The sequence below is a fragment of the Triturus cristatus genome, chromosome 11 (assembly GCF_964204655.1).
Source record: "Triturus cristatus chromosome 11, aTriCri1.1, whole genome shotgun sequence".
In the NCBI taxonomy this organism is placed as follows: Eukaryota; Metazoa; Chordata; class Amphibia; order Caudata; family Salamandridae; genus Triturus; species Triturus cristatus.
The window spans coordinates 770,665,648-770,809,826 of record NC_140594.1 but is presented as its reverse complement, the minus strand read 5'-3'; positions in this window follow the sequence as shown (position 1 = coordinate 770,809,826).

The window sequence follows — 144,179 nt, the reverse complement described above, 5'->3', positions numbered from 1 at the left end:
ATCGGTATTTACCGATTCGGTAATGAGGCATACCTTCCCATTGATTGAATCAATGGGAAGGTATGCCTCATTACCGAATCGGTAAATACCGATTCGGTAATGGGGGGAGCACAATCAAGGGTGGCAGGGTGTCACATTGACACCCTGTTGCACCCCTGATCCCTGCATGTGTGCACATGTGGCACACATACATGCCCTAAGGGCATGTATGTCTGCCACATTGCACACTTCTAAGCGCTTGAAAATGCTTTTACAGAGCCATTCTTCATTTACCACCAACTATTAGTTGGTGGTAAATACCGACTCCACACGACACCCACACACTCCCCCTACATATCATTACAGGATTCGGTATTTACCGAATCGGTAAAATTACCGATTCGGTAATTTTACCGATTCGGTAAATTACCGAATCCTGTAATGTGCCCCCTACATTGCAAAAGCCTAAATACCGGTCGGTAACGGTATAATTACCGAAAATCGGCCGTTACCGACCGGTATTGGGCTACCTACATGAGGCCCTAAGAGGTATATGACTAATTCTCTCTTGGCAAGCTTTCATCTGATACTGCCTCTTTTGACTTCCTCCATGAGAATTGTAACCTCTCTACTAAATGTATTGAGCCTACTCAGTGGCAGGTGATCGCACTCATAAAATCGACAAAATCTGGATCCCCACTTGACCGCTGTCCCCCTATTATATTGAAGATGGTGTCAGAACAAATTACCCTAACCCTGATGGCAATTTACCAACTCATGTTTAAGATGGGTATTTTTCCAAATCAATGGAAAACTGCTTCCATATTGCCTCTTATAAAAAAAAGCATTGCTGTACCCCACAGACACAAATAGCTACAGACCCATGTCAAGATTACCTTTCCCAGCAAAAAGTTACTGAAAATATTATAAATCAGCAATTAGCAGTACTCATACAAGAAAATAGTATTCTGAACTCAACTCAATATGGTTTTAGAAGCAAGCACAGCACTGAAACCGCCTTAATTAAGGCAAAAGAAGAGATTAGCGAAACACTAGGAGGTAGGGCAGCTCGTATGCTACCCGACCTTTAAGCAGCATTTGACACAGTGAATTATGAGCTGCTGACAGGTCATTTAGCGGACATAGGCATAAGCATTAGAGGAGAGGACCTTGCTTTCCTAAAGTCCTTCCTAACAAGGTGGAAACAATATGGAGCATATTCTCAAGAACATGTGATATTCATCGCAAAATTAGCTTAATTCAACTCTGCACATCGCAGTCTTTAGCGGGAAATTAACACCATGATAACGTGGCATTCACAAGCCGGCAGTACCATGCGATATACCCACGATAACGCGTCAAATGTCTGCAATAAAGTCAACGTGACACGAACGCAAAAAAAGCTGCGATGAGGCCAATCGTGATACAAAAATCAGCGAAAACCAGCGACAGGCATGCAATTCCCACGCGTCATGCGGGAAAATGCACTATAAAAGCAGAAAAAAAGGGAGATAAAAAGAAACTACGTAGCACCATGGTGCACCCGGACTGAGTGCAGAGGCCAACGCGAACCCCACAAGCCCCACAGACCACCAGCAAGGAACAACGAGGTTGGGAAAGGCCAAGGAGAAGAGGGAGAGGAAGACGGGGTGCAGTCCGCAGGAAAACCAGATCAGCGCCATGGAGGTGACAGAACTCTACCATCAACTGAAACGTCAATATGACAAACGTGAATGCAGTCGGAGTGTCCAGGAAGTCTATGGAGGAGGACAAAAGGCGCTGGCATGATGTGAAAAGCCTAACCAAGCACAAACCCGCTGCCAACAGGAAGGCAGCAACGGCGACTGGAGGTGGGAGCAGGAGGAGCAGGAGCAAATGGTAGGCCACAGTCATCAGGGTGGAGATGGTGCAAGGAGTTGGGAGTATGGACACAGCTCAATAGGATCTGATGCAACATCAACAAGGTGAGTACTGGTCAGGGACTAGGGGGACGGGGGGTGACGGGCACAATGGCACACATGCACAACGACGTGTAGCACACCACACACCCACAATGACCCTGGATCATGTCCCTCATCCCTGTGGCACACTGCAGCACACACATATAGCAATCACAGCACATCCTACGACAATGTGGTACTAAGTGCAACACCGTCACTGCAGAACAGAGGACACAACTGGGTCTGCCCATGCACAGAAACAGACCAATCACATCTAACATAGCAGGAAACTGTGAGTTGGAAATGTACGTGCACAAACTCACATCCGTCATGTAGTCCACATGTCCACCGTCCCACATCAAATTTCAGCACTTCCGAAACAGTCACAATGCACATAGTCATACAGTCTGCATGTAAACAAGAACAATGCACCAATATACATGTCAACACAATGTCAACATGCATCTCCCCTTCACATTGAGAGGGACAAACAACACCTCCAGCAGAGCAGACCAGACAACTCATCAGTGATGCTGTAGAGGACCACCACACCTCTGACACCCTACAACAGCTCATGGACATCTTAGGCAATGCACCCCCAGGAGCAGGGCAGTCAAGCTACATAGAGGAGACCCCAGCCCCTGCACAGACCACACAGCAGGAAGCACCCGCCACCACGGCTAGCTTCCAACACTCCACCCATGCACACATCGCATTCCAATGCCTGGTGTCAGAATGCCGAAAGGAGGTGGCTGAACAGGTGCAGGTGGGGTCAGAGCTCATGGAAGCCAAACTATATCACATACGTGGGTGTCTAAGTCCCATCAGGGACCACCTACACCCCACAAAGGAGACCCACACTGCGACAGAGACACATGCATTTGCACATTTCCTGTAATGAACCACGCCCAGAGCCCCGGAATTATCATGCACACATCCATACCAGACCTCCGTACGATGGCCCAGTCCACTCCTAATATGTATAGAGTGGGTGACGACAAAGCTACATGTCCAAGGTCTTACCCACTGCCAGCGGGGACATGGTTACGGCCACTGTACACAGCACAATGCAATGATGGAATGCCCGGGCCCTCATGCATACATCATGACCAAAAGGGCACACGGAGATAGTGTGTGGGACTGGTTACAGGCACGTGCGCCCGGCCCCTTTATTGGCAGGGTCACATGGGCAGTGACGTCTGTGCTGGATGTGTGTGGGGTGAGTGTAAGCCAGCCCCCAAGGAGTGGTTGGTGCCGGCAACAACTACAAAAGTGAACACCATCAAAACGGAAACAGAAAACACCTGCATTACAGAAACAACTGCAGAGCATCATGAAGGTAGCCGGAGCAGGTTCAGAGGTCACCCAATGAGCAAACAGAAGTGTCCATGAGCCGTGGAGCACTGAGCCAGTGGCACCTGTAATGCTGATCAGGGTATCAGGCAGATGATGGCACCCACGACAGGTGTGAGCAACTCTGATAGTCTGGCAGTAAGACATGTCTGAATCTGGTAGTTGGTGTTTGGAGGTGGTCCTGACGGGGGTGGCGTGTGCCTCCTGCGGTGATGCGACATCCGGCTCGGTCAGGACTCAATTTGACGTGTGATCCCTCTTCGACCGCAGTTAAGGCCGGCAGCAGCGGACAGCGCATGGCCACAGACACATGGCGGCGATGACCCAAGGCCATCGTCTCAGAGGCCATTCAATATCTCGGGAGACAGGGTCCCTGACTTGAGCTGCACAGAGTTAGTGGCCCCGGATGCACTGCGGCCGGCACAGGCACACCGCCACGGGATGGTGACTTGTGGTGCAGTGAGATAGGGCCACGCGAGCTGAGCTGGTACTCACCGATATCCGAGGTGAATGTGGTGGAGGTTTGCGGGCGACAGTGGAAGGTGTCCTCCAGGGCATGATGCAGAGGTTAGAAGCCGGCCGGAAGCGGAAAATGGATGAGTGAATGCTACTGCCTCGTTTTGCCACCAAGTCAGTCTCACAGACAAGATGATGACGACACCCCCCAGTCCATAGACTCAGTCTCCACCAAAGTTCAACCAGAAAGTGTACATGGATGTCCGGGAACAGACTTAGTGGCACCAGAGCTGAAAGGGGATGCAGTCTGCGTTGAGGCCTGTACAAAGATGTAAAATCTGACATGAATCAATCAAGACTGAGTCCTGAAAGTGTGACCTACTTGGCCGCAGAGTAGGCCGGAGGCAGCGTTCAGCAGTGTCCCACAGCCATGTGTCGTTGGCTCGCGATGCACAGAGTTAGTGACACCAGGGCAGCTGTTGGTAGTGTTCGATCACCTCCGTAACAATGGTCCTTTGTTCCTCCTGACTGAAACGCATCATCCTCTTACACCTCTCCTTGCGTGCAATGATATTTACTCTGCCATTGAAAAATCAAGACTCAGTCCCAAATGTGCGACCGACTTGAGCGCGTGGGCCCACGGACACGTTTGGTTGGAATGCTATACACAGACTTGGTGTCACCACATCGAAGGGAGTATAGTGACATACAATCAGCCATAATTGATGTTCTCTGCCATAGTGTAATCAAGACTCCGTTCCAAATGTGTGACCTACTAGTCCGCTTTGTATGCCGGTGGAGTATGTCAACGAGAAAGGAGTACTGCGGGACTGTGTCGTGGAGGCCATGATTGTCTGAGGAGGCTGCCAGGGTCGCGGCACTTGGGCTTGAAGCTTGCACCGGCACGTGGTGGGCCCTCTTCGACACACGCCGGTGTCGGCAGGTGTGCATTGAAGCCTGGGTGCGCAGGGCCGGGCAGGACTGGGTCAGGAACCAGCGGCCCGGGGTGCAGCAGGCGCACAGGATCGCAGGCAATACCACTGATGGCATCGGCCTCGTGGCGGGGTGATGAGCACCGCCCTGGCAGAGACGTTGGGCATTCCGGAAGAGAACCACGCCCAGAGCTACGTGCTTTTTATTCACACCCCTAGCGTACGCTGGGCCAGCCCACTCCGCTCACGCTTACGGGGGGGGGGATGTAACAAGGTACATTTCCGGAATCTTCCCCATTGGCTGGGGTGACGTGGTTGCGTCCACTGTCCACTACACTCCAAACACCAGCGGTGTATGTTGTCATGGATATGTGTGTGGTCTGCATACTGCTGTCTGGCCCTCACATTCACGCCAAAATTGGCATTGTGTACATTCTCATTCATCGGTCACTTGCCTCCTTCGCACATGCCTGGTCCCCACCTCTTCCCACAATCTGCTATCGTGTGGGTGAGGTGCCATGCCATTGATGGCTTATGTGTATTTCTGGCCCAGGTTGCCACAGTAAGTTGTGCTGTTGTGTCTTGTAGGTGGGCATGTTGTTTGGCATGTTGTTTGTGAGTTTGTGACATGCGCATTCCCAGTGTTGTGAGTTGAATGATTGTGCAATTGAGGTGTGTTCATTTGGTACTTGCCAATGAGCAGTGCAATTTCCGTAGGTGCCATCCTTGAAGCGCTGGTTGATGATGGACTGTCGGAAGATGTAGGAATCATACACACTGCCTGGGTGGTTGGCGTTGAGGTTTGTGGAGATTCCCCGGTGGTCCACTGTTGCCTGCACATTGATGGGATATGAGTGCTTTTGGTTGTGGTTCTTGTTTGCAGTGTTGCCAGGGTGCACAAGTAGGACATGTGTGCAGTCAATTGCCCCTAACACATGCGGGAAGCCAGCTGGGGCATAGACGCCTTGCTTGGTCTCCAGCTGTTCCTGCGCAGTTGGTGGAAATTATAGGTAGTGCGGTACCAAGCTGATGATGGCATCCAAGACAGTAGGGGGAAATTGGATTGGGCTGGCTGTGAGAATCCTCCAAATCTGGCAGTTGTTGTTTGGAAGGTACCAGAGGCCAACAAGTGCAGCACAGCCAGCAGCTTTGTCTGAGGTGGGATGTTGGTTGTCCGCTGTGTTGCTGCCATCTGCCTGTGGGCAATGGTGGTCAGGATGTGTGGGATGGTTGTCCTTTTTGCCTGTGGTGGGCACTGACATTCTCTGGTGTTGGGTCTGTGGGGCTGGTGCGTTTTCTGTGGGTTCGCTGTCTTTGTCTGCGCTGCCTCTGTGGTGGTCCACACTTTGGCTGCGATAAAATGCCGATAACTCGGCAATAAATCCTTGAGAATACTCCCCTATGTTTCTCTAAAAGGTTTTAGGTCAGATTTGTTTTCACTACCATGTGGTGTACCACAGGGATCTTCACTGAGTACAACTCTGTTTAATGTCTAAGTTTCTAAAGTAGCGATCTTGATCAGATAGTTTGGGTTCACGCTTACCTCCTATGCAGATGACGCACAAATTATCATCACGCTAACGCCGAGTGATCTCGACACGGACTCGTGAGTCAGAGAATGTATGTTAACAGTCAACACATGACTGCAACCAATTGGCTAAAATTTAAGTTGAATAAAACAGAGATCATTGTTTTCAGAAGATCAACCTCCTTTTGGCCCCATTTGTTGTGGCACTCAGAGCTCGGTATCTCCCCTATTCCAGTCAAATCAGCCCACAAACTGAGAGGGATTATCGACAAGAGACTCAATTACAAAGAACAGGTGGTCTCCTCCTCACTTTTCTACCCCATCAAAACCATCCAAAGAATCCTGCCTTTTTTGCCTCTCTCTTTGCAAAAAACATATTCACTATGATGGTGCTTTCGAAACTTGACTACTGCAATGGCCTCTTTTCCAACTTGCAACAGAAACATTGGCACAAACTGCAGACCTTGCAAAATGCAGCCGCTCGACTGCTGGGCCTTCCTAAATTCAAGTCCCTAGCAGGTGCTCTCAAAAAGCTTCATTGGTTGCCAATAAGTCAGAGAGTGGTTTTCAAGTCATTGTGTATTGTGTTTAAAAGCATTGCATGGAATGGGACCGGACTACTTGAAGAATAAATTCAAGTAGTATAATCTATCAATAACTCTGATGTCCTCCACAGCATACAATGTCTTTATTCCTAAACACAAGCACACCTTGTGGGGAGGAAGAAGTTTCATCTTCAGTGCGTCAAATTTCTGGAATAACTTGCCCATGCATTTGAAAACAATGAAGAATCTTTTGGTCTTTAGGAAAGCTTTAAAAACCTGGCTTTTAACTGTGTTTCAAAGGTTCTGATAGAAGCTGATTTAGTAATCAGATTTTTTGCGAGCTAGCGCCAAGACACCTCCGGGTAAATGCTGCACTCTAGCAAATAAATTGACATGACATAACATCTTAAAATTTTGCATAAATGCTCGTTTTCTCATAGCTAAAATCAAAATTGACAATACTGTTTTGTCTCTAATTATTGTGTATGGTCCCACAAATGATGACCCTGATTTTTGGTCTCTGTGTACATCTGAAGTACTAAAATTGGGTAGTGTACCACTTATTATTGGAGGTGACTTTAATCTTATATTTGACCTCTTCTTGGATTCCTCGAACCAAATATCATCCTCTATAGGCATACTTCACTCTTAAATACTTTTTCAGAACTACCAAATTGATGGAGGTTTGGCATTTGCATCATCCAATGGACAAACAATTTACCTTCTTTTTTAACCCTGATTATTCTTGTTCTCGAATTGATTATTTATTAATATTCTGTCAATTAATACACTGTGGGGTATATTCACAAGAACGTGTGATAACTGTCGCAAGAGTAGCGTAACACAACTTTCAATATCGCAGGCCATCGCGGGAAAATAACCCTGTGTCAACGTGGAATTCTCAACAAGGCGGTACCATGCGATAGTCTGCCGACACCGCAGACAATGTCCACTATGCAACCGCCCCGACGGAGATAAAAACACAAACCACAACACCAGAAAACCTGCAATGAGCCCATCCGCGATGAGGAAAGCAGAGATAAGCCCCGCCAGGACCGCGAAACACACGGCAGGTGGGAACAAGCACAACAAAAGTCAGAAAAAGTAAGACAGACCAAATAGAAAACAACAGCCAACCACAATGGAGGCAAGCCGAGCCAGCAGAAAACCCCACTAAACCCATTGGCAACAAAATATTGTACATGGCAGGCCAACTTGCACAAGATGAATGCAGCCTGAGAGCGGAGGAGGACAATGGCAGAAAACCAGAACACCAGCAATGATGCGAAAGGCACAAACAAGCAGAAACACGCCAACAACAAGAGGGTAGCAATGTACACCAGAGGTGGGAGTCCAGCGCCACACGAGGAGCTGGATGACATGGAGGAAATGGTTTCCGCCACAAAAGTCTGAAGACCGTGGCAGGACTCGGGGACCGGATACTGCACCAAACAACAGACACAACAGCAATAGGGAGAGGAACCAGCAGTGACAGGAGGGATGGGGGGAGATGGGCACAATGGCACACATGCACAACTAAGCACAGCCCAAATGCAGACAAACCAAGCCCAAGAGTAACAACACCAACCAGGAGCACAAGTCACACAACCCGGTAATGTCATACCACTGAACAAACATAGAAGTAAACACAACACCGCCTGAAAGGGAGAAGGATGAGCCAAATCAGAGCTGAAGGGACATCTCACACACAATGCAGCACACACACATAGGAAGCAGAGCACACCAAAATTCAAAACAATGTGGTACAAACACCAACCTGTGCACAACCAAACACAGGACACAAGTGCACCCGCCTGTGGCCGGTAAACGGCCATACGCATCTGGCAAAGCACGAAACATGGACATGATAATGCACAAGTACAAATATACAGCCCTGACGGGGTAGCAATGCACGGATGGCAGGGGGCCAGAGAGTCCGCGACACACACATTGGTAAACAAATCAAGACACAACACAGTTGGAGACAAGTGAAAGTGAGGAAACGTTATCAACAAGTGCGAGTCAGTACGGCCAAGAGAAGTACCACGATATGCAGATCAATGCAGCAGCATGTCTGAATGAGGAACGTAGGAAAGCGCCCATGTCAACCTCGGGGGAGTCCATCACCAACACAAGTCAGTGCCAACCACCGTTGGTTGTCCGCCTCTGGATCATGAGTCCAGGCCAATGCAGCCATTTTCGCATTTTGGGACATGTGACCAGATTCCCAACATGCAACCAGGTGTCGGGACACGTGCAATGGGTCACATCCAGTTGTGGCTGCAGGTACCTTGTCACTCGTCCATGAACACTAGTGCAGCTGCATAGGCCAACATCTCCAATGAGCGATCGTCGTCCACCACATCTGACAGTTCGTCGACGTAATCCATCAGCTGACCCAGACAGATGTGCTGGCTCCAGCCACTGGACCCAATGTGCAGCAAAGCCCAATCGGGTAGTGGCTCATTGTGCTCACTGCCCACAACTCGTGCAATGTCCCAGGACCAGTTTCCAGCCTGCATGCCAAACATACATGCATGCCATAAGCGAGCATCCTGGTGACTCTCCTGGTCGTGGGCCAACAGGTGGCGCACACACACGTCGAAATCCAGGTCACCTACTGCTACGTTGGAGAGGCATATATCCATGGACCACTCGTATATGCACGAGCGACAATGCAACACAGGCTGCACGCAGGTGATGTGAGCAAGGCTGAAGCTCAGCCGGGAACTGATCCGCAACACTCCCAACGGCAGTACCCCGAGTACATGCAGCAGACCTGCACGGTACAGCTCCTTGTGACTGGAGCAGACCACGTGTCCGGGAAGGTCTGCCATTGCGTCACTGGCTCTGCTTGTAGAGGCACTGGCCTGCCCTGAGACAGTCCTGTGGATGAAATGGCACAGCTCGCTGCAATGAGCAGTGTCTGTGTGCAACGGGTGCAGGCCTAGGGCGGGGTGGGAGTACGTGTGAAGGCCATGTCACGCATGGAAACTACTACCATGGACTACTGTGTGTGGGATGTGTACACGTTGGTCTCACGCCGTGCAGTGCATAGTGTGGGAGTCGCAAGCAAATGCTATCATACCTGTCAGGGGGTGCTGTGCACATGCAAGTTCCTCCTTGGAGCTGCAGATGTGCTACCGCCTGATAGTACACACAAAGGACCTTTCATCCCTTACAGTAACTTCACCAGCTGTATGCATACAGAAGACATACAGAGGCCAGTCGTGGATGTGGTGGTACATCTGCGACCCTGGGAATCATGGATGACATGCCCAGCACGATGCACATGGGCGGACTCACTGTGTGTCACGTCGCCACACAGCTGTGCCTCCCTGCCATGGGCACCCACACTTGTGTGGGCTGCACGGTTGCTTCACGTACACTCCTACGGGACACCATTCTAATGCTTGTCCGCGCATGACCAGCGCCATGCCAACGACACCGCGATGCTGGCCTGCGAAGGTGTGCCCCCACCTGGGTGTGGGCCAATGGTCCGGACAGGGCAGACACAGGTGTGCAGCCCATGGCTGGCTAGTATCGCGCTGCAAATGAGGCCAGGCAGCCGACTCATGCATCCGCAGGACTGATACACATCACACCAAGCATCCTAGCGCTCCTACATGTCCCCATACCTGCGGGCCCACCCTCCTGGTACATGCCACATTGTAACATTGTGTGCCACCACGTGACATCATCGAAATGTAGCTGTGATCTATCATACCCTGCAGATCTCCATCATGGCATTGCCGCCACAAGGAGTGGCGCTGATGAATGCTGCTGCCCCCACACCATCCACATCTCCGCCCCCTGGTGTGGCATTGCCTCACAGTGCGGCAGGCTTATCCACTCAGGCACTTGATGTGTCAGTGGCACACAGTGGCGCAGCCGGTACTGCAACACCCACAGGTGGGGCAGGGCACACATCCGGGGACGAGGACGTGGATGGGTTTGTGATACAAAGGAGGCACTAGCATTCATTTCCGCCACCTGGCCTGTTTCTGCTTGTTCCGGCACATGGCCTCATGACCTTCCACTGACCCCCGATACACTCCGATGCACTCACCTTGGACAGCGACATGGACTGCCACATCCTGTTTCACGACCAATGACACGGCGGACAGACTGCGGCTGTACCCTTCCTCTTCTGCAGTACATGTCATCCCCGGATGGACTCTGCTGGTGGTGTGCAGGTCACTGGTCTAGTTGTCAGCATTTCACAGCCACTCCCTGAGGGCAGGTTTTCACACACACCACACCCATCCAGCACAGGCGTCACAGGCTATGTGACTCTGCCAACATAAGGGTACCAACGACGTCACATTCCCCTCTTCCGGTGGTGACTGGATGACGGCCGCTCCAAGCTTCTCATTCATAAAGTGCACATGAGTTGTTGCGCACATGGTTGGAGGCATCCGCGGCCTTGCGGACGGCACAGGCACAGGCACCCCGCCATGGGACTGTGACTTCAGGTGCACTGAATCAGTGGCACCTTAAGCTGCTGAGCGGGTGTGCAGCCTGCGATGGTGCCGGATGCACTGTGATGTCCTCTGCGATGGAGTAAGCAAGACCCAGCACCAAACGTGAGACCTGTTGGCCTGCGGAGCATGGCTACATGGTGTGGAGGGTGCAAGGTCCGCAGGCCCCGGGCTTGTGGCTTGCAGCGGCACGTGGTGGGAACTCCTGTCTAAGCGCCGGTGGCGGAAGGTGAGCAGTGAGGCCTGGGTGTGCATGGGCAGGCTCTGACACAGATGTGTGACCTGTTGAACTGCAATACATACCGGCACGTGGTTGGAGACACACCGGTGGCAGCAGGTGAGCAGTGTGGCCTGGCTGCACAGGGGCGACACTGTATCTTTCGCTCCCTCTCTTCTTCTCTCTATCTCCCTCGCTTCTTCTCTCTCTCTCTCTCTCTCCCTCTCTTCTTCTCCCTCTACTTCGCTCTCTCTGTCTTTGGATGTGCGCAGGACACACCTTCTAATTATTTTTTTTGTCTTGCAGGCTGGGACCTACGGATAGTCCCGAAGGGAGCGGCCAGTGTTAATTTTAATGAAGTTTCTTATGTTGCTTCGAAAGTGAATGTGTGCTGCTCATTTCTGTGTCGACACATGCATGTCACCAGTTGTGATTGTGTGACGTCAGGTGGATTATTTTGTACATGTTTAGGTGAAGCTGATGTGGCATGTCTTTGGTTGGGGTGTGCCAGGGAGGGGTGGTCCTGGGGGTGGTGGCGGTGTGTGTTGTGGCCCTCCTTGGTGTCCGGGCCACATGATGGGTGGCTCCATGGCATATGTTGCCCTTCTGATGTGGCCCTGGGCTGTGCTCCCTTTTGTGGTGCAGGCTGCCGTCCGACTTTACACCAGGTCAGAGCAGGTGTAGATTTCCTGGTGCTAACGCACATTATCGCCTGTTTTGTGTTTTCATCGCAGGTCTGGCTGGTCGTTGAAAATGTTGTTGCGGCTTTTGGCACGGGAACGCCCACTCTGCATCTCATTAGCGATAGTTGCAGGGGGCTCTGTGGGGATGTTTTTTGTGACTGCTATCGCGGGTAAACTGGTGCTGTGGGCTGTTAGCACCAGCTTGTGAATGGGGAGGTAAATGTATCACAACTTTGGCTACGATAAAGTGCTGTTAATTCAGCGATAGCTCCTTGTGAATATGCCCTTCAGTTTTTAATCCTACTATTCAGAATATTGATATTTCTGATCATACGCTTATCTCATGCATTTTATGCCCAAACTCCCTTCAACAATCTTAAGGTCGATGTCGCATGAATACCAATGTTGTCCTTAATGAAAGAAACAAGCTAAGAATTTTATTGGCAGTTCATGACTATTTATCTTTTAATCCTGAAGGTTCTCCGTCAATTGTCACTCGATTGGATGCATTTAAGGTTTATGTTAGAGGGGAGACAATATCTTTTATGGGACATGACAATAATCATTTAACTTAAGAATTGAAGAATTAGAAAAGCAAATAGCTAACCACGAGTGTATATTTATTACATCTAACCACATCAAATATAAGATGCAATTGCAAAAACTTTGATATGAATTAAGCTCCATACAAAGCAAAGGAGCGGGCATACAGATTGCTAATAACAAAGCTAAATTTAGTTTTAGTGCTAACAGATCTGGAAGATTTTTGACCAATTATCTTCATATTAAGAAAGATAAAAATCTAATTAATGCTATCTATACATCTAATGGTCAAATTCCTTTATCTCATAAAAAATAATTAATTAATTTATGAATTACTATTGAACATTATATATTAAACCTCCTCCTAATGATATGTTACAAATTGACACATTTTTGGATTCGTGTGGTGTACTTTAAATTTCTCCATCAGTTTGAAATGAATTGTATTTACCAATCACATTAGATGAAATACGTTCAGCTATTAAATCTCTCAAGTTACTAAAATCTCCAGGTCCAGATGGTATCCCTATGGAATTTTATAAATAATTTTCTCCTGATCTTTCATCTAGTTTATCTCAAACTATTTAATTACTTTAGCTCTACTGGATCAACTTCTAGGATTGTTACTGAAACTTTGATTATAGTCCTCCCGAAACCTGATAAAGATCCCTCTATTGTTACAAATTATCACCCCATTTCTTTAATTAATCAAGATTGTAAACTCTATGCTAAGATTCTTGCAACTAGGTTGACCTCTGTGCTTCTTAAAATCAAGCATATTTACCAATCTAGTTTTATGAAAAACAGGCATTCAGTGAATAATGTTAGATTATTGTTTCATGCGATTGAAGCTGAATCATCACTACCTCTACCAGCCAGTGTCATTGTATTAGATGCAGAAAAGGCTTTTTAGAAAATCAATTTGCAGTATCTTTTCCGTACATTATATGCATTTGATTTTGGCACTTCCTTTGTTTGCATGATTTCAGCTCTATATTCTGATCTGTCTGACACACTTTTCAATAATGGTCACTTTTCAAATATTTTTTTCTTTTTTAGGGGCACTAGATAGGGTTGCGCCTTATCACCTTTGCTTTTTCTTCTTGTTATTGAACCTTTCCTAATTGCTATTAGAAATTGTACAGAAACTGAAGGCCTTATTATTAAAAATGCTGATGATGTACTCCTATATATTGGTAATCCCGAAACATCTATTCCTCCATTATTAAATGTAATTAAACACTTACCCTCAGATTACAGGATATACACTAAGCCCTTATAAAATAGATTTTTTCCATTAAATGTTCATTATACACCTGATATGCTGCCAAACAAAGGTATCATTTGGCAGAAAGACAGACTTAAATATCTTGGGATGTTATTTTCAAACACTATGAAACACTACATTCAATAAATCGGGATTGTGTTCTTGCATATATTAAGAATACATTTAAAAAATGGACTGCGGTCCTCGATTAAATTATTTAAAAATTAATTGACTAAGAGCAATAATGGGGTAGGTTTACCAGAATTTATTAATTATCATAAAATGTTTTTTTTAACAAAGTACTTCATGGTTTCAGCAGATAGAAATTTCTAATTTACCTTTGTGGCTTCATATGAAACAAAGTTTGATATCACCTTTTCCTTTACCTGCATTGCTCTCCATGTCTAATTCTACTGCTTTGTTAAAAAGATTGGTAGTCCTGACATTTACAAATTTAGTCTCACATTATATTTGTCACTATGGCATAATCCTTTGTTAAAATTAGCTCGCCACACAATTTTGTTTCTCCTGGAAATGCAGCTGTTATTTTTTTATTTAAAATATATTTATCATAACAATGCCTTTTTAAGTTTTGCTGAATTGCAACAAAAACGTAAGTTGCAGCTGTGAGATATTTATAAATATGAACTTTCATGTAACATGCACTGCCCAACTGAAATGTCATAGAAATATAAACAAGCATTTACAATGCAATGGTCTCGGCAATATTATAGGTAGAGCTATTGGTATTGCTCATTATTTTTTTATTGTTTTTGTATCCCTAACTAAATGACATTGTCATTTCTATTGGCATTAGCTTTTTTTTTGCATATGTGATACCTATTGCATTAGCAGAGAGAGAGTGAGGTAGTGAGATAGAGAGAGAGAGAGTGAGGTATTTAAATAGAGAGTGAGGTAGTGAGAGAGAGTGAGGTAGATAGAGAGTGAGGTAGTGAGATAGAGAGTGAGGTAGATAGAGAGTGAGGTAGTGAGAGAGTGAGGTAGTGAGAGAGTGAGGTAGTGAGAGAGTGAGGTAGTGAGAGAGTGAGGTAGTGAGGGAGAGGGATGTTGTGAGGTAGTGATATATAAGCATAGAGTGATGTTGTGATGTAGTGAGATAGAGAGAGGTAGTGAAAGAGAGAGTGAAAGTGAGTTAGTGAGATAGAAAGAGTGAGGTAGTGAGCTAGAGAGTGAAGTTGTGAGGTTGTGAGCTAGAGAGTGAGGTAGTGATGTTTTGAGAGAGAGAAGTTGTGAGGTAGTAAGATAGAGTAGAGTAGTGAGGTAGAGAGAGTTATGTAGTGAGAAAGAGTGAGGTAGTGAAACAGTGATGTAGTGAGGGAGAGGGATGTTGTGAGGTAGAGAGATGTAAGCAGAGTGGTGTTGTGATGTAGTGAGATAGAGAGAGGTAGTGAATGAGACAGTGAAAGTGAGTTAGTGAGATGTTGCAGAGTTCTGATCCCGTGATGAGGAGCACACACGCTGCTGAACTTGGCTCCGGTGGGAGTATAACTTTTGCTTGTTTTCGTGTGAAGTGTTTGTGCAAGGTAAGTTTGCACATTCACACTGGAGCAGTTTAAGGCAGCAGGCATGAACCTTGGATACTTTGTGTTTCTGACACTTTAAGCTTCACATTTCGAGCCAGGTGGAGAGGATTGGTATTAAAAGCAACGGGTAAGGAGTTTTTAGAAAGAAGTAACACAGTGAGTTCAAGCAGCGGGACAGCCCTGCACACTCCGAAAAGCCTGGCACAGAAGTAAATAGATGACATACAGTAAGCACATTTCGAGCCAGGTGGAGAGGATTGTTCAAATTTACAAGGACACCTAAAAATTCTAAAATGTACAGACCTGCAAGAGCTGGTATCCATTTGCAAGAGAGGAGAAAAGTCGAGCAATGGCCTACGATTGGATTTTCGCTAAAACTGAGGTATCATAAACGAAAATAATAAAAAGTAAAAGAAATGTGGTCAGCAGAGAGGAGCTGGAATGGCATACGTCAGTATGATAGCTGAGCTCTTGAATACCATTGATTTAGGTTTTAGAGCAATATGAATCGAAAATACAAGCCTGATAAATGACACAACGATTCTGAAAGTTTAAATGTCCGCACTCCAATTAAACTTAAGGGCAATCTTGGAAAAGAAGATATCGGTGTAAGTTATTTTCAAAACTACATTGATTTACTCGCTCGAAACTGACACGCTGCCAACATAACGTGAATGGCACACTGGGTTAAGTTCGCTGCTAAAACACGAGTTTCTTTGGGTCACAAGTTCCAGCCACATCAAGGACCACCCATCCGTCTTAGTTTGGTAAATGGGAGAACAAATGCATTGGGTAATAGCACTCCATTATTTACAGCGCTCAAACGGTAATAAAGCAGTATGGAACGCTATATGAAAAACAAGTTAACATTAGATATAGCTTACACCACGCAGGAGCCAGCGTGGGAGTCTGTAACCAACACCATCTCTCCGGCGGGATCACTGCGAGTCCGGGGAAATGCCAGCTCCGGAGGCACAAGGGGGAAAGGCGTCCAAAGCACGGTGCGGATCCCTGCTCGTCGAACTGGAGCCTGCCCCAGCAGCGCCGCCACCAGCACAACAACACGGCGCCGGACGGATGGATCCTCACGGCCAGACGACAGCAAAAAAATGGCGGATGGAAGCTTCGAAATGTTTTCGGATTCGGGGGCGTGTTCCTGCTGTTCGAAAAAGGGCGTGGCTAAAAAGTGGAAAGAACAGCACGGAACACGCCCCCGAATCTGAAAAAGACGGAGCCTATTTGGAGGGACGACTCTCTCCTCCAATGGCTGGCCTCCGTTTAGGAAGCCAGCCAATAGAGGAGAGCCAAAAAGAGAGGCGGGCTAATGAGCCACTCTCAGAAACATAAGATCTCCGGACTTCCGGTTCTGCCTTCGGCAGACCGGATGGTCCCTCGACCTAAAAACCACACCGTGGATCCCGCCGCCACGCTCACTGACCCCGCCCCCATTGCACGCAGCATCACAGTTCCCATACTTTACCACTGCTCATAAGTAAGAATATTTTGCATATAATTTTCGTAAAACCAATAGATCTTGACTAATGACAAACTTTAAAACATAGCCCTGTCAAAGGCTTCAGATCTTCGCTCCCCGGCTCCCTGGGTGGGATTTTCTATCAACACATTTCTAAAGCACCCAGCTTTGGGTTCTTCCAACTTGCTCCACCCCCTTTCAGTGACGTGAACCCTCAGCGAGGACACCCACGCCTCTATTACAGCAAGACCTTCCTTCTAGTGAGTCTGGTGACACCTGTGCCCATGTCTCGGAAGAGGCAGAGATGGAATGTACTGAGGCCGGTGTGGGCATCGGGGGGCAGGACAAGGGAGACATGACGCGGGTTGTGCACTTCAAGCACCGTCTTGGAGAAAGGGCCAAGTGCCACACACACACATGGACACGCACACACTATCGCGCTCTCTCTTAAGCAGCACACACAGTCAAACAACACACAAGCAGACACACATCGACAGGCAGGGAGATGGACGACCACTCAAAGAGATGGGTGCAAGCAATCACGTATGCATCACACACCGGCAGGAATCTGTGCACGCACAACCTCACACTTTCACACACACAGACCACAAACTCACAGGCACAAACACACACAGCTCAAAATACACAAATCCTCACCCACACAGGCGGTGCTTTAAATGGGAAAATAAGGGCGGCCCTCACCCAAACGAGGCACGGAGTTTGGAGTTAAGGTGCAAGCACTTCTCTTCCAGGCCGGAGGTTGGGAAATTGAGTACCAACAAAACTGTAAAAGCATCATCGGTTATTTACAGTGCTTAAGCAATGAAGCATGAATCTAAGCGCTAAAAATAAAGTTTATCCTGCCAGTGAGGATTAGGCCACAATTGTCTGATATCACACGTTTTGTGACCTGCCATTTATATTGTAATAGAATACATGCATTGCTAATGCGGAATGCTTGTCGACATATTTCGTTAAAAGTGACTTCATCTATTTCCATTCTTTAAAAGTGCACATGATAATGTGTCCGTTTGGAAACTGCCTTTTGTGAAAGATTGGTGTCTGCCGACAGCAGGGTTTGAGGGGTGCGAGGAAGTGCTGGCAGCGTTTTGATATCGGTGAGAGCTGGCCACAGAAGCACACACAGTGCAGGCACACACACGTCGTTTGAAAGGTAATGTAGGACAGAGTACTTAAGGCTGCACAGACCCCCGTTCTCCTTGCTACAGGGCTCTCTCTCCGTGTGCCCAGGGTCACACACAGTCAAGCGCCGTCTTGGAGAAAGGGCCAAAGTGCCACACACAATCACGGACACGCACACACTATCGCGCTCTCTCTGAAGCAGCACACACAGTCAAACAACACACAAGCAGACACACATCGACAGGCAGGGAGATGGACGACCACTCAAAGAGATGGGTGCAAGCAATGACGTATGCATCACACACCGGCAGGAATCTGTGCACGCACAACCTCACACTTTCACACACACAGACCACAAACTCACAGGCACAAACACGCACAGCTCAAAATACACAAATCCTCACCCACACAGGCGGTGCTTTAAATGGGAAAATAAGGGCGGCCCTCACCCAAACGAGGCACGGAGTTTGGAGTTAAGGTGCAAGCACTTCTCTTCCAGGCCGGAGGTTGGGAAATTGAGTACCAACAAAACTGTAAAAGCATCACCGGTTATTTACAGTGCTTAAGCAATGAAGCATGAATCTAAGCGCTACAAATAAAGTTTATCCTGCCAGTGAGGATTAGGCCACAATTGTCTGATAGCACACGTTTTGTGACCTGCCATTTATTTTGTAATAGAATAAATGCATTGTTAATGCGGAATGCTTGTCGACATATTTCGTTAAAAGTGACTTCATCTATTTCCATTCTTTAAAAGTGCACATGATAATGTGTCCGTTTGGAAACTGCCTTTTGTGAAAGATTGGTGTCTGCCGACAGCAGGGTTTGAGGGGTGCAAGGAAGTGCTGGCAGCGTTTTGATATCGGTGAGAGCTGGCCACAGAAGCACACACAGTGCAGGCACACACACGTCGTTTGAAAGGTAATGTAGGACAGAGTACTTAAGGCTGCACAGACCCCCTTTCTCCTTGCTACAGGGCTCTCTCTCCGTGTGCCCAGGGTCACACACAGTCAAGCGCCGTCTTGGAGAAAGGGCCAAAGTGCAACACACACACATGGACACGCACACACTATCGCGCTCTCTCTTAAGCAGCACACACAGTCAAACAACACACAAGCAGACACACATCGACAGGCAGGGAGATGGACGACCACTCAAAGAGATGGGTGCAAGCAATGACGTATGCATCACACACCGGCAGGAATCTGTGCACGCACAACCTCACACTTTCACACACACAGACCACAAACTCACAGGCACAAACACGCACAGCTCTCCGTGTGCCCAGGGTCACACACAGAGCTGAAGAGCCCTGTACTCCCCTGATCCGTTGGGGTCTGAGCGTTCTCATCCAGTTCAGGTCACACAGACTGTTCCTCACTCGCGTCTTGTGAAACCCGCGAAGCCACGGTGTGACGCGGGCCCTCTCCACCCCTGGCAGGCCGAGGCAGCCCTGGTGAACTTCAGAGGAGCGCTGCTGGATTCTCAGCAGTAACTACGCATTGGGGTACACAGAGGCTCTATGTGCCTAGAAGCCCCTCGGGAGCAGAGAGGCGCCTGCGCTGGTAGTCATACGTACCTAACCCGATCCTGCCAAGCCCACCGGTCTAGTTATTTTTACAAGCTGGCTGTACTTAAATGTGACGCTACGCGAGCCCTGACACCGATAATCACTTCGCTCTGGCGCGGCCAGACAACAGCAAAAAAATGGCGGATGGAAGCTCCGAAACTTTTTCGGATTCGGGGGCGTGTTCCTGCTGTTCTAAAAGGGCGTGGCTAAAAAGTGGAAAGAACAGCAAGAAACACGCCCCCGAATCTGAAAAAGACGGAGCCTATTTGGAGGGACGGCTCTCTCCTCCAATGGCTGGCCTCCGTTTAGGAAGCCAGCCAATGGAGGAGAAGCAAAAAGATAGGCGGGCTAAATAGCCACTCTAGAAAACATTAAATCTTCCGACTTCCGGTTCTGCCTTCGGTAGTCCTCGACCTAAAAACGATATAAATCCTGACATCAGCATTCGTAGGATACACACAACCAATCAAAAAGAAGAGGGAAGCCTAAATACTCCAGGGGTGGAACAAACTATGGGAGAACAATAGTTCTCTTATATCATCATTGAAAGGATACACAAAACTAATCCAAAAGAAGGAAGAAACAAGCACTAGAAAAGCGAGAAAAGCCACTGAATCAGGAACAGAGAATTGAAACAGGCAAAAAAGGCCTCCATTCATGGGCAGCGGGCAGACACAAAGCCCACTCTAAGGGGCCTATTAGGATGGCGGACACCCTAGCGGTGCTGGGACCGGCTGCCAGTGGTGCGGCGGTCCTGCACCGACAATTATTATGCCACTGCCACAGTGGCGGTGGCATCCCGCATACATTGCATTGTGGAGGGCGGTGCTGGAAGAAGCACCCGCCACAATGCAATATATGCATGTTGCGCATTTGCATGCACAATGTGGCAGGCACTGTGCGGTGCCTGCCACCGTGTGCATGCAAATGCAGGGGGGTACCATAGGTTCCCCATGTGCACCCCCCCAACACCCTGGGGGCCTGCAATGGGCCCCCAAAGAAAAAAACACCTGCCTTTCCATGGCGGAGTCTCCGCCATTGAAAGGCACTTCTCCGCCATTATAGTAATATGGATGGAGGTGCCTGCAAGGCACCGCCACCATATTGCTGTGCTTTTCTGCCCAGTAGGCAATCGGGCGGATTGCCTACCAGTGGAAAACCGGTGGACAGTCTTCCTGTCCGCCGGGGCCCCCCACCATCGTAATGTGGTGGGGGGAAAAGTTATGCGGGTGGTGACTTTTGGCGGGTGGATCGCCACCGCCATACGGGTAATGGCGATCTGCCTGCTATACTAATCACCCCCTCAGTTTTTGTTATAGTTTTGGTTCCAATGTAGTCTGCTGCGGAGAGGTAAAACTGTCTGTAGTGAGACCACAAATATAAATCCTACTCTGCCTTTAAGTGCAGCAAACCCATTCTGCTCAGTTGGGGTGCATGCTAACTCTAGGCTGCTCGAGCCATTTTGTTGTTGCGAAAGGCCTAGTTTTGAGCACCATGCCAACCCATGCCAAACAATGACAAAATGATATGAGGTCAGGAGTAAAATCACAATGCTTTCTATTTGATGAGTACTGGGTCAAACGTAGACTAACATACCAACATACACTGACACCCCATTACCTCTGCCAGCACAACTACTACAGGCAACAACTTCACAATATATGAAGCAAAACATTGAAAGGCCAACTACAGACATATCTTCCTATACTCCAAGAGACCCCAAAAATGGTTGACACTGTTTTGCAGCCCAAAAGCACAAGTAGGCTACCTTCGTTCCATATTTTGGTAAAATATATTAATAATATAATATTGAAACAAGTACATGGGTTCCAAATGTTTGTCATAGGAGCCCACCTCTGGTGCTGCGGAATGCTGAGTTGCCCAATACCACTGCTTCCTAGCTTTCAAGTTTTTATTTAACTGCTTGCTCTTTCTTGTACCACCCTACACTTTCTGTTTCCTTAGTTTACTCTTGTGGGTTCTTCTTCATCCCTGTATTCTCCCTTTGTCACAGTTTTACTTTTTTTCCACATTCTTCTTCTTCTTCTTCTTCCTCCCTTTTCTGAATTTCTGTCAGGTCTGCAGATCCTCAGAGACGTACGATGCTCTATGGGGTCCACCTCCTGATAGCTCAAAAGGCCTGAATAAAACCACAGGCTCTATCGAGTGATCAGGTGAGGGAAGGAAAGGATGGGGTCAGCAGGGAGGGAGATCTGAAAAGGAAAGTACACAGAGATCAATACACTTAACAATACTTGTATCTTGCGCACTTCTGCCAATGGCCCTTACAACAAGTATCTTGCCCCCTCTCTCTAAATACCTGTAAAGGAAAAGAACTGTTCGTTATGCCAGGGTATAGCCTCTGATAAGCCACGGTCTCTATCTTGTTCTAGAGATGGGAGAGCACAGTTATTACAGTCATACAAGTGCGTCCTACAACTGCGTTGTCACATTGCATAGAGATAGAGATATATATATACATATAGCGTACCTAGAGACATACAGCAGCTTGTTACAGGGGTTTTTGGAGCTGACATCCAAGGAGCTCAACCAGCCCCTGCTACATAAGGCGACAAACAGAAATAATATTAGTTTTCCCCCGTTGGATAAGGGAAGCACTACAGAGCCATAAAACAGACAAAGGACGATTCGGAAATTGTCAGGCCTTCCCTGGCCATACTAGGTTTTTCCCACCCGAACTTTTATGCAAACTAGTCAGGGCGTATACCAATCGGTGAGGGCTTCTCCGGAACCCTTCTGCTACCGTACACGCGTCTTCTGTGTTCTGGCTGTATTTAATCTCATACAGCCCCGAACTTCAGAGACACTACTGAAGGTAATAACAAATGGTGTAGTCCGCAACTGCGGCATGGACCTTCCTGATCCGAGTGGGGCGCTTAGCAAGCCCGCAAGAGCCGATTTCGGCTCGTCCAACAGGCCTGCGAGTCGCTCCCTCAGCTAACACAGCAATAAAGATTATCAGGCCCTATTCGCCCACGGGAAGCACAGAACCAGGAGGGAGACGGAATTCCTCCTCGGAATCAATACGTCATGCATCCCTTTCTTAGCGCTGCTGAAAGTGGCACACGGCACACAGGATAATGCAGAGTCGAGTAAAGAGAAGCGTAGGGTGCTCCTAAGACCTGTTCCGGTGCTACAGCACCCCTACCGTCTCTCGGCGTCTTCTCCAAACCCAGCTCACAATCCGGAATTAGCAGCGCCGCTCCTCGGGAATCCGGAAGTATTTCAGGATTCCCAGACGGGCGTCATGACGTCGTCGCTGGCGCGTCGATCACCGGAATCCTGGGTAATGTGGTTTCTAAGGTCTTGCTACCGTCTCTCGGGGCCGCGAGCGTCGTCAGTGTTCGGCGGCGGCGCCCGCGGTGTGCTGTGACAGTACATCCCTCTTCCGAAGAACACTGACAGAGGCATGGCTTAGAAGGGAATCTTTTATGAAAGAGATTCGTGTACCGAGGTGCGTGTACCCCTGACGCTGGTTCCATGGAGTCCTCTTCAGAGCCATATCCCTTCCATGCAACGAGATACCACAGCTTGCCCCTGTATATCTTGGAGTCCATAATGCCATGTACTTCATGTTGTTGTTCGTTATCGGCCACAACAGGAACAGAACCCTTCGTGGCGGTAGTGTGGGAAGGCTTAAGGAGGGACACATGAAAAGCGGGATGGATACGTAGAGAAGAGGGTAGTGCTAATTTAACCACAACTGGATTAACCAACTTAATCACCCTGTAGGGGCCTATATACTTAGGGTTGAACACACTGTAGCGCTTGAATCAGATATGTTTAGTGGACAACCCTACGTAATCTCCTTTTTTATACACAGGACCTGGACGTCTATGTTTGTCAGCATATGCCTTGTATCTGATCTTTGCTGCGCCTAGTTCTTTCTGCGCCTCCCTCAACGTCTTCTGTATACTGGAGATTCTATTGTGTACCTCGGGCACCTGTGTGGCCTGTATCGGAAAGACCAGGGGTGTGAACCTCGGATGGAAACCGTAAGTGCAAACAAATGGGGATGTTTTGGTGGAACTATGCACTGCACTGTTGTATGCCACTTCCGCCACCCACAGTTTGTCCACCCAATCCTCCGTGGTGACGTCTACAGAGCAGCGGAGATACTGTTTAAGGGTTTGATTAACCCTCTCAGTTTGCCCATCTGTTTGGGGGTGGAAACTAGTCGAGATGTTAGGAACTACACCCAGGGACGAACACCATATCCTCCAAAAGTTCACGGTGAACTGGGATCCCCTATCCGAAACTATATTCTTTGGCAATCCATGTAACCGCACTATGTGCGTCAACATCAAGTGGGCTAACATACTGGCCAAGGGAATCTTTTTGCAGGCGATGAAATGGGCCATTTTTGTCAGGTAGTCCACAACCACCATTATCACTGTATGTCCTTTGTCCGCCAGCATCCCTACGATAAAATCCACAGAAATGCTGTCCCAGGGTTGTTCAGGAGTAGGGAGGGGGTGTAACAATCCGGCCTGTCTAGAGTGGTTGGCTTTCATTTGACTACAGGTCTCACATTCATTTATCCACCTAGTGACGTCTGTTCGTAAGGAAGGCCACCAGAATTGTCGTAGGATTCTGTCGATGGTTTTGTTCACACCATTGTGCCCTGCACTGGGCAGGGAGTGGCACCACTCAAAGACGCGTTTGCGGAGCGACACAATAGGTAGCAGTAACTGTCTTCCACGAACGGGTAATCCCTCCTTCAACTTCCAGTCTTTGTTCTTCCTTAGCCATTCCCGCCATTTCACAGTGCGGCAGTTATGTGCCACGCTCCGAAGAAAAGCGTTGGTATAGGTAACTCCAATCAGGTTACGCGGGGGTGTGATAGCCCGTTTGGAGTTGGCAATCGGTGCAAATGCTGTGGTTTGTCGGGTCAATGCATCGACCTTCTTGTTGTCCTTTCCAGGTCTGTACGTGACCAAAAAATTGAATCCGGCAAAAAATAGAGTCCAGCGCAACTGTCGCGGGGTGAGGTGTCGTGCTGCCGTCATAAATTGGAGATTCTGGTGATCGGTGTATACCGTCACGATGTGCCGGGCTCCTTGCAAGAGGTGTCTCCAATCCGTGAATGCTTCCTTAATGGCAAGCAGCTCCTTTTCTGCGATGGTATAATTGCACTCCGCTTTATTAAGTTTTCTGGACATGAATGCCACCGGGTGCAGCTGCCATGTCTCTTTATGTCGTTGTGAAAGCACTGCTCCCACTGCCGTGTCTGATGCGTCCGCTTCCACTATGTAGGGCCGTTCCGGGTCGGCGTGCATGAGGACCGGGGCCGACGCAAAAGCGCGTTTAAGGGCGTCAAACCCCTCTTGGGTTGCTTCGGTCCACTGGAAAACAGTCTTTTTTCGTAGCAAGTGTGTGAGGGGGCAGCCAAGTCTGAAAATCGATCTATGAACCGACGATAAAAATTGGCGAATCCGAGAAAGCACTGAATATCACGGATGTTCATAGGTCGGGGCCATTTGGTTACCGCCTTCACTTTCCGTTCTGACATTTCCTGACCTTCCGTTGTCAACATTACCCCCAGGAATTCGACAGAGGTTACGTTGAACTCACACTTGCTGATCTTGCAGTATAAGGTGTGCTTCTGTAGGGTTTTCAGGATAGTCTTTACATGTTGTGCGTGTTTCCCCACGCTAGATGAATAGATCAGAATATCATCTATATATACCACAACGATTTTATCCAGGTATTCCCGCAACACGTCATTCAAGAAATATTGAAAGGCCGCGGGAGCGTTGCACAATCCGAAGGGCATAACAAGGTACTCATTTAGCCCAAAGCGTGTCTTAAACGCCGTTTTCCATTCGTCTCCACTACGCATTCGGACTAGATGATACGCCCCTTTTAAGTCCAAACGCATGTAGATCACCGCCTCTTTGACCTGCTCCAGCAGAACATTGATAAGGGGCCTTCTTGTTGTCCTTTCCAGGTCTGTACGTCACCAAAAAATTGAATCCGGCAAAAAATAGAGTCCAGCGCAACTGTCGCGGGGTGAGGTGTCGTGCTGCTGTCATAAATTGGAGATTCCGGTGATCGGTGTATACCGTCACGATGTGCCGGGCTCCTTGCAAGAGGTGTCTCCAATCCGTGAATGCTTCCTTAATGGCAAGCAGATCCTTTTCTGCGATGGTATAATTGCACTCCGCTTTATTAAGTTTTCTGGACATGAATGCCACCGGGTGCAGCTGCCCTGTCTCTTTATGTCGTTGTGAAAGCACTGCTCCCACTGCCGTGTCTGAAGCGTCCGCTTCCACTATGTAGGGCCGTTCCGGGTCGGCGTGCATGAGGACCGGGGCCGACGCAAAAGCGCGTTTAAGGGCGTCAAACCCCTCTTGGGTTGCTTCGGTCCACTGGAAGACAGTCTTTTTTCATAGCAAGTATGTGAGGGGGGCAGCCAAGTCTGAAAATCGATCTATGAACCGACGATAAAAATTGGCGAATCCGAGAAAGCACTAAATATCACGGATGTTCATAGGTCGGGGCCATTCGGTTACCGCCTTCACCTTCTGTTCTGACATTTCCTGACCTTCCGGTGTCAACATTACCCCCAGGAATTCGACAGAGGTTACGTTGAACTCACACTTGCTGATCTTGCAGTATAAGTTGTGCTTCTGTAGGGTTTTCAGGATAGTCTTTACATGGTGTGCGTGTTTCCCCACGCTAGATGAATAGATCAGAATATCATCTATATATACCACAACGATTTTATCCAGGTATTCCCGCAACACGTCATTCAAGAAATATTGAAAGGCCGCGGGAGCGTTGCACAATCCGAAGGGCATAACAAGGTACTCATATAGCCCAAAGCGTGTCTTAAACGCCGTTTTCCATTCGTCTCCACTACGCATTCGGACTAGATGATACGCCCCTTTTAAGTCCAAACGCGTGTAGATCACCGCCTCTTTGACCTGCTCCAGAAGAACATTGATAAGGGGCAACGGGTATCTATTTTTGATGGTCATGGCGTTCAATGAGCGATAATCCACACAAGCGCGGAGCTCGCTGTTGGCCTTTGGGATTAAAAACAAAGGAGAGGCCGTAGGCCACTTGGAATCACGTATGAAACCAAGTCTCAATTACTTCTCCAAGTACTCTCGGAGATGCGCGGTTTCCGGTTCTGTAAGTGCATACACTCTACCCGAGGGCACTATGGCACCGGGATCAAGGTCGATCTGGCAATCGTATGACCGGTGTGGGGGTAGGATCTCTGCCTCCTTCTTATCGAACACCCCGGCGTATTCTTGATATTCCTCAGGAAGGGTTACCTCATGCTCCTCCGCTGTGGCGATGTGGTGGCACCGTGCCAAGGAAGTTGCTGGATTGAAATGTTGTTGGTTGCACTGTTTTTTGCAGTATTCCGAGGTGAACCGAAGGGTTCTTTCCTCCCAGTCCACTACAGGATTGTGAGTTCTTAACCAAGGCAACCCAAGTATCACCCCGTACTGTGGTGCTTGTATTATGTTGAAGTCCAATCGTTCGACGTGGGCTGTTCCCGTCTTTACCCCCAGGTCTCCTGTATGGCAAAGAATGGGCCCTGAGTTCAAAGGTCTCCCATCGACCGCAAATACAGCTTCAGGCGTGTCTTTTTCTCGTAAGGTGATGCCCAACGTAGTGGCCTGTTGCTGATCCATGAAACAGCCTGTTGCTCCGGAATCCAACATGGCTTGTACTGTATGCCATCCGTCTTGCACTTCCAGGCGTATTTCTATATAAAAGTGATTATGCTTACTGGCAGAGCTATCTTCGAGTGAAGGGATAACGGCCTGGCTTGAAGGGCTCCCTTCAATCTTCTTCAAGCTTGGTAGTTTCCCGATTGCGGACCTGTGATGGCTGCCGCGGTTTTTCGGTACTCCTCCCTCGGAGACTTTGAACGGAGAGTACACTCCTTAAGGAAATATCCTTTTCTTCCGCAGTAGAGGCAAAGCCCTTTCTTCCTGTGATACTCACGCTCCTCCGATGTCAAGGGAGTGCGTACCGCTCCGATTTCCATTGCCTCTGCCTTAGATTCGGGAACACTGTTGGATGGATGAGCCGGTTCTACCCTGAACGTGTACCTGTCTCTCTTCTTTTGTTCCCCTTTGCGTTCACATAGCCGATGATCCAACCGTAACACTAGTTGGATAAGAGCTTCGCATGAATCAGGTTGGGGATTGATTTGCGCCAAGACATCTTTCATCTCTTCCCTCAGTCCCTGATGAAAAATGGCCTCTTGTTTGGCTTCAGGCCACTCAGTTTCAGTTACTAGGCGTCAAAAATCATTGGGATAGGAGATCAAGTCCCGATTGCCTTGTTTTAATCCCAACAGCTCCCGGTCAGCCCAGAGAGTAGCAGCTCGGCGATTGAATGTTCTTTCGAATGCTTCTAGGAATGCCTCCCAAATAATACATTACCAGGTCATCCCTCTTGACTAACGGCACCGCCCACTGCGCTGCATCCCCTTACTAGGTAAGACACTAAAAAGGCTACCCGGGACTGGTTTGTGCCAAAAGCCTTAGGTCTACAGGAGAAGTGTAACAAGACCTGCGTGAGAAAAATCTGTACCTTACTGGGGTCCTCATTAAATCTCCCTGGGGAAGCTAGCGGGATTGGGGTAGGGACTTCTACTACTACGGATGGGATCGAGGAACCTTGAGGAGCCCCTACACTAAAGGGATTCCGCTGCATTCTCTCCATTTGTGCTTGAAGCGCTGCTGTTTCTGCCCTAGATGCGCATAACTCGCTCTGAACTATGACCAAGGCAGCCATAACATCTTCTAAGGTGGCCATGGCACCGTACGTCCAGGAGGATGTGTAAATCTTGGGCTGCTAATTCTGTCAGGTCCGCAGATCCTCGGAGACGTACGATGCTCTATGGGGTCCACCTCCTGATAGCTCAAAAGGCCTGAATAAAACCACAGGCTCTATCGAGTGATCAGGTGAGGGAAGGAAAGGATGGGGTCAGCAGGGAGGGAGATCTGAAAAGGAAAGTACACAGAGATCAATACACTTAACAATACTTGTATCTTGCGCACTTCTGCCAATGGCCCTTACAACAACAAGTATCTTGCCCCCTCTCTCTAAATACCTGTAAAGGAAAAGAACTGTTCGTTATGCCAGGGTATAGCCTCTGATAAGCCACGGTCTCTATCTTGTTCTAGAGATGGGAGAGCACAGTTATTACAGTCATACAAGTGCATCCTACAACTGCGTGTCACATTGCATAGATATATATATATATATATATATATATAACGCGTACCTAGAGACATACAGCAGCTTGTTACAGGGGTTTTTGGAGCTGATATCCAAGGAGCTCAACCAGCCCCTGCTACATAAGGCGACGAGCAGAAATAATATTAGTTTTCCCCCGTTGGATAAGGGAAGCACTACAGAGCAATACAACAGACAAAGGACGATTCGGAAATTGTCAGGCCTTCCCTGGCCATACTAGGTTTTCCCACCCAAACTTTTATGCAAACTAGTCAGGGCGTATACCAATCGGTGAGGGCTTCTCCGGAACCCTTCTGCTACTGTACACGCGTCTTCTGTGTTCTGGCTGTATTTAATCTCATACAGCCCCGAACTTCAGAGACACTACTGAAGGTAAGAACAAATGGTGTAGTCCGCAACTGCGGCATGGACCTTCCTGATCCGAGTGGGGCGCTTAGCAAGCCCGCAAGAGCCGATTTCGGCTCGTCCAACAGGCCTGCGAGTCGCTCCCTCAGCTTACAAAGCAATAAAGATTATCAGGCCCTATTCGCCCACGGGAAGCACAGAACCAGGAGGGAGACGGAATTCCTCCTCGGAATCAATACGTCATGCAGCCCTTTCTTAGCGCTGCTGAAAGTGGCACACGGCATACAGGATAATGCAGAGTGGAGTAAAGAGAAGCGTAGGGTCCTCCTAAGACCTGTTCCGGTGCTACAGCACCCCTACCGTCTCTCGGCGTCTTCTCCACACCTAGCTCACAATCCGGAATTAGCAGCGCCGCTCCTCAGGAATCCGAAAGTATTTCAGGATTCCCCAACGGGCGTCGTGACGTCGTCGCTGGCGCGCCGATCACCGGAATCCTGGGTAATGTGGTTTTTCAGGTCTCGCTACCGTCTCTCGGGAGCCGCGAGCGTCGTCAGTGTTCGGTGTCGGCACCCGCGGTGTGCTGTGACACTTTCTATCTCTTGCTCAAAGTCTGATGATGAAAAAAAAGGCCCGGAAACTAAAAATGAGTTCCGCAGACCACCGCCTGCAATTGTAGGCACAAATTAAGCACTGGTTACCTCCAGTTCATGATACCTCAGAGGATAAATCCGCAATTTCCTTTTACTCGATTCTACTCCTCCTCCCCTGTTGGGAATTCGTTTGGAATTTCATTCTGCTGTTTTTCTTTGCTCTTCCTGTACCACTGTGAATTGTTGAGCTGTATTTAATGCCCTCAAATAGCTTCCTTTGGGTGCTTGCTGTGCAATGGATGGTAAATAAAACAAATTGAATTAATGTATACATGCATTTATCCTCTATTTTTTGCGCTTTACCACACATCATTTTGTCTACCTTCCACCAGAGGCATGGCTGCTCACAAAGCCTTGCAGGAGGATGTATGTAAAGGGGGATTCAGTGAGAACAAGAAAGACTGTGTATATGAAATGAGTATTCACAGGGATTATGCATTCCCCCAACCCTGCTTTCCTCCCAAGGACATCCATATGTATGCATTGCGCCTGTCATGGTGATGCATGAAATGTCAGCGACGCACACCGAACATACAGAATATTTTCCCGAACACATTCAGCACAAGAAAACAAAGGCCCTCTCTGCCTGGCTTTGATTCAGGGGGTCACTGGGTGAACGTTTCCTACACATAGCTTCGCGTTCACTCCTGGGAAGCAGGAAACACTGCCTTTCTTCCAAGCAAAGCTCTCTTGCCCTGCACTGGCACACAACATGCGAGAGAGGCCAGAATGTGATGCCTCGGCTCCTGTCAGGGGGCCCATGCATTCATGGATGCCGACAGGCTGGCATGCTGCCACCGACATCTTCGACATGCCAACTTCTACCCGATAAAGCTGTTGTCGTGTTTTTTTGCGAAGGGGAGGAGGTTTTTTTTTTGTAATCGATAGTGGGGGAAAATACCTTATGGCACATCGCTGCAAGTATCTGTTTTTCTTTGCTTCCCCTGAAGCTCGCAGGATAGTCATAGAAAATTAGAAATACCCCCAAGTATTAGGAGAGAGGACTGCTTACTATCCTGACATTCGCACCCTCCTGGACTAGGGCCACTCCGTGGCCCTCATCGTCCTCGACTTGTCCGCACCCTTCGACACCGTCTCTCACCGCACACTAGTCTCCAGACTACACGACGCCGGCATACAAGGAACTGCCCTAGACTGGATCCGCTTGTTCCTCACCGGAAGAAGCCAAAGCACCAGACTACTGCCCTTCCTCTCCGCCCCCACCGACATCACCTGCGGAGTACCACAGGGGTCATCTCTTAGCTCGACCCTGTTCAACATCTAGATGGCCCCCGTCGCAGACATTGTCTGACAACACGGCCTCAACATCGTATCCTATGCCGACGACACCCAGCTCATCCTCTCCCTCACCAAAGACCCCACCACCGCAAAACTCAACTTCCAGAGAGGAATGCAAGAAGTGGCAGTCTGGATGACCAACAGCTGCCTAAAACTCAACGCAGAGAAAACAGAAGTCCTCATCCTCGGAAGAACCCCTTCAGCATGGGACAACTCCTGGTCGCCCACCACCTCAGAAGCCCACCTACCCCCTCAGACCACGCCAAGAACCTCTGCATCATACTCGACTCATCACTCACCATGAACTGACAGGTCAACACCGTCACCTCCAGCTGTTTCAACACCCTCTGCATCCTCCAAAAGACCTTCAAATGGATCCCCCCGAATCGAGGAAAAGTCACTCCCGCACTCATCCCCAGCAAACTCAACTGTGGCAAACACTCTACGCCGGCATCAACAAGTCCCTCCTCCGCAAACTGGAAACAATACAGAACACACTGGCTAGATGCATCCTCGGCATCCCCCGGCACGAAAACATCAGGCAACACCTGCGGCGACTCCACTGGCTCCCCATGGAGAAGAGCGTCACCTTCAAGATCCTCACTCACGCCTACAAGTGCCCACACAGCAACGGACCCAAATACCTCAACGACAGAATAAACTTCCACGTACCCAACAGAAACCAGTGATCATCCAGCCTCGCAATGGCTGAAACCCTGTGGATCTGCAAAACCAGTTCAGGCGGAAGATTGTTACCTCACATTGCAGCCAAGACCTGGAATGAGCTACCGGTAGACATCAGACGCGCCCCCTCCCTGGACACCTTCAGGAAGACCGTCAAGACCTGGCTCTTCAGCTGAACGGAGTGGCACCCCCCCCCCCCTCCCCCAGCACCTTGAGACCCTCACGGGTGAGTAGCGCACTTTACAATGCCCTAATTTATTGATTGATTGACCTCAATCCTCTAATACCTGTGGAAAGGCATGTTTTGGCCGTACCGTAGACCTATCGGTCTCACAAAAATGTCACCTTATGAGAGCATGGGTTGGGGCTGGGTGGGGCCACCACTGTGCACGGGCAGGGTGTAATATCGATCTCTATTTGAGACCAGCTCCTACCCCCCCCCCCAAAAAAAACACAAGGAAATGTTTTTGATGCTTCCACTGATGTCTAGCAAAGTTGCCAAAACCCCTGTCGGACATACTTTGCAGGACCTCCACACACGAGATGGAAACCCACTCTTTGCAGAGGTTTCCAGCTCACCTGGTGTTGCACCATGTGGAGTGCTGGAATGAAGGGGGAACCAACCGGATCCCCAGTACGGCATCTATTTTCCAGTCGGATCAGGGATCTGCCTGGACCCAGTGAAATATGCTTAATTGGTCCTAGTGTAATTTGCCAACACCTGAACACAATTCAGCAGCTCCTGTTCGTTGTCTGCTTTATATTTGCAGCAGCAACGTGCAGGCGATGAGGGGGCTTTTTAGTTTTCTCTTCCAGCTTTGGCCCAAAACAAATGGCAAATGTAAAGGTCTATCAGCCCTCCTTTTGTGCGAGTACAATTAGGCCGCCTTGTGTGTGAGTATAATTCTGCCTGGAAGCTATCTGCAGCCGAACACCTAGATGCCAATGCAATGAAGAAACAAAAGCACACAGCTAGTTATCACTTCTCAAGAACTTGGAGCAACGGGGATTTGGAGGCAAGTTTTTGTGTCTTTGTGCAACCCCTATATGTAAGAGATAGGCATACACTGTACAAAGTTCAGATGAATCAGTACGTATGAGTATTTATTTACACAAATAACAATTGAAACAGCACATGCTATATTTTTTTATTTGATACTTTATAGCGCTACTCATCCTACTGTAGAGTGTCAGTACACTTTACATCATACACAATATATTATAAAGTGACAATAAACCATGCAAATGTGTAGTGTAAATCAATGTAAAGGATGTTACATAAGCCAAAAGAGGGTTTCAAGGTGTGGAAGTCACACATTTGTATTCTAAGGTTGTAAAGCCTGGAGAAACAGAGTAAGAGATTAAAATGTGACACAGTACTTGAGGTTGCCCTTAATTACCATCCCCAAAAAACCTTTTACGACCCTTATAATAACAGATTGAGAAAAAGCATATTTAAAAGGAAATGGCACAGCACGGCGCTGCAACAGATTTTGTAGCACCGCATTGTGTCATTTAAAAAACACAGGGACGCAAGAATACAGCATACCCCTGTGTTTTCCCTTGCACTGGCACTGAAAATAGCCGCCTAGCGCCAACACAAACACCCTTGCGCCATAGTGCAAAGGTTCCTGCGTTGCAGGGATGATTGTTTATGCGCAGGAAGATGTCCCTTCCTGCAGATAAACAGACAATAATGGTGATTTGCTACTTCTATGTGTGCTGCAGAATGCAGCACACATAGAAAAAGCAGAAACGAGGAGGAATAAAAGTATTTCTCCTTGTTGTGCCAATCTAACACCTACTTTTGCATAGCGTTAGTTTTAGGAGCAGACTCAGATTTACAGAACCTTGTAAATCTAGGGCAGCGTCAAAAAGCAATGGGTGTTGCGGTAGAATTCCCACAGCAACATCCATTGCACGCCCCTTTGTGCAGAAAACTGTGTGAAAGGGTATCATATTTATAGATCGGTGTAACACCACTTTGTAAGTATGGTGCAGGGCATTGCACCACCGGAACATCAGAAAAAGTTCATTCTGGTGGGGCAATCCCCCTGTAAATTTAACCCCTATAAGGTGCTAAGCACATATCATGCAGTTTGTGTGCATGTCCTTGATGCCGGTTCACAGCTCACTGTGCTATATTAGAAGGATTGCAATTTATGAACTGCATGTAATAAAAAACAGTGACCCACTTACCTACCTACATAACATAATAATCTGCCATCTGCATTTTACACAATGTGCTTTGCAGGCGACACATTAACCTTCTATACTACTTTATGAGTCAAAACGGTGGCTAAACAAAAGATCTCTCCAGCAAGTTATTTAACCACCAGAGTTATATCTTACTGTTAATATTATTCCCTGATATTTACTAGGCACACAACGATGAACCCTATAAGATATTTTAAATGCAGATTTTGCAACCAATTAAGCCAGAACTGATCTTCTGTCAAGTTTTTCTTTGGTGCCAATTTCCATGTGACAGAGTTTTAAAAAACTAAATGTATAAGTTGACTGCCAGACAGCTTATCAGGACTTCATCCTCTTTTTGTTACCCACCTTGACCCCCAATTTCTGGGTCCCCAGTGTAAAGTTTTTCCATTTCCAGCACTGGCCCTGTGGGTATCAGCTGTTAACCAGGAGAACGTGTGAAGAGAGCCAACATTGTATAACACAGAGTGGCACCTTGTGACAGCGGCATCCGCCACCATAAAGAAAGGGTGGGTTGCGCGCAAGGTATCCCGCGGGGCGGGGCAGTGGGGGGGATGGGGGTTAAAACAATTTGTTTTTAAAACCTTTCCATTTGCCACCGCGGACGGCCACCTCCAGTGTTGCCTTCGATGCCTCTTCTCTTCCTGGGTCCCAGGAGCCCCTGGGACCAGTGGTCGAAGTGGGGGGGAACGGCAGGGCACGGCGTGCCCCTACTTCTTCAATTCCAGCAATTCCGTTCCCCTACTTTTTTATTTTGAAAATGCGTCCCGGGACGCAAGAAATCGGCATTGCCTATAAAGCTCGGCGTTCCTGGTGTTCGAGGACGGGCGGCAGAGAAGTAACAGGACCCTGTCTTTTTATTCTTACCCAGAGAAGAAAAATACAGTGTCCGCTTCTGCTTTGTAGCTTCAGCTGCCTTACCCCCTCCCCCCAACTCTTTCCTTCTTCCCTCTCTTTCTGTCTAGCAGTTCTTCTCTTACTGAAAACCATGACTTCAAGACGGGGTTTTCACTCTCTTTCCTCTCCTTTCTCTTATTTCCTCCCCTGTGAAATGGATCCAAAAATGAAAATAATTTTTGCTGGAAATGTCGTATTTTAATTCCAAAGTGCAGCATCTGGAATAAAAAGTTAAAAATAGGAAAAATAACGAAGTAAAGTAAGACAGACTGGTAGCCAGAGGGCAAAGAAAACATTTCGTGGGGGTGGGGGGGTGGGGCTTAATCTTTAAGCAATAGGCAGAGTTGAGATGCAGGGGCTCTTAGAAGGGGTGAAACAACAGCAAGGCCACATTAACATGCAAATGGTCTTTAAAAGACCTGTGAAGTGCTCGGGTGTGGCTGTCTGGGTGCCCGGGAAGCTGTCTCATCCCGGGCTGCCACACACGGCGGGGGGGTGTGGGGGGGGGGCGGCTGAAGACCTTTGAGTCCAATGGGTGTTGCGCGCCTGCTGGTAGCAAGCTGACCAGATTGATTTTATTCACACCCAAACACATTAGCGCCACTTTTACAGAGTTTGCCAGTGAAGCGCTATTTTTGTTTTCTTGTCTTTGTTTTCCCTGGGCTTGCAACTAGTGCACCAATCCTGGAGGTACTGCAAAGTGTGGATTGGAAAACAAAATGTGTACTGCGGCTCTGCGTACAGGGATGTGGTCTTTTTACCATACTGCTTACGTTTTGTAAGGATATAAGCAATGGGCATTGAAATGGGTCCATTCAGGGCCCTGTAGTCATGTCCTTAACTTTTCAGGCAAGAGCACTCACTGATTTCTGAATAGTGAGTGTAAACGCATTGAGGTAACCATGTTGTTCCTGCTTACAATTCACATGGTTTGCTAAATTTTGCATTCTCTATGAGTGTTTACTTTTTCCAGGATGTTGTCACTTTTTTTTGTAGGCTGCATATTGCTCTGCGTCATTTAAATTGAGCCGCATCCAGGTGTTTATAGCCGGCAGCAATTGGGTTGTAGTTGAAGGCAGTGTGAGTTTTTCTCAGTGGGGCAGTATGGTGTTCAGTGGGGAAGAGAATGTGGCACTATGGCCAGAGCTACTGAATTTGTAACTGGGGACCCAGGTTCAGCCTTAATAACCAGTCCACCAGACCACTCTCCTGAGAGAGCACAATCCCATTCTAGACCTTAGAAGGCTGCGCAAGACCTTAGAAGCCCTGGTGTCTTAGCACCAGCAGGTGGACCCTAGCAGTGGCAAGTGTGGGTTAACCTTCAAGGTTGGTCCACCATAATCCATATTGAAGTTCACCTCCAGTCTTGCAGACAGGCCTATGAAGCAGCACACCCTAGAGTGACAGTGACTCTGTCACTGAGGTCACAGGACACTTGAGAAGGGCCAGCTCTAGGGCAGTGCAACCGGTGTGACCGCACCGGGTGCTGACTAGGGGCAGAGGCATTATGTTTGCAAGTATATTAAGGTTTTAAAAGTGCTTGCTGCCTTCTTCCTGGCCTCTAGCAATTTTTGGCTACAATAAAAATGTCATGATGACTCTGGTGTTTAATGTTCTTCCTAGAGAGAGATCATTTTGTTTAGTGGAAGTTCTGATTCATGGAAAGGTAGCTCAGAGGGTTAATGTGCCTGCTGCAAAGAACATGTACCATACAGATTGTGAGAAGTTGGCCTGGTATATGCTGTCCACTAGTTATAGTGGGCACCTTGTACCAGTCCAAACAACCCTTATTGATGATAGGTTTAAAGACAACCTTTATTGAAAGCTATCCTAGTGGTAGCTATGGAGAGCAGCCTTCAGGCTAAGTCTTGAAGGAGTGTAAAACAGCTTGGTTTACCAGATTATAACCTCTTGAATTACTAAATGAAAGGAGAACCACACAAGGTATATATAAAATATATGTATTTATTTCTAAACACTCACTACTAATTTCTTTATGAGATTAGAGTCCAAGATGCACAAAAATACAGTTCTAAAACGACAGTAAATAGCACAATATTCAATGGGCCCTAGGGGCGGACCAAACCATATATTAAGAAAGTGGTATAAGAACCACAACTTCACTAGACACAGTGCCTAAAGCACGTAGAATCGCTGGGACCCCAAGGAACCACCCAAGGTAGTGACACAGGAGAACCACAGGGGACGTGTGCAGTGTGAGAACACAGGCGCGAGCCCCGTACTATTTTATGGGAAAGTCACGGTTGGAATTTTAGAATTTAAGGACACTTAGGAGAGGACTTTGAGAAAACCCCTTTAGACTTAGGGGGTTCTAGGGCCAGCACCCACGGGAGCACCAGAGTACTTGAGTTACCTCACCCAGGGAAGCCGGGTGCAAAGGTGTCAAATGGTGTCGGGGATCGTCGTTGATTTCAATGGCGATCTACTGCAAAGTGCTGCTGCCAGGAAGGAGAAAAGTGTCCGGTGTGATCCAAGCCTGGATCGAAGATCAGAAGAACCTGAAAGCAGAGGGTACAGAGTCTGGGTCACTTGCCAGTGACCAGGGGCACGGTAGACAAAAACACACCGATGTTGGGTGATTCAAGTGCGAAGAGGCGAAGCTTGACTCTGCAGCCACGAGGACCAGGAGGCGTCGACGACAACCAGAAGCTGGATTTGAGCTGTCCCACAAAGGATGTCGAGTGCTGGGGTGTCGGTCCACGTATTGAACACAACAAGCCTTGGCAACAGCTACCCATGCAGAAAGAGAAAAGATGCTTTGGTGCGGACCAGCAAGGTCCTGGGGACTCCCCAAGCAATGGGGAGTCAGGACACGTCTGGAGCAATCAGGTAAGCCTAATTAGAGGTAAAGTTGCCTTCACAGGGACCCACCAGTCGACGGACTAGGGATCGCGAAGGCCTCGAGAGAAAACACAAAGGACCAGCTCACGGAACACTCGTGGAGTGTAAGCGGACAATCTTCAGTGCAAATGCTGCTCGGGGTAAGGGCTATAAGTAATCCAAAGCTTAGCTGCAGGAGTTGTTGGAAAGCTGATGCTTCTGCAAAGTGACGTGGTGTCCAGGGGTTCGGTTTGCACGGTCGCCACGAGGGATACGGGCCTCAGACTTGCTGTGGGCACTGTTCTACCTCTAAGACCACGGAAACCCACCTCCTGTGTTGCAAAATTCTTCGGAGTCTGGGGGGAGCTTCAGAGCTGCAAACCGGTCAGATCTGTCTTTGGTGCCTGCCTTGCAGGGGAGTAACTCCTTTAGTCCAAGGGAGATTCTTTACTTATCTAGTTCAATGTAGATCGTCGAAATTCCAGGATTCAGTATCAGAGTTTCGTCCAGGTGTAATCTAAAGTCCTGTAGCCAGGGGTTCCTTTCTTATACCCAAGGAAGGGGTGGGACAAACTCTAGGGACCCACCTATGGGAGGGTCAGGAAAGAAGGGTGGCTCCACCCATTTCCTTTGTCCAGTTTCACGCCAGAGCAGGGGCTGGTAGCCCTGCAACCGGTTTGAGCTGGACTATGCACAGGGACACCAAATGTGCCCCCAGTGCTGAACTTCAAAGCACTCTTGGAGTGCACCCACCCAGCCCCAATACACTAAAGCCTTTCTGGGAGGTGGTGACACCTCCCTGTGACAGGAAACCTATTGTCCAGGCCTCCCCTGCCGGAGTTTCGTCCAGCAACAGGAGGGCAGACTCGTGTCTGTGGCTGGCAGCATCCATTTTGTGATGCCAGGGCTCTGTTAGCTGGTACCGGGTATACCGGTGCTGTCATGTCTCTCCCTCTAGAAGGGTGGGATCCTACTCCCACACCAGTTACTTGTGTGGGGGTATGATTCCAAAGTGTTTGACACCAAATACAACATGTTTCCTTGTAGCCAATCCAAAGTTAGCATTTACCATTTGGTTATAATGCACTTAAGAGTGTATGGTTTGGCAGCATCACAAACAACCCCAGAATAAAGGTTCTGAAGGCTGCTGAGGGGCTCTGCTCATGCATGGGCACCCTCTCACATAAAACCCAGCACCTTGCCTTCAGGATTGGTAAGGCCTGCCATAGGGGTGACTGATAGGTTTATATGTGCAGTAATATGGAGAGATATAGTGAACCTATATCTCAGTAAGGGGTGCATGCACCACCTTACCCAGGCTGCAGTAGCAGACCTGTGGTGTCATTTTGGAAGGCTTCCCAGGGGTGACACAATACATGCTGCAGCCCCTGGTAGGCCTCTGGGGTACCTATGCCCTTGGTACATAGTATACCATATACTAGGGACTTATAAGGGTACCCCAGAATCCAATCTGGAGTGTACCTATAGTACTTGTAATCAATTTAAGGGAGAAAGCAGATAGGCTGGGGTCCTGAATATCAGGATCTCAGCCAGACTAAGTCGAAAACCAGCAAAACACCAGGAAAAAAGTGGGGGCAACCATGTAGTCAGATTCCACCTTCCTACACAGATCACAAAGTGCACATAATGTAAATAGGTCAGTGAGCTACTGCTTTTGTCAGAGAGATCATTTTGTTACTTGCAGTTTATAAGTTAAAATCCTAACATAGAACAGTGAGCTATTAACTTTCATCTAAGAGCTGCATACAAACAGCAAGGTATAGATTAGAGCGTTATGTTTTTCCCCCCAGTCTTTGATTATCCTAATGTTGCAAAATGTGTTCTTTTGGACAGAAATCAATTCTGATTATTAAAGAGAACCCCCAACCATGGTATTATGTTTTAAAATTCTGAGTTTGTTTCTCCAGACCAATCACTATTAAACTATACCACCTAGTAGTATGGTTGTCATGTGACTCCTACACCTTCTATTCCTTGGTTTTATGTAACATTTTCTATACAGTGATTTACACACATATTGATTGTGTGTGATGTAAAGTGCTCTGACACCCTACACTGGTATGAGTGGCGCTGTAAATCAAATTAAATGCATCTGAGAGAGAGTATGGTTATGGAGACTTGAGGGGCACTGTTAAAGGGTGGTAGTGATGGAATCCATGGCAGAGGTGGTCATTGGGGGGTACTAACAAACATTAATGCAGAGGGCACCACCAGTGCTAAGACCGGCCCTGCCCTTGAGGCCAGTCTGCCTCAACCATAGTTAGCTCCATTGGCCTTGTTTCAGAAGTAGTAGCTGCATCTCACCAGGGATTGGCAATGCAGAATTTGGCACGCACACCAAACTAAGTTCGCAAACTTCACAGTCTCTCTGCTTCATTCACAAGCACTTTTAACATGTGCTGCTTGCTGTGGGGTCACTGGAGCACTTCAAGTTGGTGGTAATTAGCGATTTCCTTTAAAAAAACACTTTTTTGCTTTTTTAAAGTGCCATGTGGCACACATTCATGCCCTTAGGGCATGTATGTGCGCCACATGTGCACACATGCACATTTCAGGGGTGCAACAGGGTGTCCTTTTGACACCCTGGCACCCTTGAAATAGCGCCCGCTCTCTGCCATTCTTTAATACCGAATCGCTATTACCATTCATTCCTATGGGCCTCCTAGCCCATAGGATTGAATGGGTAGGTATTCCTTATTAGCTAATCTCAATTTGGGATTCGTTATTAAGGAATGTTAAGGAATCGCTAATATTTTAGTGATTCCTAGCTACATTCAATGTTGCGAGTCCTTAATAGCGAATCAGTAAAATTCGCTATTAAGGACTAAGTATTTCGGTTTTACCTACATCGGGCCCCTAGTGTACACTCATTCAGTTCACTAATGTCAGGTCTGTGGATTCACAACATTTGAAGCACCTCCTTGCATGTACTAGCCATTTTTATACTACCTATGTTTGGTTGGTAGCGCATCTGTGTGTGTCACATCGGCCATGGTGCACTAGGCAGTGGAGTCATCTAGCCCCACTAGAGCAGCCCCACCTAGGCAATCAGATATTCGCCTCCCCTTCCCCCTCCGCAAAGGTCGACAATACTTCTTGCCATAGCTCTGCTAGTTTTTGCTGCACCCCTTTCATCTCCTTCACTCTTGGGGCAGGTCCTTCTGCTAATGACCAGCTCTCTACTGTTATTCACCATTTGCAATGTGGCTGTCAATGCAGTTCTATGTCCCTGCGGGAAACCATGAGTGCTAGATCTAAGAATTTATTTTCCACCTTCTTTTCGGTTCCTCAGGGGTACACGCTCAGCAAGCATATTTTCATGGTTAGTGGCTCTCGCATAGCAGGCAAGCGTTCCTTTTCCTGAATACTTTAACCCAAAACTGACTGTTAGACCTGTCATCCTTAGGGCGGTCTTCCCTCACACATTTTGTCCCCTTACCTCCTCTTTTGCTGTATATTTTTGTTGGCCTTAGGACTGGGAGCCCTTTACCAATGACGACCAGTGCTAAAGTGCATGTGCTACCCCCTAAACATGGTGACATTGGTGTGTACCCAATTGGCATATTTAGTTCATACATAAGTCCCTTTTAAAGTGGTATACCATATACCCAGGGTCTGTAATCTAAATGCTACTAGTGAGTATGCAGCACTGGTTGTGCCACCCACACAAGTAGCCTTTCAAACCTGTCTCAGGTCTGCCATTGCAAGGCCTGTGTGTGCAGTTTAGTGCCACTTCAATTTGGCATTTAAAACCACATACCAAGCCTTAAACTACCCTTTTAGTACACATAAGGCACTACTAAGGTAGGTCCTATGTAGCCCTAAAGGCAGGGTGCTGTCTAAGTAAAAGGTAGGACATGTGCCCTTATGTGTGGCCTGTCCTGGTAGTGACAAACAGCCTATTTCGTCTTCACTGCTGTGAGGCCTACTCCTCTCATAGGCTAGCACTGGGAATTCCCTTATATACTTTTGAGTGGCAATTCCTGATCAGAAACGAGTGGTGTTGCCATGTTTGGTCTGTTTAGAATAGTGGTGATGAATCCTGCTTACTGGTGTGGTTGGATTTTACATGACTATTTTAGAAATGCCACTCTGAGAAACAGGACATTTCTCTGTGCTTATGACTCTTTGGGGTATATTATCAAGAAACGGCGTTAAAACTATCGCCGCTTTAGCGGCAGAAAACTGCAGCTAAAGCGGCGATAATGGGCTTGATAATATGCCCTTGAGAATTCCAATAGAAGCCCATGTTCTGGTGTCAACATGGGCTTCTATTGGAATTCTCACGGGCATATTATCAAGCCCAGTATCACCGCTTTAGCGGCAGTTTTCTGCCGCTAAAGCGGCGATAATTTTAACGCCGTGCTTGATAATATGCCCCTTTGTGCTTTGCAGCCTGACTCCAATACACGTCTAGGGCTGGGTGATAGCTCCACTTGGTTTCATACTTTCCAGACAGCCATTACACTGGAAGGGTTGGGTGTGACAGGGGTCGTATAGGTTGTGTCCTGCCCTCACACAAAGGGCTGATTTACCTCCTACTGATTGTCTGGAGCCAGGACTGGGTTGAAAGGGATTGTTGATTGTCTAAGGGTTCCTTTGAGGTCACCTAGTGAGCAAAGACATTTTTAAGTATAAGTACTGGTGCTCTGACCCCATGTTTTAGACACTGTGTGGACTTGTAAGCAGATGTTGCTGGCTTCACATGCTGCACATTACCAGAGGACTGTTGAGCCGCCAGGGGGAACCGCCATTTGGACTATTTTCTTGTTTTGCTGGCCTGCTACCTGCTGGGATGCTGGAACTGCTGAAGGGACTGCCACTCAGCAAGGGGACTATATGTGCTTCCTACTGCTCCCCATGTGCCCCCAGTGCCCTCCTAGGTCTTAGTAATGTCAGAGACCTCACCATATTGAGATCTGCATTTTTGTTTGGACCTGCAAAGCTCTACAATGGCCCAGGGCCCAACTTTGTTACCTACAAAGTTCATCATGACGATTAGCGTGCTGCGCCCATCATAGCCTCTGTGTTTTCAGATGCAGCAGCACTGCAGATGCCCTTTTGGTGGCTCCGTCGGGTTGCAGTGGCAACAAAGGATTATCGGTGGGTCAACGCGACCCATCGACGAAGATGAGCAGGATCAATGCAGTGCTCTGGAGACCCAGCTTACCTTGGTCCTTCACGATAAAGACCAGCATGACTACCACCGAGTGCCAAGATACAATTCTATCAAATAGGGACCCGGAAGGTCCATTGCGATCACTTGATCCCGCACGGCAGTCCTAATATTATTTGCATTTTTTTTGTACCGACCAGCATTTGTGACTTTGGCAAAACCTTCCTAGTGCACTTCCCTGCTGTGCAAGACTGTGCCCAGAGAGGCCCTGTGTGACTTTTTCAGCAGTATTTGTCCTCTCCGATCGGTCAGAAAGACCGCACCGAAACTCAGACTTGAGGGCTCCTTACACTTCCCCACAAAATATCATATGGCCAACTCCCTAAGGGGAGTGCCTGTACTGTTTTAGCCTCATGTGTATTTGAGAAAGTGTGGAGAACATTAATCTCCCGACCCACGGTGCCTCAGAGGACTGGGAGAAATACTCCTTTCTAAATCGTAGCAATGCTCTAAGTCCTGACACTGAGACAACTATTGTGTTCCTCTTGTTAAAGTAAGTTACTGTAATACAACTAGTATGCACACAGATGCTCCTGTGCCCTACGGGGGATGCCTAAAACTTGTATAAAGTGTAGTGGGAGTGCACGTGTGCTGCACCCAATACTTATGGTGTTATTTAGTGATCCATTTACTTATGGTGATACCTGGTGATTTATGTGATTTCCCTGTAACCAAACTGGTATTACATGCACTGATTTTAGGATGTATGTTGTTTTTATTCTTGCATCATCCAGGAAAACAAGTACTATCTCAGTAGTTGCATAATATGCACAGTATTTATGATTCATGTAATTATGTTCTTGTTTTATGTATCATATACTATATATATATATTTAGATAATCCTGTGTGGAGTCTCTTTTTGTGGTGTGTTCATTCTGTTACTGTGTGAGTATGCTATGCAAATGCTTTACACATTGCCTCTGATGATAAGCTTGAGTGCTCTGTGCCAAGCTACCAGAGGGTGAGCACATGTTATCTTTGGTATGATTACCATATGGCTGGGTTCAAACCTGGGTGGTGTAGTGAGCAAAAGAATGATGGATTTGACCCAGGTCTCTTGAATGGGGGTAAATATTTGATTCTTTCAGCATTCTGTCTGTCATTTATTGAAGCAGCACTTTTTGCCCTAACTGTCATGGGTATGCCCAGATGTGGGTCTCTTGCTTGCAGTGCCACTGGATTCAAGCTAGCCTGGCTGATGAGGAGTGTTACCCTGAAACAGGACCCAGGATGCTTGTTTGCAGTCCAGGGAGGACCTGGCTTGGCAGTTTGGGCTGGACTGTTCCCATGATGAACATAGTCAAGACTGATTCGCCCGTCATTGCCCTACCCTCCTGCCTCATGCCGCATCCTGCAAGGGGACTCCATCCCCCATCGTGCATTGCGGCTGAAAGCCGCCAACATTCACAGAATGCGCCTGGAGGCGCATAAAGTGAGGTCGGGGCTCCCGCTGTGCAGGACACCCATCATCGCCTCTACCCTCCTGCCTCATGCCGCATCCTGCAAGGGGACTCTATCCCCCATCGTGTTTTGTGGCTGGAAGCCACTGACAATCACGGAACGTGCCCGGAGGCGCATTAAGTCAGCTCTGGGCTCCCGCTGCGTGGGACGCGCCCGGGTGAAGCCTGGGCCAAGGGCGGGCCCGTCCTTGCCATCATTGCAGGAAGAGGCAGGAAAGGGCCACGCCCCTTCAACTGGCATTGGGTTCCTAGTTTACCTAAAGACGATGGACACATGGTGGCTGCTGTGGACTAGTTCAGGTACTGTCTAAACCAGGGGTACTCACAAACTTTCTCTTCAGGGCCAAATTTACAGTGTGGTTTGTGGCCAAGGGCCGCACTGGTGGGGGTGGGGTCATTGGGGTAGGGGGCGGGGCTAGAGAGGTTAAAAAAACAGTGTCCATGAGGTTGAACACAGGCCCCTGCAGTGGACGCATTCGTCCACTGAGCCACCAGACCCGGCATACACAAATCTCTCTCTCTCTATCTCTCTCGCCCTCTCTCTCTCTGCCTCTCTCTCTGTCCCCCTACCTATCTCTCTCTCTCTGCCTCTCTCTCTCCCTCTCTTACTCTCTCTCCCTCTCTTGCTCTCTCTCGCTCCCTCTCTTGCTCTCCCTCTCTCCCTCTCTCAATCTGTGTCTCCCTCTGCCTCACTCCCTCTGTCTCCCTCTCTCTCTTTTTCCCTCCCTCTCTATCTGTCTCCCTCTCTCTCTGTCTCCCTCTGTCTCCCTCTCCCTCCCTCTATCTCCTTCCCACTGTCTCCCTCTGTCTGTCTCTCTCCCTGTCTCCCTCTCTCTCTCCGCCTCCCTCTGTCTTTCTCGCTCTGTCTCCCTCATTCTGCCTCTCTCCCTCTCTGTCTCCCTCTCTGTCTGTCTCCCTCTCTGTCTATCTCCCTCTCTGTTTCCCTCTCTCTGTCTCCCTCTCTGTCTCCCCTCTCTCTGTCTCTCTCTCTCTCTCTCTCTGTCTCCCCCTCTCCCTCTGTCCCCCTCACTCTCTCTCTCTCCCTCTCTCTGTCTCCCTCCCTCTGTCTCTGTCTGTCTCCCTCTGTCTCCCTCCCTCTGTGTCCATCCCTCGGTCTCCCTCCCTCTGTCTGTCTCCCTCTGTCTGTCTCTGTCTCCCTCCCTCTGTCTCCCTCTGTCTGTCTCCCTCTGTCTGTCTCCCTCTCTCTCACTCCCTCTGTCTCCCTCCCTCTGTCTCCCTCCCTCTGTCTCCCCCTCTCTGTCTCCCTCTCTGTCTCCCCTCTCTCTGTCTCTCTCTCTCTCTGTCTCCCCCTCTCCCTCTGTCTCCCTCACTCCCTCTCTCTCCCTCTGTCTCCCTCCCTCTGTCTCCCTCCCTCTGTCTCTGTCTGTCTCGCTCTGTCTGTCTCCCTCTGTCTATCTCCCTCCCTCTGTCTATCTCCCTCCCTCTGTCTCCCTCCCTCGGTCTCCCTCCCTCTGTCTGTCTCCCTCTCTCTCTCCCTCCCTCTGTCTCCCTCCCTCTGTCTCCCTCCCTCTGCCTCTGTCTGCCTTCCTCTGTCTCCCTCTCTCTCTGTCTCCCTCTGTCTCCCTCTCCCTCTGTCTCCCTCTGCCTCCCTCTCTCTCTCTGTCCATCTGCCTCCCTCCGTCTCCCTCTCTCTCTGTCTCCCTCTCTCTCTGTCTCCCTCTCCCTCCCTCTCCGTCTCCCTCTCCGTCTCTCCGCCTCTCTGTCTCTGTCTGTCTCTGCCTCTATCTGTCTCTGTGTGTCCCTGTCTCTGTCTGTCCCTATCTCTGTCTCCCTCTGTCTCCCTCTCTCTGTCTCTCTCTGTCTGTCTCTGCCTCTATCTGTCTGTCCTTCTCCCTGTCTCTGCCTCTATCTATCTCTGTCTGTCCCTGTCTCTGTCTGTTCCTGTCTCTATCTCCATCTGTCTCTATCGCTGTCTCTGCCTCTATCTGTCTCTGTTTGTCTCAGCCTCTATCTGTCCCTGCCTCTATCTCTGTCTCTATCTCTGTCTTTCTCTCTGTCTCTATCGCTGTCTGTCTCTGTCTGTCTCTACCTCTATATGTCTCTGCCTCTGTCAGTCTCTCCCTGTCTCTGCCTCTATCTGTCTCTGTCTGTCTCTGCCGCTATCTGTCTCTGCCTCTATCTGTCTCTGCTTCTGTCTGTCTCTGTCTCTATATGTCTCTGTCTCTATCGCTGTCTCTATCCATCTCGGCCTCTGTGCCTCTATCTGTCTCTCTGCCTCTATGTGTCTATCTGTCTCTGTCAAACATGAAGCTTCCCAAAGGCCCGTTTAAAAGTCAGCGATGAAAGTGCTTACAGCAGACTTTTAAAGGGCCTTTTGGGAAGCTTTCCGAAGGTGCCCTGACTTCACAGAGACCGGCAGTAAACACAGAAGATGGCTGCAGAAGCATACGTAGTGAATACCTATTTAATACGTTATAACTACGTATGCTTCTGCAGTCATCTTCTGTGTTTACTGCCGGCCGTGAAAACTCAAAGGAAAGGTCCGCGGGCTGCCAATAAAGGCCTGCCGGGCCGCTGGCGGTCCGCGGGCCGTACTATGAGTACCTACAGTCTAAACGGATGATCCCCAGCATATTGGGACTTTATGCAGTAAATAAAAAATTATTTTCTTTTAACCTTTTTACTTTGCTCATCCTTTTGTGTGGTTGCTATAAGGGTGGCCTGTGGGGTATTTTTTGGGGATCAAGGGGTCTGTTAGCTCCCTAGCCTAGGGAGAGGTCACTCTGGACTTAATTTGCCTATTTTGAAACAAAGAGTTGGAATGGGGAAAAGGAAATCCATGGAGGGCAGTGGTGGTGGGGGCGGGGTTGGACGGGACAATAATGAGAAAAAGGCCAGGAAGACACAGAAACACGCAAGGAGTAACTGTGTATTAGACAGGATAGACACTCTTATTGGCGAGTGTGAGGACATACTAGTAGTTGATTCAGCCACTCACATAGCAAACGCTAAATCCCCACAACGCCCCACCCAATTTGCTAGTACAATTAACCTCACCACGTCCTGCCAACAGTTATTCCTACTATGTTCCACAAACCTTCTAGGAAAGAGAGCTCAGATCTATGTGGGGAGGGAATACCAGTTGCAGTGAGGGCAGTCAATCCCCAAATAGGTCCCCTTGAAGTGACTCCCTCTGTCTGTCTCCCTCCCTCTGTCTCCCTCTGTCTGTCTCCCTCTGTCTGTCTCCCTCTCTCTCACTCCCTCTGTCTCCCTCCCTCTGTCTCCCTCCCTCTGTCTCCCCCTCTCTGTCTCCCTCTCTGTCTCCCCTCTCTCTGTCTCTCTCTCTCTCTGTCTCCCCCTCTCCCTCTGTCTCCCTCACTCCCTCTCTCTCCCTCTGTCTCCCTCCCTCTGTCTCCCTCCCTCTGTCTCTGTCTGTCTCGCTCTGTCTGTCTCCCTCTGTCTATCTCCCTCCCTCTGTCTATCTCCCTCCCTCTGTCTCCCTCCCTCTGTCTGTCTCCCTCTCTCTCTCCCTCCCTCTGTCTCCCTCCCTCTGTCTCCCTCCCTCTGTCTCCCTCCCTCTGCCTCTGTCTGCCTTCCTCTGTCTCCCTCTCTCTCTGTCTCCCTCTGTCTCCCTCTCCCTCTGTCTCCCTCTGCCTCCCTCTCTCTCTCTGTCCCTCTGCCTCCCTCCGTCTCCCTCTCTCTCTGTCTCCCTCTCTCTCTGTCTCCCTCTCCCTCCCTCTCCCTCCCTCTCCGTCTCCCTCTCCGTCTCTCCGCCTCTCTGTCTCTGTCTGTCTCTGCCTCTATCTGTCTCTGTGTGTCCCTGTCTCTGTCTGTCCCTATCTCTGTCTCCCTCCGTCTCCCTCCGTCTCCCTCTCTCTGTCTCTCTCTGTCTGTCTCTGCCTCTATCTGTCTGTCCTTCTCCCTGTCTCTGCCTCTATCTATCTCTGTCTGTCCCTGTCTCTGTCTGTTCCTGTCTCTATCTCCATCTGTCTCTATCGCTGCCTCTGCCTCTATCTGTCTCTGTTTGTCTCAGCCTCTATCTGTCCCTGCCTCTATCTCTGTCTCTATCTCTGTCTTTCTCTCTGTCTCTATCGCTGTCTGTCTCTGTCTGTCTCTACCTCTATATGTCTCTGCCTCTGTCAGTCTCTCCCTGTGTCTGCCTCTATCTGTCTCTGTCTGTCTCTGCCGCTATCTGTCTCTGCCTCTATCTGTCTCTGCTTCTGTCTGTCTCTGTCTCTATATGTCTCTGTCTCTATCGCTGTCTCTATCCATCTCGGCCTCTGTGCCTCTATCTGTCTCTCTGCCTCTATGTGTCTATCTGTCTCTGTCAAACATGAAGCTTCCCAAAGGCCCGTTTAAAAGTCAGCGATGAAAGTGCTTACAGCAGACTTTTAAAGGGCCTTTTGGGAAGCTTTCCGAAGGTGCCCTGACTTCACAGAGACCGGCAGTAAACACAGAAGATGGCTGCAGAAGCATACTAGTGAATACCTATTTAATACCTTATAACTATGTATGCTTCTGCAGTCATCTTCTGTGTTTACTGCCGGCCGTGGAAACTCAAAGGAAAGGTCCGCGGGCTGCCAATAAAGGCCTGCCGGGCCGCTGGCGGTCCGCGGGCCGTACTATAAGTACCTACAGTCTAAACGGATGATCCCCAGCATATTGGGACTTTATGCAGTAAATAAAAAATTATTTTCTTTTAACCTTTTTACTTTGCTCATCCTTTTGTGTGGTTGCTATAAGGGTGGCCTGTGGGGTATTTTTTGGGGCTCAAGGGGTCTGTTAGCTCCCTAGCCTAGGGAGAGGTCACTCTGGACTTAATTTGCCTATTTTGAAACAAAGAGTTGGAATGGGGAAAAGGAAATCCATGGAGGGCAGTGGTGGTGGGGGCGGGGTTGGACGGGACAATAATGAGAAAAAGGCCAGGAAGACACAGAAACACGCAAGGAGTAATGTTGTAATCGCCTACTTGGTACGTTCCTTCCCCCCCCCTCCTTCCTCCTCCCTTGGTTCTTCCCTCTCCCTGTCACCAACATTCCATTGCACCCTTCCTCTGATTATGCTGGATCTTGAGGTGGTGTATGACCATTAAAGAAGAGTTCTTACTTACCTGCCTTCTGGTCATCTTTATAACACTGGCGACGTCTTGCTGTGTGGGGACGGCTCACCATCACCCCCAATTCTTCAATTCCAGCTCTCCTGTGTCGGCGGTCGTGAGTACCTGGGAGGCTCCGCTGTAACTGTGTATTAGACAGGATAGACACTCTTATTGGCGAGTGTGAGGACATACTAGTAGTTGATCCAGCCACTCACATAGCAAACGCTAAATCCCCACAACGCCCCACCCAATCTGCTAGTACAATTAACCTCACCACGTCCTGCCAACAGTTATTCCTACTATGTTCCACAAACCTTCTAGGAAAGAGAGCTCAGATCTATGTGGGGAGGGAATCCCAGTTGCAGCGAGGGGCAGTCAATCCCCAAATAAGTCCCCTTGAAGTGACTCACAAAAGTCAGGATCTGAAATCCAGTGCTCCAACAGGTTTTCACCGCTGGAGGAGTTGCTTGAGGGAGACACAGAAACAGGACCTCAGTGCCCCCCCCCCTTCTTCTTCATACACTGCCTCCACAGACACGTACCCCAGAGCTAGGCCGAAGCCCTACTACCGATTCTCAGGAAACATTAAGTCTTATTAATACTCTTAGACTATAGGTTAAGGATATGAGAACTATGATTGAGGGCCTCACCTCTATGGTTAATCAATTATTAAATAAGGACTTCTCCTGTCCTTCTCGCCCCGTGTATAAGTACCCTACATCTCGTCAGGCGATCTGCCCGGAACATAAGGTACCTACTGCAAGTAAGGTCCCCAATCATAAATCCTCTATCCAGCTAGCCCCTGCTGCTACGTCTTGTACAGTGGCGCCAGTACCCCCGAGGCCCGAGCTCCCAATAGTCCCTAGTCTTGGTCAACACAAGGCAAATTGTCCCAAAGAAAGCAGGCACACCCACTTGCCACTAGAACGACCCAATTACCCCTGACACATCGTTCTCCACAAAATCTAAATGCATGACCGCCTGTCCACACTAATCTTAATTTGCCGCATAAAGTCTACATGGTTAACATATCCAAGTATGACTTAAGTAAGGGCCCCAAAAACGCTGAGTCTTTGACCAATAAGGTCATACATTGGCTACGCTATGTTAGAGGCTGCCGCTCTGTAATTCGGGAAGATATTTCAAGGGCCTACAGACTCACCTCCCGAGCTCAACCACTACATTGCATTGAGATTACACTGAATGGGGGTGAAATGGCTGAAAATCTTCTTGCCCTGGAATATCGCACTTGCACCCCAGAGGATTCCTCTATTCAATTTAGACTTTATTTACCGAACAGCACGTGCCATCGAACATTAGAACAAACATTGCATCGGCTAAGGGGCTCTTCTTCCCTTGAGGCTAACGATTGACTGTATAGTAATGCCCGAAACCAATCAGGCGTTTTTTCTGTTTCCCCTATGTATAGGGAAACCCCTCCTTTATTCTCTTCTGGAAAACAGCCCTCTTGTTTTTGTTCTGGTTGGGAGGCCAGTAACTTTGGGTAGCATCCTCTTTACTAGTAGGATCGCCGGGTCTTAGTGGTGAATTCACTAACAGCCCAACTGGCCAAAGGCTTGGTCCTCCTACTATCTATGGGACATCCATGCTATCCTGGAATGTAGCAGGATCGAAGACGAAGGTCACCTCCCCCGATTGGTTCACCTTAATTGAACATTTTGATGTCTGTCTCTTTCAGGAAACCTGGCTAACCGAACCCCTCTATTGCTCAGGTTATTTAAACTATTACATTCCTGCAATTTGTGGGGGTAAGGGTCGACCTTCAGGGGGTCTGGTAATCTGGGTGCGCCAAGCTATTGGCTTTGTCATCCAGGTCCTCAAAACACAGAGCAGTGATATCCTCGCGGTCAGGTTGAAGTGGGGCCAGCAAGGGGCTGTGGATGTTTATAATGTCTACGCCAGGGGATCAAAGGGTAAGAAGTCCGAAGTTATGACTCTTGACGACTTATTAGACCTTCATTCCCATGGCTCAAATATCCTGATTGCGGGAGATTTTAATGTGACATTCGAGCCCCCTACCTCCGAGCATTGTGACCTTACTGCTGATGAAGATGAGCATTGTGGGATCCCAAAGTTAGATATGCCACCTATAAAAAAAAATGGTTTGAGGTGGCCATTCAAATCAATGCCACATGCCTGGAGAAGGGACACCGGGTGGCTAATGGCAGATTCCTATCCGACAGGCATGGAACTAAAACCTTTAATAATGGTCACTGTGCTAGTCGCATAGACTGTTTATTAATCAACTTGCGGCTGTGGCATGCCCTAAGGGATATGGTAGTGAGAGAGCGGCCAGAGAGTGACCACAACCCCCTGTGTGCGACCTTAGATTTTTTACCACATCGGGAACACACGCAACCAGGGAGTAATTTGCTTACTCGTGATGTGGTGACAACAAACACTATGGGACGATTAAAATGTGTTAATATACTTGAGCATCCCAAAACTCTAGCTTCGATATCCCTGGACGTTGAAGGGGCGATCACTGAGTTGGAAGTATGCGTGATAAATTCAATGGCCCTAGAGTCGGTGATTGGTACCCATGTTAGGTTTCTTGCCAAGCTACTTACCCATTTCATTAGACACCATAAGGCCAAGGGTGCTCATTCTAAGAAAAGGCCCGCAGTGGTTTAATACGGAATGTAAAGAGGTGCGTAGGCAACTGGGAGCCACGATTAAAGAGGGGAATCCCAGCAATGCATGGCTATTAAGGCAGAATTATCGTAGAGCACAAGTGAAGGACAAAAAATCCTGGGACATGGCTAGGTGGCAGGACCTTAAACTAGCATGTGTTAATAAAAACCCTAAACAGTTCTGGAACATAGTTAAATGGGATAGGGGTGGCCAGCCGACCCAGCCACATAACCATGTATCACAGGACCAATGGGTCACCCACTTCAAGCCTCAATATGCATTTAGTGCAGACGAGGGGAAGGTAGAGAAGCCCCTGTGTCGGTACTACTTAGGTACAGTTTTTGATGAGGCTGATGTTAGTATGGCCCTGGTGGCAGTAATGGAGGGTAAAGCACCGGGCCCAGACGGTATCCCAGCCGATATATTTCTGCATAAAAAATCTAAATGGTGCCGATACATCGCGATGTTGGCTAATCCATTCGCTCAGGGTGCTCCAGTTCCTGATTCCTGGAAAGGGGCTGAGATCATCCCCATTTTTAAAAAGGGGGATAAATACCAGCCTAGTAATTGTTGGCCCATTAGCCTAATAGATTCACTCCAAAAGATAATGGGGCACTTAGTTTTAAATAGTGTGCAGTACTGGTTGGGAGAGACAGATATTTTATCCCCACTACAGGCAGGCTTCAGGGCATGTACCAGTACCATTGACCAGGTATTTCAATTCATCATGCTTTACTGGAAGACGGTGGTCTTGAACAATGGCAGCCTTTATGCTGCCTTTGTAGATCTTAAATCCGCTTTCAACCTCGTCTCCCGTAGTAAACTATGGTCTGTACTTCAAGAGATGGGGATGTGTCCGGAGTTGTTAACCCTTATTGCTAGACTTCATGAGGATAACTTTGCCCAAATTCCGTGGGGAGCTCAGGGCGAAGTTACCACTCCCTTTCCTATAGAGAGAGGTGTGCGACAGGGGTGTGTAATGGCTCCCACACTATTCTCTTTATTTATAAATGGGATTGCAGATTTTTTAGCTTCTACCCCTACAGATGCCCCTGCCCTAGCAGGTGTTAAAATCCCTATTTTAATGTTCGTTGACGACACATTAATTATCTCAAAAACACCAAGCAGCCTGCAGCAAGCCCTCAACCTCTTTGAAGAGTTTTGTCGATTAAGGGGCTTGGAAATCAACATGTCAAAAACAAAATTTATGTCTTTTAACCCACATAAAGTTTTTAAGGAGGCATCATGCTGAATAACCGGCCCTTGGAACAAGTCACAGCCTTTGTTTATCTGGGGGTCACCCTACAGAGAGACCTGAGCTGGAAGTGGCAACTCAATTTGTCTTTATTAAAACACCGGCAACAGGCCGGTGTCTTGCTTTCCGAGTTTAGCTATTCTTTTACAAAACCAGTAAGCCCAGCACACCAAATATGTGACTTGAAAGTGGTCAGCTCTGCCCTATACGGGGCCAAGCTTTGGGGTTTTGAGAACCTTTCACAACTAACAATAGAAGAAAACAGGTTCCTACGCAAGATCACTAGCCTCCCACGAAGCACTCCAGCGCGCCCACTGCTATACGACCTAGGTAAGAAGGCACGGCCGATATAGCAAGACTGCGTCCCTTGCTTTATTGGCAGAGACTCTGGTGTACCCCAGAGCTGGCCAATTATGCTGCAGGCCTCAGCGAGTTAATCAGCGCTGATCGTTTCCATAAGATGAAATGGTTGCGGGGGATTAGAGCTTCCCTGATTAGTCTCGGTATGGCCCCTAAATGGGAAAATTCGGCAGGCACTCCGTTTCCCTCTAAAGTGGTTTTAAAAGCTAAATACTGGGATTGGGTGGCCCAAGGTGCTTTCAGGAATTGTGACACTTCCTCCCTTACAGGGAGTTTCCTTGCTGTTAAGCCAGCACTGAGTTTTGAGCAATACTGGGATACTATTACCAAGCCGCATGATCGGAAGCTTTACTTCCAATTCAGGGTGGGTTCATTGCCAGTAAGATCATTCACAGCAAGATGGGGAAAACTAGATGCTGACTCCTGTCCCATCTGTCTCTCTCACCCGGAGTCATTAGCTCACCTATTATTTGCTTGCCCAGCCTACGCTGTCCCACGCCGAGTATGGCGGATGTCAATTTGTAAATCTCTAGGCACCAGAAGGAATGAGGTTGCCCTAAGACTATTACACTCTGATACATCTAGTACCATTGTTATTGCCTTGACAAAGTTTCTGAGTTGGGGTGGGCCATTAGATCGCATGTTCTCTCTTTAGGCTGATGGCGACTCCTACTGTTTTTTTCCACTGTATGAACTGTAGGTGCTGGCCACATTTAGGGTGGCCCGTGTTATAGACGATGATGAATTGAACGATGCTAACAAGGTTTTTATGGTTTTATCAACTTTGATCATATTTGTAATTGTGTACTTTTCACTTATTGTACATATGACTAGTTTTAACTTTTTAAAACAAAATTATGTATCATGTAGTATGCTTTGATGACATATCTGTCGAATAAAGCTATTTTGGATTGGATTTGCATATGGCTGGGTAAAACCGGGGTGGTGTAGTGAGCAAAAGAACGATGGATTTAACCCAGATCTCTTGACTGGGGTGAATGTTTGATTCTTTCAGCATTCCGTCAATCATTTGTTGCTGCAGTACTGTTTGCCATAAGTGGGATGGGCATGCCCAGACATAGGTCGCTTGCTCTCTGTGCCACTGGATTCAAGCTAGCCTGAGTAGGGTAGTTACCCCAAAACCGGTCCCAGGATGCATGTTTCCAGTCCAGGGAAGACCCAGCTTTGCAGTTCAGGCTGGGCTGTTCCCAAGAGGAACAGGGTCAAGACTGATTTGCAAATGGCTGGGTCCAAACTGGAGTGGCATAGTGAGCAAATGAACAATGGATTTAACCCAGATCTCTTGACTCAAGGCGAATGCTTGATTCTTTCAGCATTCCGTCCATCATTTGTTGTCACAACACTTCTAGAAGTGGGCATTTCTCTGTGCTTATGACTCTGTGTGCTTTGAAGTCTGCCCCCAATACACGTCTAGGGCTGGGTGACAGCTACACTTGGTGTATACTTTTCAGACAGTCACAACACAGTAAGGTTTGGGTGTGACAGGGGAAACATCTGCATTCAGCTGCATACTGATAGTCTTCCTGGGGTTGAGGAGATGGTTCACTGTTTATATTTGTGTAGGTTGTGCCCTACCCTCGCACAAAGGACTGATTTGCCACCTACTGATAGTCTGGAGCCAGGGCTGGCTTGAAATTGATTGTTGTGCACTTCTAAGGGTTCCTTGAAGTCACCCCTTTAACAAAGACATTTTTGAGTATAAGTACTGGGGATCTAACCCAATGTTTTTGGACACTGCGTGGACTTGTAACCTGGAACTCGTACCTCTACATGCTGCACATTGGCAGAGGACTACTCTGCAACCATGAGGAACTGCCATTTGAACTATTTGCTTGGTGTGCTAGACTGCTGCCTGCTGGGCTGCTGGAGGGAATGCCACTTGCTAGTTGACTATCTGTGCTGACCTACCTGCCTGCTGCTCGCCATGTGTGCCCAGTGCTCTCTGAGGTCTCAGGGATATCAAAGACCTCGCCATACCACAATCTGCTTTTACCTTTGGACTGGCATACCGCTGCAATGGTCCAGGGCCTCACTTTCGGACCTACAATTTTTTTCACGACGATCAGCGCGCGACGCCCATAAAGGCCTCTGTGTTTGTCAGTTTCCAAATGCCACATCACTGAAAAAGCCCATTATGTGGCTCCGGCGGGCTGCTGTGACAACCAGGGATCATCGTTGGACCAACACGACTGCCCCACTCACATGAGCAGGATCAACATGGTGCACCAGAGTCCAGAGCTCACCCTTCAGGACAAAGACCAGCGTGACTATCATGGATTACCAAGATACTGTCCTATCGAACAGGGACTGCGAAGTCCGCTGATATCACTTGACCCCACAAGGTGGTCCCACTGTCATTTGCGCATTTTTGTGTGCCAACCATCATTTGTGACTTTGGCAGAACCTTCCTCATGCATATCCCGACCATGCATGACTCTGCCCAGCAAGGTCCTGTGTGACTTTTTCAGTAGGGGTTGTCCTCTCCGATCGGTTAGTAACAGCACACCAAAACTCGGAGACTTGAGTCCTCTCCCAGCACTCACCCACAAAGTATCCCATGGTAAACTCCCTAAAGGGAGCGCCTGCATTGTTTTAGCCCTGTGTGTATTTGAGAACCTGCAACACCCATATCTCCTGACCCACAGTACCTCAGAGGTTTGGAATAAATACTCCTTTGTAAATCATATCAACCCTCTGAGTTTTGGCACTGAGACAACTAATGTGCTGCTCTTGTTAAAGGAAATTACCGTAATACAACTTGTAGGTTGCCAGGAGTTCCTGTGCCCTACAGGGGATGCCTAATGCCCGTATAAATTGTAGTACTAGTGTAGGTGCGCTGCACCCTATACTTATGGTGTTATTTAGTGATCCATGTACTTATGATGATACCTGGTGATTAATGTGTTTTCCCTCTAACAAAACTGGCATTACATGCACTTATCTTATGTTGTTTGTCATTTTGATTCTTTCATAATCCAGGATAATGAGTAATATCTCAGTATTTGCATAATATGCACAGTATTTACAATTCATGTCGTTTTGGTCTTGTTTGATGTATAATACATTATAAAAAATATTTTTAGATAATCCTGTATGGAGTCTCTTTTGTGGTGTGTTCATTGTGTTACTGTGTGAGGTCACGTTTTCCTCTAATTCCTGCGTTTTTATTTTGCTACCACTAGATATTGAATAAAAATATTTTTCTATTGGCAATCAATTTTGAACCACTTTTTCTTGTTCACACACTGCACTTAGCTTCACCACACTATTGACAGTCTTTGTCACCGAGAGATTTCTATCCTCCATGTTACATCAATAAAACATCCTTGAGCTCCTCCTTTTTACATTAAATAAAGGAGTTGTAGCTCTTTAACTACACCAGGTGTGGTTAAGGGAGGTCCCAGATGATGAAGCATGCCACCTCGGTGGGTGATGGGACTTGGTCCCTTATAGAAGGACTTCCCTATGTCTGAATACGCTGGTTTGCCGTCTTTGTGCTTCAGGTAGACTGTTGTAGACCCGCGGACTCTTGTGTTGTTAAAGTCTAAGTGATTTGGCGATTTGTCCGCGCAGGTCTTTAAAACTACCTTAGACCCCCTAACCCATTGTTTTTTCCGGCTTATATCCTTTGGTCTGCTGTCATCCACACAGTGGCATGATGCACCAGTGCTCAGGAGGGCAATTCACATGGTTCACATGCTAGCCATAGGTTTATGTGCTGTTTCGGTATAGCCGCATGTCGTACAGGGGGTCCACCCACCAAAAGGCGAGGCTCAATTCCCTACTCCTTAGGGGTGCACCATGTATGCATTCCTAACTGCAGGCCCACAATCTGTTGGGCTAATGTGGGGGGGAGGGCTCAGTTCACCCCCACCCTCTGCTCACTTCAGGATAACCAGTTAATCCAGGAAAGGCTGCGATAGTCCCTGGGCCACAGGCAGACCTCAGGAGGATAGACTCTGTTCGTGGGGTAAATGGGTAAATCTGTCAGCACACCTCCGCTCTGTCTCTCACTCTTTGTGTCCCGGAGCTGCTCCCAGTAGACTTACAGTGCCGCCAAAAGGCTGCAGGTGGCCACCACTCCTCACTATATCCTCGGTCCCCCAGGCAGCCTCTGGATGCGCCGTAGGCAGATCCATCATCAGGAATTGCTAGGCTAGCACAGAACACGCCCAGCCAGCTCACCCCTGCTCTTTCTCCTGTGCAGCTCCAGGCCGCTCTGAATTAACTCACTGCATCACCTGGAGCCCGCAGGCAGGATGCCACTCCTCGCTATCTCCTCAGCTCCCCAGGCAGGCTCCACTCACTCCTCAGCGTTGCAGGGAGTTCGCATGTCACTCCGCTGTCTGAAAGCAGTAGACCAGCACAAGCCGCGCTCAACAGGTTTTGTTGCTGTATTTGCACTATTACACTCCCAAACTCTGCTGCACTCTACCACCACACATTGCCTGCTAGCTCCACACCTATCCTAGTGATTTAGGCTGCAGCTACGGTGGTGGACATCGATCAAGGGGCACAGGATTACTAATGGGGAGGGCAGAGCTCTCCGAATTCATGTCCTGTTGGCCATCTTGGTTTGCCATGCCCCCGATTTCACGCTAACTTAGATCACACAATGTATACACCCTGAAAGGAAATTCCACTAGACAAAAATGTTTAGATTCCCCCACTTTCTTTATAGTTGTGTGTGTTACATTGTTTTCGTAAGAAAATTAGTTACCACTTCAGAATCATTCTGAAGAAGAGTAAATAACAAACAAAATGTATGTGTATTTTGTATATCCCAGTAACAGCAGCAGGTATATAAATGTGACCTCAGCCTCATAAATCTGAAATTGGACAATTTAATCCTAAAATGATAGCGTTGTCATCAGCAAGCATGGCACCTGACAACAGAGGTGGGGACATGAAATCACCATAACAGCCAGTGTGGTTTTTCTTGGCGCCCCATGTCCTTGGCATTCCACCCACTTCCCTTTGGGTCACAGACCTGATTCCAGACCTGACCTGATTCCTCTCCTTACAACTGAAAAGCAGCACGACAGACTGCTCACACCAGTGGCGGCAGACTGTGGTGGACCTCAGCACCCGCAGCATCTGATGCCTTTCAGACTGTCTTGAAGATTGCCCCAAACATAACTCCGCTGCTCAGATGTTTGCCCGGTCATGTTCCTACAGGCTACAGACTATAGGCAAGTGACTTTCTGCTGGTATTTTACCAGCTCTTATCTAGTTGGCTAGTGTTTGAGGTAGCAGCTTTTCACCTTTCGTTCATGGTAGTTGTTGGTTGTCGGTCTCTCCCACCCACTGCAGAAACAAGTTCAGGTGAGTTGATGACAAAGAGGCATTGGGAAAAACCTTCAGCCCCTGTGAACTAAGGAACCAGGTTGATTCTAAAATTGCCTCTCTGCCTCACTGAACAATATCCATGTCACAGATCACTTTATAGTGCACCTTATGACACCACACAGGACTACATTACTGCTTAGCGCATAATGCACAGCACATAGCGCAAGTTGCTTAGTTTGGTGCACAGTTGCCACATTGTTGCAAGGAGGACACCCTAGTAGGTAACGAGGATTTACATGCTTCCAGCAAGTGGCCTACAAAGGTCCAGCAAATGTCTGGACAAGGTTTGCTGTACAGCACACAAGGGCCAGAAAAGATGGTCCAGCAATATTTTAGAAAGTTCCACGCAGCAAAATGAGGACGAGTTGCATGAGCAAGGTTGCCATAGAGGTGAATTTTTGTCCACTCTAAACCTCAGTAGTCTGTAAATGGTGGATTATCTGAGCTTCATCAATGGCAGTACTAGACTGACCTACACCACACAAAAACACAAACTCCTCGGGGGATAGCATGCCTGAGGCACTGGCAGTTCCAACCCATGCAGTCACCGAAAGCACATTGTTCCCACAGCCTAGAAATAAAATCACGAAACTTGGGCTGACCAGTGTGCCATGCACATGACCACAGAAATACAGAAATAATCTAAAACCTTAATAATAACCACAATACCACCCATAGGGCCTAAGCAACTGTAAAAATGTGGGAGCACAGTGAATATAATAAACACAGCAAATACAACAAGTACACCGACAAAAGGATTGCCAAATGGCCATTAAGGTAGTATGCCTAGATACGCAGCCAGCCCATCCTAGCAGGAGTTATCAGCTCCACTGAGAGGCATGTAACAAGTCATGTAGTCTAGACTTCACTAGATTACCAAGTTACCGAGCTCAAGTAGGTAGAAGAAACCTTCTTTCACCAACAAAGGGAGTTTAGCTCCATAGCCAAGTGCAAGCGAATTGTAGTGACCAGAGAGGCACATCACAGAAAAGAAACCTGCAGCACAAAGGAAATTGGATCAAAAGAAAATAATAAACAAAGGCAATCAAAAACAGGAAGACCACTTATTAAACAACAGCCTTCATAAACACCACCTCCAAACAACAGTTACTTATGGCTCCCACAGAACAGCTCCAACCGAAAATCCATCTAATACTAAACCATCAGGTAATTGATCAGCTTGAATAAACAGCTCCACTAAGTTTGGCCACCTCATCATAACAAATAGACTCTTCAGCAGCCCCACTGACAGACTCAAAACACAATACAACATGGTAATATCTCCCCCACCAGTACAGCTGCACAACACCCCAACAAGGAAAAAGGGTACATTACCAATACTTCTAGGAATAACTCAGATGGCGGCATCAGAAGAATTGCCGGGATACTGGGACTTGAAAGCTCAGTCCAAAGTATAAAGCAGGACTAGGGAATCAAAGGCAGTTAAAAAATTGACACACCTTTGTCAACATCATTAACCACACCATTAGCCAGTCTCATAGACTGTACAATGCAAAGGGAAAAGAGACCAATTACACCAACAAGGGAATTTAGACCAGACACCAAGAGCAGATGGAAAAGGAATCAATTCTTAAGATACAATTAACAACAAAAAAGACTGCAACAAATCAATTAAAAGCATAACAACAATCAGTCAGCGGGGTGATCAACCGTAAGCATATGACAACAAAACCAATGGAGTCAGTGGGGAATAGTGCCATGAATGTCACAAAAGAGTCATCTATCCTCATGAGCAAAGAAGTAATGCCCAAGTTGGGAAAGCAGATGACTCCCAGCGGAATATTTTATGGGCACTATCCATAACAAATATTCCCCAAAATCCTCACCTAAATATGGAGCAGGGGCTGAGAGCTTTACAAATGATCACAAAATGCCACTCTAATAGAATAGCTACAATTAAAAAAATAATTTATCAACTGTAGCCCACCTCAAAAATAACATTTGATAATACTAAAAAACTAAAGGAACAAATTAGAAATACCAACAAAGGAAAGGCATAAAAATGTCAGTAGCTGAACCATGCACTATCAAAAATGTAAGTCCAACTACAGGAGGGGAACAGCCATTACAACGCGGTTATTACCACGCTGTGCAGTTACATCGCATGCGTTACAACGCATGCGATGTTACAACGCTATGCCATTAGAACGCAAGTCTGTACATCGACTTGCGCTAGATGGCGGGCTAACATTACAAATAGTGTAGTTTACTATCCCAACACCTTCCCTACTGTTAAGTGGACTGGAGTTGGAATAGTAAATTACACTTTTTTAATGTCAGCACGCCATCTAGCGCAAGTCGATGTAAAGACTTGCGTTCTAATGGCATAGCGTTGTAACATCGCATGCTTTGTAACGCATGCGATGTTACTGCACGCGTGGTAAAAACCCGCGTTGTAATATCATACATCCACTACAGGAAGAGTAAGGTGTTTCCACAAAACCTCTCATGAACCCAGTGAACAGCACCCTCAACTGGAAGCTTCAACTGTCCCACATGAGAAAGTCTAGAAAGCTGAAAGAAAAACCAAATACATCAATCATAATGACATAATCATCATCACATTTTCCATGCCATGTTACACATATGGAGGATGTTGACTATTGTCAGAGCAATTATTTGAAGATTTCTTTACTAGGAATGTCTATAGGCTGATCCCACACTGGGATAAACTCATATGCCTAGTAAACATATTTAACAAAGAAGGTACCTTAAATATCAACAATACAAGAAACTTACCTTATCACCACAAATTTACCAAAACCAAAAGACCAGAGAACAGGGTTCTCTAAAATACAAAGCCATCAGCTGGCTGAACAGAAAAATCAGTGAAGGAACAGTCCTCATGATAGACATCAAAGTGGCAAAGAGCATACAGATACCTGTGTGGACAGAAGAGAGGGACTGCATGTTGGTATTGACAGGCCAGAGTACACTGATTAGTTACATGGACAAAACCAGGCCATTTCTCCTGTCTGTTCTCAGAAATCAAGCTCAACCAAGCCTATGTGTCAGGCCCACCGACTAAGAAACTAATGGGAAATCCAAAAGCTCAATGCAGAAGCCCACAGATGCAAGAAATTACAGCTCATTTAATAAAAAGATGAAGAATATGAATAATATACATTGTAGCTCACCTTTCCATAAAGAAGGAATTATGATTTCTCACACAGCTGCAATGGCGCTGAGCTATACTGGTGACTACGGACCACGAGGCCCAATTCCGGCAATAGGCCCAACAGTCACTACCATTACTCAGTGGAAGATATCATGTCCTCCCAGGACAATATCTAACCAACAAAGTTAATACACTACAAAGAAGATCAGAGGCTGAAACAAAATCCCAAGATACACAGAACCTTGGGAGCACAAGTGAAAAGCAAGGCGACTCACTTCTATGGAGGCAATTGCCACCTAACCAGGAATGACTCAGCATTTGGAAACAGGCAGAAGCCACTATCAAGAAATTATTTGCCTACACAAGACAACTTACCACCAAGACAACCTGCCACCAAGGTACAAACACCTGAGAGAAATGGAAACAAAAACAACCTGGTCCCTGATCTCCTTGATCACTTGCTAAGTCGGTGATTAAGAACTTATCTCATTTATGATATTGCATTTGATTACTGCAGTGCAAGGGACCTCGTCCTTGTTCGCTTGGGAGCCTCAAGGCTATGTTACAACAGCAGTTCAAGCCACAACAAATATTCCAGGGAGAACATTAAGAAGTCTTCAGATCAGAAAAAAGAAGCCTGGATTGCATGGGTGCTTCAATCATTGATCACAGGTTTCCAAAAAGAGACTAGAGATAGAAATTGGTGATCATCTTTCTGTTGGCAGAGACCATGTTGGCTCTGCAGATGGAAAGCTACCTGCTATAACCTGATTGAGACCAGGCCATTGGAGTAAAGCCATCACACCACCGACTGTATTTAGAATGTATGATCTTTCTGTTTTTTTAAGAGTTCATGATCTTATGGTTCTTTTTTCTGTCTATCACTGCCAGGAAATGATTACCCCAAACACTGGTAGAACACTCCCAGGGTGTGGGGTCAATCAGTTTTTGTTTTTCAATAATAAACTCCCACTTACAGTCTTACATGGACCCTTCCATGGCAGCCTGAGCCATAGATCAGATTTTTGATCTCCTCCCCATCATCTATAGGTTCTCCACCCAGAGACTTATACCCATATTTGCAGACTTCCTTGACTTCTCACAAGCTTTTGACCTGATCAACAGGCAACTCCTTTGGCCTAAACTGGGAAGCCTTAGCCAGCCTCTAGCGCACCTCAGAATTTCCATTGGTTTGGATTTGGAACCACAAGCAAAAGTAGGGTTGGGACTTAAAGACATACGAAATGAGGCACAGGAGTTAAACTAAGCTGCATCTTGGATCTTCTGTTATTCAATTTGTCAAAACCATTATGTATGATGAAAGCAGCCTCTGCATATTTTCGAAGCATCAACCAAACCAAGATTCCTTTGCTCCTGTTCATAGACGATTCCATCCTTCTCGAAAGAATGCAAAATGCCTTGAGCAAAGTACGACGATGGCACAAAAATGAATGTGCCAACGAACCCAAAAAAATGAAAATCGATGGTCTGTGGACCAAGAAAAAAAAAGGCAGTTCGCAATCCACAGACACTGACACTGAAAACAACAAGCACTTTCAAGTACCTTGGATTGACAATGAATCATTCACTCTCCTGTAAAAGCCACCTCACAGAGTCCCTAACCTGGGCCAAAAGTTCCAAAAAGGGAACACTACAGTTCCCAAAATGGAATAGTAATGCAGAAGAAGCCTCGAATCAGTTGTACAGGCGAATGTGGAAGGCATGTTATGTTATGGTGCGGAGATCTGATCCTCCTCAAACAACCTTTCATGTATAAGCTGCCTGGAAAGGAACCTCAGATAGAAAGGTAGTCTGCCTCCTTCAATCAATAACTACCTCCCCTCTCGAAAGATGTGTCTATCAAAGTCAGAGCTGCCAACGTCCCTCACCATTATGAAATCTAATTGAAATTCAGCAGCAGACTCCATTTGATTGACAGTGTTTGGAAGGAGCCATATTATGAAAAACCCACCAATTGATGCACTTATGTAAAGAATAAGCTGACATGAACACAAAACATCTGCTAGATCCACAACTAAGCATTACAACAAAAACTAGTTCAAAAGCCTTGTTATATAACACTGACATGAATAGGGAGTCCAAATAAATTAGAGCTTGAGTCAAAGAAAAGCATTCTTTGCTCAGCAATTTTTTTCACCACGCTGTGGGCCAAATATCGTTCAAAGGACAGACCATTATCACAGATGACAGCAGCAAAACCTTGCTCCTGAATTCCCTTCTGGCCGGGAGACGACAAGGCATGCCTCCATCATGACAATAGTGCAGATATCACCTGGAATCCTTACTGCATAACTTAGGGATGCCTTACATGTAATAAAAGGGAAGGTTTGAGACTGGTGCACTTGCCAGGTTGACATGGAGGTTAAAAACTTCCCTTGCAGAGACTGCAGTAGCAGGCCTAAGCCATGTTTGCAGGGTTCCTCGTGTGGGTAGCACAATCAGTGCTGCAGGTCCACTAGTAGCGTGTGATTTACATGCCCTAGAGGCTAATCACTAAATTAAATATGCCAATCATGGCTAACCGATTATAATCACAATTTACACAGGGAGCACTTGCACTTTAGTACTAACCAGCTGTGGTAAAGTGCCCAGAGTTTTAAAAAAAACAGCAAAAACAACAAAGTTCAGCATACAGTAAAAAATACAGGGGAAACCACACCATGGGTGCTAGGTCTAAAATGTTTATTATGTGTAAGGCATCCCTAAAGTAGACCCAAGATAGTCGCATTGGCAGGGCGCGGTGTAAGTGAAGGGTAGGACATGTACTGGTGTGCTTTACATGTCCTGAAATACTGCTAAATGTGTTGTTCACTATTCTAAGGACTATCTCTCCTATAGGTTATCATGGAAGCTGCCATCTAATATCTACAAGTGTAACTTTCAATTTTAAAGCGATAGGGATTTGCAGCCGCAGCCCGTGCAGGTAAGCCCGGTGGGCCGAATGGGGGGAGGGGGGTATTTTGACGGACGATGACGAGGGATAATTAACTATTTATTGAATTTTTGCTCGCCATCATCGGTCGAAATCCCACCCCACCCGGCCCCACCGTACTTACCTGCACGGGGCGTGGCTAGAGATTTGGCATTTGGGTCCCCTGAACTCAGGATTTAAAAATGCATCTTTCTGTGAAGGTGATCTTTAAATTGTGTAAAACAATGTGATACAGCACTCCAAACAATGTCCATCAAATGTAATATTTAGTGAAAAGAAGTTTCAAGTCCATTCAGCAGGTCTTGTTTCAATTTTCTTTATTTAATTTCTTCTTAAAATTACTGTAGGACTTCTTCAGGGCAAATGTAATATAGAGAACCTTTCTTTATGTTCATCAAAGTTAGTGCATGAAAATAGTTGCTCCCTCTCAGAACAACCTCCTGTATGATCTTGTATGCTTTCACGAATGTAGTATAGTCATGAACGTACTCCCTATTGGTTCAGGATCCAAGGTAAATCATTTATCCTTGTAAGGCTTAGTGTTGGCCTATCGCAATTTGTATTTCAGCGTGAAAGACCTCTCATCACGTGGTCCATTCGGATGGACCGCATGATGAGAGGCCAACACTAAGAGCCTTACAGGGATAGATGATTTACCTTGGATCCTTAAGCAACGATGACGGTAGCTGCTTATTCTGTATAGTCAGAGAACTTCATAACAGACTTTGAGATTACAATGCTGAGGTCAAAATCACTGGTTTAAGCAAAGGCCTCATTTACTAATTAGGGTCAATTCAAGACCAGTAAAAATATAAACTGAATACTGCAAGTGTACAGTTACCTTACCTGGAGTATTCTATAGTGTCACTGAGAGTGAGTAATGACTGCACTAAATAACCACAACCTCAGTACAAAACAATCAAAGCCTCAAAATTATGAACGTACAAATAAAAAGAGCACACAAGCTGTGCTTTGGCCAAAACAAAACAGCCCCCACTGACCTTTGCACTACGAAAAAAGAATACTAGTGGTGCCATCCCATGGAATCTGTTACTAGGGCCTGTGAATTGGTTTATGACCTGACAAATAGCTTGAGTGTTATTGCTTGCATTCCAAACTGTGCCTGCATGTAGGCTGCAAGCCATTTGTCAGGCCATAAAGATGCTGACAGCAAGCACACAAAGTTTAGGACAGGCTGTAAGCTGTGACTAATAAACTAGCCAGTAATATTAGAACCAGCGTGGAAGACAAAATCAAATACAAAATGAGCGACAAAAAAGGATGCCGGGGTACAAGGTGCATTCTAAAGACAAGATGGTGAAAATAAAGAATAAAAACCAAGGTATCAAACAGGAACAAACCACAGATTGGATGGTCCCTCCTAAAGGTCCACCGAACAGTCGATGGATCGGGTCATTCAAAAATAACCTGATACTGAAATTATTTTAATCAGAAAAAGTTGATGGAAGACACTCCGGGGAATATTTACAATAAAGTGGCGGAGTGAGGATTTAGCCGTCATGGCTTAACGCCTCACTACTCCACTTCAGAAACGCAAGGCTGCACTATATTTACAACGATATGGTGCAGTCTTGCTTTCCCCCTGCGATGGCGCTACACTTAGCAGGGTAGCACCAAGGAAGGCGCCCTTGCACAATAGTGCAAGGGTGTCTGCATGCAGGGGAGGATTGTTTATGTGTAGGAAGGTGTCCCTTCCTGCACATAAACAATCCTGAAATGCCATTTAGTCACTTTCATGTTTGCTGCTTCATGCAGCACACATGAAAGTCACCTAATGGCATTTTTGTTTAGATTGTTTATGTACAGGAAGGTGGACCTTCCTGTACATAAACAATCCATGGCACCATGTGTACTGACTTGTGCAGCAAAAACAAGGAGAAATATTGCATTTCAACTCGTTTCGCCAACTTAAGACCAGGTTTGACCGGGTCCTAATTTTGGCGCTGCCTCCTATATACGCTGCCCTTGTACATAGGAGACAGAGTCAAAATCAATGGGTGTTGCGGTGGAACAACCACCGCAACACCCACTGCCCACCCCTTTCACACTAACCATAGCGTGAAAGAGGGCCTTATTTACAAGGCAGCGTTCAGCCACGTTAAATGGCTTAACGCTGGATTGTAAATAAGGCTAAGCCCCGATCACACCACAACGTCAACAAAAGTGATGTTGTGGTGGTGAAAGGGGCTTGTACATATGCCCCTCTGTTTCTGAATTCTACATACTGCTGCATCTGGGCGGCCCAAGTAGCGAAGATATATTAAATAAGACACCTACTAGAAAACATGACAATGTTCCTAGTTTGTAACTACCCATGGTGCCAAATATATTAACCCCTTTTATCAATCACCCGTCTCTCTTATGGTGCACTTTTATACATCAGGACCTTAGTCGCCACTCACCTCCACTATTAACACTGTCCACCCTCTCTGTTTCCCTCATTGCACTGAATCCGATATTACACGCCGAGGCCCCATACTTTGAGGAAAGAGAGGTGCTAGGATCAGGGAGCAGGAGTCTGGGGTATCAGGTCCAACTGAGAAATGAGATTGATAATTGAGAGAGGCCCAAGACTTGGACATGAAATGGTAAGTGACGTGTGCAGGCCCCACAATTAGAAGGGTTTTGGCGGGTATACGAGTTGGTGGAAATAGGATCAATCATGTAAGACTACACCTAGCAGAGGGTTGCCAACTTTCCTAAAGAAAAAACATACCTGCTGGCCATGGCCAAATGTTGTACTTTTAAGAGTGTGCAAATTGCAAGGGCCTGGAAAAGATTTCTTCAGAGAAAATACTTATTTGTTATGCAGGGGAAGAATCAGCAAAGGGTGATAATGATTTCTCCGGTGCTGTCACCTAGGATCTTGCACTTTGATGATAAGATCAGTAATGTTATGCAATTATGGTTGGGTCGCACGCGTCCTTTTCTAGTGCATCTCATACCAGCATTTTAACAATCACAGAACCAAACTATTCTTTCCCAATTATAAAATGTATTTCAATCCTGAATCCAGCTTATACTTTAGTATTCAGGCAAAGACTAGCATGGCTATTAAAGTTTGCCTATTTTGTACAAGCTTTTCATTGGCCTCACACTAGTCTCTCGTATGTTGTTCGCATTAAGTGGTGGATTGTCCTATTATAACTTGTGTTTCTATCCATTTTTCAGTGTGGTGATGCACTACACAAATTAATTGTGAAAACACGTCCCTAGCAAAAGTGTTCAGTTACCATAGCCAGTGTTCTGGACCTGTGGTCTAAACTTAGGACTAGTGCCCAGAACTAACACTCATGATCATTACCTATAAATATTAGCCACGCTCAGTACCATCAACTAGTACGAAGAGCCATTACCCAGAGTGAGTACTTGAAAAGAAGACCCAGAGACAGGACTGAAGCCAAAATGACTGCCTAGGACGAATAAACTGTAAAAATGCCCAGAGCTAGTGCCAAACTCTAGACTAGAACAAGAATCAACTCTCTACTCAGGACTAGCATCACTAGACACAACAAGCACTCATAGTTCATACCTAGTCCAGTAACTAGAACAGGCCATTAGACAAATATCCGTGCCCAGTGAAGAGGAATTGTACATCAGACCAGTAGCTTGGATTTAACCACATGCAGTTCAAGAGATACCTAACAATGGAACAGTTCAGCCTTGCAGTGGTTTATGAAACTCAACAATAAATTAGCATTAACAAGGACAACACCCGAATATCGGCACTTACTTCTCTTCCAGCAGCTGCTTCTGGTGTTCTGATCCTCATACTCTTCCTGGGTCATGCTCTGGCCTCTGCCACATTCTTCTCCCCTATGCCCTTGTCCTCAGTAGCGAAGAAAGCGTTCACAATCAGTATCTATGATCTCCTGTTCCGCTGCACTGGGAAGCCTTCAGGCAGCTTTGTGCTATGTAAAACCCGTAAACATAAACATAGCTGAGTGTTCAGGATAAGAGCTGGGCCGTCTTCCTGTCCGCGGAGACGCCCAAGCAGCGGGAGCTGAGACTTGGTCGTCTGGCACAGTGGCTCACCAGGGGACTCAGGAATAGCTCACTCCTCTGGGTTCCACAAACTTTCGGAACCCAGCGCAGAGCTCTAGCCACATACCAGAATCTTCAGAGACACAGCCCTGCAGCTCTACAAGCTAGAACCCACCAGGCACAGTTGTCGAGGAGCCCCTCAGCTCTCAGAAGCGAATCCCCCCCGATGCATAGCAGCTCTTGTCCCAGCGCACCCAGTGTACCTATAACCAGTCCTGCAGCTGCTCTCATGCTCCCCTTGATGCAATGTAATGCAAAGCTGCGACTAGCGCAATTTTGTGTCACTTTGGGAAACTGTCAAACGCAATATCTTGATTTACATTGGATATTAAATCCCAGCATAGCAATTTGCACTGGGTTTGCGTAACAGAAGTAATGCAAACCCTCTGCAAAGCATTAGTAAATCTGGGCCTCTGTCCTTTAGCTTGAACTCAGAAATTGATTGCTTAAGCTGAAAGCTATCTCCAGCTAAAACATTTGAAATTTGCTTCTGCATGACTGACCCAGAAAAGGGAGAGTTATGGTGTAGCAGTAGATGACAGAGTAGACATATCAGCACTTTGCAGTGGAGTGGGAAATGAGTGCTCTGCAGAGAGCAGTAAAAGCATGAAAATGGCATGTTTCAGACTGCCAGAGAGGAACTCAGAAACTGTTTACCTCCATCACTGCATGTAGCAACCTATAGTATATTTACAAGGTAATATCTCCACCAGAACGTGACGTTCTAATGGCAATATCCCCTTCTCCTTATTTACAAAGTGGCATTAAGCCACTTAAGGCAGCTTAACACTACCTTGTAAATTAGGCACTTTTTTTAACCCTTCACTTACTGTGAAAGGGGCATGCAGTGGGCGTTCTGCCACAACACCCATTGCTTTTTGACGCAGCCCCGTATTTACAAGGATAGGACAGCATCAAAAAGTAAGGCCAGGTAAAACCTGGTTTTAGGATGGTGATACGAGTATAAATTTCTATTTGACTTTTGCTCTTTCTATATGTGCTGCATTCTGCAGCACACATAGAAACAGCAAATCGCCTTTGAAGATTGTTGATGTGCAGGAAGGTCTCTCTTTCTGCACAGAAACTATCACCCCTGCAGCGCCGGCACTCTTAGAACATAGCGCACGGGTGCCCGCACTGGTGCTAGGCAGTTTTTTTAACGCCAGCACTAGGGGAAACACAGGGCTCCCTGGGTTTAAAAAATGTGTGAGCACAGCATTACCAGTTTTGGAGTAACACTGCGCTCCGACATTGCATAGTTAATATCTTCCCTAATTTGCCCAGTTTTAATGGATCAACATCTCTTATAATATCAAGATTTTGACTTTATCACTTGCATGTTCGATATGTTGCTTGAGTGTCAACGGTTTAGGGTTTAAGTCAGAAACTGCATAGGGTGGATGAGTATTCAATCTGTTTTGTATGTTGTGTTTTTGGTCCAATTGATGTAATCCAGCACAATTCATCGAGATATCCATCCATCCCACCAATCATCCCAGTAGAAGCCAACACAGGTTGGGAGTGGCGGGGCGGGCTGGACATGAGTGGGTGGAATATAAAAGAAAAAGAAAAAAACATACCTTCTCGCTGCTTTCCCTCTCTCTCCCACATCCTCTCACTCTCTCCTATCTGGGGCCGGAACAGGAAACAGCAAGTCTCCCTCTCCCAAGCCAATCGCAATGCTGCAATGCAGCATTGTGATTGGTCTGTGCACTGCGGTTCGGCGCTCAGACCTGGGCATGTTCTTCACGCAGGCTGTAATGCAGCCTGCATGGAGAACATGCGAAGTGTGCATGACTGTTTGACCGGCCTTAGAGGGCCGGCCAAGCAGTCATGTGCACTTGGAGTGGGGGAAGCACTCAATCAATCAATCAAACAACATTTGTAGAGCGCACTACATACCCGTGAGGGTCTCAAGGCGCTGAGGGGGATGGCACTACTGATCGAACAGCCAGGTCTTGAGTAGCCTCCTGAAGGTCAGCAGGTCTTGGGTCTGTCGTAGGTTCAGTGGGAGGATGTTCCAGGTCTTTGCAGCGAGGTGGGAGAAGGACCTCCCGCCAGTGGTTGTTCTTCGGATGCGCGGGACGGTGGTGAGTGCGAGGTCGGTGGAGCAGAGCTGGCGGTTGGGGGTGTAGAAGGAATGTCGTTTGTTGAGGTAGGCTGGGACAGTCTTGTGGAGTTCCTTGCGTGCGTGGGTGAGGAGCTTGAAGGTGATCCTGTTGTTGACGGGCAGCCATTGCAGGTTTCTCAGGTGGGGGTGATGTGGCCGTGGCGTGGTACGTCGAGGATCAGTCGTGCCGAGGCGTTTTGGATGCGTTGCAGTCGTTTGATGAGCTTGGTCGGGACTCCCACGTAGAGGGTGTTTCCGTAGTCGAGTCTGCTGCTGACGAGGGCCTGGGTGACTGTTCTTCTTGTATCTGTCAGGATCCACCTGTAGATCTTGCGGAGCATGCGGAGGGTGTTGAAGCAGGAGGAGGAGACGGCGTTGACTTGCTTGGTCATGGAGAGCGTTGAGTCGAGGATAATTCCCAGGTTGCGTGCGTGGTCGGTGGGTGTCGGGGCTGTCCCCAGTGCTGTCGGCCACCAGGAGTCCTCCCAGACTGAAGGGTTGGAGCCTCCCCTTCACTGAGAGCAGAGCAGCCTCGCCCACCACGTAAAGCTGTGCTTCAGGAACAAATGCAATGATATTAACCTTGAGGTATTATCATTGTATTTGATCTTTCTGTCACTGCTTTGCAGCAGTGAGGCAACGCTCCTACTCCTTAGTGGAGGAGCCACCACTGAATGTATATATTCTTCATTGACATGTATCACTCTCAAAACTGAAGCACAAGACTAAAATCTTGCTGTTAAAAGACGACGTTTTTGTCTGTCACCCAGATATTGGCATCCGTCAGTCAAAAATGCTACTGCACCCACTAACTACTCTAGTTGTGATTTCACTGTTCCTTCTGGCTTAATTCCTCAATGGCATTTCTGCATAATTGCCATTTGCCCACATGCCCTGTGACCTGCCAGTCCTGGGTTTATAGCTAAGAGCACTTCAAGTGTTTAGAAAATTTAGGGGCATATTATCAAGAACAGCGTTAAAATTATCGCCGCTTTAGCGGCAGGAAACTGCCGCTAAAGTGGCGATAATGGCCTTGATAATATGCCCTTGTGAATTCCCATAGAAGCCCAGGTTCACACCAGAACATGGGCTTCTATTGGAATTCTCAAGGGCATATTATCAAGCCCATTATTGCCGCTTTAGCGGCAGTTTCCTGCCACCAAAGCGGTGATAATTTTAACGCCGTTCTTGATAATATGCCCCATAGGCTCATATTTATAATGTGAGATATGGAACTCAAGTCGTAGAGTGTAAATTATTTTATCTACACAGCTTGGACTGACTGAAGACGTCACACATGACGCTTTTGGAAACCATTGTTTCAATTAATAATGGTCATTCATAAACAACACACTACCAACCGAATTACCACAGGATGCCACAAAAGGTGGCCCACACACAACTTAATGGTGGAGTTTTAGTTGACCTCTGAGTGGTGCAAAGCCCCGAATCCAACCTAAGACATGACGGTTATATAAATATCTCTTCAACAGGTGCCTTAATTCACTCAAAAAATATGAATCATTTGCTTGCATTGTAGTTTACTCTAGCGACCCTTCAGATGTACTAGTCTGATGTCAAATCCACTTTTATCCTAAGAGTAAAGCCTGTCTCAGACTCGGAACCGTGATTTCTGTTTGCCACTGACCCCCCTCCCCACACCCGCCTGCACAAAATGTCTGCCTCATTGCATTATTCTGCTTAACATTGCATTAGATGTGATAGGCCCCCTTCCTATATTCAGCCTAAGCTTTACCAATGCAATTAAAATGATAATTATTTTCATCCCGCGCATGTGGTACTTACTTAGGGATTTCGGGGGTATTAAGGCTGATTAAAACATATGCTCTTGGTAGATACCTGTTTCAAAGACAATTGGAATGTTAAAACGCCACCCTAAGTAAAAGGAACAGCTTTCCCTGTCAAAGGACCCTCGGGAACAACAGAAGAAAAACAAGCTAAGATGAGGAATCTGTGAAAATTGCACTGTTGGCTGAAAGGCTTAACACCATAGCTGGTTTGTCTTGTCTCATCCACCCTGGGTCTGATGTCTGCACGGATCAGTAAACGCATTCTGAGTGCTGGGAGCAGAACCCTCCACAGGCAGACTGACGGTCGAATGACCTTGAAAATACCAACAGACACAACGACCTTCAATACAACAACATGCACACCCATGAAAGGCATTCACAATACCAACAGCCACGCAAATGGAGCGGCACTCACACCAACAACAGGCATGCCAAAAGAGTGACATTAAAATAAAGACGAGCACACTGACGAATGAGAGTCAAAATAAAAACAGACACACAGGTGGAATAACATTCAAAACTCTGACAAACACACAGGACGGAATGGCATTCAACACAAAGATAATTGTACCAATGAAATTGGAAAGAAAATCAATCAATCAATCAGGGGTTTATAAAGCGCGCTACTCACCCGTGAGGGTCTCAAGGCGCTGGAGAGGGTGGGGCAGCTCCGGATCAGTCAAAAATAAAGCCTGACACCCTAATGGAAAAGACATTTCAAATAGTACCTAGACTAGAGATCAGCATTTGAAAGACCAATAAACACCCTGACAAAATGGCATTCAAAAGAAAGACAAGTATGCCGACCAAACGACACTGAAAACATTAACAGACACATTCTTTGAATGGTTTCTAAAAACAAAAGGACCCCACACTTGTTGAATGACTGAAAACAAAACACACACCCAATGGAGTGACATTCAAAGCAAAGACAAACACACACTTTTGGAATGCCATTCAAAACAAGAGAAGCATACTATTGGAATGACGTTCAAAGGAAAAACCCGCACGGTGATTGAGGACACTCAACAGCAACACACTGAGGGAATAACATTCAAAGAAGATACACACACGCACACTGAGGGAATGACATTCAAAGAAAATACACACACGCACACTGAGGGAATGACATTCGAAGAAGATACACACACGCACACTGAGGGAATGACATTCAAAGAAGATACACACACGCACACTGAGGGAATGACATTCGAAGAAAATGACATTCGAAGAAAATACACACACGCACACTGAGGGAATGACATTCAAAGAAGATACACACTCGCACACTGAGGGAATGACATTCGAAGAAAATGACATTCGAAGAAAATACACACACGCACACTGAGGGAATGACATTCAAAGAAGATACACACGCACACTGAGGAAATGACATTCAAAGAAAATACACACACGCACACTGAGGGAATGACATTCAAAGAAGATACACACACGCACACTGAGGGAATGACATTCGAAGAAAATACACACACGCACACTGAGGGAATGACATTCAAAGAAGATACACACACGCACACTGAGGGAATGACATTCGAAGAAAATACACACACGCACACTGAGGGAATGACATTCAAAGAAGATACACACACGCACACTGAGGGAATGGCATTCAAAGAAAATACACACACGCACACTGAGGGAATGGCATTCAAAGAAAATACACACACGCACACTGAGGGAATGACATTCAAAGAAGATACACACACGCACACTGAGGGAATGGCATTCGAAGAAAATACACACACGCACACTGAGGGAATGACATTCAAAGAAGATACAAACACGCACACTGAGGGAATGGCATTCAAAGAAAATACATACACGCACACTGAGGGAATGGCATTCAAAGAAAATACACACACGCACACTGAGGGAATGACATTCGAAGAAAATACACACACGCACACTGAGGGAATGACATTCAAAGAAGATACACACGCACACTGAGGAAATGACATTCAAAGAAGATACACACGCACACTGAGGGAATGGCATTCAAAGAAAATACACACACGCACACTGAGGGAATGACATTCAAAGAAGATACACACACGCACACTAGGGTAAAGCCATTCAAAGAAAATACACACACACACACTGAGAGAATGACATTCGAAATAACATGCATGACGTTCAAAACAAAGGAAGTGCACTCAAAATAATAACATGCCCATTCAAAACACAAACCGACGAAATATTAAGCAAGATGAGGCCTAGCTGCTGTTGCAGCCGAAGCTCAATGCACTTTTGCCTGCTGGGTTTTCCCGCCAGTAAAATCAGGCCCAGTGTTTCCGCACCTGGGAAACACAGGTGCAAAAATGCCAGCCAATTTGAGAATGGGAAGTGCAGAATTCCATACGGGAATTCTGCTCCGCTGGGTTGGGAATGAGGGACTGCGTGTTACACCAGTGAATCTTCTCATTCAAGCCTGCTTACATGGTGAGAGTAGCAGTGCTCCAGGGCTGATTGATGGCACCACAAAAACCCAGACAATAAATCATGGTCCCATGGGGCCGCTCTAATTCTTTGACGCACAGACTGAAGGAAAGCAGCTCTTTACTGCCTGCCAGTCGCACTTCAAGGCTGCAAAACAATGCAACTTGAAGTCCCAGCGGTACGATCGCTAGAGGCCATATTTACGAGTTTTGTAGGGCAGCGCAGCAAGTTACCTTGTTGCGCTGTCCTGTATCACAGGAAAAGGGCAGGGATGCTCTGTATTTATCCAATATGGCACAATTCTGTCCTTTTTCTTTGCACTGTCGCCGTTTTGACAGCCTAGCACCAATGCAAACAGATTTGCACCATAGTACAGGAGGGCCTGTGTCGTTGGCAGGATTGTTTTTGTGCAGGAATGGACACCTTCATGCACAAAAACAATCCTGAGGCCGTATTACATAAAGTGCCCCAGGGGCACTTTGGTATTACAGAAGGGGCCACAGGCGCTTGTGCAGCACCTTCTGTAATACCAATAGCGCTGTCGCACATAAAGCACCAGCGCTGTCTGCAGGGGGCATTCCCTCATTTGCATGGGGGCGTGTCCAATGCAAATGAGGGAACCCCTTTGCCTCTGCGCCCGCGGTGTATTACAGACGTGGGCGCCAGGCAAAGAAGCCCTCAAGAGGCACACAAAGAGTGCACCTTCTAAAAGGGGGCACACTGTCAGTGTGTCCCCTGATGGCAGCCCTCTAGAGGGGGGGAAGAGGGTTCCATGGACCCCCTAGCAGGCGGGTGCAGTCACTAACTGCGCTCGCCTGCAAGGGAAGCTCTAATCCCCTTCAAAAGTGCATGGGGGTTGCCTCCTGCACTGAGAAAACACGGAGTGGCTGTAATGCAGCTGCTCCGTTTTCCACAAACTGTGCTGCCCTCAGGGCAGCATGAGTTCTCAGCTGCACTGGGTGCAACTCATTCATAGTAATAAGGCGCTTTTTCACTGTTTGAGCCAGGAGCACCTTTTTAAACATGTGCCCGGCGCAAAACAATGAAAATGCTCTTTTACCATAATATGGACCCTGAGAGGCTTTTTCCTCTTTCTATGTGTGCAGAATGCAGCACACATACAAAGATGAAGTACCGAGGAGAAATAAAGATATTTCTTCTCATTATGCCTCTCCAGGTGAGGCATATCTTTCTGGCGCATTCCCAGGTTTGGTAAATCTGGGAATATGTAAAAAACCATGGGAGATGTGTGGGAGCACACAACGGAACGCCCACAGAACGCCTCTCTTGCTCCGGGTAATACAATGCAGGAATTTGCGCTGCGTTGCATTACACTATATTTTTGAAGCCATTCACAGCTCATAAAAATTACTTAGAGGTTTGCGTCATGCATTTACCACATTGCGTGGAGCAAGCATGACGCAAAGCTCTCATTAATATGCCCCTAGGTTACCAGGTTATCCTGTTGCTACAGCTGACTCTTCAATACACCATTTACTTTTAAATGCGAAGGGGGTATATGTATTTATAATTCACTCAACACAGCGTGTCAAGGCATGTTACTGCGCTGTGGTGATTGAAGGGGAGGGAGTTAAAAACTGCCATATCTACTCAGATAATAGTGCTCCTCAGCTGTCGTCTTGCGCGGGTGCACTTGTGGCTGCCTAGCGCAAAGAAAGGCAGCTTTGCACCATTGTGCAAGGATGCCTGTGTTAAAGGCAGAGTTCTCTTCATGCAGGAAGGGCTACATTAATGCACTAAAACAATCCTTAAAGTCATTTCCCTCTTTCTATCTGTGTGTAGAACGCAGCGTGCATAGAAAGAGGAGGTAAGAGGAGAGATATAAATATTTCTCCTTGTTTCAGCTGCTTCAGGGGAGCATAGCATTTGAACATATTCCCAGGTCTGCAGGTCTTTGTTAATCTGGGAATGCTCCAAAATCCATGGGTGGGTGCATGGGAACACCCATACTCCTCCCAAGGAACACCTCCCCAATGGAGAGTATTGCGAGGCCGCGCTGTGCGCAGCCTTGTGTTGCTTTTTGGGAAAAAGGCCACACAAAAACACACAAATGTGATCTGTGTGTCTTTGTAAATCAGAAATAAAATGGGTGGTGGCGACACCAAAAAGTGTCTCATCCACTATGTAAAATGCTAGTAAATGTGCCTCTAAATGTTTAACTTCTTATGCCCAGGATAGTGGGGGTATATATAAGCTTACATAAATACCTTTTGCTTGCTGATTTTGGTTATTCTTTCTCCACTGAGGCTCTTTTTATGAATTTTATGGATTCTGTTTCACATATGTAAAGAACCAACTTTAGTTACTTTGGCCAAAGATCCTGTTGAAGGTTCCTAGAAAGGCTCCTTCAGTTTCACCTCTTTTAAAGGCCTCCCTACTTTTTCATCCCACTTAAAGCACTGGAGAATAGAAACTACCAGCGGCAGCGGGGCACAGGTAAACGTGGTGTGCGTGCGGGATGATGGGGGGAGTCGACAGACGACGGAATAGGTATAATTAAATAAATAAATAACACCTATTCTGTTTTCTGTCGGCTTCCCCCCTGCCGTGTCCTGCCCCGCCGCACCGGGCTTACCTGTGCCGGCCGCCACTGGAATCTACTCCAGCAGCAGTCCTCAAAAGACTCCAACAAGTACTGAATTTCAGCACCAAGACTCCTACATGCTTTGTTTAAATGTTATCCTATTTGATGCTGCAATGTCTGTTTGAATTGATGGCACTGGCATTAGTGCACAGAATTCTGTTTTAAGCCACGTCTTAATCACATAAAGTTATGTACTCAACCTCTAGTCACGAGTTGGGCTCCAAAGTTGCTATCGCCCAAAACAGACCTTGAAATCCTCCTCAGCTCTTTGACTTGTGAAACCCAGGTTCATAAACTCGCTCACTCTGAAAGAATTTTTCATGACATAGTAGCACATGGTACCAAAAATGGAGTAGGCCTGAAACTGGATTATAACACACACTGGCCCTCATTATGAGTGCCCAACTGGGAAGGCGATTATTATCGCACACTTTGAGCATCAAAATCAGCATCTACTGGTATTTATTGGCTGTTTCCCCTAGTAACATTCTGCCGGTTTCCCCTCCTGAAATTTACCTAGGGAAAAATTGCAAGGCATGTGGTAATTACCACAAACTCATAATTCCAATGCCAGTGCACACAGTAGTTTGCACAGGGATCGGAAAATAACGAGTCACTCGTAATGAGGGCTAAAGTGTAGGGCAGAGGGGATGCAGGTGTTTGTTGGAAAAAATATCCAGTTAACTTTCAAATCTCTGCTTTGGCTACCAGTGGCCCAGTGGACCGGGTTCACTTTCTTATTTCTTACAACTATGGGGCATATCATCAAGGACTGGCGATAATTATCGCTAAGCGCACTTAGCGCTAGGATAATTATCGCCGGGTAATGTGGAATTTTATCGCTGAGATAGCGTGCTATCAGCAACGCTTATCTCAAAAGCAATACAATTCCAAGCGCTAACTGCCAAATGTGAGATTATCGCTGGAAATCCAGCGACAATCTCACAAAGTTTGGCGATAGCTTGATGATAGGGCAAGGCATACTTAGCCATGATATCCACCTTACATAGGATATCATGGCTAAGTCAGTCTTGAAGCAGGCGTAAGGAAAGTAGCGATAACAGAGGTTAACGCTTCTTTGCTTGTCGCTCTGTCGGTAAGCGTGCCCATTGATAATTGGAGAAATGTCGCTTAGCGACATTTCTCCAGTTATGTCAGGGCAGGAACGCCCACTTTGCATCTCATTAGAGATGCAAAGCTGGGCGTTCAGAATACAGGCGCTAATGCAAGGTTTCACGTGATAGCGTCACCTTGCTGATTAGGCGATAAAATTATCGCCGTTTATCGACCAAACACGGACGCAAAAGCGGCGATAATTTTTTATTGCCTCATTGATGATATGCACCTAAATCATTTTAGGATAAACACACAATGGGGCTCAATATGAGTGCAGAAAATGAGTGATAGCTAAAACACTTAGGCACATATTAATCATTTTTTCACACAACGCAGCCAGAAAACTTTCCGCGTTGCATGAAAAGGCAGGGATGACCATATTTACCATTATGTTGAGGAAATATGAATTTTTATGGTCAATTGTGTCCCCTATCTAGACCCCAACGGCTCCATGTACATGCTACAAGTACATGTATGTTCCCTCCACTTCAAGCTATGAAGACGCAAATACAATTGTGTCCAACGTTAATATGTCCTCTTTCAGATCTGCCATGAATGGGTCAGATATTCCGTTCCTAAGTATGCCTGGCCACCGTCTTTATATTGTATACTTTTCACGTTTTCCAGCTCTGGCAAGGTAGGCCCTGAATTCTGCCATCGAGCTTTTTCCTGCTTCTGCCTCTGAATGCTCCAGCCTGGACCTGCATCTGTATCCATGAACTTTGTCTTACTTCCTGCGCGGCTAACGGTGCCTAACCCGGCCTGTTGCCTGCCAAAACTGTATTCAGCCTTCAAGTTATCTGCTCCGCTCTTCAAGAAATGCATTCCTGTCTAGTAGCTTAGGTAAACATCCCTCCAGCTGCAGAGCAAAGGGCCCGGCCTTACTGTCTCCGTGCAAGTAATTCATGACTTTCGTTACCATGGTAGGCCCATGCCCCCTCGCATCTCATGTAGACACTTAGACGCTTGTACACGCACTAACAGTCAGTATAGAATAGGATCTGTCCGAGAAGACCTTTCCTTCCAGATAATATAGTTCCTTAAACACAAGATATTAGATATGATTTAGGACTAGGTTGTCCTGACACCCCAGACTTCTGTCTCCTCATGTAGGGCTAAATGTCAAGTTCCCTTCACCCTCTAGTTACACGTCAATCACACGTCATGCGGCTGCGCGCGCATCTCTGCCATGTATTCCTGCTGACTTTGCAGGATTCTCTTATGGATCCACCCACTTGTGTCATCATCATAATGACGTTTTTAGTATACGCCTCTATGCACGCCTATTGTCACGCCTTTTTTATTACGTATGTGCATTCTTATCAGCTGTAACGCCTTCTGCATATGTCTTTACTGTAATGCACTTTAATATAAATATGACAACTTGTCAATAATGTATTGCTGATCCCTTCCTGAACCTTCGTGGTGACGGAACTCGATTGCCTGGTTCGAACCATCATTCCTTTGTAAGGAATAAATTCCCTTTTATAACCTCAAATACCACGGATTCTGCCTCTTATTTTTACTGAGTTATTCGTATTGTATTTTACCGCATAAATTAAGTCTAGGTAATTTAAATTTACCACATAATTGGTGCCCGAATAGGGACACCTCTCACACCCCACGCGCCGGAGGTGCGTTGCAGACCCGGTCTCCTGCCACAGCCGGACGGACAATTACGCGTACCCGCAGGATTTCCTGTATCTCCCTCAGGCCAACGGGGGCGACTGAGGCTGCGATCAACACCCAGACGAGGCGGTGAGGAGTGCGGAGAATCCCGACCAGAGCCTAGCTGAGAGAGCAAGATCCGAGGTATACAGAGGCCCACCAGATTCCGAAGTTCCGAAGTATCTAAGTCACGAGTCGAGTCCAGTCCAGTTTGGTCTAGTCCAGTCCAGACTTCCGAGGCCTTCCGTTCCGTGCTTCCCGGTGAGTACCGTTGCTGGGGACGCATCTAGACGTGCACATTAGTTTGTGCCGGTCAAGACGAGTCTGGGTACACAGACCTGGTCTGCACTGTTTTAGCAGTGTATCTGTGCTGTTTAGCAGTACATACAGTATATTTAGTATTATGCAGTTAACTAGTTTCATTCTAATTATTATTGTTCGTTCTAAAATGTTTTGATATGTTTTAAATGTCGTGGTATGAGTGATTGTTCGATCTTCCTTATTGTGTTTATTGTAATTATTGTGTTCAAGACCGAGTAAGAATTAAGTAGCAAGGTTCAAGATGCCGTTATTTTCAAAATTAAGACAGATAAAAACTAGAAAAGGGATACTCGAGGAAGCTGTTCCCATCCCACCTAGGGACACTCCAGGGTACTTTATGTACCATAAACATGGCCTAGATGCTGTATTATATCTTGATCTATGGGTGGACTACACCAAGGATTTAGCAGAGAGTCAGAGATGGCCCGCTACTGGAACATGGGATGCAGATTGCATCATGAGAATAGAAGAAGCCTTATGGAAAAAGAAAGCCAGACAGTCACAGAAGGATGCCATTGAACTATGGCGTAAAGAATCGCATAGACGCACAGAGAAAGCGCTCAGAAAGGAAGAGAAAAGTAGGGAAGATTCAGAAAAAGCCCGAGAAAACATATTAATTGGCGAAGGTATCCGAGTAAAAACAGAACAAGTAGACAGACAACGAAACACTCTTATGAATGGTATGTATCCTCTTCTGGCCGAGGGTTTGCCTAAGGCCACCTTGGAGGTACCAAAGGATCTGCCACCTCCATTACTCCCGATTAAAGTACAACCCAAGACCGCAAAGGACATTTTCCTTTCTTCCTATTTAGATGATGCAGCCCCCGAATATGCTAATGGTGCGCAGCCACGCACACCACCCGTTAACGACGCTCAACCCCAAGATCAGCTGCACCCACCTCCGCAGCAACAAACTCCTACTCACGTTCTAAACATTCCATCTGTTTCTACAGTCCTTCCTGCACCCACACTCTCTACCTTACACCCAACAAATCCTTTTGGACTTGGCACCTCAGGAGGTGCGACAGGAGGTTTTTCCACGCCACCGCCAACAACTAGATTGACTTATAGGGATTTAGCATACCAACGTACACCCCAAAGAGCTAATGACAATATATTAAATGAGCCTCTTTCAGATTGTAGATATGATCCAGTGCCAGGAAAACACGACAGAATGTTGCTATCTTCAGTACGTTTACGACGAGCTGCAAACTATTTAATGACGTTACCAGGAATGGTTGAACATCTAGACAAAATATACCGCTTTGTCCAAACAGGGCAAGGTCCTGAAAGTATTGCCGAGGCCATGGAATACCAGAAAGTAGACATGCAAAAATTATTGTTACGCTTTTTCATAAACTGCTTGATCAGAAACAGAGATAGGCCTGAGGTAGATTCGGAGGAAATGCAAGTACTTACCAAATGGGGTCAGAATATAACAGACGGGAGACATGATAAACAGAAGTGTATAGAAGTCATGTGCCGAAGGATCAGAAAAGAAGTAGAACGAATACATGAAAGAAGAGTAGAAGCAGATAAAACTGAATCAGAGGAAGAGGAGGAGGAACAGTCAGAAACGAATACAGGACAATTTGAATTACCAGCTAAACAAATGATAGCTTATGTAGGAAAAGGAAGATCTTTTAATAAAACAATACGTCCGACACATCCAGAATGTAACAGAATTTTTCAAACAGTTATCACAAATCCAAGGACCCCTGAACACTTATTCCAGGCTACTGATAAATTACTTCGAGAACGAAGGGGGTACCACGTGCTCGATTCTATGGATGAACAAGAATTAGCCAGGTCAGCAGTACAATGGGCTGACAGCTCTGAAAAATACAGTGATGATGCGCTAGCACACACGTTTCTGAATCTCGCCCCAGACGAACAGCGTTTAGCTAGTATATACATGATACAACATCTCCTTATATTATATAAAGGCCAACACTCCGATCCTGGTCCCCTACCTGATATATTGATAGAACTACTCCTGAACAAATGGAGAGGTCTAGGTACCGATCTAATTAAAGTAATTCTAGAATACAGACATAGATATAGTGCCTTTTTGTGTCCAGAACATGATCCAGCTCCTTCCATGGAGAGAAAAACGTATTACATAGACAGACATAATCCCTTACGCGAAGTACACCCAGTCAGAAATGATGACAATACGTTTAGACGCGTGTTTGTGTACACGCCCATAACTAAAATAGAACTATTGGAAATGAAAAAATTAGTGCCCAGCCATGACAAAGATCCAGCAGGTTTTCACCGTGAACTAAAGGACATGTTACTCATGGGTGATTATACCTATCCTGACATTATGAAAATATTGAAAGTATTATTGCCTGCCGGTATTTATGAGAAACTCAAAGAAAAAGAATGGGAGGTGGGAGACCAAAAGATTGATTGGACCGCATTAGAAACTGAAGAAAATAGCAGAACTGCAGGCGTAGGGCTTGGGGCCAAAACAAAAGCATTGCCAGGATTATTAGTACAAGTATTGCCACGTTTATTAACTACGAAGAAGGAAGATTGGGGAGCAATCTCAGCTTGTAAACAGAAACCCGAGGAAGACACTAGTGATTTTTATTCCCGATTTGAAAAATGTTTTGGTATTAATAGCGGCCTGAAAGCAAATAGCGAGTCATATCCACATCTTTTTGTAACAAAACTAGTCGAGAATTCCCTGCCGCAGGTTAAAAACAGAGTATTGAAAGTTGAGAGCACTTGGCAAGCTAACACTCCTTCACAAATGTTACAAATGTTACAGTATCACCAGAATAGAATTAGAGAAGAACAAGAACACGAACAAAGATGTATGAAAGACACGAAAATGAAAATGCTCGTCGCTCAGTCAGTTCCAGCTGACGGTCATAAAAAGGGTGCGACACAGTCTAGTAATTCAGCGGTTCCCGTTAAAGGGACATGCAACTATTGTAAACAGCCAGGTCATTATATAAACGATTGTGCAGTTCTGAAACATAATATCTCTACGGGTAAAACCAAGGAGAGACCACGTCCGCCTAGACAGGATCCGATCCAACAACAAGCACCTCAGAATGTACAGCCTATGCAAGCTGCACAACAGACCATAGCCGTACCACAGCCACAGCCTATTGCCGCAACACAAAACACGACACAACAGATGTACCAGTACGCACAAAATGACTATCCAGAGTATCAGCGATACACATGAAATAGCCTAGAGAGGGAAGTTGGCTTACCCCTTTTTGAGGTTCCTGTAGATCAAGAGGGTCCCTATGTACAGAGTCAAGTATTAGGGAAAGACAGAAAGTTTCTACTTGATACAGGGGCAAGCAGAACAACTATAAGTCACGACGAAGTCCCAGGGGCACCCCTCTCAGGCTCACAAAATATTTCCCTTGGTTTTTCAGGAAAGCCTACTATTAACGAAGTATCGCAACCACTTGCATTTACAGTCGGTCCATTGACACGGACTACAGATCTATTGCTTATGAAATCATGTCCAGAAAACTTGTTAGGTATAAAAACATTGAAAGCTCTAGGAGCTATAATATGTTGTTCTCCGGACGGAGTACGACTATTTTTGCGTGACTTTAAAGGTCACTACGTGTCTAGAGACATGGATCACCGATTACAGAATCTACCTGCACACTTATGGGCACAGGGCCCCTCTGATGTAGGTTGTATGCACATTACACCATATCGAGTCACACTCAGAACAGGAGTGGTACTACCACGAATGCGACAATACAAGTTACCGCCAGATGCTGTAGTGGCTTTACTGCAAATCATTGACGAGCTCATTGTACAAGGAGTGGTTGTAGAAACCGACTCCAATGTATGTAATTCTCCGATTATTCCAATTCTTAAACGAACTGATACAAAAGCACCCCCAGTATATCGATTAGTTATTGATCTGCGAGAATTGAATAAATGCATTGTACCACAATATCCCGTGGTCCCGGATATCTCTTCATTACTGACAGCTATTGATTCAGAGGCAACGTTCTTTACTGTAATTGACCTCAAGAACGCCTTCTTCAGCGTCCCAATCGATCCGGAAAGCCAATATTTGTTCGGATTCAGTTTAAATGGACGAAGTTTTAAATTTGCACGCGCGCCTCAAGGATTTACAGAAAGTCCTAGCATCTACAGCCAAGCACTGAAAAGACAACTTGACAGTATCCACATGCCCATTAACACTGCACTGCTTCAGTATGTCGATGATCTGCTGATCACCGCCCGAAGCGAACCCGAATGTGAAAAAGCATCACTGACGGTTTTACATTTTCTAGCCGACAAGGGGCACAAGGTGTCCCCTTCGAAGCTGCAATTCTGTGCCCAGCAAGTTTTGTACCTAGGGCACTTGCTGTCCAAATGGGGGAGACAGCTCACACCTGACCGCATCCAGTTAATTGTAAACATGCCACCACCCAAGACACAAAAGGAGGTACGGGCCTTCATAGGCCTCACTTCGTACTGCAGGCAGTGGATTCCCCAATATGCATTTTTAGCTAAACCACTCATTCAGTTGACAACCCAGGAGGCAGCGACATCGACTGTCCTCCCTTGGACTCCAGAACATACACAAGCTTTTGAAGACTTAAAGAAAGCTTTATGCCAAGCACCTGTTTTAGCGACACCATGTTACAGTAAGCCTTTTACACTCTTTGTTACAGAACGTGAAGGTACTGCTTTGTCAGTACTCACTCAGGAACAAGCAGGATCACACAAGCCATGTGCTTACTTTTCTAGCACATTAGATCCCGTAGCTCAAGCTCTTCCTGCGTGCCTGAAATCAGTCGCAGCAACAGCTTTAGCGATCAGACAAAGCGATTCCATAGTATTAGGACATCAATTGACAGTACAAGTACCACACGCAGTAGAGGTTCTCTTGAACCGGACACAAACACAACACTTGACTATAGCACGACTGACAGGTTACGAACTCACATTGTTTCAGCCACACATAGAAATCAGACGTTGTAGTACATTAAATCCTGCCACACTTTTGCCATTAAGTGGAACAGACCCACTGGCACATGATTGTATTGAAGTCATTACTATTACGACGAAACCCAGACAAGACTTGACAGATGTCCCATTACCAGACCCAGACCTGACACTTTATGTGGATGGTTCATGTATGAGAACAAGTACAGGAGAGTTAGTGGCCGCTTATGCAGTCACAACAGACACCGAAGTCATTGAAACAAATTGTATTGACACATTATCAGCTCAAGCAGCAGAGCTTATTGCTCTGACACAAGCCTGTATTCAAGCCAAGAATAGAAAAGTTAACATATACACAGATTCACGTTATGCATTCGGAGTTGTACACGACTTCGGAGTCCTTTGGCGAGAGAGAGGTTATTTGACTTCTCACGGTGCCAACATTCAACACGGTCCCCTCATTCAAGCTCTATTAGATGCAATACATCTGCCTATTTCAATATCTATCATGAAGTGTAAAGCTCATACAAAAGTCACCGATATTATTTCCCAGGGTAACGACCTAGCAGACCGAACAGCTAAGCAAACAGCACAGAATCGGACTCATGCAACTGACTTGACAAAGACAATAGTTCCGACGCCGACACACTGCATGACAGTTAAGGATCCCGCCCTTGATGTAATTGACATACAGACACATGCTACACCAGAGGAAATAAAGAAATGGACTGCATTAGGAGGGATCCAAACAGATCAGGGATGGATGACGAAGGGAAAATCTATATGGTTTCTCCCCAACTCAATGGTCCAAGTTATCATTAACACAATACATAGTCCAGCACATCTAGGAGAAAAAGCTGTGTTAGACAGTATTCAACACATTTGGTTCAACAAACACTTACGAGCTGCAGCCAAACAGAAAGTCCGAACTTGTATGATTTGTTGTCAGTTCAATCCAGGTAAAGGCGTACCTGTAGAGCAGGGTGGATTTCAACCTCCCGATCATCCTTTTGAAGTCCTCCAGATGGATTATATCCAGATGGAACGATGTCGAGGATTCAAATATGTCCTCGTAGTTGTATGCGCTCTTTCCCGTTGGACAGAGGCGTATCCCGTCTCAGATTACACTGCCCCGACTACTGCCAAACAATTAGTTCGTGAATTCTTCCCACGGTATGGTTTGCCCCGTATCGTGTACTCAGATAATGGCCAGCCGTTCTCATCCGAGCTAATGAAACACATTTCACTCTTGTTAGGCTATCAATGGAAATTCCACTGTGTCCGACATCCCGAGGCAGCAGGTCTCGTGGAACGTCATAATCAGACCCTGAAAATACGACTTTCTAAAATCTGTAGAGAGAAAGGTGTCGACTGGATAGTAGCATTACCGGTTGCACTATTTTACATGAGAATGGTAGCACATTCTCGCACAGGGCTATCCCCGTACGAGGTGGTCTTCGGTAGGCCACCAAATATGTGGGGGACGCCTATACCTCGTAAAATAACTGATGTTGATTGTAATATGCTGACAGATTACCTTGCTTCCTTGATGTCTGCACTACAATCTTGCCGTTCACAGGTAGCTGCAGCCTTTCCCGACAACACCGAGGTAAAGCCCCATGAAGTGGTTCCTGGAGATCTAGTTTTCATCAGAAACTTCGACAGGAGGAGCCCGTTGGAGCCTCGCTGGCAACAACCAAAGCTGGCTCTTCTAACGACGAGGACAGCAGTGAAGGTCGAGGGTCGCAAGGGTTGGTTACACTCGAGTCATATCAAGAAATTTCATGGACTACCATCCGATCTGAACTCTCAGCCCTGCCCCCTTCCAGAGACTGATTCAAAACTCCCCTTGGTTGAAAAGACCGAATCACAGGAATATAAACTGAAGCTAAGGTCTAGCAAGTCAGACAATTCGATTGTTTAAGTCCTCTCCAAGGTGAATCGGTTGAATTAAGTCTTTGACATGTATCCTCTAGACCGAATGAGAGAGAGAAATAGACAGAAACAGCTCAAGAAACATGCATACTGTAAATCACTTCATAGTCACTGTATAGTGACATTGTTGATTATGTTTTTTCTAAGTCTTTTTATTATTGCTGCAAGTATACTGTTACACATGTACTATCCTATTTTCAAGCGTGCTTACAATGTTACAGCCGAACATTCTTTTAGTGAACTACCTCCACATGAGTTGTCCTATAGATTTGCGCTGCGCAACAACACGTTCATTAGTATGTTACACCATTCCCATCAGACCAGCAATGCTACAAATTGTTGGATATGTGGCCGACTCCCTCCCTATCAGAAATACAAAGGAGTTCTGCCTCTCTTTCCGTACCCATTCACGCACAATGGTTCCTGTGGAGCATGGTTTAGTTTGATTAACTCTTTAGATTCAAACACTGTAGTTTACCAGAGCAACTGGGTATGGGGAAACCTGAACTTAGTTTTGCTTAAAGCTTGTTATCCTAACAAGGAGGGACTTCCCAAAAGAACAGGAACTGACCTAGAAAATGAAGTATATGGATTAGGTAATTTTACACTTAACCTCATGATTCTGAATGTTGAATCTGAAGCTACACTAGTCTTGCCTGCTATGTCCGTATTACCAGTCAAAGGTGAATTATGTGTAAGAAAGAATGGTTCAGTACACCTGGGTCATAGTAAATGTACTACTGTGATCGAATTCAGTGATAAAGGCAAGTCTACATTTAGAGCTTCCCGTCACTCCTACTTCATCTGTGGTCACACCGCATATATACGCCTACCCCTAGATTGGGATGGTACCTGTTACATTGCATTCCTTCTGCCACCTGTTTTCCTAGCCCCTCCTGATTATCATAGAAATACCAATCTAGTACACCATAGACCCCAGAGAGATATCCCGATTGTTGACTACACTGAAACAGCATGGGAACAATATACAGACTTCAATAAAGGTCTCTTTCCTTACATAGGTGTTGTCTCAAACAGTAAACTGATACGTAGATTAACTAGAACCCTTGAAGCAGTAGTGAATGAAACTACCTCTGCCCTAGGCAACTTAACAGAGGAGCAGTCTGCGATGCGGATTGTTGTTCTCCAAAATCGTCTTGTCCTTGACGTCATCCTAGCAGATAGGGGCGGAGCTTGTAGGGTCATCGGATCAAGTTGCTGTGTTTTCATCCCAGAAAACGCGCCATCCGTATATAAAGCCATAACTCGTCTTCACAAGATTGCTAACCAGATACATCTGAATCCAGGCACCTGGACATGGTCCGGTTGGTTCTGGAGCATATTGTCAGCCTGGGGATGGAAAGTCCTATCCTTCCTAGGTATTGGCCTTCTCATAGTATTCAGTTGCTGCCTATGTCTACAATGTGGACCAGCGATTTGCGGCCTGTGTGCCACATCGTGTATTCCACGTTCAAGTTTTCATTCAAGATCCCGGAAGAAGAAAGAAGAGCAAATGATGTTACATGAACAGATTGATGGATTCCTGAAGATCGATATTTCATGAGGGTCCGTAGGGGACAAGGAGGGAATGAGGAAATATGAATTTTTATGGTCAATTGTGTCCCCTATCTAGACCCCAACGGCTCCATGTACATGCTACAAGTACATGTATGTTCCCTCCACTTCAAGCTATGAAGACGCAAATACAATTGTGTCCAACGTTAATATGTCCTCTTTCAGATCTGCCATGAATGGGTCAGATATTCCGTTCCTAAGTATGCCTGGCCACCGTCTTTATATGGTATACTTTTCACGTTTTCCAGCTCTGGCAAGGTAGGCCCTGAATTCTGCCATCGAGCTTTTTCCTGCTTCTGCCTCTGAATGCTCCAGCCTGGACCTGCATCTGTATCCATGAACTTTGTCTTACTTCCTGCGCGGCTAACGGTGCCTAACCCGGCCTGTTGCCTGCCAAAACTGTATTCAGCCTTCAAGTTATCTGCTCCGCTCTTCAAGAAATGCATTCCTGTCTAGTAGCTTAGGTAAACATCCCTCCAGCTGCAGAGCAAAGGGCCCGGCCTTACTGTCTCCATGCAAGTAATTCATGACTTTCGTTACCATGGTAGGCCCATGCCCCCTCGCATCTCATGTAGACACTTAGACGCTTGTACACGCACTAACAGTCAGTATAGAATAGGATCTGTCCGAGAAGACCTTTCCTTCCAGATAATATAGTTCCTTAAACACAAGATATTAGATATGATTTAGGACTAGGTTGTCCTGACACCCCAGACTTCTGTCTCCTCATGTAGGGCTAAATGTCAAGTTCCCTTCACCCTCTAGTTACACGTCAATCACACGTCATGCGGCTGCGCGCGCATCTCTGCCATGTATTTCTGCTGACTTTGCAGGATTCTCTTATGGATCCACCCACTTGTGTCATCATCATAATGACGTTTTTAGTATACGCCTCTATGCACGCCTATTGTCACGCCTTTTTTATTACGTATGTGTATTCTTATCAGCTGTAACGCCTTCTGCATATGTCTTTACTGTAATGCACTTTAATATAAATATGACAACTTGTCAATAATGTATTGCTGATCCCTTCCTGAACCTTCGTGGTGACGGAACTCGATTGCCTGGTTCGAACCATCATTCCTTTGTAAGGAATAAATTCCCTTTTATAACCTCAAATACCATGGATTCTGCCTCTTATTTTTACTGAGTTATTCGTATTGTATTTTACCGCATAAATTAAGTCTAGGTAATTTAAATTTACCACAATGTGGTGTGCTCCTGTTGTCGCCTTACACTAGTGCACTCAGTGCAGCCTAGTGCCAATACAGGCACCCTTGAGTCATGGTGCAAAGGTGCCTGAGTTAAAGGCAGGTTTGTTTTTGTGCAGGAAGTGACACCTTTCTGAACCAAAACAATCCTTAGAGACAATTTCCTCTTTCTGAGTATGCCGCAAAATGCAGCACACTTAGAAAGAGGAAACAACGAGGAGAAATAAAGATATTTCACCCGAATTGCGCCTCTGGTGGGAAGGAATACAATTATGATGCCTACCAGCTCTACCAGTGTTGGTAAATCTGGGAATGCAACAGAATGCATGGGTGGGTGCGTGAGAACACCAACACTCCACCCATGTAAAGCCTCCACCATGCAGTGTAAGGCAAGGCAGTGACATGAGCTGCCTTGTGTTACACCAGATTCACCAAGCCATGCAGGGCCAACCAGGGTGGCCTTCCGTGACATGGTAAATCTGATTCTACGTTTTGCTTTTCCCTACATCGCCTCGCGTGGCACAAGGGAGATGCAAAACAATCCTAAATCTGGCCCTCCAGTTCTAGTTACAATCCCTCTGCAAACAAGAGCTTACACACAAATTGAAATTATGAATTGTGCGATAATTATCACACCCTTCTCTTGATAAATTCCAGCAAGTAAAACCTGACAGCATTTCTCTGAAGATGTTCATTAAAATGTGAAACATGCAGGATTTGGTGTGTGAAATACCATTCCCTCATGTTGTGCTTCATTTTAAAGTTGAATACTTGAAACCAGAGGCATTAATGCAACCATAGGCTATCATTACAAGTATGTCACAATATGTTTATGTATTTTCCACACATGGGCCCTCATTAAAAGTGGCCCTCTAATTGGTGTCATATTTATCACTCATAATAAAAACCGACTTAGTTGAAGCCATAATTTATCAGGTGCGATAAATACCATCCAATTACATGCAGATTTTGTTCTGCTAACTGCTGGGATTTTATCACTGTTAGACCCACCTGTTTCAATCTAGCTGACACACATCGAAGCTAGTCATATCCACAGGTCCAAATAGGATGAGTATGATGCACTTGTCCGATTACCTGTGCTCACCATCTGGTAGCTTGGCACCGAGCAGTCAGGCTTATCCTCAGGGCTCAAGTGTATAGTATTGGCAAAACACCACCCTTGCAACACAGTGTTCACCACAAAAAGACTTCACACTGCATGTATAAAACACACTTGTCTTTATATTACACACACACTGAAATCAAAACGAGATCCACATTGTATATACACACACAACAGTTATATGCAATTGTCAAACTTCTCTATTGAAAACAAAGGGAAACACACACTGTATATACACTTTACAGTTATATGCAATTGTTAGACTTTACCATTGCAGAAAAGTCAAACAGTGACCAGTCTCCGACTACGCCTTGTGACCCAGCCCTTCAGTCCCTTAACTCCACCAGCCAACTATACACATTGCCCCGGTTGGCGCCCTGTTGACTAGACAGTCGGAACCAACTAACACGGAAAGAAACAGTTACTTCATTTTGTCCATCATGATTAGACCTCCAGGCGCCCGTCAGCACCTGCACGAGTGCGGGCTCACTATCCCCCCATTGCCAAAAGATTATGACCCTGGAAGTTGGTGCGCGTCCACGCCCGTGAAATGCTTCACCCTCAAGTTAAGGTGTGACCTGTTGTTGACCATAGACAGTCAGCTGCAGATGCCCACAAGGCACATGAAACTCCTCGGGCCTCGTCACGATGTTTTCCACAACAAAGCACCCTGTGGTGTGGGTCCAGGGAGAGGGAGCCAACAATGTTGGACTGAGGTTGATGTGTCAGGCACTGTCATCCTCCCGATCTGTAGGCCGAAGACAGTCTCAGATACCGAATCAGGTTCCCTCAACACCCCTTGGACACCACACGCTCTGGAGCACAGGTCCCCTGGTTGCAAGCATAGTTCATTTGGACTCTGAAAGCTTCCCCCGCACTCCTCGAACTTCTCATGTGCTGGCACCTCAGATGGCTGCTGATCTTTGCGCAAACACTCCTCTTGCACAGAAAGATGATGGTGCATGTCAGGACAGCGGTGGTCTCACCGCCCTGATTATAATCGGTCAGTGGGACTGCCGGGAAGGCAGTGGTCGGACCGCCAGCCGATGGTACGACAGTCTTGCAACCACCGGTATTGTAATCTGGCCCTATATTTCTATAACCCGGCAAGTACAGAAAAAACCTAGAGCGTGAAACCAGAATAGAGAAAAATAATTGTATACAAAATTTCAGGTACATCTTTACCAAAAAATTAAATATTGTATTTAAACAATACACAATTGGATATTCTTTTTGTGGGAACAATTGTCAGATTAAAATAACAGTCCTAACAATATTTGACCTGAGCAGATAAAGTAAAATTATTTTTTACCTGGCACCAGATTGTCACTTGTACTTGTTTATTAGCTCAAATAGTTTCAAATCCAGTAAAGGAAAAACTTAAAAAGAAAAATAGCTATTCAGATTAAATAAATTAGTTTTCCTAGTCCTACCCTTATTTGATTGCTGTCCCAAATGAAAACGGTAAACTGAATATAAAAATACCGGCAAACTGATGGTTTATCATAGTTAATAACTAGTAAAAGTGAATGTTTTTCAAATAAGATTCATTGATTATTTTTGCACTCATGTATATGTTCTCAGAGTTCATTTCTCCATGTCTTTCAGTTTTTGTAGCTTTGGCACATGATCAAGAACTCTGGAGCTCTTGTTCCTTTTCTTGGTGGATTTATATTTTCCTTGAGTTCTATTGTTATTTTGGATCCTTCACAGTGGACTGGAGATCTGAATATGTACCACCTCTTAAAATATATGCCTGTTGGATACTTATAAAGCAAACGCCCAGCTGAACGCAGTGATGCTCTGTGTAGAAGAGAAGTCCAATACTGGGAACTCAGCATATAGTCAGCAGAAAGGAGGGTGCAGAAGGAAATGGGTCACTCAAGTGAATTTACTCCATATGCAGAAGAGGTTAGAGGGTTCCAATAATAGGGGATTTCTTCCTTGGAGGTTTGCTAACGAGCGCCCATATTATAGATAGGGCACCCTGCCCTCGTCTGCACCATAGTGTACTGTTAAGGGTGTGCTGGGTGCTGCAGCTCAAGTCAGTGCACTCTCGCTATAAATGACTGTCTCCATTGTGGCTCCAAATTCATGTCTGCCCTGGTGGCAGAACATTAGTGAATGGTGGGCCAGCTGTTTGAATGAGCCAGCCAACCTTTCACTGTGCAGGAGGCAACCAGCCTGGGTGCAGTGAGTAACTGCATGCACCTGCAGTTGAGTGTCTGGGGGACTTCATTGGACTATATTTCCTTACTTTCAAGGGTGGACCCCGGATGTGGAGGCGTATTGACTGTACACCAAATATTTGTTACGCACATTCAGTGCAAGCCTTAACAGCTTCTTTGCCTTGATGCCTCCATGTGCAATAGAATATGGGCATAAAATCAAAGTGTTTCCTCATTTGCATGGGGCCACGCTCCCATGCAAGTAAGGGAACACCCCCATGAGATTGTGCTAGAATGCACCTAACTCTAGTGCGCTCTGTTTTGCAGAAGATGCAGCACAAACATCTGCAGCCCCATCTGTAATACCAAAGGTCGATGTTTTCAGAAGATTCAGCACAAACATCTGCAGCCCCATCTGTAATACCAAAGGTCGATGTTTTCAGAAGATGCAGCACAAACATCTGCAGCCCCATCTGTAATACCAAAGGTCGATGGGGAATCTAAAGAGCATCCAAAATTCCTTATTAATTTGGAGAAGAATTATTACATAGACGTTAAATAAATAGGGTGAAAGAGAGTCAAGCCCTAAGGTGCTCCAGTTTGTTCTGAAGGTGGAGGGGATAGAAAATTGCTAAATACTACCCATTGTGTGCCATTAGAGAGAAAATATATGACAATCTTTTTAGACCAAATTTGGAGATTCTGGAAATTAGAAGAGATATGTTTCACTGTCGTGAAGACAGCTGACAGACCCAATAATATTAGACACTTTTGTTGTTTGTGTCTGCAGCCACTTGAAGGTCATCATGAATGGCAATTAATGCTGATTCTGCTCTTCCATAGGGACAAAGGCCTATCTGTGATTAATCCAGCCAAAAGTGTGTAGCTAGATAGTCGCAGAGGTCTTTAGCAGCAATTTTTTCAAGAATGTTTTGCAGCAGCAGGGTGCATCCTAATTTGGCAGTAGTTTGCAGTGTACTCTGGATTAAGGGCTTGATTACGATATCGGTCGTACTCTCATCCGACTGGCACTGTAGCGGAAGCAGGACCGCCTGACTAGAAGTCGGCAGTCCTGCTGCACTGATTACGATGCGACCACCTTCACGACAGTCATAATGTGCATATTTTCTATTGCAGCATGTGCTGCGGGCTGCAGCACATGCCCCAATAGAAAATAAACACATTAAAACCATCCCTGGCAGATACCATGCGGTACCTGCCACATGGCACAGGGATATTTAGTGCGGCACCACAGGTATACCCAGGCCGCATTGCGGAGGGCCAGACAGTAACATGGCCCTGTTGGGGACCCCAAAGTCATTTTCCGCCTGCCTTTTCATGGTGGGTGAACTGCCATGAAATGACAGGTGGAAAGGGACATTGTAATCCCTACGGCGGTGCCTGAGCAGGCACCTCCCTCATTGTAGGGATTACTGACCATCCAACGGGCTCCTTGAGCCTGTCGGAAGTGCCGCATACTCCCAGATGCCTCTGCCAGCCGCATCGTAATGCGACGGATGGACCGCAGGCACAGATGTCAGTGGGCCCGACACTGACGAGCCGTCTGTGTTGGAGCCACCGACATCATAATCAGGCCCTAAGTTTGGATTTTTTAAGTAATGGTTTAATAATGCCTTGCTTTTTATGACTGGGGAAAGTTCCAGATTATGATATTATAAATCGCTTTAGTGAGTTTAAGCATACACATTACTTTGATAGGGGCTGCATGAAGGTGTGAGACAAATTTACAAGATTTAAAGTACTGCTCCCTCTTGCAGTCTTGCTCTCTCAGGTCACATTAATGATTGTGTCGGAGAAGACATAATCACAGTGATCTAAGATGGACAAAACCCTGCTAAATACCATTAGTTCAACACCATACCCTTAAACCTGCCCTCCACACTCTGTGGGTACAATTTGTCACGTGAGAGAAGGATGGACTAACAACACGTCTCTTTCCAAATAAAAGGAAGAGCAATGTGGTGTGCAGTATAATTCATTTGTTGACAAGAGTAAATCTGGTGTACATGCTACATCACAGAAGATATGCAGCAAGTAGCAGTGCAAGGTAATGTTTTGCTCCAGGAAATAGAGGAACCCCTACCATCTGCTAATGAAATGGTATTTTTTATGCTCGGTTCTTGCAATTTGGTGGCACTTAGTTGCACTTTAAGGCCTGGGTTACCTTGCCTTATCAAGACTGCAGCTCTTTGTGGACAGATGGACACGTCCTATGACACATAGAGACAATCCCTTCAAGGCTGGAACACTTTGAGGTCTGCACGTGTGATGTACTCTTTGCAAACCCAATCCTAGGTGTAGTCCTAAGAGAGCAGCAGACAATTGTTTTATAAGCACATGCATGATTTAATTATGAAGGGAAAATATTATCTTGTGTACCTTGCATAACTCTGAATTAGTACAGGAATATTTTATGAATTTCTCTTCAGAAATGCTTTTAAATTGACTGACTTTGGGAAAATTGTGCTGTAAAATAAATTGGCCTGTGCAACATTTATTTATTCTGGTGTAATTGGCATACTTTTGCTAATTTTTCAACATGTATGCAAAATTGCAGATTATAGCATTACGCCACATTGTATAATTTCGGGGAGAAATTTTAAAGCAAAATGTACCATTTAGTGATTTTTTTAAAGTGGCTTTTCAGGTAGGTTTTTTGCCAGAGTGGAGTGTTCAGGTAATTTCGAGCAAGAAATTACAAATCCGATTGCAAGCGGCAGTGTTTTAATCGTGAGATGCAGTTCCTTTAAGGTAGGGCTGTCAATGAAAATTTCAGTTAGATTTGTTTACCTGAGTGGACCCTTAGGGCAATTCATTGAGTACAAGATACATTTTGCATAATTATGTGGAGTTTCGCACATCCCCAAAAATAAATTGGTTTGTGACATGTTTAGAATATTTAGGAGGTTTGGGGTGAATCCACATAAGCCAGCATAGTACCTGTTTAGCTTAATATGGGCCTGTTAAAATATTTTCAAGAATTTAAAGGATTTGGTTTTACTTGGATTTTAGCCCTTGTAGGTTTGTACCTTGTACAGCTGCTGGTTAGATGAGTTCAGGTAATAGGTTCAATTGGTAAGAGGACTTCAGGACATCTAAATAGTTGAAGATCATGTGAACTGCTCACATAATCCCAAAGATTTACACATTCGCTTGAAGTGGCTATACATCCTATTCCTGGGAAGAAAAGGTGCTTAGGTACAAAAGCAGATGAAGAACACGAAAACTGAACGACTTGTGAAGCAAAGAAACACAACCAGCAGAAGGTATAGATGGTCCTCAGAAGGGGGTTGTACTGGAGGAAGGTGGTTCAGCCAAGGAAGTCGGGGAGGGGATGTGGCCTAACGGCTACGGTGGTCGATCTCAAATCTGTGGAACCGGGCTCGAGTCTCAGCAATGATGCTCAACATCCTGTGACTCTGGGCAAATCACTTAATCTACCCGTGCATAACAAAAAAAATGTGTTCTTGTGAAACGCAACTGGTGCTCATGTAAGGATCTCTGATACCTGATACCTTCGGGTCAAGTTTGTGCTATATAAAACTTTGAGAATTTTTTTTACTGATGTTCAGCAGAAGGAGCTACAAGTTTCAGACCTCTTGAGAGCTTGGGCAGGGTCTTCTTTTCCATGTGAAAGTGTGACCTTAAGAGGTTAGTAATGCTTAATTTCAGGGTCGGACTGGGACATAAAATATTCCCGGGCACTAAAATACAAGTAGCCCATTTAGTCAATTAGAAAACTAAAAAAGTGGCTATGTTTGCAAGTTGGCGCACATTTAAACTTGAAAAGACATGGGGGCAGATTTATAACGGACTTGCGCCACTTTTACGCCGCCGTTGCGTCACTTTTGTGACGCAGCGGCAGCGTAAACCCTGCCCCATGTTGCGCCCCATTTACAACGTGACGCATCTAGGGAGATGCGTCACGTTATAAAGCCTGCGCCACATGTGGGCGTACCTGCACAGGGGGGGGGCGTTCCGGCGCAGGAACGCCTCCGAAAAGTGGCTGAGTGAAATCTACAAGATTTCGCTCAGTCACTTTTCCGGCCATGCTGCGTCAAAACCCTGCGCCTGCTTGAAGCAGGCGTAAGGATTGACGCAGCATTGTAACGATAGGGCACCCCCGAGCCTTGATGGAGCTGCGTCACGCTCGCGACGCAACTCCAGCAATGCGCCAACCTTCCGCCATCAGATGCGTCACGCATCTGTTTATCCTTGCACCACGATGCGCTGCATTGTAAATGCGGTGTATCTATTGTGGCGCAAGGGTAAACTTTTGTGACGCATCTTCCCTGGCGCATCCATGCTGATTTGCAGGGATGCGCCAGGAAACATAAATCTGCCCCATGCTGTATAAGAGGTTGGCACTGTATGAAAGAATGCATTTATTAAAGCTTGCTGCAGGCAATGTTTTCTTTCAATACCAAGGAAATCAACAGTAAAAACCAGCCATTCAGACCATAAAACAGGCCCACAAACAGCCCCAAAATGCCCCCCACACTGGCCAATAGGCCAGTCTGACACTGCCTAATTTGTGTCAGTGGTCTCCATTGGTGGACAATGCGACTATTTTTTGAGGACTGGGACTTATTTTGCATTTTTAATATTTGACCAAGAGCAGGAGAAATAAAGGCAGAAAAGAGGAAAATAGGTATGAAGAGTAAGATAAGAAACAATAATAAAGGGAGAAAGTAGGGACGAAAAAGAACGAGCAACAAGGAGTTAAAGAGAAGGGAGGTGTAGGGTGGTGGAAGAAAGAAGCTTGAAGTCCAATCAAAACTTAAAAGGCAGGGTCCTGAGAACAATTCCTGGCCCCTGAATTATTTATTTATTTAAGTCTTGTTTATTTATTTGTTTTTTTTATTTTGTACAAACTAAGTGTTGCGTCGTGAAGCGTGCAGGCCTAGCAGCAGCGGTGCCGCGCAATAACTATGCCACACACAGTTGTAGTGTCTAGGTGCGAATGCCGCCTCGGGGCACGCCCCCCTTTATTTAACTCAACGCGTACGCCACCGTTGCGGCGTACGCATAACTTAGTTTACATACGCGCTCTAGCGACGGGCGCTAGAGCGCTAACTGCAACATCCCTCTCCAACTTGGATGATGAAACTCAGACTCGAACTCCCCACTCAGTCACTTACTTGGCAGGCAAAGTCTCTGAGGCGGCTGCTTGGTGGAGGATTCCCTCTCAGCCCATACCTGGTCGTCGCTCGGGTGTTGGCGTTTGGTGGGCAGTCGCGTTCCACCCTGTCGGCTTCGGAGCTGGGTCCGTCCGGGTCTGTTGTCGACTCGGGCTGGGTCAGAGGTGATGAAAGTTCTCTTTCGGGAATCCTGGCGTCCTCCTCCTCCTCCTCCGCGGTCTCTGGCCGGTGTTCTGTAGCCGAAGGGATTCGTTTGAACCACGAGATGTTACGTGTGGCTGATTCAGCCCCTCTTCGGGCCGTGACCATTGTTTTTGGCTTGGTCGAGGAGCGCTGTCTTGATGGCTTGGAACACGGTGTCTTCCTGGGGCCCCCACTGCCACGGTGCGTCCTTCTTCGTCAGTTGTCTGAGATGCTCGGCAATCGTCGCTAGGTTCGGAATGAACCGGCCGCAGTACGTGGCCATTCCCAGAAAGCTGCGCACCTCCTAGGCAGATGTGGGTGCTGGGGCGTCTTTGATGGCTTGGGACTTCCGGGGGTCCACCTGAATGCCGTTGTTGGTGAACTTGTACCCGAAGAATTCAATCTGCTGCTGGAATAGCTGGCACTTGTCCTTGTGGAGTGTGACTCCGTAGTCCTTGAGGCGTGCCAGTGTGGCTCTGACTCTCCGATAGTGCTCATCTATGGTAGTGGAGTGGATCAGTATGTCATCACTCACATTCATAACTCCCGGCAGGCCTTGTAATATGGCCCTGATCGTGTTCTGGAAAATCTCCGCCGCGGATGATAGCCCGAAATTGAGCCGCCGGTATCTTCTCAGCCCAAGGTGTGTACTGAAGGTGGTGATGTACCTACTCTCTCTGGCTAGTGTTAGCTGGTGGTAGCCGGCGTTTAAGTCCAACTTGGAAAACCACCGTGCCCCGTTGAGGTCCGCAATGATGTCGTCCATGGTGGGTGTGATGTGTCTCTCCCTCTTGATGGCTTTGTTGGGGAGCCGCATATCAATGCACACCCGGATCTTGCCTGGTTGGCGGGGCTTTTCCGCGATCACCATTGGGGACACCCATGGGGTGGGGCCAGTGACTGTTTCTATGACCCCTTGTTCTTCCAGTTTCTTGAGTTCTTCTTCCACCAAATGGCGTAGATGAAAGGGGATCCGTCTGTGCTTCAGTGCCGTGGGTGTGATAGAGTGGTCGATGTGGAGTTTGACCGGTGGGCGCTTGATTTTACCCAGGCCCGTGAATAGTTCCGGGAACTGGTCCAGCAGGTTGGCCGTTTGATTATCTTGAACTTTCCGGATGAACACTAGGAGTCCTAGGTCCTCGGCGGCGTGTCCACTTAGGAGCGTGTCTACCTCTTGGTTGATGATGTGTACATCAATGGTGATCTCGGCGTCCTCTGTTCCCACCGGTACTGTCATTTTTCCCAGAAGGGGTAGTGGGACATCGCTGCCATATGCATATATGCGGGCCTTCGATGTCTTGAGTTCTGGCTTCGGTCGGAGTCGGTTGTACTGCTGCACCCCCATGACGGTGACTGATGCCCCCGTGTCGATCACCGCGTTCACCTTTGAACCTACGACCCTGACGTCGCACTGGGGTTGTGGTCGTCTTGTGCTTTTTAGGGCTCTGGTGAACGAGATCACGTATGTTTCCTCTCCATCATCAGACTCCGAGTCGTCCTCCTGCAGGGCTCGCGTGTGTCTGGGCTCAGCGTCAGTGCGTGAGGAGAGGGACAGCTGGGATAGTTGTCTCACCATGCCTTTCGCAGGCCTCTTGCCCCTGTGATCCTTCCGCGGGGCGCGCTTCCGGCAGACGGAGGCAAAGTGGTTCAGGGTGCCGCAGCTGGTGCACGTTTTACCTTTCGCAGGGCACGTCTTGCCTTGGTGTTCTTCGTACCCGCAGTAGTCACACTGCGCTGGGGGCGACCTCCTGGGTGCTGGTCGGCGCGTCTTTTCGCGCGTCCTCACTGCGTCTGCGCGCTCTGTCTTGACGGTCACTCCCGGCCCCGTGCTCCGTGTGAGCGCTTGTTCCATCTCTTCCGCACGGGCGTCGGACAGATCGTGGGACCGTGCCAGCACCAGAATGTCAGCCATCGGGATGTTTGGTTGGCGGAGGATGAGGCTCCGCAGCTTCTTGCTTCGGATGCCATAGATGAGCTGCGCCCTGATCTCTTCTTTTGCTCGGTCGCCAGCCAGGTGAGTGTCCGCGAGCACCCTCAGCCGTGCATGAAAGGCATCTACTGACTCCCCCTCTTTCTGCTTCGCCTGACGCATCTTGAAGTTCTCGAAATCTGGGTTCATTTGGGGGTCAAAGTGAGTGTTGAGGGCCGTCACGGCCGCGTCGTAGTCGTCTGCATTACCGGTATTGGGAAGGTGCTTAAACAACAGGTAGACTTCCTCCGCCGCGTAGTGAAGAAGGAGCGAGCGCTTCACTGCCCCGTCCGTCTCCCGAGAACCGATGAAGTAGTTGTTGAGCCTACCAATCCACATCTGCCAGCGTGGGGCGGCCGTGGCGGGGTCAGCCGTCTCGCTGAATGGTGGCAGGACACCGGTCGGTGGGTGAAACGGGTGGGCAGGCGCTTGGGCTCCATCATCTCCCATGGTGCAGCAGTGAAGGCGTGGCACTGGGATGCAGGGCAGCTGCTAGAGGACCAGCGTAGCGAAGGGCAGACAAGGGCCACGTGGAGGTATGCCTAGGCGACTTCGGGGCCTCTGTAGGGCTGGCGCAGAGGATGTGGCACGAGGAACCAGGAGGGGCGCAACGCTGAGGCGAGACCAGCGGGAATCTTCATCCACTGGTTGCAGGCATAGGTGGTTGGTGCACATACGCTCACCGTGTGGAGTGGGCTGCAGTGAAGTCCAGGCCCTGACAGCAGCAGCTGTAGATACAGTCACGCGTTGACTCAGGCTCGAGCGAGCAGCTTGACAGGCCGGAGGGGGCTCGGGCGAGGCCGAAGCAGAATCGCGGGACCGCCACGATCCGAGAAGCAGGAGGCAGCGCTGGTTGCGGTACACGCGGCAGGTCCGGCCGCCTCGTCGCCAATGTTGCGTCGTGAAGCGTGCAGGCCTAGCAGCAGCGGCGCCGCGCAATAACTATGCCACACACAGTTGTAGTGTCTAGGCGCGAATGCCGCCTCGGGGCACGCCCCCCTTTATTTAACTCAACGCGTACGCAACCGTCGCGGCGTACGCATAACTTAGTTTACATACGCGCTCTAGCGACGGACGCTAGAGCGCTAACTGCAACACTAAGCACTAAAAAAAGGCACTGGGACTAGGTAAAAAAATACAGCTAGAAACGAAGAAACACCATCCGCAATGCCGAGGCTCGACGAGCAGACCCTGAACAGCAATTACTGGCTTCGGTTGGAGGCCTTAAGTCTGCGGCATTTATCCCTCTAACATAGAAAGTGCAAATATCATAAAATACACTTGCTCGCGGGTGCAGGTAATCCTCCTATTACTTTGCAGCTCGCAGTCCTTTCCGTTCAGTCTGCTGCGCCATTGTAAAATGTGCACACAGATCAAATGCAATAAAACAAACCCTACTTTATGTTAATTTAAGGAGCAATATTTGTTTTTAAAAGCATTCTGGGATTGGCAAAGCCTTAATCAAACATGTAATGTACTGATGCGGCAGCCTGCCGCTCGCCCATGCCTCCCCGCGGAGCTGCAGATGAATAATCCATAACAGAAAGTGGATTTTTGCAGCTCCGGTCACATGCGGTCACTGCTTTAGCCACGGAATGAGCCCGGATGATTGACAGGCGATTTCACTCTGGATACCCAAGGCAGGAGGGATATTGAGAAACTGTCCACACGAGAAGCTATTAAAAAGCCTGCCACATATCATTCCGTATCACTGATAATATCTGTTTTAAGCAGAATGTTTCTCGGCACATCTGATGTTCATTCATGGGATCTGCAGCTTACTCACAGCTCAACAATTCCAGGCACCTTCTCCTCTTCTCTCAACCCAGCAAAAATGCTTCCACTTGGATTTGACAGCTGTTGAGTCTGAAAGATTTCCCCGTACCCTGAAAAGCAAAAGCTGCTTACGTGTGTGCACTAGCAGCAAAGCTTGTCAGTGCTTCATTTGAAGGTGAAGGCGGGAAGAAAGTGAAGGGGAGGCAAAGAATGTGCAAGAGTTAAAGAGTGAGGTCATGACACAGGAAATGATGTAGTGGAAGGAAGAGGCCTGATGTGGAATCAAGGCAAACACTTGGCGTTTGGCAGGCCGATATTCGGCAGTGCACTAGGCACCTCCTGAGAAATACTTTGGGCTCCTGCACGTATTTAGTCACAAACTAAGCATTCTCATACGACCAAAATCCCACACATAAAGCAAAAATTTGACTACACCTTTCAATGCTCGTCTGACAAAACGCCCAGACACAGGAATCAGTGCAGATCTTTGAGCCTGTTACAAAAAACAGGGGGCCTCCTTTATGAAAGGTGCTGCATCGCTGCATGAAAGTGGCAATGCAACACTTTTCGGTGCGCAGTCCTTGAGACACCATGGATGCACCATATTTATTGTACAGCGCACCATGTTGCAAGGCATGACACATACGCCAGGAATCCTGGCATATCTAGGAGCCCAAAACCCACGCATTTCTGGAGTTGTGTCGTAAGCATGACGCAACTCCAGCAATGCATGGGGGAGGCCTATATCCATTGTTTGTGTCACCCTTACACCTGCCATGAGGCAGGCGTAAGGTTTTGACGCAGTCGCATCCTAGGAGTGGCGCAATGAAATCTAATAGATTTCACAGCGTCACTACTACGAGGTTTTTTTGCAGGGGAACACCCACTGTGCATACATGATACCTGACGCAGGTATAATGTAGCGCCGTGGGGTTTACAGAGTGACACATCTGCCTAGATGCGTCACTTTGTAGATTGGGCGCGACATGGTGCATTAGTTACGCCACAGCTGAATCACAAAAAGTGAAGCGACGTCGGCGTAAAAGTGTTGCAAGCCTTCATAAATAAGGCTCAGGATATTTATTTATTATGTGTTTTATAGCACTGACAGCCCATTTTTTCATGCTGTGCTAGGTGGGAGGTTAATATGGTCCAGATGGTTATTTGCTAAACTCAGTGGTGATAATAAGGGGCATATTTACAAGGTGCTTACGCCATTGCTGCATCATTTTTATTTGACGCATCAACTGCGTATTTAGTGCTCCACATTGCCTCATATTTATAAACTGACGCATTGGGCCTTATGTGCCAGTATGTGTAGGCCTGTGTCAAATTGCACCTGTGCTGTGCATAATGTATGCAGCGTAGGTGTTCCCTCGTAAACAGCCACATAGAACTGAAGCAGTGAAATGTACAAGTTTTTAATGCGTCACTTAAAGCATTGAACGCGTCAAAATTCCTACAGCTCTTCAAACCAGGCGTAGAAATTCACACAGTAGCTTTACAATGGGAATCACCTCTGTTTTTGATGCATGTCTCTAGTTGCATCACTCTTATGACCAACTACAAGAATGCAGCACTTTTGGGCCCACAGATGCGTCAGTACTTCTGATGCATCAGTGGATCATTGCACCATGGAGACCTGTATTGAAAATACAACACATCCATGGTGTTGTAAGGAAATCTGACAGAGGTACAAGAAATTTGACAAATGTTTTGTAAATATGCCACTAAGTTTGGAAACAGCTGTAACAATGTCCAGAGATATAATGTCAGTAGTGTGGGTTAGTCGGAGAGGCGTTAGGCGATAGGTGCCAATAGTTCAAAACAGTCAAATACAACAGCAATCTAGCTATCCGTTGTAACAAATTGCTGTAACTCAAGCATTGTGGTTCTTATCCATATGATTTCCTGCACAGCTTGGTTTTCAGAAGTTTCCAGAACATCCAAGAATTTCGCTAAGGTCATTAGGATCAGAAAGGGTGTTCCAGAGCTTTGGGCTATGCACGCCCATGGATCCTTCCCTTGACACGTGTTCTTTGCATTGGATGATTTGAAATCCCTAGATGGAATGTACGCTATGGGGCACACAGCATGGATCCTGTGTCCTTGCTGAACTAAACATAGCATTTGTTCCTGGCTTCGAGTAGAACCAGTGGGATCCTTTTAATGCACATTTGATGGAAGGAGGTGTGGCGCCGCGGCCAGGGCGACTGACTCCGTAATCTGGGGATCACGCTTCCATCGCCGGCGGCAGATTAGCCCAGCACCATGTGACTCTGGGCAATAGTTTGCTTAATCTTCCCGACGGCCCCCAGCACCTAGAGACCCTTACGAGTGATTGTTCGTGCTTTACAAATGTGGATTATTATTATTATGTGCCGGGTCTGGCGGCTCAGTGGATTAATTTGCCCACTTCAGGTGCCTGTGTTTGACCTCATGGTCACAGGTTTAAATCCCGGCGTGTCCACTCAGCCTTTCATCCATCTGAGGTCGATAAAATGAGTACCATTGAGGTGGGTAACAATAAACATCTGTTATTCAGCACCAAGATACCCTTCTGGGTGAATGTGAGCTTCACAAATACACATGTTATGTGAGTGCTCCAATAGAGACAATATTACCCCTTGATGTTGTAGCTTTGGAGACTGTCAATGAGATATTTGTGTGGGACACTCAAGACCATATTGAAAAACTTTAACCTCACTGTGATAACTGATCTGGTTAGCATCCTCAATCCTCTGTTTGCTAGAGGAGCAGCACTTTGCAGAGAAGTTATAATTGAAAGTCCCTTTCTTTAAAAACCACTTTGTTTTAGCAAATTTTATAACACGATCATTCATGTAAATGCCTTTCATAAAGCATTGTCCTATCAATTCACCACAATTAGTGTGCATAGTGACCCCACTGAGCAAAGAACCACAAAGTAGTCAATAGCACAAAATAAAACGCTTCTTTTGACAAGCAACGTTGTATATAGTTTGCAGGCCCTATCAGGGATATAAGTAGTCTATGTTTGTTTATGTTCTGTGTGTTGACGATGCTGCGACCTAGATGGTTAATCAAGTCTCATCAGGACAGGAAGGTAGATTGGGACATCTTAAGAAAAATAATATTTGATGATTAATGTCAAGTAAGGTGGTCTCAGAGGCAATAATGCTGAAATAGTAATCAATACTATATTGTGTCTGGAATTAAAGGTGAAGAATGATTGCCGAGCGGCTGAGTTCCAAGCCTTGTTATGGATAATCTGTGGTGAGGCGAAGACGCCGTCGCATGTGAAACAGAATCGAGGTCGGGGGGAGAATACTCTCCACCCTTGATGCCACTTGAAAGAGCGGCTGAGTTCCAAGCCTTGTTTGGGTAAACTATGGGGCTGGTTTTTCATAACTATTCCAAAGACACCAAACATTAATTGTTTTTCTGTTCCCATTAGGAACTTACAGTTTATGAAATGTAATAAGGTAACTCCAATGTTATCCTATGGGAGAGGTAGGCCTTATTGTAGTGAAAAACTAATTTAAGAGTTATTCACTGTTAGAACATGTAAACATAGAAGTACATGTCCACATTTTAAATACACTGTACCCTGTCCTCTGGGTTGTCCAGGCCCTACCCTTAGGGTGACATATGTATTGAAAAGGAAGGTTAAGGCCTGGCAACTTTTGCCAGGTCAAAATGGGAGTTTAAACCTGTACATAAAGACTACAATGGCAGACCTGAGACATGTTTAAAGGGCTACTTAGCTGGGTGGCACAATCAGTGCTGCAGGCCAACTGGTATCATTTAATTTACAGGCTTAAGGCACATGTACTGCAACTTTCCTAGGAGTTTACAAGTAAATTAAATATGCCAATTGTCTATAAGAGAATTCTACCAGGTTTTAAGAGGTGAGCACAAGCACATTAGTCCTGGTTAGCAGTGGTAGAGTGTGAAGAGTCCTAAAAGCCAAAAAAACAGTTTAGAAAACAGGAGGGTGAAGGCAAAAAAACTGGAGGTGACCCTGTAGAGTGGCCAAGTCTAGCAATGCAAAAATGCATAAAATGTAAATATTGTTGGCAGCGGAAATTAAGCCCTAATCTAATTAAAATCCAAAGCTGAATACAGTGAAGTATATTGGCACATAAGAATCAAAGAGCATTTGTCATAAGGACTTCTCATTAAGAAAGAAGAGAAGCAAAATTAATAATTTTTTGTAAGCTTAGAGTGATAAATAGACCAACACAGAGTCAGCTCTTCAAGAAATGTGGAAAAAAACCCTGCCTCGTTTTTAGACAAAGTTGTGCAGTCACTGTGATGTGACAAAAAAAGATACATATCACAACCAATAATTAAATAGAAAACACATTACATAGAATTATTGACATTTTTCCTAAATCTAATGAACGTGCTGTTCTGTGCCTCACCCAGAAAACAACACTACATTCAAAATATATATAGCACCTCCATTTCAGTTATAGGAAGTGGCCTTCATTTGAATACAACAGTAAATCCACTCTTCCCAGGAACAGAAATTGTTACATTATCTAAATGTTACAAAGCAAGCAAGGCCATAAAATTGCCTGAATTTCGTGCTAATAAACTAACAATGAAAGTCACATCTGTGCTCTCTGGTGCACAAGCAGGGAGGGGGCAGATGAGTTTGTGTGAACCACACGTACTGAAACCACAAGTAGGACTAAATGTTCTGTCATATAAATGCGAACAAGACTTCATTATATTAAACTAAATATAAACGTTACATTTGCAGCTTTCTTGTAACAGTTAAATCGTAGAAATATTAACTGTGGAATCTGCAACTACACAACCATTTCAATGCCATCCTTGGGCCAGTTTTGAACATGCTCTGCCTAGGTATGACTTTATAATTTTCATTCCTCTGAATTCACAGTGATGTCTGTATCCTCACGCTGTTTAACAATGAGGGCCATCATCCTTTGCAGAGCTTTCTTAATTTTTTTCTCAGAATTGCACTGTCTTCAGCAAAAAATCAGAACACTGGTACTGCTTCCCACTATTCTCGACATCCAGTGGCGGAGCAAGGGGTGGGGCTGGTCTGCCTGGGCCGCACGAGTATTAGGGGTGGCGGCCTCTCCCCCGCTCTTACATGCATTTTTTTAATACCATATTCAACATCTTTTTAAATTCTCCCTGACTGGCTACTTTTTGCATTTCCAAGACTCACTCTAATTATAGATAACTTTCTGTGCCTGTGTCCCTACCTTCAAGGATGGAGCTGGAGCTCAGCAGCACTGGAGAGCTACAATGCAGCCGAGCTCAGAAATTGCTGCAAGGACATGGGGCTTCAAGCCACGAGGAACTCCGAGAAGGAGGAGCTTCAAAGCCTTTGTAGAGGCCCACCGTATGATAGGTGCAGGAGGATGAGTGGAAGGCAGTGCCAACTGAGACATAATTGAGGAGCCGAAGCACCAAGAGGAAGACAAGAACTCACCCCATGAGAGGACAACCTTGTCAGGGTGGAAAGCAGTGTATCTGCCAGTGGTCTGTCCCCAGAGTAGCTAGAGGACAGAAAGGCACAGAGGAAGCTCAAACTTGAGCTGGCCAAGATGACCTGGAAGCAGATAAGAGAAGGGCTGAGGCAGAGAGGGACTTTGCTAAAAAAAATACTACTGCTGGAGTATGAGATAAGTACGAAGGAGCTGGAGTTCAAAGCCAGGCAAGATTCAGAACCCAACAACAATGGATCACAGTGTCCACATGAGAAAATAGGGTTCACATCCTCAAGGATCTGGTGTCTAACTTTGTTGTAGAGAATTATATAGTTAAGTAGTTTGGGGCCTATGTCGTTACTCTGGAGATGCACAGGGTCATTGAAGAGGATTGAGGGGTGGCCACTCGAAACATATTCTCAATGTAGGGAAAAATGCTCTTTTAGCCATAGAGAAAGGTGACAAGATGAGGTGTTCCCTCATGAAGGACACTCTCACAGGAAATATGAGCTTACTCCAGAGAAGTACAGCTGAACATATAGGGACAGCCAGATGTTTCCCCAACAATCCTGGGTAGATTTTGTGGGCCTTTTTTTGCAGGGCACTGGATGGTTGGATTAAAGGCAGTGATATCAGTGATTATAGGGGACATGTTCAGCCATTGATTTACAGAGCTGTGACATTAAAAAGGGCCTGAATATGAGTTAAGGCATTATTTAGGCTCTCTGATAGATATCGATACATCGGGGTACATTATTTCCCAGGTTCTATAATTAAAATGCGTATTTTGTTGTTTGGTGATTAACACACCAACCTGCATGATGTTGTAAATACTGTGTGCCTTATTTATGAGGATTTGGCGTTGGGCAGTGCAGCAAGTCATCTTGCTGTGCTGCCCTACGTCAAAATGAAAGGGCATGAATGCACCATATTTATCTAATACAGTGCATTCCTGTTCTTTCTCCCAGCTCTGGCACATTTTTGGCAGCTTTGCACCAACACTGGCATACTTGCACCATGGTGCGAGGGTGCTTGTGTTGTCAGCAGGATTGTTTATGTGCAGGAAGGGGCACTTTCCTGTGCAAAAACAATCCTAGGAGGCTTTTTCCTCTTCTATGTGTTTCTTCTGAATGCAGCACACATGGAACGGGGAAAAAACATGGAGAAATAAATTCATTTCTCCTTGTTGCGCCTCCCCTGGGAGGCATAAGGCTTTGACACATCCCCAGGTTTACATGGTTTTGTAAATCTGGGGAAGCATAAAAATCCATGGGTGTTGCGTGTGAACACCCGCTGCAATGCCCATGGAATGACTCCCTAACTCAGAGTAAGGCAACGCAGTGATTTACGCTGACTTGCCTTACTCCATATCTCAATACAATGCAATACAAAATCTATGAGGCCATTCAAAGCCATGCAAAGTGGCTTTGCGTGCCCTCCTCAATATGATTTTGTGGGTTGTGCCGCTGGAGCTTCACAAAATGTGACGTTACAGCAGCACAAGTGGCTCATAAATATGCCAGCATGTTTTCCCCTCTTAGATTTTGACAGGTTAACCTTTCGAAATGTAATGACTGTAGAGTTACTTAATGCATCTGATAACTATTGGATGTGTTAAAGAGCTTAAAACCCGTAATTCCCACCCATGCATAAACAGGAGTTGCATCTGTTGGAATATTATGAGCAACTTGTAATCAGGCCCCTAGTTGATAATAAGCTCTCTGACCTCATAGAGATTGCAAAGGAGGCGGACCTCTGGCTCAGCGCCAGGGTCCATAAGAAGGTACCTGGGAGTGACCCCAAGAAGAGTGGTTCTGGTGCCTCCAGCAGAATGAGGGGGAGGCCAAAGAAGACACAGGCAAGTCCCAGAGTAAGGTGGGTTATCATGCCCCTTCCGTGAAACAGGGAGTATATGTTTGTGGCCAATTGCCCAGGGAGCCAAATTTCCAACCCCTCTGCTTTGAGTGTTCCCAGTTAGGACACTAGTAGGGGGACTCTGCCTCTCCTAACAAACCACCCACTGGTAGGACCTCTAAAGGGGTGGCCAATGTGACCTTAGGGGTAAGTAGTCACCAGGGGCAAGAGGTAGACCATGCTCTAATCTCACTTAGTTGGGGATTGAACTCAGAGGGTAGACTTTGATCCTTGAGGGTGGGAGTCATCATTTTCCACTATGTCAAAGTGATCCCTGTCACTGCTCTAAGGGACACCAGAGTCAGCCGGATCATGGTAGTAGAAAGACTGTTTTTCTCAGAGCAGTACAGCATATAGGTCTGGTGGGTAAATCATGGCCAGCCGAAGAACATTTTCCACCCTTTGGCTCTGGTATCCCTGGAGAGGTGACCCAGCGAAGGGTCATAGTTAGTCTCCAGATGCCCATTGTCGGCCTGTGGCACTTCCTGCTTTACCGCATTATTAGACTGTTGTTGAAGAGTGAACTGCAGTTTCTCAGCATCCTGTCTGATTCCCCTCTGTTTACCTGAATTAGAAGGGGTTTGACAGTGTGTAGTCTATTTCCATTTTCCTTGTCTTCTTTCCATGATTCTTCTGTCCAGTTCCCAGAGTACCTTGGGGATGGGTTTTTCTACACCATTCTAAGATGGGGGGTTCCTTATCCTTTCACCTTCTTCTCCCAATCCAAGATGGTGGTTGTTTTTCCTGTTGCATCACTTCCTGTTCTTGAGTATTTAAGGGGACGGATTTCTCATTTTCCTTGTGTTGCAACACTCTTCGCTACTGTTGGTGTCTCTTCACTCCTGTTGGCGTCTCTTTGCTCCTGTTAGTGATATTAGTTCCTGTTGGAATTTCTTATTAACGTGCCCTGTTTCCTGGATTCCTGGAGTCGCCATTTCCAGCAGAGGTTTTTCCCTTCGGGGCTTTTTCCTCTCATGGATTCCTTCAGGAAGGCACTGTCTGCCCTGACATTGAATTGTCAGCAGCACCATTGCTACCGGAAAGGGTCGCCCCTACCTCGGACAGACCAAAACCCTCAATATCCGGAACCGGGAAACATCCTTACACCTAAGGTCAGAAAAAAGAGTTCCGAACCTGACATGGGCCTTACGTTTCGACTATGCCCCGGTCTCACAAGACTAGATGTCAGCGGTTGGTGTGTTGATCTTTTCAGCCCTAGATTTTACTTTAAACTTTAAAAATACATAACTCCAGTTCTACTCTAATTTACTAAATTGGTGTGGGGTTTCTCCTGTGTTGTGCTTTTACTTTATTACTGTTTGTGTGCTGCATAAATACTTTCCACATTGCCTCTAAGTAAATCCCGACTAAAAGATTGCCTTGGTAGAGATAAAAGTCTGAATATCCCTTGGCTCAATTATGTTATAATTAGCTTGGAAAATTTGGGCTGTCAGGAGTTGTACTCAAACCCTTCAGCGATTACCTCACAGGATAAGCTTAATCTCAAGAGAATTTTCTTGGACCAAAGAACGTCGGCTAGAATTACAGTGGAAGGGGTCAAACCTTCAGTGAGCGCTTATAGCAGGCTTGAAACCACTGAAGGGATGGAACCGTATCTTTGTGTCATGTATAATGCTCAAGAAAGGTTTTTAATGTCACGTTTTAGGCTCAATTTTTTATCATATCTGTTAGCCGAACCAGCTGGTTTTAGTCGTTCAATTGAGCAGAAGGGTGCCTGCGGCTGCGACAATAGGTCTCCGCAGGACACCCTTCATTTTGTACTTCTATGTCCTTTATATGTAATACCAAGACGTAGATTTTTAAAGGAAATTTAAAAAAAGGCCAGGTTTACTCAAGCCAAAGAGGCACTGACCTTTCTACAAAGGGCTAGTGACCCGTTAACACTGTGTTCTGTTATAAGTTTCTTGAAATTCGCACTAAGATTAAGGGTAACCAGAGGTCAGAACAACTCGTGAATTCTGTACGATTCCCCACCCGTTATCCCGATTATGCTACCCAGGAGGTTGCATCGTGAAGAATGAATTATTTTTATGTATTTAGATTCAGTCAATGTTATTGCATAATGATTTAATACCATTTTAATTGTATATATGTGTACTCTTTTATGATGGTTTTTAACTATCGAATAAAGAATTACTGAACTGAAATCCCGACTGCTTTTGTGCCAAGCTACCAGAGAGTAAAGCACAGGCTAATTTGGTGAGTTTTTGTGGTTAAGCCTAACAGGGATTGAGGCTCTTGCTTTTGCAGGGTTTTACCCTCTTCATCCAACAACCCAATTAATCAGCAAACAACATCTAACAAAAAAATATCGAAGTAATCTTAAAATGCAAATCTCAATTAATTTGAGCATTTACTCTAGAACAAATGTTTGCCCCATATGTGTGTTTACAATGCACTGTAAGATTACATTCTTCAAGCTTTTTTGAAATGACATTAATTTCTACTGCAAACACATCGAGATGATGGACGGAGCGCTGAAACTTTTCAGACACTCACCCCCAGTCACAGATCTGGGTTGAATCCATCATCATTCTTTAGCTTTTAATTTGCACTGGACAAAGCGAAAATGCCACAAAAATCTTAAATGTTTGAAATGTATTTGAAAAATGTGTGCTATTTGTGGCTGAAATAAACACATTCAGATGAAGCTTTGGGCACAAGTGTTGTCTACTCATTGGCCGAAGATCCCAAAAAGGAAAAAGATAACTAGAAAGAGAAAAAAGTAGCATCTAAGTGGGAATAGAATATAGTGGCTGATTCCCAAACTGCTTTTTGTAGTACAGTACATAAAGTACTACAAAATACTAGTACAGTAGTACTACTGAAGTACTTCAATATGCTATTCACAAACCTTTGAGGGGAGACCTCTGCCTTTCCTCGATCTCCACACACATAGGAATATCTTTCAGTAGAAAATGTGGTAATTCCAAGTCGGAGTGGCTAGGAAATGGAGAATGCTCGCTACTAATTGTTATCAATTTAAGGAAATTTATAGAGGGGTTTAGAGAGGCAAATGCTAATACAAATACACACTCAAGAAAGAGTAAGACTATTGCTATTTACAAACTACGGGCTAGATTTATCATTCTTTCATGCAGCACAACTCAGCAAGCCACCTTGCTGCACTATGCTGTGTGAAAGGAAAAGAGCAGGAATGTGACGTATTTACCATTATGCTGCACATTCCTGTCCTTTCCTAGCACTGGCCCACTTTTGGTTGACTTGCACCAATGCAGGCACTCTTGCGTCATGGTGCAATAGTGCCTGTGTTGTAGCTAGGATTGTTTTTGTGCTGGAAGGGTTCTGAGGATTTTTCCTCTTTCTACGTGTGCTGCAGAACACATGTAGAAAGAGGCACAAATAGGAGCAGGCTGTATGCAGTGCTCTGTGTTGTAAATCTCACCCCACTCTGCTGGGAATAGATGTATACCGAGCTCCTCATTCCAGCGCCTCTGACCATTGTTCGAAAGGGGTGTTGGGAGCTTCTTCAGAATAGAGTCGAATTCTGAAATGAGACCCATATCAGATGTTTTAATCAGGAGCTATTTCTCATAAGGTGGGAGCAGTCTCTGTATCCCGGGGCGATTTGCTGGCTGGAGAAGCCAGTGACACAGCTGCATGTATTGCATCCTTTCCAACTCTGGTAGGGCATGGTCGAAGCATACCAGCACAAATGACAGCACTCCCTCTTCATCAAATAGGTGACCAGCTGAACGTCATGACTTCTGATGCCATGTTGAGAAGGTCCCGGGGCCAGCCCCTGGAGTCAAGTAGGGGTTGTCGAATAAGGGCATAAGAGGTGAGGGACTGCTGTGTCGTGACCCGATCCCAAAACACCAAGGTTGCCCCTGTAATGGGAGACATATAAAGGCTTTTTGGACAGTGCGCTTTCTTAATAAAGGGGATCTTCCACAAATGTGTTCTGGCTATTGCTCTGTCCTGGAACAGCCAGCGCCGCTCAGATTCCTCCCTATTACACCCTAGTAGGTAATGCAGTTGCGCTGCCTGATAGTATTATTGAAGATTAGGCAGACCTAGGCCATCCATCTTTTGAGGCAAGTAGCACAGGTTCATGCAAGGTCTTTTACCAGACCAGACAAATGTATTTATTTCAGTCTGTAGGGTTTGTAACATCCCTGGAGGAGGTTTTATCTGGAGGGTCTGGAAGTTATATAGGAGCATATTATCAAGAAACGGCTTTAAAATTATTGCCGCTTTAGCGGCAGAAAACTGCAGCTAAAGCGGCGATAATGGGCTTGATAATATGCCCTTGAGAATTCCCATAGAAGCCCATGTTCTGGTGTCAACATGGGCTTCTATGGGAATTCTCTGCGGCATATTATCAAGCCCATTATTGCCGCTTTAGCGGCAGTTTTCTGCAGCTAAAGCGGCGATAATTTGAACGCCGCGCTTGATAATATGCCCCTGAGTATTTTAGGCAGGGCTATCATTTTGAGTGCAGCTACTCACCGAGTCAGGACAGTTGAGAGTATTTCCACCGAGAAAGATCCCCCCTTTGTTGTTTGAGAGCCGAGGTATTATTCAGGTTGGATGTTGTCTGGATGGAGGAAGCAAGTTGTATACCCAAATATGGAATAGCTACGAGTTCCCACTGTAAAGGATACAAAGCTTTAAATCAGGAAAATAGGTGGAGGTACCAAAAGATTAAGAGCCTGTTACTTATGAACGTTAACTTGAAAATGGAGGATTGACCGAAATCTTTCAACTCCTTCAGAAAAGCTGGGAGGGCCGATGCTGGGTTATCTAAGGACACAAAGACATTGTCCGCATTCAGACTTATAGTATGTAGTTTTGCACCAAAAGTGACACCAGTAATAAGGGGGCTATCTCGGATTCGCTGTGCAAGGGTCTCCCTTGCTCTGGAAAATGGAGCTGAGGTGTAACCATTCTCCCTAAATGTTGCATGCGGTTGAAGATAGCAACTCCAGGACCTGGCTTCAAAATTCTCTCCCAACCCAAAGTGATTAAGGGTCTCTTGCAGGTAAGGCCAGTGTACCTAATCAAAGGCCTTCTTGGCGTCTATTGTCAGTAACATCATTTAATTTGTTGAGCATCTAGCCTTGTCAATGACGTGCATTAATCGTTTAGTATTATCGCTGCACTGCTTCTCTGGGATAAACGCAGCCTGGTCTGGGTCAATCATGTATGGCATGAGAAGATTTAACCTAGTGACTAGTATGCTAGTAAAGAGTTTTATATCAACATTGAGGAGAGATATAGGGCAGTACAAGCTGCATTGCTGTTTATCTTTCTCAGGTTTGCGGATGACTACTATAGAAGCCGCAAGCATCGTAGCAGGGACTGTTCTGGGTCCAGTAAATGAGTTAAAAAGTCTGGTTAGGATCGGGGTTAAGATCTGACAGAAAGCTTTATAAAAACCATCTGAGAACCAGGGCTAGGGAATTTCAAGGCTTTCAAACAACTGATAGCTGAGATGACTTCCTCTGGACGAATGGGAACCTTAATGGTCACTGCCTGGTCCAGAGAGAGTCGTGTAATTTTTGCTTCTTGTAGATATGTTCCATAGTGTGTTGGGTCTAAGATTTGCCCCATATATAATTCAGAGTAAAAATCCTTGAAGGTGGGAGAAATAGAGCTATCGTCAGTTACTACACTGTTGTCTGATAGGCATAAAGAGTGCAACCCGGAAGGCTGTCGTTGGAATTTGAGTTTGTTGGCCAGGAGGCGGCCACGTTTACATCCACCTACATAATAGGAATGTTTTAGTCAGAGCACCGCGTTTTCAGCCCTATCAAGATCAATCTCTGCAAATTGAGTATGTCCAGCTGTTAGCTGACACCATGTTCTAGGGTCCTCTGTCTGTTGCTGGGCCTGTTCTTATTCTTAACCTAATGGAACAAGTGCTCTCTTTTCTCTTTACGAAGTTTGTTGTCAACAGTCCAAATGGCTATCAGCTCCATATAACCATTTTGAGAGCTTTCCTGAGAATTCCTATGGAGACGTCAGGAGTATCGTTGAGCTCTAAGTAAGTAGCTTTGGCGTTATGGATTTGGTCCACTACAGCAGGGCGGTACAGGATAGTCTCACGCATCCGCCATGACCAGACTGGTTACTCATGTAGGGGGGAACATTAGAGCAAGTGAGACCGCGTGGACTGATAGCGCTAAGGGCTCAATCTCAGCCGCAGTTGCAAGTGCACCTATCTCTTTTGTCCCCAGGAAATAGTCGAGATGGGAATATATTTTATGGGCATGTGAGAAGAATGTATATTCGGAAGTGTGTGGGTGGAGATCACTCCATATTTCCTTCAGACCCATGTCATCCAGCTACTGAGAGCCCGTCCAAGACAAAGCCCCAGTATGTCCGTGACGCTGGGCCAATCTGTCCAATCCAGTATTGAGGACCAAATTGTGATCCCCTGCTATAAGGACCTTATGTTCAGAACTGGAAATAGCCTCCGAGTCGGCTCTGCATTAAAAGGTCTCTTGACCTTCATTGGGAGTGTAGAGAGTGCCGACAACAAGGTGAAGGCCTCCAATGGCAAAAGTGTATGAGAGGAACCTACCCTTTATCTCCGCTACTTTGGATACCAGTCTCCCACTAAATAAGTGTGCAACTAGGATTGTCACCTCTGCTGTTTTGAAAGAAGCTGATGAGAATAAACTGGTACGGGAAGGAATGCGATCAAAGTCTGTGGCAGTCTGTCTGTGTGAGGTGCGTTTTCTGTAGCAGGATGATATTGGCTTTCGTCTGCTCCAGTAAATAAAGGATTTCCCTGCCCTTAACAGGGTTGTTTAGATCTTTAACATTTTTAAGTGAGGATGTGGGTAGGTGTGTGGGTGTGTGGGTCATGTTAAAGTGTAAGGAGGTGAGGGAATGACAAGGATGCTTGCACCGATAAAGAATCTGATAAAGGATCCACTAGACCCCTCCAGGCCCCACCCAGACCTAACAGCGTCACCAATTAATCAATGAGGAGTACGTTCCCTTAAAGAAAACAACAAAGAAAATGAAACAATTTCAAACAGAAACAATGAGGAAGTCAAGTAGTACATGGCCATTTTGTTTAACCCAAGGGCCTGTGGAATAAAGAAGATGGGGTTTGTGTTGTGCCTCGGTCCCCCACCGCACCTGCCCGCAATTACATAGCTATTGTTGTTATGTCGGGTTAGTTTAAGAACTGCCAGTTTTGGTCAGCTCCAAAGCAGCGACTGCAGCACACCCCCCATACCCAGTGCAATCATCTTCAAATCTGGTTTAGCTAATTTGTTGGATAGTTTACTTTTATTCCATCTGGGTTGTCTCTGACGGTGGTGAGGATGAGAGTCTTTAAATTGATCCTTTGCGCTAAGAGTGTCAATATCGAGCAACCAACATGTGTCCTCCAGATACCCAATCTGGTGCAGTTTGCCATCCAGTCAAAAAATAAGGCGGAATGGGTGGTCCCAAGAGTAGATTATCCTCAAGCACCAGAGATGTGATGTGACAGGGCGAAAAACTCGACGTTTCAATAATGTGATGGCTGCTAAGTCCTGATACAATGTTGGTGAGTGACCTCTGAATTGTACAGGTTGTTTCTCATGGGCTTTGTGTAAAATAGTATCTTTTAACTGGAAGTCTTGGAGGCAAACGAGGATAACAGCAAGTGGGGCCGATTCAGCTCTCGGGAGAGATACTCTATGAACCTGTTTTATTTTAATTGTGAAATTTGGAGGGCAATCTAGAAAAAAGAGTAAAATACCTTTGACTTACTTTGTGATGTTCCTGCCCTCTGTTTACGGTGGAACACCCTTTATACAGATATTGGGCAGTCTCAATCTGTTCTCAAGGTCTTCAGTATCTGCTTGTAAATTTATTTGTTGCTCACGTAACGGAATCATTTCTAGCTCTTCCTCCTGGCCGCTTCCCGGGTCTTTCAGAGTGGCCATGTGATCTCCCACAGTGTCCAGATCTCTAAGGATCAACTTAATGTAATTTGACATGTCTCTCTTGACCATTTGGAGCTCATCCCGTAATGTTGCAAACAGATTTTCTAAAAATGAGCATGTGGCAGGCTCTTCAGCGCTATCTTTGTCATGAGAGATGGTGGGACCTGACGTCAGTGGGTGATCCCCAGAGGCGTGCAGGCAGGCGTGGTCAGCATGTCCTTTAAGTTACGATCTTTTTTGGTTTGGAGGAGGCCATGTCCTAGAAATCAAGGGCCTTGGGCTCGGCAGATCCAAGCAAGAGTAGGAGCACTGTCCAAGGTATTCCAGGTGTGGGTGACTGCAGATTCTGTCTCCTTGAGTCAAGTTGTTCCAGGACGAAGGTATATTCCAGGAGAGTCCCGGCACCTGTGAACCCGACGGTCCCTCGAAACAGAATATGTTGTAGGGCTGGTGTCTAGCAGCCAAGGCTGCATCATGCTCTCGCAGGTCAGGGGTAGGGGATCTGCCTCAGAACAAGCGATGGCGCCACTAAAAGTTGCTTGGGCTCTGGTGAGGGGTGCTCCCACCTTCCGAGGTCGAGTGAGGAGGCCGCAGGGGGTCATCGGTGAAGTCCCGCAGCCTGTCAATGAAAGGGGCTCTCCACGCTCCGGTGCCTCCAGAGAGCTGCTCCCAGTTGTAGGGGAATGCAAGGCCTCACATGCACTCCTGGTGCCGAATCAGAACACCACCTCTTTGGAAGGCCCCCTGGCCTGCTGCTGAGTGGCAGTGGGGGGCAAAGTTCCCTCGGAGTCAGTCCAGCTCACCCCACTCTCAGTTAGAATGGGCCCCAATGGTCAGGGACACAGTTCGGTCCTCACCTCGGCGGCGATCTGGGGGCTCGCTGCTGACCGCGGCTTCTGCACTGGGCCTCAGTTCAAGCACCCACAGGGGACAAAGTCTGCTCGGTGTCAGTGCACTCTCCTGACTTTCATTTATAAACAAATAGAATCCACCCACAAGACAACAAGTGTAACAAAATGTATGGTATTAGAGGTAATGTGTTTCCTACAGTGATGGGAAGCACATTGTGTTCTTAAAATACCCCTCACACACCAAAAGGGCCCTTGGTGTCATGCTTCATCATAGGGGTCTTCGCACCCCTCTACGGAGCGCGGCGTGCTGCTAACCAACGGATAAGTGGGAGCACTTGATGTAACCACTATGTGTAGTGTGTGAGGGTGTGAGTGGTAGGGTCAGGGGTGAATAGTGAATGAATGTTAAAAAATACCTAGCAAGTGAGGACTAGAAAGATTTTTGATAAACCCCCTTGCTGGTATTGTTAAATACAGCGAGATGGAGGTTTAATGTATTAATGTACAATCCCTCCTATGTGTCTGTGTCAACATGTTTCGAAGCCAGATGCTTCTTCTTCAGGACGGGTACACAGATCCTTACCCTACTCATAAAAGACAGTGAAATAACGTCTGGAACATGGGTAATACTATGTGTAAATGATATGTGTTATATGCCTATTACGCTCAATTGTAGTGGCGACAAAGTAAATATTTTTATCTCCTCCTGGAAAGAAACACAAAAATATAAAGGTACATTTAGCTGGACAAAATTATTCCAGACGTGAAGATCGTGACCTGTAAAGGTGATACATACAGTGTCCAAAAAACCCAGAAAAACTAAATAGTGTAAGTGGAATCATTTTTTTAAATCATTTCTTTTTAAAAGGAAGAAGGAAATAATGTGAATAGCTGGAAACAGATGGCATACTTGCTATCTAGAAGTCCAAGGTCTCATGAGCCTTCTGAGAACATACGCATGGGACCCTGTGCTATTGAGCACTCTGTGAGAAAAAGAATTTGCATTTACCAGAGTACTCAACATTTATTTTGTAAGAGCAGTGGTGGTCTCCTTGAAGCGGCTGTGCTGTACTTACATGTGGAAGGATACCACCTCACCCGACCGTCCCCTCCGTGGCTCCGTGGATACTGAGGAAACGGGAGGAGGACGACGTTAAATACTATCCTTAATTAGCCAATTAAGTTCAGGTACGTGTGTTGCGGCATGTCCGCGAACAAGCCCTGACAGCAGAGACCGATAGAGATTGAAAACCGGAAGGGGATGTGGCCGTATGACTAGATCGCTGACTGTTGCTTTCGATGCGTTTACGGAAATAACTGACGTTTACCCAGAAACTCAGACCGCTATCTGATAGGAGGAGAGCGCGTGCGTCAACTCTGTATGGAGTTCGCGCGCCATGGTAAACACTAGACCGCCGATTGATTAATGTCCTGCGGTTCCGGAGAAAGGAAGCGTGTCAGAAGAAATAGTCTGCTTCCTAATCGAGGGAAAAAACGTCCACCAACGCGGCAAAGTCCTTGTGCTGCTGCTGCTATCAGTAAAACGTGATGAAACTGGTACGCTCTTCAGATAAGGGGCAAGTAGCCACATAGTGAAGAACTGTGCGCTCTTTGTATTAGCAAAGTAACGAAATATGTAAAAAACATTAAGAGCACCCTCGTAAATGCTAGAGCCATACTAAAGATCATTGTTTGGAGTCCCAAAGAGAAATATTGGGCTGGGTGAGATATTGTATATGAAATGTTAATGGGATACCTAACGATTTCAACTCCCACATGGCCATAGCAAATAGTCAGTTAAGTGAAAATATATACAAAAGTAGATGCAGAGTACATTCTCCCCTTAAAGAACCTTAGTTCAGTAGCATGGTTGTGTCATTCATTGAGCCTATAGTCAGAGACATTCAGAGAGTAAGGTGATGTTGTGGTCATGTAAACTGACTCCAGTGGATGTTATCGTTGAGACCTATGGTATTAGTACCCAGACGAAATAACCAACGTTATTCTTTTTCTAGGAGGCCTGTGTTGGTTGGTAGTTGTTCTATGATTGTCCATTGGAGGTCATTTACTCCATGGGTTTCTGACAGGTAATGTGTCGCCATTTTTGAGGTGCTTTTTTACATCAGACATCGCTCTTATGTTCTCCGATGCGGACTTTGGATTTAGGATCACGCCCAGGACCCAGACGAGGAAGGAACAGAAGAGGCAAAAGTGTGCAATTGACAATGGGAGAAACAGAGGACCCTCGACGCGGAGCATAAAGGGCTCAATCAACAACCAACCGTCCACCAGCAAGAGGGGCAACTAGTGGTGAATATCACTGCACATGAACTCACGGAAACACAGAGACAAGTCTTGGAGAAAGGCTTGGGTTTTGTGCCAACTAACAGGCTAGTTAAATTCAAGATCCATGCAGAAATGCAAGAATTTATCAGGAAACTGAAGCTACAGGTTTTCTTTAAAGAGAAAAATACTCCCACATCTGAAACTTCAGATACGGGTTTACGACTGAAATCATCTTTCACCCCACCAGATGCGACACCACCGATTGAATTATTGACTTTTGAGAAGGCAGTTATGGAAGACCTAGGACGAATCAACACAGGGAACCATACCCCTTTTCAGAACACCACCAAATTGGAGAAAGAAGCGATACAGCAATTGTCAAACAACAAAGAAATCATGATTAAACCAGCCGACAAGGGTGGCGCAGTAGTAATCCAGACATCAATAGTTTACGACAATGAATGCAGGAGACTTCTGGGAGACAGAAGGAACTACGCGATCACACATGAGGATCCTACAGAATCCTTGAAGAGCAAAATCACGGGGATGGTGGAAGAAGCTTTAGCGCACGACTGGGTGTCAAAAAAAGCGGCTGAATTCTTGATACAAAAATCACCCAGGACGCCATATTTCTACACGATCCCCAAGATACATAAAACCCTGGAGCAACCTCTGGGCCGTCCGATAGTGTCGAGCATAGGCTCTATCCTGGAGCCTTTGTCGAAATTTGCTGACGTATTTTTACGCCCTTTGATTAAAAAAACCGACACATATTTGAAAGACACAAAAGCTGTACTGTAGCTATTACAAGAACTTACCTTTGATCCTGAGAGTCAACTACTCCTAGGTCTCGACATAGAGAGTTTATATACCAGCCTACCCCACGATGAGACACTGAACATAATTGAGGAAGTCTTATTCTCTAATCCATGGGAATACCAAACACCGAGGAAACTATTGATGGAATGCATCACCTTAGCCCTAACCAAAACCTTTTTCTTGTATGAAGACACACTCTGTGTTCAAAAACACGGGACTAGTATGGGAAGCACCTTCGCTCCAAGTCTGGCAGGGCTTCTTATTTTACACTGGCTTCATTGTTTATTGAGGGCTATATGTACATCATCTGGAGAGTAGCAAAATTCTCCACCAGAATAATCCTCTCAGGCAGGACCAGGAAGCGATATATAGACGACGTGCTGGTCATCTGGGATGGAGACATTGTGTCACCCGAAAAGTTTATGATTTGGCTGAACCAGCAGATCCCCTCCCTGAAATTTACCAGCACTGTATCACAAGACCAATTGGTATTTCTTGACCTAAATATATACCCAGAGAATGGATTTTTGAAAACCACCGCACATTTCAAACCTACGGCAAGAAACTGCCTGTTGCTTTACAACAGCTTTCACCCGCGTCATCTACGGGACAATCTCCCCTATGGACAGTTCCTCCGCCTCCGGCGCAACTGCACCAACCTCACAGACTACAAAAAACAAGCCTATGATCTAAAGACCAAATTGTCACATAGGAACTACCCAACCCTCATCATAGATAAAGCCATGAAAAGGGAACGCAAAACAACAGGGAGGCACTCCTGGAAAACAAGGTGCCTAAAGACCCAGACGCCAGACCTATCTGCGTGACCACGTATAACACCCATTCAAATAGGATATCAAAAATTGTGAACAAACACTGGAGAATCCTTAACTGTGGAGAGCTAAACATAGAAAAGCCACTATTCGCACACAAAAGAGGCAAACACCTCAGAGATATGATTGTCCACACCCGGCCACGAGCTGACATTACATAATGAAAGAAACTCCCCGTTTACAACCTATCCAAGGCCACCATCCGTGTGGCAACTGCAGCACTTGTCACCTGACCAGAAAGAGCACAAGGATCAAGTTCAGGAATGATAGTGAATGGGAGCAGAGAATGTTTACCACCTGCAACAGTCGTAATGTCATCTACATGACAACGTGCCCCTGTGGTTTGGAATATGTTGGGATGACATCACGACCAGTCAAAGTCCGCATCGGAGAACATAAGAGCAACGTCCGATGTAAAAAAGCACCACGAAAAGGGCGACAAATTACCTGTCAGGAACCCATGGAGTAAATGACCTCCAATGGACAATCATAGAACAACTACCAACCGACACAGGCCTCCTAGAAAAAGAACAACGTTGGGTATTTCGTCTGGGTACTAATACCATAGGTCTCAACGATAACATCCCCTGGAGTCCGTTCACATGACCACAACATCACCTTACTCTCGGGATGTCTCTGACTATAGGCTCAATGAGTGACACAACCATGATACTGAACTAAGGTTCTTTAAGGGGAGAATGTACTCTGCATCTACTTTTGTATATATTTTCACTTAACTGACTATTTGCTATGACCATGTGGGAGTTAAAATCGTTAGGTATCCCTTTAACATTTCATATGCAATATCTCACCCAGCCCAATATTTCTCTTTGGGACTCCAAACAATGACCTTTAGTATGGCTCTAGCATTTACGAGGGTGCGCTTAATGTTTTTTACATATTTCGTTACTTTGCTAATACAAAGAGCGCACAGTTCTTCACTATGTGGCTACTTGCACCATATCTGAAGAGCGTACCAGTTTCATCACGTTTTACTGATAGCAGCAGTAGCGCAAGGACTTCGCTGCGTTGGCAGACGTTTTTTCCCTCGATTAGGAAGCGGACAATTTCTGCTGACACGCTTTCTTTCTCCGTAACCGGAGGACATTAATCAATCGTCGGTCTAGTGTTTACCATGACACGCAAACTCCATGCAGAGTTGACGCACGCGCTCTCGCCCTATCAGATAGTGGTATGAGTTTCTGGCTAAACTTCAGTTTTTTCCGTAAACGCAGCGAATGCAACAGTCAGCGATCTAGTCATATGGCCACATCCCCTTCCAGTTTTCAATCTCTATCCGTCTCTGCTGTCAGCGCTTGTTCGCGGACATGCCGCTACACACGTACCTGAACTTAATTGGCTAATTAAGGATAGTATTTAACGTCGTCCTTCTCCCGTTTCCTCAGTATCCACGGAGCCACGGAGGGAACGGTCGGGTGAGGTGGTATCCTTCCACATGTAAGTACAGCACAGCCGCTTCAAGGAGACCACCACTGCTCTTACAAAATAAATGTCGAGTACTCTGCTAAATGCAAATTCTTTTTCTCACAGAGTACTCAATAGCACAGGGTCCCCTGTGTTTGTTCTCAGAAGGCTTATGAGGCCTTGGACTTCTAGATAGCAAGTATGCCATCTGTTTCCAGCTATTCACATTATTCCCTTCTTCCTTTTTAAAAAAAATGATTCAAAAAATGATTCCAATGGATTGCAGGAACAGTCATACATAGTGTGTGTGCTTTATGTTACATGTTGTGTACGTCTAGTCTTCGGCCCTTTTTTACAGGAAAACTGCACTTACACTATGTAGTTTTTTCTGGGTTTTATGGACACTGTATGTATCACCTTTACAGGTCACGATCTTCACGTCTGCAATAATTTTGTCCAGCTAAATGTACCTTTATATTTTTGTGTTTCTTTCCAGGAGGAGATAAAGATATTTACTTTGTCTCCACTACAATTGAGTGTAATAGGCATAGAAATACATATAATTTACACATAGTATTTCCTATGTTCCAGACGGTATTTCACTGTCTTTTGTGAGTAGTGTAGGGATCTGTGTACCCGTCCTGAAGAAGAAGCATCTGGCTTTGAAACATGTTGACACAGACACAGGAGGGATTGTACATTAATACATTAAACCTCCATCTCACTGTTTTTAACAATACCAGCAAGGGGGTTTATTAAAATCTTTCTAGTCCTCACTTGCCAGGTATTTTTTAACATTCACTCACTATTCACCGCTGACCCTACCACTCACATCCTCACACACTACACATAGTGGTTACATCAAGCGCTCCCACGTATCCGCACACCGCGCTCCATAGAGGGGTGCGAAGACCCCTATGATGAAGCATGACACCAAGGGCCCTTTTTGTGTGTGAGGGGTATTTTTAGAACACAATGTGCTTCCCACCACGGTAGGAAACACATCACCTCTAAGACCATACATCTTTGTATACCTATTGTCTTGTGGGTGGATTACATTTGTTTATAAATGATAGTCAGGGGAGATTGAATCCACCATCTTGGTTCAGCCATGCCATCCCCAGGTGGCCGAAAACAGGCCCCGCTAGGGAGCAGAAGATCAGCTTCTACAGTCACCAGCAACTGCACCAGACCCACTGCTCTTCAGAAAGCAGGCAGCGATGATCAGTCAGGACAAACAAGCGTATTTAGGGCTCGGACTGACGGCGGGGGATAGAGCAGCAAGGAGAGACGTCTCACACGTTCACCATCTTGGCTACGCCAATGAATAATATACTTTAATAAATTTCCATATACTTTGCTATGGGAAGATGTCTATCAGGGCAGCAGAAATCACCTCCTCTGTGTGTAAAATTCATGTCCTAACATTATATTCATTAATAGAGTTGTAGGAGGGTCTTCCTCCTGGTTTGAGGGAGTGGAGACTTATAAGTCCACACCAAGAGGTAAATATACACACAAAAAATTAGGAATGCCCAAAAAGTGTGGGATTATACCCGGGTATAGTAGTAACAATATACATGAATAAATATAAATGTGTATATTTACTTATGACAATAGGCCGCATAGTTTTTGCAGCTCCAATGCTAGGTTGCTAAGTTCATGCAAAAAAAGTATACATGCATGCATACCTATATTGTCTTCTTTCCTGCTGAGATGTAAAAGCTACCATGCACCTCCACAGTGAAAACAGCTCAGGGAAAGCAGGGCTGGTTGTATTTAGTGCTGTTGCTACCATAGCTCATGGATCGTTGGCATTAATATTGGATGACTGGGCTGCTGGAGTAGGAAACCGCACGTGGCATTGCCATCAGACAATCAGAGAGAATGCTTGATTTTCAAACACCCTCCAACATTAATATTGTATGTGCTCCATCAGATGTGATCGCTGGTGGTCAGGAGCAGAGCTGTTTCTTCACCTCTTTTACCTGTTTTAATTCAGCTATAGCCCACAGTCATAGCCTACGCTCGGAGGCATCCATTTTAGAATGTTTTTCTCTCAGCAATTACCATTAAACTAAAATTAGCACTGTCTGTCATTGTTGTTGGTCCTTCTTGGCGTTTTGCATTTTCTTCCTCGCTTTCTAAAGTACTATGATGTGTTTTCTATATTTAATTGTATCCATTAAATACTAAAAACATTCCTTTATTTCCTCATCTAGAGCTTTACATCGGCGTGAGACATATGAAATTCCTGAATGTTTATGATGGTTTCATGTTATGTGTAATTGTAAAACACACTATCACCCATGAGGGTATCCTGGCTGATTTAAATCAATTCATTGCTCTTTAAATGCAGTATTTAACAAAAACTCATTCTCCAATGAACTGATACTCACACTTATGACAAGGTTCAATTAATTATGTGTGCCTGCTGTGTTTTTGTGCATGTGACGTATAATCCATTATTCTAGTGTTTAGTTTGAAGGCGTAGAAAAATCATACAGATCAAATGATACTGAGAACATGGGCAATGCAATTCAATTTTCCTCCTGGCCCATTGATAAAAGGAACTGATAACTTGCACTTCTTGTTTGCTGTATTTAGGCTCTAAGTTTATATAAATGTTGCTGAAATGGTCTTAAGATTCCTAATAGATGTTTTGGGAGAAGCCCTTTTGTTTACAGCAAGAAAAAAAAGTATATGGGCTCTATTCACAAACGGCATTTTGTAGTACATAAAGTAGTACTTGAGTAGCACTAGTTATTTACTACAAAACACAATTCGCAGGCCTACAGGTGCAAATGTCCACCTCCACCTCTCGTACATTTCTTATCGGGAAATCTCAGCACGTGTACATTTACTGTTAGTAGTAAATGTAGGAGGAACTGTAGAGAGTGGTAGGAAAATGGGCAATATCTACAACTAAGGGGTCTATTACAATGGCGCACCGTAACGGAATGCAGGACCATTCGCCAGGGGTGCGGTGGTCCCGCACCTGCAATTAGGATGCCACCGCCATGGTGGCGGTGGCATCTGCCACAATGCTGGGAATGCACGTTGTGCATTGGCATGCACAAGGTGACAGGCACCGCGCGGTGCCTGCCACCTTGTCCATGCCAATGCAGGGGGGTACCATAGGTACCCCCCATGTGCAACCCCTACCACTCCTACCACCCCAACCTCCTGGGGGCCCGCAACGGGCCCCCAACACAGAAGACTGCATGCCTTACCATGGGAGCATCGCCACCAAGGAAAGGCCAATTGCCGCCATCATCATAATATGGATGGCGGTGTCTTGCAGACACCACCACCATATTATACATGTTTTCCGCCCGCTCGACGAGTCGACCGGCGGAAAAGTGGTGGAAGGTCTATCCATCCGCCGCAGGCCCCCCAGCCATCCTAATATGGCGGGGGGTCTTTTAGGTATGATGGCGGGCAGATCACCCCCGCCGGGCCAGCGGTGGCTACCGCCAGCCCGGCGGAGGTGATCTGTCCGCCATCCTAATGGGGACCTAAATGTGAAAATGAGGAAATAATGAGTGGAGGGGTTTAAAGAAGGGTAAGAAGTAGTTTAAGGAAGGGTATGCTAATATAAATACCCACCCACAAAAGAATAAGATCATTGATATTCACAAACTATACAATTCTAAAGTTACTACTGCCCTAAAAATGACATAATTTAGTACATGTACCTCATCCCAGCCCTGAAGTAAGTTTCGTACCAAACAAGGACACTCAAATGTACTGCAGCGCAATCCCATAGAAAATAATAGAGAGGGAATCTTAAAATAATTAAATTAGTTCTAGTTTTAAATTATGTTTATATTTTTTTTAGTCATAAAAAATGAATGATTACATATTTTATTAGTTTGAAAAAGAATAAATAACCTATTCAATAATAAATTACATTTCTAACCTTTGACTAAAAATTAAAATATAATTCACATTAACAAAATACAACTTTTAAGTGCATTTACTAAATATTAATGAACATAAAATTGCTAAGTAGGGTGTTTTTTATTTCATTCTATTTAAAAATGAATTATTATAAAATGTGTTCATATCATGAAACTATTTAATTATTTATTAAGCATTCAATTTAAAGGGATAATGTTCTCTAAGAGTTTATCTTATCAGTTATAGGGGGAAAATATTTATTTGAATTAATTTTACATTTATATTTTACAATAAAGTAAATACATTTTTAAAAAAAATAGTAAACGTTAATCTTTTTCTTCATTCTTTCTCTTTTTTATTTTTTATTATTGAGCATAAAAATAGCAGATATTATAGCCAAGGTACATGAAGCAGACAAATTTACCCAATCTCCAATCTTATAATAAAATAGACAATAAATAGGACAGATTCATAATTAATTTGTACACAATAAATATGATACACAAGATATACAAAAAGGAGAAAGATTAAACCTATAAAATGTCCAGTCTCATATCTAAAACGTACAGTAATAAACGTAAATTCATATCCCATTTTTCATGATGTACAATACCAGCATTCTAAATAGCAGCACTCTAATAACATGTAACCCCCAACTTCAATGACCCATCTTTGAAGAGGGGTACTTCATAATTAGTTTGATTCTACACCCTAAACTCTCTCCTGGGGACTACCCCTCTTTATGTAGTATTGTATGTTTGCGTGGTCGTAATGTAGCCCTCCCAGGTAAGCGCAAATCTCCGCAATGCCCCTATCCTCTTCGCGTAAGCCTCTTCAAATTAGTAGGTCCGATACAGCTTAAGTAGCCACTGACCCAATGCAGGGATTTTCAGAGATCTCCAATTCTGTAATATTAAAGATCTGGCTAGGAAAAAAAAAATTGCCTATGTACTGAGAACTGGCCAACCCCATAAGAAAAGCCAAATAAAACCAACAATGCTCCTGGTAGGATATCTATTGGCAGACATTTACTAATAAACCTAAACACCTCCGCCCAAAAGTATTGTAATCTCGGGCAAGTGAAAAAAGTATGTACCCAATTACCCACCTCCAGCAAGTTGCATCTAAAACAGTCATTCGGGTTGTGGGAAACCATTGATGTAGTCTGGAGAGAGTGTAATAGGCCACTAATCTAGAGAGAAAGGACATTCTTTTAAAATTGGCCGCCCTCAGAGCCTTATGGCCAAGCTCACATACACGTTGCCATTCCTGGATATTGAACCAGCAATTGGTTTCCTGAGCAATTTTTGGGAGCATTGTTTCAAAGAGGCTATTATTCATATCCTGTCGCAGTAACATATACCAACTGCCAATGCCAGTCAAATTTACATCAAAAGCTGCTTTGAAAATTAATCTGGCTCTCTCATTGATTCCTCTATAGTTAGTCACGAGAAAGCATGTAATCTGTCTGAAGCTGAACCAAAGATCACGGCTCTGAGGTTCAAATTATTTTGAGAAAGCCTCCCTCGTTATCAAATTACTGATGTTGTAAAAGTCACCTAACTTAAGAAAACCTAGCATATTATATGACTGAATCCCCTTTTGCGAGATCTTACAGCCCCATAGCTCACAGTCATAAAGAGAGGAATATGCATGGCATGTTGGAATCTTATTGTTTTTATTGAACCGCTGCATACGGCTTAAGAGTGTATTCACGACCATATACCTTGTCGTTTTTGGTAGCTTTGCAGTGCGCAGGAATGCTGGTAACTTAATTGTACTCTCATTTAACATAAAACCACTTAAAAAGTATCAAAATTCAAAATAGGGGCCATTAGCTGAGTTGTTAAGCTAAGTAGCGCACCTTGGTAATACGTAGCTAAATGAGGTAATGCAAGACCCCCCTGCTCTACATCCAATTGTAAAATGAATAGCTTAGTCCGAGGTTTTTTCTTAGCCCAAATGAACTCCCGAATTACCTTGTCTACTTCATTAAAATACTAGATTGGTACCTTTAGAGGAAGATTTAAAAACAAAAATATATGCAAGGGAAGTATCGACATCTTTATCAAAGAGACTCGGCCTATTATTGACAAAGGTAAAAGTGACCATCTCTCTAGCAGGCTTTTTATCTTATCAAGTGGTCTACCATAATTCAGATGAAAAAGTTGAAGGAAGTCCACTGTGACGTACACGCCCATATATCTAATAGGTCTGAGAGGGAGAAATGTTATCCCATCCGTAAGGTCTATTCCCGGTGCGTTAAATAGGAGAAGCTCTGTTTAGGACTAATTTACCCTATAGCCCCCCAACTGTAAACGCTTAGATTTCTCCCAGTGCTCTCTGAATATTTAACTTCTCTGGGTTCAGGTATAGGATCAGATCGTCGGCAAACAATTTGATTTTTGCCATTCCTACTAGGGGAGCTTGAATTAATACATTAGAACAAGTTTTTGTCGCTAGTGGCTCGATAAAGAGTGAAAATAAAAGGGGGAGAGAGGACAACCCTGCCTAGTACCCCGCCTTATCGGCACTTCTCCAGCCTCCTCATAGTTTATATTTATTTTTGCGATAGCTCCCCTATAAATTCTTTCTAGCATCTCGATCAGGTGGCATGGAAAGCCAAACTTCCCCAAAATAAAGAAGAGGGCCTGCCAGTCCACTAGATCGACTGCCTTTTCTGCATCCATCATTAAAATGGCCGCACTATCCTTTCTAGCAGAAAAGTAGACAATGGCCTGGATCAGATAAAAAGTATTTGCAGCCATCGATCTTCCAGGCAGAAACGCTGTTTGGTCCGCATGTACTAAGTATTGGGCACAGCCCGAAATCTCATCTGCCCAGATTTTCATAAAGAGATTGTAGTCTACGTTTAGTAGACTTATTGGGTGGTAAGAGCTTGGGTCTTTCGGGTCCTTATCTTTCTTTAAAATAGAGATCATGACTGACTCCTTAAATCTATCTGAAACCGCAACTCTGGCCATAATTTGATTATACAGTGATGCCAAACATGGGGAAGGTTTCTTTGAAAATGTTTTATACATTTCAATAGGGATCCCATCATTACCACTTGCTTGCCATTTTTAAATGATTTTACTTAATTCTGCAGTTGTAATCGGTTCACTCAGGGACATACAGTCCTTCTCATGAATCACAGGTAGCTGGACTGTCATAAAGTAATCTGAAAGAGCCTGAGGGGTAACTACCTGGACTTCCTCATAAATCTTACTGAAATGAGCCACAAAAAGTTCGGCAATTTTGTCTTTGTCATTAACCAGGGACATAGTACTGGGATCTCTAATTTGTGGAATTGATTGCATGCTTTGATACGTGTTTGTGGATCAGGCTAAGAATTTACCAATATGCTGGCTCTCTTCATAAACCTTTTGTTGGGAAGCTTTACTTCCAGCAATTTCCTTAAAAATAAAAAAACTTTTTAACTCCTCCTTTGCCCTTAGTAATTCCTGGAGGAGAACCTCTTCCTCCGATTCCTCAGTTGGCCTAGCCAAAAGTTCTCTCCTAGCCCGCTCAACCACCTCCTGGAGTCCAGCAGTCTTAAGTTTCCTTAATTTGTGATGGTTGGCCCTGTATGCCACCACCCGTCCCCTAAAGGTGGCCTTAAAAGCCTCTCAAATCATAAATCTGATGCCGTATTCACATTTTCCTTAAAACAGCATATTACAAGCTCACTAGTTTGGTCAATCCATTTTTGGTCTGAGAGCAATGTTTCATCAAAGTACCACCTATTATTATTTTCTCTCTTGGGGCGGGCAAGTGTACTATCAAGGAGACCAGAGAGTGATCTGAAAATGAATTAGAGAGAATCAGGGATTCCCCTCTTACAAGATAACTAGACTACTTATCAGGAAAAAATCCAGCCGAGATGCTGTTCTAAATCTTGCTGAGTAGTACGTGAACTCGGTGCCACCTATATGGTCTATCCTCTATGGGTCTAATAAGGCGAAGTCCACTTTCATAATTTTTATAAGTCTATCTGTTTTAGGTTTTAATTGCTTTTTTCCCTTGTTGGAGGTATCCAGGCCCAGATCTTGAATCAGGTTGAAGTCTCCTCCCATAATTATAAACCCGTGCTCATTTGTCAACAGATCATATACCTGTTTCAGGGCCGTAGGATCATCCCCAATTGGTCCATAATAGTTAAGCAGGACAAAAGCTATCCCATTAACAGAGACTTCTATCCAAATCCACCTTGCTCCTTCATCACGAATCACCTTACCCACCTGCCAATCTAGCTCTGAGGATAGAAGGATACCCACTCCGCGCACCGCCGCATGGGCAGAAGCAAAGTATGCTTGAGCATATTTCTTGGGGAGTGTAAAGTTGGGGGAGTTGTTTTTAAAATGAGTCTCCTGTAAAAAAAAATCACCTGTAGGGAGAAGGATCCTAGCCATTTAAAAAACCATTTACATTACATGAAATTACTTTCAGCAATTGTACCATTCATCAGTCAAATTATGCATTTTAAAAAAAGTCTCTTATATTCTCCCATATATCGATCTTCCAATTGTACCAGATCTGTTAATAAAGTTACATATATCCCCTTGATGCCACACACACTGTCAAATTCTCCTTATTCTCTAAATGTAAACATATTGCCATTCAGCCTGTTGTCCCAAGTTTGGCCGCTATCTATCTGCCCATTTTTTTTAATGCTACACCCCCCTTCCCCCACCCCTAGCCACCCCTGACTGTCTGTGGAGGGAGGTAGCCCTTACCTCACATCCGCAGCCTCCCTCAATCAACAAGGCGCCTTGACTTGGCACCCGGGAGCACGTCCTACCCCCCCCCCTTCACCACTGTGAGCGATACCATTTCATTTTATTAAGCCCCGGGGTAACTGTGATAAGAGTGCTTTTGTTAAAAAAGTACTTGTGCAATAACTAGTGCAGCCTTGGGAAAGCCCTTATACCGTCTATTCCTCCACTACTACATACTTATACCAGGCTCAATATATCTAGTATGAGCTGATGTTAGCGATTGTGCCTGGTGCATCTTCCCCCCTAAAGAAGAACAAGGTACGATGTCAAAAATAAATGGAATTAGAACGAAAGTAAGCTTGGTGTCTAAGATATCTAGGATTTATTGTATATCTTAAGATGCACTGAAGATCGAGCTTTAAATTCCATTACTGTTACTGTACATAACCGACATACCTTGAACACAGAAAAAAGGGGGAGGAACTGCCCCAGAGCTTTACACTAATTGATAGAAACAATGTGGTGCCCCCCACCCATAGGGGGAAATAAGGTAAAGTGCAATGGTGCAGTAGTGCAAATTTTTAGCCATAAACACATTATAAAGATACAAGATGTACTCCAGTATTCCAAAATTAGAATGTACTCCCCTACAGGGAGAAAAAAATCTCATAACGAGCTCTCAACTGAGGTGGCGGAGATCTTTACTTACATGAGAAAAGTTATGAGTTGTAACTTTCCATTCATAATTTTAGCTCCACCCCATGCTTTCAGAGGTTAAGTCTTCAATTTGGAGTAAATTTACACTAGGAAATGGTGAATAGAAAAACGTAGTAAATGTACCCCAAAATGTAAGATTTATTCATATGTAAATTTGTCTTTATAAATAGGCTTCTATATATTTAGATGAGTTTCTAATTGGAAACTGTCACGATTGCGCGGTGCTGACCGGACTACCAAAATGGCCACCGGTCTAGAAGCGCATGCGCGAGGACAGGTCAGGCGAGTTAAAACTCAGCCTTCCTCTGCCCGCCGCGCTTAGCGTTCTAGTGTTGGTGGGAGCCTCTCACTTACCTGATTTACTTCTGGGTCGTCACGCTCTTCGCGGTGGACTTGGCGCGAGACGCGGTATTCCTGCTCTCGGGCTCCTTCCTCCAGTGATACTCGGTCGCCATGTTCTGTTACTCGGCGTGTTCGCTGCTTTTCCTCCACTCGAGTTCTCTTTGACTGCATTCCAGTGGACACCATTGTTATTTTCAGTGTTCCTGTTTCCTGCACATAAAGATACAGAAAAGAAGACGAAAGACAAAGACACATCAGTTGTGGGGTAACAGCGCATTAGCGCTGACTTATTATTTAATGAACAATTGAGTACTTACCATATCCTGTGTTTGCTGCGCTGTGATAATCCGCCCCTTCCTTGGATTTCTAAAAAAGAAAACAAATAAAAGTTACATTACCTGAGTAAAAGGATTATTTCTTTTCAGTTAGTTAAATTGTTTACAAATAGTTACCTGGGATTATTTCCACGAGCAGCACAGGGTGAAAGAAGTAGGCACACATATAGAATTTTGCATACAGTATCCCCTCATTTTCCAAAGGTTTTTGCATTATATTATATTATTATCTTTTTGTTTTAGCGCCAGACACAAGCCTAAACCACTATTACATTGCTACCCAGTCACTGAAGAAGGGAGACCATAAGGTAGTGTGTAAACAAATACAAGAAATACAGACAAACTAAAATAGATATTGTCCTTTTATTTATGCATTGATTCTCTTTCCAGCCTACAGCCTCTTGACGTGTCCTGGCGAATCCTGTGCTTGTTTGAGTCACGACTTGGAGACTCTTCCCTTTTTCCTTGTTTTGTTTCCCTTCTCCCTGGGTTACTATTGCTACCTTGATAATGTCAGGTGCAATGGGTGACTGGGAGAAGCAGTGGATCTTGCTACACTTCCATGACGTTCCTGTGGAAACATTGGTAAGATTCTTACAGAAACAACCATTTGTTCTTTGTCTTGGAAATATTTTGTTTCACAGTAGATGCTAGTTCAATAAAGGAAAACAGCCCTCATGCTCCTTGACCTCTCTATATCCTAAAACGTTGTCAACCGCATAATGTTATGCTTTTCTCAGGCATGTTATGGTATGTTATGTTGTCTTATGTTGATTTGTATAGCTCACTAATCACCTTGTGCAGTCCCCAAGGTGCTTATCTAAAGATCCAGGTCTTCAGCTTCTTGCAGAACTCATGAAGTGAGGAAGAGGCTCTGATGTGTTAAGGAAAGTTATTGCATGTCTTGGGTGCGATATAGGAGAAGGAACAACCTCCAGCTTTGCTTTTGCGGATTCAGGTAATGTGTGCGCGTAAGTGTGAGGCAGAGCGTAGGTGTCTGGTGGGTTTGTGAAAGTGTATGTGGCTGTTGAGGTACTCTGTATATTGCAATACTGCCAGAAAGGTAGGAACATTGGGATGGCATAAATAGGAACGTATTGTCCTTAATCCTTTTGTTTGTCTTCTGTCTCACTATAACTTCACAACCTACAAATAAGCGCACATAGATGTGATAATCCGGTAGAGGCAGCAGCGCTAAAAGGGACTGCAAAATAGAAAGGGAGGGGGAACCAAGTTTTTTTATAGTTTTACAGGAGCTGAGCAAGGAGGAAAGTATGGTCACTACTCAAGGGCTACCTGCCAAAAAAAGTTCTTATTTATGTTTCTTTTCTGAACAGCTGAATCAGTTCCTTCACAGATTTATTCTCCTAATTTAGCTGCTTCTGTGGTAAGTGGGGCAGAACATGCAAACATTCTTAAACTATCAGATAGTTGATCACAAAGCTGTCTCTCTAGAAAGCACTTGTACAGGCAGGTGGTCCATCAAGCAGTAGTTGGCCCATTATGTTCTCAGTTGGGAAGGGTAAGGGTAATAGAGTCTATTATGTGTTCTGATATCCATTAGCAGAAAAGACCTACAGGCACTATCAGGCCAAAAGTTTTCTCGTGTACTAGGCCAAGGGTCTGATTATATATCTTGTTTTTGTGGGGGCAGGAGCCCACTTCCAACTAGCTGGGGTGCTACTTTAAAAATTATTGGAGGGACCTAATCACAGTCCGAGTCAATTAGAAACTGATTGATAGCTTTTCCCTCAGCTGTCACCCTGGATATCTTGTATGTGATGGATATTGGTGGAAAGGGTGCTGTATATGGTTTCTGCTCCAGAGCCACACCCACAATAAGTGCTGTAGAAACCCGTTCATGGGGATTTAGTTTGGAGAGAAAAGGGAACAAATGGTCCCTTCCTAAAACCAGAACTAACACTGGAAACTGAAACACAAGTGATCAATACAGAGAGGTGGTAACATTAGAGAGGTGAGATAATCTCCCTTGCACACAACCCTGATGCCAGGGGCATGAATCATGAAGAAACTACATGGTATTCAGGTATACTATGACACACAAATAAGCACAGGCACACATACGAGCACTCTGTTAGAGACAATGCTGATGTATTAGGTTATCATTTTGGTTTACACAGGTTGTAGATCTGACCCTAACAGGTTGAGCAATACATTACTTCCCAACTACTTCTACCTGCTCCTGCCACCAACAAGAGGTCACACATTTCTCACAAGGAACCATAGGTGCTGGAAATTGGGGTGCTGGGGGTGCTGCAGCACCCTCCAAATAAACGTGCTGATGTTCAGATGGTAAATGAGCAATAAACGTGCCCTTAAAGTTTGTTTTTATCTTGTCACATTGCTATACGTTTAAAGACAGAGGTCAAATGTCAGGCTATGTCCTCTGACTAGTTGCTGCTTATACTCTTAAAAAGGAGAGTGATGTTTACGTTTCTTTCTCTGCTGCAAAGTTAGAGAATTTTGTAAGGGAAACTATCTGATAATCTTGCTGGGACACTTAGATAGGGAAAGGAAAGGCTATGGGATATTGGTACTTTTCATCATTTTTATAACACAAAAATATTTAAATAGCTGTGAAAAGACATGGGCAAATATTGCAAAACATATTAGCAGCTAGGAAATAACAAATGTAATTCTGCAATTTTTATAATTCTGAAGTGTGAATAAAAAAAGATTTAAAAGTATCAAAGCAAACTAAGACACTTTACTTGGTGATGCGCAAATAATTAACATTTGCTGAAACACGATTTTCACACATTTTTGTTTGTGCACTGTGTATTTTTATCACTAAAACTGCATGTCAGTGTGAATTCTGTTGACATTTCAATGGAAAAAGTGGTTATCGTAAATGAAAATGCATTACCATGCCATGCTTTGTTAATTTATTTGCGACAGTATGCTCTAAAATGCACCAGTGGCTGCACACAACACCCATACCACTCTCCTGCTGAACTGGCATTGTTCATTCACTATTCCTGTTCTTTGCCTAAAGTTTTTCACAATCCCTATGACTTCACTGATATAACATTGATGCCAGCACCCCACTCCGAAAAGTGTTCCAGCACCACTACCAGGAATTTTAATCCACTGGAAGACAAAAGCAAGATGGAGCCTTTGGTGGACCAGTAGAAATTGCTTATGATCAGTGAAGAGGGCAGAGACTAAAATAAGAAAAAGTTCACAAGCAGCAGAACCTGAACATGGAAATGAGGGGGGGAGTTGCTTGACACCCACGGAAGATGGTTTTGTCCAAGTGATTCTCCTCGGGGCAGTCCAGAGAGGACACAGCTTTATGCCGGATAATCTTCATTGCAGCCGATGATCTTGGCGGCATACTTCCTGCTTATTCTCCAGTGTCATTATAGCAGAGTTGCTGCTGCGGGAGAGGCAGAAAATATGTTTTCCGATGCCGGCATGACTCTTCTCAGAGCAGGGCCCACCATTTTGTATTGGTGAGCAATGAGGAAACAGAAGGGAACCTATTCAGGTTTGCACCATTCACTCTACTTATGTTGGTTGAACATATTCCTTTATAGCCATTTGCTGGAATGCCAGCTTTAATTCTAACTGTGAGGATTAACCACATTAAAGGTACTTTAATCCTTTAAAAGAGAACTATGACTGAGGAATGATTGAATTAAGGCCAATTGATCCCTTCCTTGTGGTATTTAGTGGCAGTCCATTTCTTTCAATACTCTTCTTCCAAAATGTTTAATTTACATATTTCAGATGGCTCACTGTATATTACAACACATCTTCACCACGTCTTCATGCCTTTGAGGAGGATTGCAAACACTGTCTGTGTGTGAAACACGGACAATTTTCATTGCAATATCGGCTATTTTATGACATTGGGCAAACCCAATAGGAGGAATACTTGGATTTTGTGCTTCTGCATGTATTATTCTTGTTTCTTGGTTTCACACTGTTCTTGGAGACAAACATTGAAGCATCACTCTGATCTTAAGATTATCTAAATCAACTTTCTGCTATGGTGTTATCCTATGAACTGTCTTTGATTAATAAAAGATCAGATATGATACAAAGAGCCTGTCATATCACTTCTGATATTATTGGTGTTTCTTTTTTTCATGTTCACAAATTAATGTATCTTTATGGAAAAAATTACACTTGAGCTCTTTTACTTTTGGCTTCAGCAGCACTTTCTATTGCTCCTGCCCTTAATATCTTTATGGGAAGACTGAAAAAGATCAAATTAACTTTGATGTACTCATCTCACAAATTTGTTATGAACTCCTCTATTCTTTCTCACTTTTCTAAGATGGAATGTTCCAGGAGCCTCCCTAAATAGAGGTACTCCTTCCTCAAGCTCTGCTGTGGTCGCTGTACCTCCAATAATTGGGTAAGCACCCACCAAACATCTTAAAAAAGATCCACCTCCGCCTACAAAATCTCTTCCTACTTTATCTATGGTTCTTTTATTGGAAGAAATTTGTGCCATGAGCCCGTACATGCAGGAGACTAACATCAAGTTACAACATCTCAGTGATAGATGATCTCAAATGGAGGAAAGCTATCCACAGCTGATCAACATATCACCACTTTTGGATCTATTACTCTTCAAGTAAATATTATTCAGGCTCAAGTTTCCTCTCTTCAAAAACAAATTGGGGACCTTGAAAATCTAAACAGGAGAAGCAATATACCTGAGGGCTTTGAATTTACTGAGCCTCTCACTTTTTTCAAATCATTCTTAGATTATTAAACATGCCAGAAAGAACTTTACTTAATATACAATGTGCTTACATATTAGGTCATCAACCTGCAGTTGTCTCCACTTCTAGATGACCAAGAGGAGTCGTCATCTATTTTCTGACCTTACTTCGTGTTATTTCAGTGACAAAACCAATTACAAGTATCTCATGATCAGGTAATGTTCTATATTTTCTCAAGACTATGCCAAAAGTACTGGAGATAGATGCGGACACTTCCTCAGCATGCAACCAGCACTTCTCTCCCTTGGTGCTAGGTTTAGCTTGTTAAAGTAAGTTGTAAAAATAAGGCAACCACTTACGAGGATCCCGCCTGATTGAAAATCTTCACTTATACCTGCAAGTTAGAGACTATGGGTGCCAATTACGATCCGGTAAAAACCGGGTACGAATCGTCGGACGGAGCACAATCTCCGGCCGACGCGTACCCGGTCGTCAATTTTAACAAACAAGGAATTACGATTCGCACGGGTACACCATTACCGTACGAATCGTAAAAAAGCCCGACCGAACAAAAAAACACCTACCAATGTGATCCGGGAAAGCGCCGACCTGACGTCGGGACGCTCGCAGCCAGCCATTCACGAACCAGGAATCACGATTCGCACCGACGTCACCCCGCACGGTGAAGATTCTGCGGCAGCCAAAAACTGCCGGGAAATCAGTACGACGCGAACAAGGACCACCAGTACGCGACGGACAGACGACGACGCGAACAAGGAGGACCAGTACGCGACGGACACACAGGACGACGCGACCAAGGAGGACCCGTACCCGACAGGACGACGCGATCAAGGAGGACCCGTACGCGACAGGACGACGCGAGCAAGGAGTACCAGTACGCGACGGACAGACATGGACCCGAACCTACGAGTCATCCCTGCCCTCATAGCAGTCCACCTGCTCTACAGGCACCGACGCAGACGCCGCAGAAGGTAAGAATAACTAAGGGAGGGGGGAAAGTGGGGTGGGGTGGGGGTGGCACGACCAGGGCAGGCCACAAAACAACCACATAAGTCACACATGGCCTGGACATACCTGACTCCCATGCCCTGGTCACCACGAGGGGGTGGGGGCGTGTCCTGATAAGCCAGCTACCGCCACAACGGAAGTCCGTCACCACGCGAACCGGCAACACAACCAGACAGGTACGTCCCGTACCCACGCCTGAAGAGCGTGGGTACGAGTCGTACCACGCCCACACACACGTCACCCCAACAATGGCGGGACGGATCGTACCCACGTGGCAAAGGCCTGGGCACGGCCCGCACAAGCATCACATAGCGTGGGGACGGATATGTACGGACCCTACCCCCACCCCGTATGCATGGAGCGTACCCCCCATGCCAACAGTGTAAGTACGACCCGTACCCTCACCCGCGTATGCATGGAGCGTACCCCCACCCCAACAGTGTAAGTACGACCCGTACCCCCACCCGCGTATGCATGGAGCGTACCCCCACCCCAACAGTGTAAGTACGACTCGAACCCTCACCCGCGTATGCAAGGAGCGTACCCCCACCCCAACAGTGTAAGTACGACCCGTACCATCACCCGCGTATGCAAGGAGCGTACCCCCACCCCAACAGTGTAAGTACGACCCGTACCATCACCCGCGTATGCAAGGAGCGTACCCCCACCCCAACAGTGTAAGTACGACCCGTACCCCCACCCGCGTATGCATGGAGCGTACCCCCACCCCAACAGTGTAAGTACGACCCGTACCCCCACCCGCGTATGCATGGAGCGTACCCCCCATGCCAACAGTGTAAGTACGACTCGAACCCTCACCCGTGGACGTACGGACCGTACCCCCACCCCCACCAGTGTAAGTACGACTCCTGGACTCACGGACCGTACCCCCACCACACCAGTGTAAGTACGACTCAAACCCTCACCTCGAATGCATGGAGCGCACCCACACCGTGTATGTCCCAAGCGTACATATCCAGAAATTGGAGGTGTGTGTGCAGAGTCCTCCCAGCAGTGCCCTGAGACAGGAGGGGTGTGTGCAGAGTCCTCCCAGCAGTGCCCTGAGACAGGAGGGGTGTGTGCAGAGTCCTCCCAGCAGTGTCCAGACACAGGAGGGGTGGGTGCAGAGTCCTCCCAGCAGTGTCCAGACCCAGGAGGGGTGGGTGCAGAGTCCTCCCAGCAGTGTCCAGACACAGGAGGGGTGTGTGCAGAGTCCTCCCAGCAGTGCCCAGAGACAGGAGGGGTGGGTGCAGAGTCCTCCCAGCAGTGTCCAGACCCAGGAGGGGTGGGTGCAGAGTCCTCCCAGCAGTGTCCAGACACAGGAGGGGTGTGTGCAGAGTCCTCCCAGCAGTGCCCTGAGACAGGAGGGGTGTGTGCAGAGTCCTCCCAGCAGTGCCCTGAGACAGGAGGGGTGTGTGCAGAGTCCTCCCAGCAGTGTCCAGACCCAGGAGGGGTGTGTGCAGAGTCCTCCCAGCAGTGTCCAGACCCAGGAGGGGTGGGTGCAGAGTCCTCCCAGCAGTGTCCAGACCCAGGAGGGGTGGGTGCAGAGTCCTCCCAGCAGTGTCCAGACACAGGAGGGGTGTGTGCAGAGTCCTCCCAGCAGTGCCCTGAGACAGGAGGGGTGTGTGCAGAGTCCTCCCAGCAGTGCCCAGACACAGGAGGGGTGTAACACATGTGTGTGATGCCAGAATTACCCACATCCATACTGCCTACAAGGGAACATGTCCCCATGAACTAATGTCAACTGACTCCACACACAAGTACAGTGATCACCAAGGATGCCACGATTGTTGCAGGTGGAGACATGGCCATGCATGCATGGCCAAAGTAGAAGGGCTCCGTCACACACACAGCTCATGTAGACACAGCTCTGCGCTAAACATTGTGAACACCCTGCAGGGAAGAAACTGGGTATACAGAGGAAGGAATACACCCTGGGACAATTGAACCATGCAGTAACTGCTGACATGACCTAAGGAAGTTAGCCAACACCTTGTGATGGCACACAGATCCCAGGGTCGCCCCAAAGAGCAGAACACTACTACAAATCCCACACACCCAAAGCCTTAAACACCACCCAAAACAATGTAGCAGCCCCACCAACACCAATACCACCATAGCAGGAGTGTGATAATGATAACAAAAATAAGCTTTATTCAGCATGAGCACAATGTCCGTGGATCGCAGGCAGTTCAAATTCAACAAAGGCCATAGGGCAGTCAATGATTCCCAGCTGGATGGGGGACACAGTGGGATGTGTGTCCCCTACCTTGCCTGCACAGTCAAATGCCATCGTCTTCCATACTGGTGAGGGCATCAGGGGGGGGGGAAGCAACAGGCACCGCAGGGACATCAGGGCAAAGGGGCGGCGTTGTGGGTGCAGGGATGGAGGACTCAACCACAGGGGGTGTGTCATGGCCAAAGGCGGAGGCCAGGATGGCACTACACACCTTAGCAAGGTCCTCCAGGGAGTCCCCTGCACCCGAAGTGACCTCAGGCCCCAAGGAGGGGGGGGGGTCAGAGGGATGGGTTGCAGCGCCACCGGGGGAGGGTGGAGACAGGGGGGGAGACTCAACCACCCTGACCGAGGACTTCCTTGACCGCTTGCGTGGTGGCGGAACTGTGGGGCTCAGGGACAGAGCGGCCATGAAGGAGTCCTTGGGGGAGATGTGGCCAGGAGAGCTGAGGGGAGGGGATTTGGAGGGAGTGGATTGTGTGGAATGCGGACTCCCACTCTGGCTGCGTGTCACACGTTTGCCCCCCGACCCAGTGGGTGTGCCTATCTCACCCTGTGTGTGCGTGTCAGGAGGAGTGCGGTGGACCTTCCCTGCTGGTGTGGTGCCTGTGTCTGTTGTGGTGGGTGCATGCCGACGTCTGGGTGTACGTGGGACAGGCATGGAAGTGGGAAGTGTGGATGGGGCAGGGGTAGGTGGGGGGAGGTCGCGCTGCAGGAGACCCACTGCTGCAGTCAGTGTGGAGTCTATGGACCTCAGCAAGTTGCGTTGGTCAGCCTGCGAAGAATGAATGCCCTCCAAGAATGCCTCGATGTTGGTGAGGGTTTTCCCGTGGGAATGGAGGATATTAAGGATCGCAGCCTGACCAACCTGCATTTGCCGCTGGATGTCCATAGACTCAGCATTGGCGGCAGCAGTGGAGACAGGGGCAGGGGGTGCGGTGCCTGGCAGGAAGGAGACATGCGGTGACCGGGCACGCTGGGAAGGGACACGAGCAAGTGGGAGGCGGCTGATGGGAACTGAGGGGGCGGTGCCAGGTGTTGTTCCACTGTCAGCTGCTGGTGCAGCCTCCGCCAACTCGGAGACATCCTCCTCGGACCTGTCAGCTTCGTAGTCTGATGTGCCAGTCGACAGGTCCTCGGCCACACTATCCTCCGCCTCTGTCCCACTCGATGTGCCAGCCCCGATGTCACGGCTG